This window comes from Furipterus horrens, unplaced genomic scaffold (assembly GCF_987537825.1).
Source record: "Furipterus horrens unplaced genomic scaffold, mFurHor1.1.pri manual_scaffold_8, whole genome shotgun sequence".
In the NCBI taxonomy this organism is placed as follows: Eukaryota; Metazoa; Chordata; class Mammalia; order Chiroptera; family Furipteridae; genus Furipterus; species Furipterus horrens.
In genome coordinates this window covers 104477135-104621313 of record NW_028327178.1, presented here as the reverse complement: position 1 = coordinate 104621313, position 144179 = coordinate 104477135, and the positions used below count along the sequence as shown (strand labels likewise).

General features: G+C 45.6%; 1 protein-coding gene across 4 annotated transcripts; it reads left to right on the top strand.

The window, feature by feature from the left end:
* The first annotated feature begins 57108 nt into the window (after window positions 1–57108).
* Window positions 57109–123151, top strand: ZFP64 (ZFP64 zinc finger protein). 4 transcript variants are annotated; one of them, XM_090286578.1, is made up of 9 exons: window positions 57109–57304; window positions 60202–60441; window positions 70172–70333; window positions 71392–71454; window positions 77115–77366; window positions 109668–109817; window positions 110007–110069; window positions 118874–119125; window positions 122137–123151. In XM_090286578.1, the coding sequence occupies exons 1-9, from the start codon at window positions 57259–57261 to the stop codon at window positions 122844–122846; spliced, it is 1938 nt and encodes a 645-aa protein (XP_090142704.1). In that variant the 5' UTR covers window positions 57109–57258; the 3' UTR covers window positions 122847–123151. The 4 variants fall into 4 exon arrangements, with proteins under 4 accessions (XP_090142704.1, XP_090142703.1, XP_090142702.1 ...); XM_090286577.1 differs by lacking the exons at window positions 109668–109817; window positions 110007–110069; window positions 118874–119125; window positions 122137–123151 and adding an exon at window positions 82744–84524 and having other exon boundaries at window positions 60208–60441; XM_090286576.1 differs by lacking the exons at window positions 109668–109817; window positions 110007–110069; window positions 118874–119125; window positions 122137–123151 and adding an exon at window positions 82744–84524.
* Window positions 123152–144179: the final 21028 nt, after the last annotated feature.

The window sequence follows — 144179 nt, the reverse complement described above, 5'->3', positions numbered from 1 at the left end:
TCTGCAAAGCAGGCACAGTAATACAGCCTACTTCAACGGTGCACTGAGAGGAGAAGTGAAAAATATGTAAAGTGCTTTAGGGCTGGGACTAAGTGACAGAGCAAGCACTTGCCTTGAGCATAGAATTTAAGGCCCTCCCGCAAAAAAAAAACCGCAGTAATCAAGATAAATCATTTTGATGCAATATTTTCAAAATCAAAATTAATGGAAAAATCCATGATGAGCAAAATATCAAAATTTTACATAAAAATAGGATCAGTCAGTGCTGTATGAATCCACACTGGAACCTGGGTCAACAGAGAAAATGTGCGTCCCCATCTGCATGCTTTTGTGTATGTTTTCATGGTTTGGGGTTTGTTTGTTTTTTCAGAATTAATTTTGAAAATATTTTTGATGATTTTGCTTCATTAATGCCAGAAAAGTGAAATTATAATCAATCCTGTTTGGGGTAAAAGTAAAATACTTAAAATAATGTTGTGTTTTAATGTATTTATTGTCAATTTTTCAGTACTTTTTTCAACTTCTTTGATGTTTTGGAAAAGCTAATCATTAAAAAAATACATAAAGGCATGGATATGGAAATGCACATTATTATTTTTTTTTTGCCTTATGTTTCAATACAGCTTCATACAGCATTGCTACTGATTCTTTATTCAAAATGTTGATAATTGATTCATTATGGATTTTTCTGTTAATTTTTTTAAATTTAGCATTAAAATATGATGATTCTTGATGACTGAGTTTTTGGATGTGTTCTCCCGTAATTTTACCCACAACGGATACCTCACATTCCTGGCCCTGTCCTGGCCCGGTAAGTATATGCCGGGCACCTAATAAGCTACATGCTTCATAGACGTTAGCTTTACAGCTCATCTTCAGACCCAGTTTATCCATCAGAATAACCACAAAGCCCATCTTAACAGGTAACCAGTCACCGCAATAAATTTTATCTTTTTTTTTTTTCCTACCATGGCATGTGGGGGTAAAAGATGAAGCCTTTTATTGAATAGTTCTGAGGCATAACTGTTGGTAACTATTCACATAACCTATTACGGAGGGAAAAGTTAGCCAAGCCAAGGCAATTATGGCTGGATAATTTGAAGGGCCCACTTTTTCCTGACAGCAAATTAATTGATGTTATAATGGGTATGTCACCCTGTCATCCATCAACATTTATTGAGTTCTGACAATGTGCAAAGTGACACGTGAAATAGGACACACACACACACACACCAAAATCCCAACTTATTCCTTACCAAGTGTGATCCATCGATGATGATTTATAGCATATATATTTCCTTATAAAGGGAAATAATATTGCCTCTATTCCACATGTGCATGCTGTCTACACACACACACACATACACACACACATGCACACACACTCACGCACACACAGAGACCTCATTTATCTTAGCAAAATGGCTCTGGTTGGTTTTGAAAATGAGTTATAATCAACTTCTGAAATACAACAAAAAGAATAAATTCTGATTTGGGGGGGAAAGTAGATTTGCCTGATAGATGCATTTTAATGACTCCCGTTTACTAATGACCTGGGCTTTCTAGAACCACAGTCAGGAACAGAAGCTATAATCGGCTCTGCCAGTTCTGTCTCACAACCTATCACTACGAACACACTAAAAAGACTCAACAGTTACTGTCTAACCAAGGAGCCCTGCAGTGCTCTCTGGGCCTGTGAACAGGGAGGTGCTGGGGTCTGGAGAAGTAAATAAACAATCGCTTAGTTGAAAGTGCTCCTGGAAAAAAAAAAAGGGAAAAAAAGCCTGCAAGTCAAAAGAAGAAAATATTACCAAGTAATTAAAAAAGAAACTTCATTTCCAATTGCTGAGTAAGACATTAAAGAATTGCAGGAAGCAAACCCCAACAGAAAAACAGCCATTTAATCTTTAGGGTTGCTGCAAGAAATTAAAATGAAACAATGTGCTGGGGTGGATTTATGACTTTGTCCGTAGCGCCACGTCACCATTTTTTACGTTATTTATTTGTGTATGTACGTTTGCTTTTGGCAACACATTACGGTATCAGATGGAGACCTACAGTATGAAATTTCATCCTTAACCCCACGTTTCCTTTACTCCGGCAGCTCTAGTTACAACCGAATGTTATTTTAACAGTTTTTCTTTAATTTAACGATATTTAATATGCATTTGCTCAAGTGACATACAATAGATCATGCTATTACCATGATTTATATCAGATGAACTGGCATAAATTCAACATTATAAATTGCGCCTGTAAATGAAACTATTATTTTACAGGAATTACTGTAGCAGAAAGGGTAAGGACCCTCCAGTCAACCTCAGTCAAACCCACTCTTTAGAGTTTTATATTTTATGCCTGCAATAAATGCTTTTGTGAAAGCCCATAACCCACAAAAAAGTCATTTGAAGTACATTAATTACGATAATACTATCCAAAAAGCTGCAAGGGCCTATTTTTGTGACATCATCCTCTGATTTCTTGCTGCTTTAAATTATCCCTTTGATGGCTGCGGAGATTAACAGTCATACTTTTGTCATTAAATATAAGGCATTTTAAAGCTTAATCCACCTAAGTTCTAATTGATATTGCTTTCAGTTGGCAGATAGCGACCTGATTTATAATTCAAATACGCGGCATTATATGCATCTCTTCAGTATAATGAAAAAGCAAAGTTCCTCTCATCTTTCTCAACAATGTGAACATCAAGGCAAAGTCGCTTTCTTTTTTCCTTTTATATCTGAAGCCTAATTGAAAACTGTTCATTGAATTTCAACATGATAGAAAAGTCTTTTTATCTCTCAATTTGTCCATTAGCGATTATAATTGAAGTATCTGCTACATGGCTGAATTGATATTGTTCTTGTCTGAATTCTGAATTTCTCTAACTCTTTCAGAAGACATCAAAAAATATATCTGGGTATATATTATATACACGCACACACACGTATGTGGCTAACAACGTTGCTGAAATGGAACATCAGACTAACTCTCCACGTGGATAAAGCCACACAAAGGAGGAAGCCATCTAATTTTGCTGGGGAACGCGTTGCATAATAATCTTACAGGCATGACCATACGTTTTCCTAATTGCCACATCTGTTTAACAGCTGTCAGAGGCTCCCCACATGCTGCCATCAATATTACAACACAGTACATTACCAAGAGTTTTATTGTTTTCAACTGTTACTTGTTTGTCATAGACATTCGTCTGTGTTATGCCAGTAATTATTTTTTGGGTTTTTTTTTTTTTTCGAAGCCGCTGTTCAATCCAGTTTTGCTGTTTGGCTCGTGTCTTTCTCTCCTGCCCCAACCCCTGGTTTTCTGTAACCTCCCTGGCAGCCTTTCACGTAGATGATACTGATTTTTCTTCATCCTCGCTCATAAATATCCTAATAGGTTGGTAGAATTTGTTTTTTAAAAAAAAGGGAAGCTTGCGAAATGTCTTCATTCCTGAATGGCAGGGCTGATTCCTTCCCTTAATCTCTAAGCTGAGCCCATGTTAGTTAGGACAAGGGCATGAATACATCACTCGTTAGGCTGCCTTCGTGGGGGCAGAGTTAGTCTGGCTGATTTTTTTGTAATTACTTTTAGATTTCACCTGGTTCCTGACTACACTGCATTTTTTAAACACAGCAAACCACGACATCTATTAAGTCAAAAGTAGAGATTGACAAACTGCAGACTCAGCAAAATACGCATGACCTGATTTAAAATGAATTGATAGGTGTCACTGATCTCTATTATATAAAGAGTGTGTGAGCTCCATTTGATGTATTATTTATCCACAGTGGATGTGTTTTTGTTTCATTAATAAACCTGTATATCAGAGAGAAAACAGTACTGATGATTAGTTTGAGGCAGTGCAAAACGACATGGTACTTGCCTGCCAATGCTCAATTATTTTCCTCATTTTTTCCCTGTGTCTTTGTATGAATTATTAAGACCTGGGCTGTTTGTTTAAGGATCTAATTTTAGTGCATGTGTCCAGCAGAATTCTGTTCTCTCCTCTAATGAAAGGAAAATAGTGTGAGAATTTCTCATCTTGGCCTCAGACTTTAGACTTGCAATGCACCATGCAAGTTGTAAAGGTCACTCTGGATTTGAACCAGAGAGCAGAGACATTTGATGAGCCTAAAAATCTATTTTGGTTACGCATCACATGGTCCCAACAAATTAAAGTAGGGCTGCTTGCTTAAGTCAAGCACAATCTGCCTGTGCTCAAAGAGACATGGATAAAAGGAGCAAGGATCCAATTTGAGCAGTCCTTCGGAAAATATCTCATCCAAAAGAGAGGTGGTGATTGGGGATAACTTCTGGAAGCTGCCGTGAGTGACTCTCATTAATATCACGGAGCTGAGCATCGCCTGCCCACGTCATCAGACTTGGACGGCTTTGGTTTTCGTGTGTAGTAACGCACCTTCATTTATAATCAAAACATGCCACAGCCTGCACTGAATTCTTTGAAAAGGCTTATGGAAATAGTAGATAGAGATGACCTTATACATAAAATGTGCTTTGCTTTTTAAAAATATGAACCATAGGATAACATTTTGTTACTGATTAGAAATGATTGGGGACAATATAGAGACATATAGTTCAGAGGTTTCCTTACATTTATTTCATTAAGTGAGTACCTCAACTATAGGTCCGAGACCAAGACACTTCAGCGTGTTTGTTCAGGATCTAGGGGAAGAAAAATGGTAAGTTTTCAATGTCAGCACTGCTTTGAGACAGTGGTAAGTGCCGTGGAGAATAACAACAAATCTTCGACGGTGTAAATCGGGCGGTATCTGGACGTGACAGTCTTGCAACAATCAAATTTAAATGAACTAGGGAACTGCAACATAGTGAAATGGAAAAAAATCAGAGCACACATTAAGAACACCTTTTTCAGAACCAGGCACCCTCCCTCCATGGCTGGTGGGAATATAAATAAGTTCAACATGTTTAGGGCAATTTGGCAACAGCTTTCAAAACATATAATGCCACTCCATTTGACCCCAATATTATCCTTATAGAAACATATACACCCCAAACATTCTTGCATGGGGGTACAAAGCTAAATGTACAAAATCAATTCCACAAAGCTGCTTGTATGTACAATAAGAAAACTAGAAACACTTTAAGGTCAATGAATAGGAGAGTATTTGAGCAAATCATGCTTAATCCATTGTTTGTAACATTAAAATACTGGAAATAATCTAAATGACCGATATTAGAAGAATAGATCAATGATGCATTCATGTAATGAAATGCCAACCGACCGTTAAAAAGAGTAAAGAAGATCGATGGTACTCATCTGGGAAGGTGAACTTGATGATAAGTGGGAATGGGGGGACAGGGCAGGGAGCTTCAGACACCATATAACATGGCCGGTGAGAGAAAGAGAGAGAGAGAATTTGTGGATATAGGGTAGACATTTGTTGGATGTTGAAAGCTTTATAAATCCACTGGAATATAAATCCCCATGAGAGAGGGAATTTGGCCTGTCTTGTTCCCCTACACCGCTACGTTTGTGTCTGGCACGTATCAGAGACTCAAACACCATTGGCTGACTGAGTGAATATACGGCAGTAGAGGCATAATTTAAAAGGTATGGCAGGAGACACGCCAAATTCATAAGAGGCGGGGCACAGGAGCGGACGTGAGAGAGGTGTGGGAAGTTTATGCTGAGCTCCCATTAGAAAAGAGAGGGGGTGCCCTGGCCAGGTGGCTCAGTTGGTTAGAGCGTTGTCCTATACATCAAAAGATTGTAGGTTCGAACCCTGGTTGGGGCACATACCTAGGCTGTGGGTTTGATCCCCGGTCAGATCATATACAGGGAACGACTGACCAGTTTCTCTCTCGTATCAATGTTTCTCTCATTCTCTCTCTCTCTCTCTTCCCATTCCTTCCCGCCCTCTCTCCCTCTCTCTAATCAATAAATATATCCTCAGGTGAGGATTTTAAAAAAACAGAGGAGGTTGGGGGGAGCACGTGAAGGCAGCAGCTACAAGGACCAGCTGCCGTTTTAAAGCAGGTGATACTGCACACCTGGGGGGCTGACCTTAGCATGCGGGAGAGCTGACCTTGTGGGATGCTCAAAAGGAGAAGACTCAAAAAAAAAAACCCACCAAGAACCGTTCAAGCAAGGTGTCCAACCAATGTGGAGCAGCGGGGAAGGGAGGTGAGAGAGATGGACGCATGAAAAATGAATAGAAAATCGATTAAAAGACTTCTGGTGAAAAGTGGTGGGTTGAATTCACCCCTTCATCTTTCCTTCTTCTCAAAAGCCCACTAAAATGACAGTAGGGGAATTAAAGAGCCATAAACTGACAAGAACAAAGAGAACAGGATAAGGGACAGTGACAGGAGAGCAATGGAAGCCAACTCTGAAAGACGGAAAGCGGAGGAACAAGGGCTGAGTGACTGAGGCTCTGGTGTTTTCCTGGCAGCCTGGGACCGGGTGCTGGGCAGTGAAGTGACGCTGGGTTGGGATTTAGGACCCGGGGGAGCTTCAACACCGAAGAATACCAATTACTTCCCAAGTCACGGGTGCAGAATTGGAGTGAAATCAGAAAGACTCTAAGGACGTCTTCCCCCGCCTTCCTCCTACAGAAGGGACAGTTACTACGGGCACGGGTTTACAGGCTCTGGATCGGAGGACGCCAGGCATGGGACGGGGGAGGGCCTGGATGCCTTCTGATCCAAGCAGGGACCCTGAGGAGGAGGTCAGCGCCACCCCTCCTCTGCTCAGCTCCCAGTCTGGACCACGTGGTCCACACTCACCGCCCTCGCAAGTGGGAGATCCACTGTTTCCCCTCAGAAAAGAACTGGTTTTCCCAAGAGGAAATAAAAGAACTACAGATAATGACATTTACAGGTTCTTTAACGAAATAGGCAAGTCATCGCCCATTGCCCTTGGCAGTGAACACAATCATTCCCAGACGTAAAGCTTTGAATCCACGCGTAGTGCCTCGCTTCAAAGTACAAACGGACATTCAAGCATCATCGTGCATTTAATCAAAATCTCTCAGATAAAATTTAGAAATGAAAACAAACAGGGGGTGAAAAACTGTGAGGGAACAAAAACTGTGTGAAGCGTGCAAGAAAAAGAAGTCAAAATGCTGAATGAAATATTTTCAGAGAGACATTGTATTCATGAATCAAGTGCATAAAAAGGAAAGTCAAAACCAGGAAGCTTTTGGAAATTAAGAGATACCGTGCAGCAATGAAAAATTCAAGATAAGTTTGGAAGATAATGGTGAGAACTTTCCCAAGAAATGGAATAAAGGAAAAAGAGATGAACAATGGAGAGAAATTTTTAAGAAAATAACAGGAATTTTAGAAAACAACAAAATAAAAAGGGGCAAATAACATGAGAAGTTATTCAAGAAAATTTCCCCAAAGAAGAGCAATTTCAAGAACCCATCGTTACCCAGCCCAGTAAGTGAAAAAAGTCCCACCCCAAGTTATATCACAATGAAATTTCAGATCCTAAAAACTTTCCGGAGAAAGATTTTTTTTAAGGTATTTAACAGTATCATCACACATCACAACAGCTGTGCTGAAAATTGTAAGACAATACATTTCTTCAAAATGCTAATGCAAAATTGTGTGTCTCCAACCAAGAATTTCATACCCAGCTAAACTATCGTTTTCAGTTGCGAAGGCTAGAATAAATAAACTTTCAAATTTGCAACATCTCAAAAATTGAAATCTCAGATCCCTTTTCCCCAAGGAAAAAACCTTTTTATTTTTATTTTTCTCCAGAGAAAGGGGGCTCATGCCTGTCTGGAAATGAAGCCAACCAGAGGAAAAAAATCTGCTTTCAGGGAAGATGGACCCTCAACACCATCATTGGAGCCCTGGACCCAGAAGTTAGAGGTGCGGGTACATGATTCTGCACTATGGTCTTTGGTTCACTCTGGCAAATGCAACCTCTCCTGATGAGATCCTATCTCATCCTCCCTCTTTCATAGATTTTTTTTAATTGTGCCAACGAATACTGATCTCTCTCCTTCCTGATCACCAATTGTTTTAGTTTATGATATAAAATTAGTGAGGCACTTTCAATTACGAAGACCTTGCTTTGTTGACAGGCAGGTGTTAAGTTTCTCTTCTGTGCATAAGCCTGTTCTTCCCACTGGATCAGAGCTCCTTCTAGACCAGATAACAAGCCTGCTCATGGATTTACTCCTCCTCATGCCAGGCTCATTCCATTCCACCTCCCTGCTTCTGCCTCCTTCTCTCACTTGGATTCCTCCTGGTCTCCTTGCTTTCAATTCCCCTCCTCTAGAATCAGTCGTCCATGGTTGCCCAAAAGACCATTCTAGAATGCCAATGTGATCGTGACCCTTGTCCCTACTCAAAACACTGTCATGTTCCCAAATCCAGCAGGATAAAACCCAACATCCTTATCACATCAGGCAAGATGTGGTGCCAGACACCTCCCTCCCCGCTCCTCCCTGCACCCATCTGAAACCACTTAGAGCTATTTCACACTCCCATACCTTGGCAACAACTAGTAAGGCCTGCTCTGCAAAAACTTCCCTGTCCTCCCCTCCCCACTGAGGTTGCCTGCTCCCCCACGAACACCCTTCCTCTATTAGAGCACTTACCATGGATTTTACAACCTCTTGTTATAGGTCAGCTTCCCACACCCTGGTTCATTTCTGTCCCAAAATTGAGACAGGCTCTGTCCTTAGTAGCTAATAAATATTTGGTGAAGAATCAGTGAATTCTCTTCTAGAACCTGCTTCCTAGCACTTTTGTGGAAATAGACCCTTAATAAGTATTTAACTAAAACCTTTGAAGTTTCTTTACATTCTATAGGGGGCATCTTTCAGTTTTCCTGCCCCACTTCTACCCCCTCCACCCCCCCCCACCCCGTTATCCTGGTGCTGATACTGGAATAATGATTTTCTTTGAGGAAATACCTCTCCCTTGGTCTTACCCACCTCCTCCTTGTCTACCAGCTCCTGAAAGCTGACTGTTAAACTTTTAGCCATTTGACATTATACAGGTAGTCTGAATCAGCCACAGTGGGAGTATTGACATGGAAATGCCCCCACAGCCAGGTGGTCAATACCAGCTCACCCATAATCTCGCCCTATGTAACTTACAGGAATTGACCCCACCCAGGGTGGACACTTAGCTAAAGCCTGGTCACTCAGTGCAGGCCCCGCCTCCCAGGACCACAGTGATTGGCTGATAGATACACACATCACTTGTGCCTGACCAATGAGAATCTCTGCTAGGATTGTTGCTAAAACTATTGAAAAGAGAGGTGCTCCTGGAACTGAGACGCTCTCTCTAAAGATTACAAATGACCGTAGAACTGAGGGGCTGCGGGGAGAGGGAGCCCATCTGGGAATGATGCTGACATAGAGGAGAGAGGGAGGGAGAAGGGAGAGCAGCAACCAAGTCCTGACACCGTATCAGCTGAGCCCTGGAACCAGCAATGACTCAAGCTGGTTCTCATTCCTGGACACTCCAGCTTCCTGAGTCAATAAAGCCCCTTTTCTGCTTAAGTCTGTTTGCAAGGGGGGCTGTTGTCTCTTGCAGTTGAACACATCCTCCCTGATTTATAGCCTGTCCCAGTTCATGAGTACGTGGAAGGCACCTCGCCAGGTGGTTTCGTTGCTCATATCCATGGCCCTTCCTGGGGGACTGCCCCTAGACAGGGACCGGAGTCCCCAGCAGTTGTCTGTGCCTCACAGGCGGGCCCACCTGGCCACAGCAGAACCTCTTCCTCCCCCACGTCTGCCAGTTTCAACTGGAAATGTCGGAGCTAAGGCACATTACTGGAAGCACTTGAAAGAACAGGGCCATAACCCTCACTAACTCCCTAACTGCCCAGTGGCGGCGATGCCCACGGCTGCTTCCTTGATTTTATGAGAAATCCCAATAAAGCCCTTATTTCGGCTTAAGCGACTCACATCTGCTTTCTATTAACTGCAATAAAAGAGTCGTAACTCAGTCTCTCCCAAAGGGCAACAGGCAGTTTTAGGCAGTATAGCGATGTTTCACTTTAATAATTATGTAATTATTTTAATATACATTCAGAAAAATATAACTAACACATTAAAGAGATTCCATGGATATTATTACTTAGGATGAAGCTTAAAAAAGCATTTTTTAAATGTCAGTTTCAAGAAAAACACTTAATAAATAGACCCATCAGGGTTCTTGGCTACAAGCTACAGGTCTGGGTAACTTAGCGGAAACGCAATTTATTGGGAGGAAATCAGGAAGTCCCCCAAATTGAGGGAACGTCTAGAAAAGAAAGCTGAAAACGTGAGTAGGAACCGAGGGAAATCACGTCAGAGGACCCACGTCAAGGTCACTCCACAGGGCCACAGCCACTTGTGCTACTGGGCTGTCACTGGGCTCACAACACTGTCCCAAAGCCTTTGCCGCCAATACTTTCTAAATGAAGTACCTCGATTGCCCCCAAGATCCCAGTGCAACAGGCCATGGTGTGAGTCAAGCCAAGATGCCACCCCCGCACCACAGCGGGGCGGGGCGGGGAGTACTTACCACTGGGTCTCAAACATGACTGCCCATTGGAACCCCCTGGGGAAGCTTTGAAACAGGCTACTACTTGGGCCCACCCCACCCCACCCCCAGAAATCTGATTGTATTAGTCTGGAGGATGGCCTGGGCCTCAGGAGCTTTTAAAGCTGTCCAGGGGACTCGGTCTCTTGAACAGCCTTGGTTGGAACCCCTGGGCTAGACCCCGTGGGTTCTAGAGGGAACATCCCTGTTGGCCTTTTTCTGCACGTCACCCCTGATGCCCGTGGTCTCCTCGCGCGCTCTAAAGCTAGCCCCATTTTCAGCTCTTTCATTACACGCTTTCCTCGTCTTCATACTGTCAGAACATGCAGCTAGAACACACGCCTGGACTTTTGGGATATGCTAATCAGCCTGGCCCTGGACCTGGCCGTTCCCAAAGGATATGCTGACGGACTGAATCCATTCCCAGGGGAAATGGTGACAGAACTAGCCCGCTATGTTAACTAACCTGGTGTGGGGGGGGAAGCCATGAGATGTAAATGACCAACGGAATAGGTTGATAAGCAAACTCACCCTCACCGACATGTGTGGTTGACAAGTGTAAAAAAGGCGCCTGCAGAAGTGCTGGTGGGACTCCTACGGGCCCACGAGGAGGACCGGGAGTCCCCGTTCCCCATTCCCCGTTCCCTGTTCTGCATTCCCCACTCCCTGTTCCCCATTTCCCGTTCCCCGTTCCCTATTCCCCGTTCCCCGTTCCCTTGCTCCCATTCCCCCAGCTCCCACGGACCCTCGAGTTGGTCCAGGAGCTGCCTCTCCCCTCTGCCCCCTCCCCCTTTTTCCCTCAGTTAAACCCACTGCCTGATCCCACAGTGGTCTCCGGGTGATTTCTCAAAGCAAGGCTGCCCTGACACATACTATTGAGACGGCCTTACAATATTTCTTAAACAGCCACTGAATTTATCGGCCTGTCCCTTTGTTTTCATTATCCATGCTAGCAGTCCCTCCCATCGCTTCTGAGAACACACCAAGGGGCTGGTTTGAAACAAGCAAACAAGAAGCCACCCAGTCCGCTTTCGTCCCTAGGTGTACGTACAGGACGTTTGTCACTTCGGTGGCTTGTGTGTAATCTGTGGCCAATTCAGGTGCTCACTCCAGCCCAAAAGATTTCCCTCCTGAGGCGGTGGGTGTTTGTTCTCACCTACCACTCCCTCCCCATCACCAATAACAGTGTGCTGCTTCCCAGGGCGTGATACTGTGGCCCACGTTTGGCCCCATAAGGAAAGCAATCATTCAGGAAGCGTGCGGAAGGCATAAAAGACACACGCCGACTGTCAAAAGTGCGTCACATCTCAAGTGAAGAGGCATTTGCTCGTCATGGTTGACAGCTGATGGCTTTTAGCTGTAGAATGTCGGCAAAAATAACAGGAATTTTAACAACGTCACTGCTGTCTTGCTCGCGGAGGAGCAGACCAGCAAAGGTGGCCTGGATCCGCGGAACGCGGGAGATCAGATTCTGAGTCATGTTGCCCCACCACCGCGATGACCCATTTGGCTGCCTGGGGACAGCGTTCATGTGTTTCTACTTCCAGCCTGCTACCACCTGCCCGGGGTCAAGGTCTGATTATGCAACTGGCCCGTGTTCTCCGCTTCCTCTAACCCAGGATGTCTCTAACTCAGCGCTACTGACACTTGGGCGGGCGCAGGAGATGCTTTGTCACGGAGGGCTGCCCTGGGCATTAGAGGATATCTGGCAGCATCCTTGGTCTCTGTGTACTAGATGCCAGGAGCACACACACCTGTACCCAGTTTTGACAACCAAAGTGTCTCCAGCCACTGCCAAAGGTACCCTGGGACTGAAGGAAGCAGCTCTCTCCCAGCGGAAAACCACTGCCCTAGTTCTTACTGCGTATTAGAGTCACCCAGAGAGCGTGAAGGCCTTGGCCCCGTGCCCGGGGAGTCGGCGTGTCTGAGCGTGGAACCCAGCCCCAGCTTTGGCAAAGCTGCCCCGGGGAGTCCGAAGCACAGCCCGGGCTGAGACCCTCCGCCCTAAAGCAAGGGGCTGAACACTGCTCGGGCGCTTCTCGGTGTCTTCACGTATTTCCATAATCAGACTCTCCACTTAGCAACACATGAGCAACAACTACTGGGAACAATATTAGCTACAAGTTCAAGTAGTGTCTTGTGGAATTTGCAATGTAATGAGGTCATGAGAGTTCGAGGGAAATTCACTGTTTTCATATGGAAAAATTTTTAGAAAGGATATTTAAAGGGAATAAGGGAAAATGAGTGCCGATCTGTGAAAGGAGGGGACAGGAAGTTAATAGACAGCTTTGAATTGAATGAATGTGCCCAAGACTTCCAAGAATACAGGGGAGGCCTGGGACACTGATTTTTTGAAGCTTCTGGTATATTTTTAAATGTAAAGGGGTAACCAAAAGTATAGTACATGTTTAGCATTTACCTTTTTAAAAATAACAGCTTTATTGTGATTCACACACCATACAATTCACTATTTCAAAATGTTAATGATTTTTAGGATATTTACAGAGACATGCAATCATCACTACCATCAAATTTCAGACTATCTTCCTCACCATCCCCCCCCCAAAAAAACACGCCCTTGAGTAGTCACCAGCACCCCATTCCCTGCCATCCCCCAGCCCCTGGTAACCAATAATCTTGCTGTCTCTATACATTTGCTCATTTGGGGCATTTCGTATCAACAGAATCATGCAATATACGGCATTTGGGGTCTAGCGACCTAGACAGAGTCTAAAACCAGACAAAGCAAAATGAAAGGGAAAACAGCCCTGGCTGCTGTGGCTCAGTGGATTGAGCATCGGCCTGCGAGCCAAGTGTTGCTGCTTCGATTCCCAGTCAGGGCACGTGACTCGGTTGCATGTCAGGTCCCCAGTTGGGGGGCGCAAGTGAGAGGCAACCACACAGTGATGTTTCTCTCCCTCTTTCTCCTGTCCCCTCTCTCTAAAAATAAATAAATAAACAAACAAATACATTATTAAAAAAAAAAAAATTAAAGGGAAAACAAAGCCTTCCTTCCAAGAAGCAATGAAGCTTAGTGCTTAAGAGATAGAATTCAGACAAAGCTCCAATCACGTTAATTCCTGTCCCCGCTAGCCATAGGCTCTTACGCAGACACATTGGTTGACGACCCAAAAGCAACTCCAACACCCTTCTTACCACCCAGCTCATGCCAAGGAGACTGGAAAGGCTACACGGGCCTTGCCCTAAGCCCTCCGGTTGTGCCAAAAAGAGAAAACAGGACGTGTCCGATCGCCCCTGGAAAAGATACTTCCTTCTGTAATCAGACAGAGACGGCTTGAAGAAAGCACAGTGCCACTTGTTTTCCACGCCTTTCTTCCTTTGACGAATGTGAGGACAGGATGCCTGGCCACCATGTTGTGACCACGAGGGAAAGACCGAGAGCATTAAGAAGGTGGCCTTAACCAGGTTTCCTGAAGAACTGGACGTGGAGTGTGTGGGATAAAGAGAGATCGTTTGTCTTCTACGACAGGATGTCCCACAGACTCCACACCAAGGACAATTCCCACACGCTGGCTGGAGGAACCTGGCAAATGGAAACACCATTTGCCAAAGTGGAGAAGCACATGAAGGGTCCGGTTTTCGGTAGTCAGGGTGACAACAGACGCTAAGATGACACACATTACCGTGGCTCCTGCTTTGCAGCATGCTGAACGTGCCTCTTAGAAACCCTGGGCCCTCCACCTTCCTGCCGATTCAGAGCTCCCAATATCCTTCCAGTACATCTCTTTTGGCTTAAGTTAACAGAATTAGGGTCTAGTACTTTCAACCAAAGCTCCTTAACGGATAAAAACGGGCTGAACTGGCTGGTACCTGTCAGTACAGGGCCCTAAACTCCATTCTTACCACGGAAAAATGTCCTGAGCCCCAACCAACGAAGGCGCAGAAGCACTTGGGGATGCCGCCCATTTCTCCGTTGGGTGCTGACTCTCCCTCTCCCGGCGTCTCCCCGGAGGGAGACAGATTCTGCCAGCACAAGGTGGGGAAGTGTCAAATACTATTAAAACTTGATTGCTAATTCAAGTGCTGTTATGCTAGATATGCCTGTCATTTAAAGTGCACGATGTAGCTGAACGAAACTGACAGAACTCCCTCTGAAGATATTTTTGTCAGAGAAGCTCTCGCTGCGCCCTTCTGCCTCTTCGGTGTTTTGTTGGCGGCACGTTTTTGTGAGCACGTGCAGGGCCGAGCAAAACATGTTTGGCAAAGAATGCGGTGGGGGAAGAAGGACTGTTTAGATTTTTCTTTTCACTTCTTGTAATTAGGGAGACCTCTCCCAACTGCCTAATGGGAAACCAAATCAAAGCTGTTTAGCTTCGGTCACATGCCATCAAATAACTAACCCACGGAGGTTGAGGAAGCTAACTCAAAAATAGCTCATTGCGAATGCCAAGTCCAAAAATTAACCTGTTCCAAGAAATGTTTCTTTTCCTCTTGCCTACATCCAACCAGTGTTTTCAGCCCGGGACCCCAGGGGCTCGCAGATTCAAGTTCACTAACCAGAAGGTGGAACTTGGCTCTCATCTTTGGGCACAGCCAAAGTAGAACAGAAGTGAGTAAGTAACTTCTTAGCGGTATTACTGACCAACCTTCAAGCGATACTGACCTGAATTCAAAACTGGGTGGTCTTGGGCAAATTACATAATCCTGGAGCTCAAGCCCCACATCTGTCAAATGGGGACAATCTACTACCACGAGAAGCAGTATTCTTTTGAATGCGACAGAAAACCCAATTCAAATGGATGCAGGAAAGAAAATGGAGATTAATTGGCTCAATCTTTGAAACTTTTGTAGAGCTGGTTTCGACCCCAGCCTGATCTGGGAGCTCAAAAATCTCCTCAGGACCCGGTACCTCTGTCTCTTCGCTCTGCTCCCTCCCACCCTCGCTAGTTCTGCCCTCGGGCTGTGGCCAGCTCCATAGGAGGCAGGATGGTGGCCAGCTGCTCCGGGCTTAGCAATTTCTCTAGTGAAAAATAGAACACCCCTCCACGGCCATTTGAACAATGGCCCAAATTGTATCATGTGCCCATCCTCAAACCCATCCCTAAATCAGTAATACTGTGGTTATTTCCTTGCCCTCACGCACCCATGATGGAGCCAGGATGGTGCCAGGGCTACTCAAACCACGTGGCTAGACCACGGAGATGTCTTTCTCCAGAGGACAATTATATGCTGTTACCAGAACAAGGAAGAATTCACGCTAGACAGAAAATATCCAGTACCAATGTCCACTGTTTTGGCACTGTTGAGAGAATTCAATAAGATGATAGTAACTGTGTCAGTTAAGAATCTTTTGGTTTCAGCCCTGGCTGGTGTGGCTTAATGGATTGAGCGCCGGCCTGCAAGCCAAAGGGTCACAGACTCAGTTCCTAGTCAGGGGGCACGCGAGATGGATGTTTCTCTCACACCTTGATATTTCCCTCCTCCCTTCCCATCTCTCTAAAAATAAATAAAATCTTTTTTAAAAAGAGTCTTTTAATTTGTGGATGATAAACGTATCTTGGAACTACACAGAGGTAATCATTTCACAACACTGTGAATGCACTAAATGTCACTGAATTGAATTCATTTTAAAATGGTTAATTTTATACTATGTGAATTTCACCTCAATTTTTTTTTTTTAAGGATGCTTTGGCTACAAATAACAGAAAACCCTAAGCCAGTGGCTTAACAAGCAGACATCGGTTTGACTCCTACAACAGAAGCCCAGCGGTGGACAGGTTGACAGGACAGGGCTGGTCCATAAAGCCACCTGGGGCTCAGACCTTTGGTCTTCCTGCTCACCACCTTCAGCATGAAACACTGATCCCCACGGTCACAGGGTAGCTGCCTATCTCCAGGCTTCACATCTGCATTCCAGATGGAAATAATGAGACGGGCAAGGGACGGTGACAGGGGACAGGAGGGAGGGGCTGTACACGCATCAGGAAAAGAGGAGTTTTATAGAAAGTTCTGCTTCAGCCTTACGGACTAGAACTGCGTCAGATGGCCACCCCTGGTCACAAGGGAGATGACAAGAGGGCATGCATTTTATCTGGACACATCGCGTCCTTGAACAAAGTCGGGGTCTGCCAGTAAGGGAGGGAAGACCACGGATATTAGACAGACAATTAGCTTGGAACACGATGGGACTGCAGCAGATGACGGTGGAGACCGAGGGAGCAGGTTTTAATACTGAGATTTGGAAATCAAAAGATACCGCCTCCCCTTTCATTACCTGTTAAAGCTCGCTGGCGTGTCAGGTGTATCTGTTTTTCGTCTTAAACGCAAAGCGCAAGCTAATTGAACCGGGAAAACAAAAAGTTAAAGCGACCGCTGTTCCTCTCACCCAAATCGTTCGCTTTCTCTCCTTTTTCTTTTTTAGTTTTTGTTTTAGGGTAGCTGAACTGAATCGGAAAGCGCCCCCTCCCCTAGCAAAATCTGGGTTACAGCTTTACCAGATTTCAGATTTACGACCTTCACATCCCCCCCAAAGGATAACTATTCATAAACAGCCTTAGTTTCCAATCCCGAGACCTCTCTGTAACTCATGTCTTTGCACAGTAAACGAACGTACCGAGAATGCCTTCTCACTCAAGGTACAATGAAAACGTGAGAAATGGGTTTTAATAAAGAGGGTCTGGAAAGGGATCTGAGAGGGGGAGCAGCGGAGGGGCCTCGTTCACCACCAAACACTGAAAGGACATCAGAGAACACAGGCAGGGTTCCAGGAATCGCTCTCATCAGGGAGCCTGTGTCTGTCGATTGTCAATGTTCAGCTAACTATAAAACATACTTGCTGCATGATTAAATGTCATTTACATAAAGTATAAATTACACACCGTCTGAAGAGAAACTTCATTTCCTAATAGACATATATTTCCGTTTTTTCCTCATGAAAACTAATTACTGTTTGCTTTCCAAAGTCAAATAATACCGAAAAACTGAAAATCCTCCTCGTAGCCCCAACCCACAGGGAAAACTACTTCTTGCACATCCATCTCAGGCTTCTTTTTTATATCTCTTTCCACAACATACGCACATTGTTTAAAACAAAACTGAAATCGCTCAGTCTCGGTAGGGGCTGGGGGTGGGGGGGGGGAGCTACAATTACAGTAACGCCTCCCAGGAACGAGTTAAGTGATGGGTGAGGAAGGGCCGCAGGTCCACACTGCGTAATTGGGCAGACTAACACATGAGTGCGCTCGTCAGGCTCTGTTCTCGGCTTCTCTGCCCCAGACCCATGCAATCTTCAAGGCAGCAGTCTCTGACAAGGGTAACTTTTTCCTGGGGGGGGGGGGGGGGGGGGGGGCATATACCCAGGAGTTGTACTCTTACACCACATCCTCCAAGAAAAACTTTCATCAGTAATAAAGCTGACATTTTTATCTCCGTCTGTCGACTTTCCTATGAACCTATCCAATTATTTCCCGAGATGTGCTGGATCAAGGCACAGGGACACATAAACTTGTGGGACTTACTGCCAGATTCCCTTTCAGAGAGTTTATACCCACGGAAACGCAAGTGTCTAGTGTCCTCTCTCTTTATCAGCACTGGGCATTTTCTTTTCATTTTTTCCTTCAATCTGAAGTAAAAATAGTATCTGGTTTTATTTGCAATTTCATTACTACAGAGGATGCGTGATTTTTCATAGGCTTACTATATTGTTCCGTGAACGGTCCAAGAAATTAAATTTTATTATTACAGCCCATTTCCTAACAGATATGTGCTCACTGTCAAATTACATCACAAACACCTCACCAGGCCCCTTCTCGCCCTACTCCTCCTTAACACGTGGGGACCCTCCCATGCCTCGGAAGCCTGGCAAGAGACTGACGCCTGTCCCACCACAATTCTTGAAGGCCTGGTCTACATACTACGGTACCTTCGGATCTTCAGAAGCTCCCACCTGTCCCACTCAAGCTAGGCAATTCAGAGCCTCACCCCACCCCCAACATGCCCATCATCCACTTTATACCTGCGGATTCCTGTCTCTCTCAAAACCCTGCTGGCCCAGGCTACATTCCATTAAAAATTCTGCTTAAAATACACAGCAGTCCCCCCTTTTACCCACGCCTTTGCTTTTCGCAGTTTCAGTTACCCTCCGTCGCCGCCGTCCAAAAAGAGTCCATGGAAAATTCCAGAAATAAACGATTCATACGTTTAAATTGCTCACCATTCTGTGTAGCAGGAAGAAATCTTGTGACTTCTGCTCCATCCCGCTGGGGACACCAGGTATTCCTTTAGCCAGCGTCTCCATGTGGTGGGCGCACCCCACGCGGACGCATGCCCACGCGGCACACGCTCCTCACACTATACACGCTCCCCACGCTGTAGACACTCCCAACATTGGAGACGTTCCCCACGCCCCCACGCTCCCCACGCTCCCACCCATCAGTCACATAGAGACCAGCTTGGCTATTGATTATCGGACCGACTAGTGTGGCATCACGTATCAAGGTGCATTGCGTTCAGGTGACACTTATTTTACTTAATAACGGCCCCAGAACGCAAGGCTAGCTACGCTGGCGGCTGGGGTATGCCCAAGAGGAGCCGTGAAGGGCTTCCTTTGTGTAAAACAGTGGAAGTTCTCGACTTAACAAGTCATTTTATCATCTCACACGGTGAGTACCGTAGTACAATAAGTTATTTTGAAAGAACGCGTTCACCTAACTTTTATTACAGTATATTGTTATAACCGTTCTATTTTATTATTCGTTGGTGGTCATCTCTCACTGCACCTAATTTATAAATTAAACTTTATCATAGGTGGGTATGTATAGGAAAAACATAGTATATGTGCGATTTGGTACTATCCACAGTGTCAGGCACCCAGTGCGGGGTCTTGGAATGTATTTTCTGTGGATAAGGGAGACAATGATATTGCAAGATCGGAAGTTTCAAACTGTCTCTGATAAAAAAATTAAAAAATAGCAAAGTTGTCTCTGCTTCTTTCTTGCTGCGTTTAGGAGACACTTGCTTATTCTTGTAGGGAGGATAACTCCCCTGGGTGAAAGACTGCCATCCCCCAAAACAGACGTGGTCTTCCTGATGCTTGCAATATATATATATACTTTTTTAATGTTTGCTTAAGGAATGAGGAGAAACCTGTTCCTTAACCTGGAATTCTTCCAGCCATCCCTAAGCACCACCCCTGACTGACATGATGGACCCCCATAGAGAAAAATCGCCTGCTGGTGTTGACTGACGTCTAGACAGTAATCATGTTTTGATAGGTACATTCAGTTTGTTTGACTTTGTCTTCGCTACCCTGAGTGGCGCCTCCCAGAACAGGTGAGCAGCCAGTTGCGTACCCCGCAGACTGAGCAGTTTCAAGGGTTAGCAGCTGGAGCTCCTTAAACAGACAACCAGGCCCTTCCCAGGTAGCTCTCACGGGCGGGCGGGGAAGGGCTGCTGCACGCACTCTTGTCCTTGGGCCGATCACACTGTGGACACCCACAGAGGGACCTGTGGAACCTCTGTTCCATAACACACATTAGAAAAAACACCCCAAAGAAATACATCCAACGTACAGCTGCGGCAGTCCTTGGGACGTCAAATTCACGGGACTTTCGTAAAGCGTGTGTGTTTTCTAAATTTTCTACTCTACGCATAATAGTTTATCCTGTTTGATCCACCCCAGCTCCCCTTCTTCCTCTCTTCATCCTCACCTGTGGAAGGCCCGCCCATCTTCCAGGACTCACCTCTTTCAGCTGTGCCACCTCCTTTAGGAACCTTTCCTAATCCTCCACAGCCGGGTTGTCCCTCCCCACCCCAATGCCTCCCCCCCCCTAGTTTCTCTCTCTCTCTCTCTCTCTCTCTCTCTCTCTCTCTCTCTCTCTCTCTCTCTCTCTCTTCTCTCTCTCTCTCTCTCTCTCTCTCTCTCTCTCTCTCTCTCTCCCTCCCTCTCCCTCCTTTCTCCTATTCATCTCTCCTCACCCCATACACAGAAGACCTCTGGCCCTACTCCTCCATGTCTTGCTCATCTGGTCAGGAATTACACTGACTTACGCAAACATCCTGCTCTGCTACAGCCACACTCTTTATGAGCAAAGATACATTTAACTTTTTCCTTTTGATTTCAAACCATGACTGGGACCCAACATAGGCCCCCAGAACAGAATTGTCCTTTTTCCTTTAACCAAGGAAAGTTCACTGTATCAGAATAACGTTCTCCGATGCATGTTTCTCTAAGAAATTGAATCCGCTTGGACTGAGCCACGTTCTTGAGGAAGCAGAGGCCTCAGTTTTTCACCAAATCGGCTTGTGGAGGTTCAGAGGCTGCCCCGTGTTCTCCCGGATTTCATGGTATCCTCCGCTACTTCCGTGACCGTCTCCCGGGTCAGAGTTCTGTTAGGTGACTCCTGAGGCTGAGAACTGGGAGAACGTGTTTCTGAGGGTACAAAAACTGACAATTAAAAATGTAAAACTTCCTCTGTGACCTGGGTCTGCGGAGACCCCCTAAGATCCACTCTACAGCCCCCACCCCCAGCAAAGGCAGCAAAGCCACGGAAGCCAAGATCCCTACTGCAAGGTTGCTTGAAATATTTTCAAAACTGCATTCAACCCCAGCCTCTGGAAAAAGTAAATGAAAGAACATTCATATAGACCACGGAATATTCTCCAGTGGTTATATGAAGGAGATAGAGATACATGTAGTAAAATGGAAAAATTGCCAAGGCACGTTGTTAACTGGAAAAAGCAATATATCGGCCCTTAGGCTACGATTCCATAAGGTAAAAAGTCATACAAACTAAGTTTATTTTAAACTACGAACGTAGGTAGGAAATGTCTGAAACCGACATACTTCCTTGTGAACAGTGACCACTTCTGGGGGCGGAAGAAGATGTTCAGGAAGGGATAAGGCGGGACCACTGTGTTGGTTTATTGTCTTCAGTGTTTATGAAAGCATGTTTCCATATGGTATGTTTCATTATAAAAATTAAAAAGAATTGCAATTTCAGGACATTGTTAGAATTCCCAAACATGTTTAGATGAAGACTTCTGCAGAACGCTATGGAAATCAATTTATTATATGTTAAATAACTACATTTTGCATGTCTGCATTACATCCCTATCATATGAACCTATAGCCCTAACACTGGAACAGTTTAAGAAAAATGTAATGCAGTGAAATAACTTAACCAAGAAACGCCTACTGGTTCATTTATTTTTATTTTCTGAAAACTGGGGGGCAGGGGAGAGTCATAATTTATTTTCAAAGTTGATTCCAACAATATCAGCCTCCCACGTGGTTTGCAGAGCCCAAATCTAGAGAGAAAGGCAAAGAACCTACAAAAAAAACAGAATCAAAGAAAAGTAGGCCACGATTATTGGAGATCTAAGACAATGCAAGCTAAACAGACTGAAATCCTGAAAAACAAATTAAACAAACATCCTGGAAACTGGTTTAGATAAAAATCACTCTGGAAACACCTGCCAAGTCGCCCACCTAGACCACACTGCTTCTCTTTGTCTTTTTACAAAAGATCTCAGCAGACGGTATTAATATTTACAATAAATATTCCTTGTGAAGAAACATATATAAAAAAATAGTGAAAAGACCTGTGGGATTACAATAATTTAAACTTATGTCTTTGGCTTGTATGGTGCCATAACGCCGCGGGGATTTTATACATATTGAGAGATTCGGGATCATGTTATACTTCTTATGGTGGAATTTCACACATATAAGCTGAAAATAAAACAATGTCTGGGAGAAAATTTCATAACATGCTCAACAAGCATTGTTATCAGAATTCATAGCACTGTAGTCATTTTTTTATTATTTTTACAGAAAAAGAGAAAGTATTAAATATACAACTAAAGATCGCCCTCTAGTGGGGCATAGTGTTTATATCACGATAAAACGCTCAGAATTTGACCTATTTGCAGAAAATATTCCATGCAGATTTGCTATCCATAAAACAGACGATGTTTGGAATGGATTGCTTCAAACCAGGGCATTTTTTGTAAAAAGTCATTGCCCTGTTAAATGTTCTTCTTTTCAACTACTAAATTAAATGCAATTGCTTAGTCTTTACAGTACCGTTTTCTTCTCAATGCACATCAAAGCTTGAAAACACAATCCCTTTTTCTTCTTCAAGTACCCTCCTTTGTTTAGAAAACTTTGACTATAAACATGACTCCGAGGGAATGTAAGATGGGGACACAGTTGTCCCTCTTAAAAGCTTCTCCTCTCTGAGCTTCAGTGCAGATCTGCTGATGCGTCCCGCGACCTGATGCAAGGAGAGGGACCGCAATTGAAACTGCTCTTCGGGCGGCATTGAGAGGTGCCAGGGAAGCCAGCCATGGCATCTTTCAGAAAAATTCCCAGGACTGGCGGCCATCATACAACCACTAATTGGAGTCTGTCCCTGTTTAACATACCAAGTGATGCACCGCACAAGTGAAAGGAAAAGGATTTTAAAACCCCAGCATGTTGAACAGGTGTAACGTATGATGGAGAAGGTCAGCAGTAGGAGCTTCATCAAAACAAGGTTCTCAAGGGACAGGCTACAGCGACCAGAGGGAGGGGAGGGGGAGAAGCAGGGAAAGAAGGGGAAGGGGCTAGTCAGGCAAGTAGTATATGAACCATCGACATGGACAACTAAATGGGGACTGACTGTGGGAGAGGGGAGAGGCGGGCAGAGCAGGAAAGAGCAAAGCGGGGAAAATGGGACAACTGTAATAGAAAAACAATTAATAAATAAATACATGCATTGGTTATTGCATCAAAACAAAACAAAACACACACGGTTCTCAAGGAAACACGGAAACAATCTACTTCTGCAGTAGGAGGGCATTTGGGGTTTATTTAACTCAATACCTCACCTTCGCAATTTTTACGTAGTCATATCCCATCTGCGCGGTTGTCCCCGATTGTTTTTCTTTCATTAGCATGGCTTTTGTTTAAATAAAGGAAGGCCAAGATCGCATACTGTAAGTAGAAACAGGCCATGAAAATAAAGAACAGGAAAACAGTATTATTGCATTCTAGAAACTGTGGTTTGCATTGAGGTGGAGGCCTGCTCTGTGTTATTTACAAAAAGGGGCAGGCGAGGCTGTGAAAAGGGACAGGTGTTCAGGAGCGGGAACCAGGAAACCCGTTCTCACTGCGATTCCGTGCTCTTTGAAGCTAGGGTCCGCAGAACACCAAAATCGGCTCCCGTGGGGCCAGGGGTTCCTGTCCACAGTTTAGGGAATGCAGCTTCTCAATGATCAGAGAGAACAGAACTCAGGAGGGCAAGCGCCTTGCCCGAGGCTGGGTGGGGCGTCCAGGGCTCCTTGGGCGTTTGCGCTGTAGTGCCCTCTACAGCAGCTTCCCAGAGGGGCACCTGTTCTCCATGCCGTGGGGTCTTCCTGGTGCAGGGCAGCGCCTCTGCTCTGGTGCTCATGGCGGCTCAGAAGTGCTGGATCATACATCCCAGGAGCACTTCTCAACCAGGGAGTGAGGGAATCGGTGTACAGATACCGGGGCTCCCTCTCCCTCCGTGGCAGAGGCAGTGGGCCACACGGGCTCCGAGATGAGTTACAGTGGTGACGTCCTTGATAGGACATCCTTGGTTGGCTGTTCTCAGCCCTGGTCTCACGGCCCCACTCCTTCACGGTGTTCCCTGGGGTCACCTCCCAAACCATCCACTTGCATTTGAATCTGGATCTCCGGGTCTGCTACCAGGGAAACCGAAATTAAGACAATTAAGTTGTGGCTGAGCGGTAGAGTCTGTTTTTAAACCTGGTTGTCTACCCCCACGTCTAGGATGGTTTTTATGTGGCTCCCTCTTGCCATTGCTACATTGGCCCAAGGTCTTTGGACTAACTGGGCCATCTCTAAAAGGACAGTGGCTCTAAGTTACGAGTGTACCAGCTACAGGGTGACCAATCCCCCAAGTTTGCCCAGGAATGAGGGGGTTCCCAGGCAGTGGAACCTGCAGTGGTTAAGTCCTGGGCCAACCTGGACCCTTTGGTCACCCTAGCTGTCTACCTCCTTTCCTATGGAGGGGGCTACACCGTTCTACGTTTAGAGAGCCTAACCACCCAGCTGTGACAAATAGGTACAAACCAAACAGCATCGCTTTGGTAGTGAAGCATCTGGGCCTCCCGGAAGTGTGGTACGCATTCAGGTGGCATGAAGGGTAACGTGACGCTCTACCGGTTATACATTCATTTCACTGTGTACTGGGGGAAATTTAGCAGGGCAAACCTGTGCTATTATAGACATTCATGTCAAAAAAAATGAAAAAAATAGGCATTTATAGGTTACTTTCCTAAATGAGTTCATTTAATAAAAATTAAAAAATGATAGTACACATTTTACATATCCAGAGCAGAAGTCTTGAAGAAGTTTGGGGAAACTCAGCGATGTAGATAATACTAGAAATCATCGTTCGTTCGGCAGCCGTCCGTCTCGAGAGACGATGGTGTAGCTTCTTAAGAGTCTATCTGCACCGCCGAGAATGGCTGTGCAGTCCAACTCGGGAGTGACACGGTATCTGTCTCCTCCCGTGTTGAATCTACATCTTGCGATGACGCTGGAGTGTCCTCTCCAGTGAAGCTGAAGCTACAGAGCCTGGGCAGGGTGATATGGAGGGTCTGCTGTTGCCCATGCAGCAGACCCCCCCTCTCTTCGCAGCTGAAGGGTCCAAGGGAAAGACGGAGTCAATACAGCTTGGCTTCAGGTGCGCCGCAGGAGTTGCCGGTGTTGACTACAACGTCAAACCGCCTTAGGGACTCCGGCTCCGGATTTTCTGTCGGGGTTTACTCCCTTAGCCTTTCCCCTGAAGAGGTATGCCGCAAGGCAGCGGAGGTTTTTTGGAGTCAGAGTTTTCCTTCTCTGATGTGCCCTGACTGGAAGATCGAACCAGCGACACTTAGCTCGCAGGCCGACGCTCAATCCACTGAGCCAAACCAGCCAGGAAAACTAGAAATCATATGTTTATAAATTTGTTGGTAAATTCAATTTTAATCTGTTAAGTCGCTATCTGACTGACTCTACTTAAGTAACCATTTCTCTTAATGTATTAAAGATAAGGCTTCCACCCTGGCTGGTGTGGCTCAGTGGATTGAGCGCCCGCCTGCAGACCAAAGGGTCGCTGGTTCGATTCCCAGTCAGGGCACATGCCTGGGTTGCGGGCCAGGTCCCCAGTTGAGGACATGTGAGAGGCAACCACACATCTCTCCTCTCTTCCCCTCTCTCCAAAAATAAATAAATAAAATATATTTTTTAAAAGGATAAGAACTCCTATTTGTCAAGATCACGTACAAATGAGTCCAACAATCTCTACAGACAGCATATAACAAAACAACATGCTTCCACTACCCTGTTTGTAGGGCTCTTACTCTACAGAGACAGAAAGATTAAATTACCAAGGAACTGCCACGTGCCGGTCCCTGGGCAATCTGCTTGTTCATTCAGAAAATCTGTGCAGAACACACACCCTTGTGCCAAGCACTAGGCCTGGCCCTTTATCCAGCAGCATGAAAGGCAGACATAACTCTGGCGCTTGGGGAGTTTGTAGTGAAGAAGGCAAGACAGACATTAATTAAATAATTACACAAATAAATATACAATTATTGTCATTGAGGTAAAAAAAAAAAAAAAAAAAAAAGAACATTTAACATGTTCTCCGGAGATGCACGGGGGAATATATCTTCATTATCTATCGCGGATCTTCTCCTGCTCTCGGGCCCCTGGGTCAGTGGGTCGGGCAGACGGGGAGTCTGTGCAGAAGTAAAACTGGAAACTGCCCCTGGAGGGGTCTCAGTCCCTTCCGGTTTAAGGGCGGCCTCTTTTTAGTGTGTGTGTGGTCAAAAGGTGCAAACTTTTTTTTTTTTTTTACGGTCAGTGTTTTGTATTAGTTTCAGGATACAGCAGAGTCGTTAGACAAACAGCCTCTTTTGGTTGAAAATAGTATCTTTCGAGTCATCTTTCCTCTCTCTTGGCAAAGGGTTGTATTTTTTCTGTACCTCTTCCCAACCTTTTCGCTAAGGTCAGGGGTTTGGTTCTTTCAAAAATTAATAACCCAGGAAGGGACCCCCTCTTATTCAGCTCGGGCTGCTATAACAAAACACCGCAGACGGGGTAACTTTAACAACGGACTTTAATTGGTCACAGCTCTGGGGGCCGGGAAGTCCAAGAGGGCAGACCTGGTGTCTGGTGAAGACCCACTTCCTGGCTTGCTATTTTTTCCTTGTGTCCTCACGAGACAGGAAAAGACAGCATAAGCCAGAGCTTTATGGTGAGTACCAGAGGGAAAGGGGGCCTGGGAGAGGTAGAACAGGGTAAAGGGGGAATGAGCAGCGACCGAGAAGACTTCACTTGGGACGATGAACACACAATACCACATACACATGATGGATCGTAGAACTGTACACCTGAAGCCTGTATAATTTTATTACCCAACGGCACCCCAATAAATTCAATTTTAAAAAAAGAATAAGCCACTCGTAGAAAACAAAGATGCTCAATTGAATCTGAGCGATAGAGTTTAAATTAGTGTCCTTATTTTATAAAAAGAGAGAAAGAAGGGCACTCGGTCCAACACGATGGCTCCCTGCTCATGACCTAATTACGTCCCAGAGGCGGCATCTCCAATACCATCTCATTGGGAGTTGGGGCTTCCAAACAAAAACCTGGTGGGGGGGAGGGGACACACAAACATTTAATCCATAGCAGACCCTGATGCTCATTTTCTATGGCCTTTCTTTCCTTATTCCCAGGGCTGTTCCCCATCCTTCTCTTCCTACCCCTGTGTCCCCCGCCCCGTGGGCCATGGTCTGAATGCAGGCACCTCCCCCAGAACCTCGGAAACAGAGGACACACCCACATGCCACTGGGCCACTAATTTAAACCCTACTGCTCAAAGCAAATAGAGCTCCTTTATTTTCTACAGCTGGCCTACCCTTCCTCTGGAGCTTTGCTTTCCCGTACAGTAGCCGTGAACCACCTGTGACTATTTTAATCCAGATTATAACTAATGAAAATTTTATAAAATGACAATTCAGTTTCTTAGGTGCACTCAATAGCTCGTGAGACTCGTGGCTACCATAGTGGACAGTGACGATAGGGACCATGTCCATCATCACAGAAAGTTCTATTGGACAGCCAAGGTCAGGAGTCCACCAGGTAAGGGGTGGAGTCAGGATTCAAACTCTGAGACCTCAGCTCTGTCCACCCCATCCCATTGTCTTTTATATACTTTACAGGGCAATAAATCTTGCTTACCAGCGCGACCCGACATAGTCTTAGCTGACCATTGCAAAAATCTTCTGGGGGAAAGTTCTGTGCCAAATTGCCCTTGGCCCTCGCAGTAAGAGTGAGGAGACACGTCCACCTGGTCACTTCTGACGGGGTCAGGGAAGCGGAGGGCTGGAGTAGGGATGGTGCAGGAACCTGATCGTGCACCCTGGTTCAGTCCAACTAGGGCTGTTCTGCGGGGTCCCCTCCACCTCACCGACTTTGCTACTGCATCCAGAGCCCCTGGGTTTCATGTTGTAACTCCTCATTTCAGAATTACGTTTACTGAGCATGTATTGCATGCCGAGCAGTGGGTTCAGTGCTTTGGAGATTATTATCTCCCATGGTCGTCACAGCAGTTCTTATTATGATGCCCATTGATAGCTCAGGGAGCAAAGCTCGGAGTTTCAGCCATTGGCCAAGATGCAGAGGCAAGGCTGATTGGTATTTAAACCAAGCTCGGCCACTAAAGGAAATCAAAATAGCCTTTGAAAACATACCTCTGAAAGAGGCCAAGATGGTGGGAACAAATCGTAGCTCTGTCACTTACTTACTGTGAGACTTTGGGTGAGCCTCTCTGAACCCACAGTTCCCAGCCTATAGAATGGGGATGATGATACCTGCTCATCACTTCAATACGGTTAATAAGAAATGCATATTCTATCAGAATTCTTTGGTATCAAGCAACAGAAAATGGTATTGGCCAGTAAAAGCCAAAAAGGAATTCGCTAGAAAGATATTCAGGAGCCTCCAGAATTTATGGGAAGCCTGCAAAATCGGACTTGAACAAAGATCAGGAACCAAGGCGGGACCTAATGTAGAACATCCTTCAGGGGCCATTGTCTTGGGGCCATCTTTTCATCTCCAAGTGAATTCACTTCCCAGTTCAAAGTCCTGAGTGAGATGGTCTGATTCGGTGACCTTGGATCACGTGCCCATCCTTAGCAGCAATGGAATAAGAAGTCTCTGGAGAAGACCTCTTCGGCCTTTATAGTGAGAAGTCAGAACGTTTTGACTGACCGTGCTCATGGAGGTAAAGATCATTTCTGAAAAAGAACTCAGGATACTGTTAGAAGGGGGGCGGGGAGGATGTTGAGGGCGGAGAGGAAGGGAAATATTAACTACCATATAAAAGGTCACGCAAATGTAAGCAGTGGTATATTACCATTTCTCTTGTTCTTTGCAGGAAACCCTGTTCTATACATTTCCAGGGCTCGGTGCGGGGGGGGGGGGGGGGAGCATAGCATTTGCTCCCCCAAAGAGCTTTTCCTCACTCTTAATGTCCAGTGTTAGAGTAAAAATAAAAATAATAAAAAGTTAAAATACCTGGTATGGCAAAAGTAGATTTACTCTAGTAAGTACATGACCTTGTATTATTTATCGTGTTATTTTCCATAGGAACCAGTGTAAACCTACTTTTGCCCCTACCTGTCATGTGCCTAATTACAAACCTAGGTTTTCAGTTTCAATTTACACTAAATCTAAAGCCTTCTCCCAAAAGTATCAACCATATAGAGCAAAAAATGTAAATAGTGTACACTAACCATGAGGAAACCCATGGGCTTCATGACTCATGTATGAAGTGACTGATAACAAAAACATAGGCAGATGTTCATGCCTTTTTAAGGCAAAAACAGTAGTTCCTGTGGCTGGGACAAATGTGAGGTATGGCCATTCGGTTGGGAAAGAATGTTCTTGTTTAGGTTCAGAACAGAATAAATCATGGCCTGAGGGGCCAAGAACATAAATTTTGCCATCATCATTTACAAAATGTTACTTTCGAAACCTAGACCATTATGCAAAAAAGCATAGTCCCTCAAGAGGAAATACTGCAAATATTAATGTAAAAATATGTTAAAGTTTTAAAAATGTAAGAGTGCAAGAGTTATATACATAATACTTTCTTTTACTCTCCTTTTTTTTAATGCCATTCCAGGAAAAATGTCTTCTCTTGGCACAAACATAACAGTTAAGAAATATTAGCAGATTATTTATACATGTAGTTTAAGTTTTCCTACCATAAAACAAGAAAAAAGTGTAGGGCGAATTTAAATTGAATTTTTTCATGCTGCATCTGAATTATATGTAGAAACATGCCCCAAAGAGGCTGGGGTGGGGGGAGCAATGAAAAAGCAGAAGAACCCAAATTTGTAAAGCTAAAAAGAACAACTTTACAACTCAAAAACTCATATATGGTTTTGTTGTAAATATTAAAACCAAGCTATAGTCAGTCATCTCAGAAATTCTTTTTAATGTTTGATTGACAATATTTGAATAATCCATTTAAACAACAGTTAAATTTCACAATGGTTCGGCATGACATGAGGCAAACCTATAAGATGGACTTAACCATTTTAAATTATATGGTATGTTACTATCAATATAAGTGTATCCAATGAGTCTAATTTTCGCCTACACAGCTAGAAAATAATAGGTAACAAAAGCTTTTAAGAAATGCACATTTGTATACAAGTTCCCTTTTCTCATTGTTTATTGAGGCTGTATCTCATGTTGTTTTGATGACAGAAATTACACAGAAACTCACTATTTTCTCCCAACCTTACCCTTCATTCAAATTCCAAAGGAAAGAAAAATGTCCTCTAAATTTTAAAACCTCCTTCTCCTTCTGTTAATTTAAAAGAAGCACTAAGCAACAAGAGAAAACTACATTCTACCCATCCACTATTATTTGCAAATATTATGTTCTTGGCAAAAGCCCTACAGTGGTACTGTTTTTAAATCTAGATCAATAAACATCCTCCAGTGTAAAAACCACGGTGTTTTATCTCTAATGCTTAGACCGGAGGAACCAGCATAAGATTTGTAGAGTAAAATCTCCACCAAGAATATTACTCTGGATAAGAATTGGTGTGTATGAGCTAATAAATTTGTGTCTGCCTGGCCCTCAGGATTACTCTTCTGTCTGAATTTTGGGTTTGTTTTTCTCTCTGTCCCTCCCTCACGGAGTTGAACCTGGAAATACCATCAGTCTTGAGCTCGTTAGTTTGATAAACTGGCTTAAGTGCGCAGCAACAATGGGTACCTCCAGCCCAGAAGCATTTATGGGTCTCCTGGAAATTCGAAAAAACACCAGGAAGTGTTTAGGTACTGAATCACAGCCAAGTGTTCTGAATCTTTAATTTTTTTTTTTCTATGGGGATGTCAGCATTAAAATATAAAAAGTGCTTTTCCCACTTGGTTTCTATTACTTGTAAAGCATTCAAGAGCTGCTAGGCTAGAATTTCCCCCTTCTCAGACAAGAAAACAGGCAAAAATTCCGGAGCCCATTAACAGCTCTTCTGCTGGTCTTTGTTTACATTTTCGACCCAACAATGTAATAAAAATGACTAAATACTAAACCTGAGCACCGTGCTTCTAAATCCATCATACTTTCTTTTTTTTTTTTTTTTTTTTTGGTAAATCATATTTATCCATGCAGGGGTCTGTCTCATCTTTGGTGGTTTAGATAATGCATGTTGAAATAAATTTCAAAAGATAACTAGTTTGCGTTCAGATACGACGTATCCATCATCCAAATAACCAGGCAATTATGACATACCAAACCTTTGGGGTAAATGATTTGTTTTAAAGGTGGTTTAGGTTACAGTTAAAAATTAAAGTTCCCGGCAGAAGCAGGAAGAACAGGACACAGTTAATGGGATATTTTTTCACTCGTTTAAACACACGTTTATGAATTTCTGTGTTTGTTGTGTCTTGTAAAATAAGAACCCAAAACTGAAATTGGGGCTGGAGTGTTCTTTTGTTTGGTTAGTTTTCATTTTTAATTAAGCTCATTTATTATTTACGCTCGAATACTTCAGACAACCCATGGGGGAAAGAGAGATTACAATGGTATCGTCCCAAATCTTAACTTTATCTTTGTTTACTGACTGCACTCGTATTTTTAAACAAATCACCCCAACCACTGAACGCAAGATATTTATCCACGTATACATAAACACAAATACAGGTATGGGGATGTTGAGTGCACCAAATTACAACATTAACAAATTGGAGACAATGGTCCATCAATAGGGAATGGCTAATAAATTTCGGTTCAAGTCATGTAATCAGGACAGAGACCGCTTTACGGCCATTTTGAAAAACTGAGCTGATTTGCATATACAATGTAAATGTTTGCGCGTGAGACGCCAAAGGGACTCTGCGTTCCGTGAGAATACTTTATAAATGAGTATGTATTCATAGATATATTTGAGCATTGCTTACGTTTCAATAACTCACTGTGTTATTGACAAATGATTACTTAAAGGGTCCAGACGGGTACCAAGTAACCTGCTAATTAATGGTTATTGTGGGGAACAGGATGTAAGAGAAAAGCACATTCACGCTGCACCTGGGGCTGTTCCTCTTTTTAAACAAAAGACCCCACCTTACTTCAAACAGTGCTCACTCTGGCTAGACACTGGTTCAGCTAAGAATTTAAAACATGTCGTTTACATGAGGTACAGAGGGATGATACTAAAAGAAGTGTGAACATCAGGAACTAGGAGAGGAAAACGACAGATCTCTAGTGAAACAAATGCAAAGTAATAATGCTCTCTACCTTGGCAAAAAGGGTGGTGAAACTACTTCAGCTGATGGTGGAAACAGAAATGCCTCAGCCTTTGCAGAGGGCATGTCTGCGTCATAGATCATGAGCTTACAAACATTTGTGGGTGTTTTTTTTTTCAATCTTATCTGTTTTATTGGCTTTAGTATTGTCATCTACGCGAAGGATCGACTCCCAAGATGCCTCCCGCCGACGCCCCCACAATATACATAAAGGAATTAACGTTCGCGAGCGCGTGTTATTCATGGAGCACTGTGCCAGGCACTTCACAGTCGCTGTGTGGTACAGTTAGCGCCGTCACCTGCAAGGCGGATACTTCTCCAATGAGGACGGTTCGAACCCCAAATCCAGATGTGGCCAACTCTGACAGTTTATGGATGTCGCTTACGCTCACACATCCTCATTCTCTAAATCTACCGAGGGGATGCTCCTCATTTAAAATGGGTTGATATTGAAGTTCCATATTTGTTTTGCAAAACAGCTGTGGGAGTTAAATGACATACATATATGTAATTCCTGTAATTTGTGTCTCAAGGAAAGACTCCCCTCCATCGGCGTTCTTGAATCCAATATTGTCACTTCTGAGCCTAAGAAAAGGATGATGCTCACAGCGCTGCCTTAAAAAGCAAAGAGTGGGAAACAACCTGACTAGTCCGAGAGGATTTGGTGATTTAATTGTTGTTACATTACCTTGACCCCTGGCTGGTTTGGCTCAGTGGATTGAGCGTCGGCCTGCGAGCTAAGTGTCGCTGGTTCGATCTTCCAGTCAAGGCACATCAGAGAAGGAAAACTCTGACTCCAAAAAAACCTCCGCTGCCTTGCGGCATACCTCTTCAGGGGAAAGGCTAAGGGAGTAAACCCCAACAGAAAATCCGGAGCCGGAGTCCCTAAGGCGGTTTGACGTTGTAGTCAACACCGGCAACTCCTGCGGCGCACCTGAAGCCAAGCTGTATTGACTCCGTCTTTCCCTTGGACCCTTCAGCTGCGAAGAGAGGGGGGGTCTGCTGCATGGGCAACAGCAGACCCTCCATATCACCCCGCCCAGGCTCTGTAGCTTCAGCTTCACTGGAGAGGACACTCCAGCGTCATCGCAAGATGCCGATTCAACACGGGAGGAGACAGATACCGTGTCACTCCCGAGTCGGACTGCACAGCCATTCTCGGCGGTGCAGATAGACTCTTAAGAAGCTACACCATCGTCTCTCGAGACGGACGGCTGCCGACGGACATTACCTTGATTCCTTATGATCTGCTAGGCATTGTTCCATGCGCTTAGCAGATATTCGCTCGTGTATTCTTCATAACAACTTTATGTGACATTGTACTGTTACTTTCTACCTTTACAGGTAATGAAACAGCAACATGGGTCAATCCAATAACTTGCCTGGAGTAGCCCAGAAATCAGACCAGGAAGGCAAGGTGCCAAAGCCTGCGTTCTCAACCAGCACACAGATCGCTATTCATTCAGTGGGACACAAGGTAAACCATTAAAGACCGTGGAATATTACTGACATAGGAAGATATTCATAATTTCTCATATAGAAATATATAATACAATGTGGTATGTACATTCACATACAATTTTCCAAAACAAATACGTATTTCTTTTATCATCAGAATTCGACATAAAAGAAGTTATTTTTAATAGTTTTATGAATGTTTAATTATACAATATAGTGAGCAAAAATATGGACGGGACCAACTGCATCTATTATAAAATATGATCCCAAATTTTGAAGTCCCAGATCCCCATGGCAATGGGTCTTTCCAGTTGATACCCTCATCTGCATCTTATAAATATTGTCTCCCAAACACATGTGCCAGCATGTACACACACAGCAAAAACTGGATGAAAATATTATCGGTGATTCTCTGAAAGGAGGCATGTAAGAGTAACTTTTATCCTTTTCGTTGTACTAGAAAAAATTCTTCCAAAGTTTTACAATATGAGGTACAAATTTTAATATAAGAAAATAATAGAATTAAGTGTCGGCCTGCGAGCCAAGTGTCGCTGGTTCGATTCCCAGTCAGGGCACACGACTAGGTTGCACATCAGGTCCCCAGTTGGGGACACAAGTGAGAGGCAACCACACAGTGATGTTTCTCTCCCTCTTTCTCCTTTCCCCTCTCTCTAAAAATAAATAAATAAACAAAACAACAAACAAATAAATAATTTTTAAAAGAAAATATTAGAATTAATATGTATATGTATGTACAACATATATAAAGCAATACAACAAAGCTTTCTTTATTGCATGCATATGCATTTGTATTGTGTGTGTAAAGTTGTATTTTTTTCTATAGGAAAAATCCAAGCAATACAGTTTGACGCAAACAGTGTGATGCGCCCCTGTACTCATTACCCAGATTCAATCATTATCACAGATCATCAAGACTGTGCCGAACTTGCTTCCATTTATCAGGAAAGAGATTGGAAGCGGGGCCAGATTGGGCTAAGACAAGTGAGACAGACATTCCCCTCAAGTGAGAAATGTAAGGTGACGCAAAAACTCAGAAATCTAATAATATCTTAATGCAATATTTCTTAAAAATCAAAAATAATGCAAAATACTCTGTGAGGAACAAATGTCAGAAGTGGAAGTAAGGACAGCTCCCGCCTCGACTTGCATGACTCACCCAAGTTCCAAAGCTGCCTTCCAGAGACAGAAATGTGGGTGGAGGTGGATGCTAAGCAGGGGGAGGAAGAAGAGGGTAGGAAAGAGCTCAGCACCCAGTAGTAGGCTCCAGCCTGGAGGCAGAGGAATGGTCTGCCCAAAATCCACACAGGCTGGAGGTGCGCGGGCCCTGCCAAAGGGAGGAAGGCTCCGGCTTTAAGAATTAAGTAAGGGGCCCTGAGAACAGGCTGAGGCCTCCCAGCCCTGCCAACGGCCACATGTGACAGCTCTAACTGTCTTGTGTTAACCAGGCCGGACGTTGCCCCCTATAATTTATAGTAAGAAATGTTGCCATACCGCCATATTGCATTAGAGAGGAGTTGGGGAGCTAAACCTCAAACTGCCAGAGCCCCAATTTATATCTACAAGCTTAAAGACTCCTTTTCACATAGAAATATACATATGGAAAATTATTTGTATAAAAGCTGTAAACTAAGTATAATTACAGAAAAATAGAGGGATTTAGTTCATCTCTTCATATCATTTGAGATGACAGCAGAGAATATTACTGAAGAGGTAAAGTCTAAATTGGGAAGGATTTTTCGAGGGTATATATTTAAGATAATATTTAAAGAATGAAATGAATCATGGGCTTTTTACTTTTTAGCTGCATAGATATCCTGGCAAACAAAATTAGAAGATAATACAATTCTTACCATAACCAAAAAAAAAAAAAAAAAATCCCTATTCCATCCCCCCAAAAAAATCCCACAAACTTTACAAGAACAGAAAGTTCTGGTAATATTGCCTTTGACACTGCCTAGGCACTGGTTTGAAATCTAAGACATAAGTGGAATTTCCCTAAAACTTATTGAGCACCAAATAATAGATCCTCACAAAAAAGGAAACTCCCAAATAATACATTTCAGAAGAAGAAATAAACATCAGTTCAGAGGTTAAACCCCAGCTCTGACAATAAGTTTAATATTTTCTGCACACTTCCCCAAAATTAATAATTATACATATCAGAAAGGAAGCAGACAGATTACTATCTTAACATAATTAATTTGTCATTTATCCATTGTTGTAAAATTATTATTGTCAGAGTCATACTTTAATGTTCACATGTCAATAAGGCAGGACAAGGATGAGGATTTGAAGAGTTTCAAGAAAGAAGACAATTAATTTTTACGATTGTTGCATAAACATTGCATTACGCGTCAAAGTAACACATTGGAAGAATTCAAATGGCTTCATAAAATCAGGGAAGGAACGTCATAATCACACATATCAGAGAATAATTGACTCTTCTTTTAACAGAATTCCTTTGCTGGAAATTAACAAACAGTGGCTTTTGCCAGAATATTCCAAAATATGCACCACTGGGGGGACGAAAGATGAATATGATTCTATTTTAACGGTTTTTTTTTTATCTTAATGTGTCTTAGAAACAAATGTGACTAGCATACCAAGCCTGAAATGCCACAATATTGTTGCTTATGATGAAATTCTGTTTCAAAAGAAGTTCCCGCAAATGAAAATATAACTAAGCCATGGGACAAGTATGCCATAGATCGGCGCACACGCTGTTGGTGTCCCCTGTCAGCCCTGTGAGTCCCTTCCCCACTTCCCTGAACATGGATTCCCACTGTGCTCTCATTCCCCACAGCTGAGCACGTGGGTCCTTTTGTCATCCCCAGGCTTCTGAAGCCACTTCTGCCTGCGACCAAGGGGAACTAGAAACGCCTTAACCAGTCAATGTGGGTGCAAGGGTATAAACCAGATCCGTCCAAAACGAATATAATGCCATCCACCTCTGTCATTTGAAAAAATTTAATAGCTACATTTTTACAAAAATAAACAAGTGAAATGAGTTTGACTATACGTTGTATTTAACCCATTATAGTCAAATATACCATTTCAACATCTAATCAATATTAAAAACTACTGAGACCTTTCCTGTTCTTTTCTTTTTTTTTATATTGACTTTAGAGAGAGAGAGACATCAATTTGTTGTTCCACTTATATATGCATTCATTGGCTGAGTCTTACACGTGCCCTGACCGGGATCAAACCCACAACTCTGGCGTATCAAAACGGTATTTTTTTTCTTTTTGCTACTGAGTTTTCAAAACCTGGTGTGTGTTTCACACAACATATTTCAATTGGAACTAACCACATTTCAAGGACGCAATGTCCACATGTGGCTACGGGGTACCATCTTGAACAGAGCAGTTCTAGGCAGCTGCTATGAACAGATCCTTTGTGTCCCTCCATAACTCGTATGTTGAAACCCTAACCCAGTGTGATGCTCCTTGCAGGTGGAACCTTTGGAAGATAATTAGGTCATGAGGGTGGAGCCCTTGTGAATGATATTGGTGCCCTTACAGGAAAAGATACGAAAAAGAAAGATTTCTCTTTCTCTCTTTTGTGTGTGTTCTCTCTCTCTCCCCCACATCATTATAAAGTTCTTTGCTACTTGTAGCCAGTGGGATCCCCAAGGGAATAAGTGGATTTGAATAGTTTCAGAGTCTGACTGTTGCTCCATTCAGTATTCCTCCCTCCCAGCCTTTATTCTCCCTCTAAATAAATCTTGGTCTCCCCTGGCTGCTGTGGCTCAGTGGATTGAGCATCGGCCTGCGAGCCAAGTGTCGCTGGTTCAATTCCCAGTCAGGGCACATGACTAGGTTGCACGTCAGGTCCCCAGTTGGGGGCGCAAGTGAGAGGCAACCACACAGTGATGTTTCTCTCTCTCTCTTTCTCCTTTCCCCTCTCTCTAAAAATAAAATAAATAAATAAACAAATAAATAAATAAAATAAAATAAAAAAATCTTGGTCAAATATTTTAGAACAATCTGTTTGAAAGGACTTTAAAGTACAATTATGCCCAAGAAGTTCCTCTTTTGTGTGAGATATATATATACAGAGAGAGAGAGAGAGAGAGAGAGAGAGAGAGAGAGATTGGTCCAGAAAAATTTCAGCCATTGTTAACATAACGAGAATGGTTTGCATGACCACTCTCCTGGCAGCCACGGCGAGTGGACTGGAATGCACATGCATGAACATTGACAACCTCACTGTACTAGTCAGTGGGGGCGGCAGATGCCATTGAGTGAGCATGTGTGCTGTGTGGTAGTCACATTCAGAGTGACTGAGTGAGTAGAGCGCCAAATCTGCATCAATTTCTTTTTGCTTTTTTATTTTATTTTTTTAAGTATATTTTACTGATTATGTTGTTACAGTAGTCCCAGTTTTTTTCCCTTTGTTCCCCTCTTCCCAGTACCCCCCCTTCCCTCCAGCAATCCCACCCCCTTTAGTTCATGTCCATGGGTCGTGCATATAAGTTCTTTGGCTTCACCTTTTCCTATGTTATTCTTAACTTCCCCTGTCTGTTTTATACCAACCAGTTATGCTTCTTAGTCCCTGCACCATTTCCCCATTTCTCCCCCTTCCCCCTCCCAGCTGATAACCCTCCAAATGATCCCCATACCTATGATTCTGTTCCTATTCTGGTTTGCTTAGTTGGATTTTGTTTTTATTTTTTAGATTCAGTGGTTGATAGTTGTGAGTTTGTTGTCATTTTAGTGTTCATAGCTTTGATCTTCTTTTTCTTAAGTAAGTCCCTTTAACATTTCATATAATAATGGCTTGGTGATGATGAACTCCTTTAGCTTTAGCTTGTCTGGGAAGCACTTCATCTGCCCTTCCATTTCAAATGATAGCTTTACTGGATAGAGTAATCTTGGTTGTAGGTCCTTGCTTTTCATCACATTGTATACTTCTTGCCAGTCCCTTCTTGCCAACAAAGTTTCTTTTGAGAAATCAGCTGATAGTCTTATAGGAACCCCTTTGTAAGTAACTCTCTGCTTTTCTCTTGCTGCTATTAAGATTCTCTCTTTATATTTCACCTTTGGTGTTTTAATTATGATATGTCTTGGTGTAGTCCGCTTTGGGTCTAGCTTGTTTGGGACTCTCTGTGCTTCTTGGACTTGTATGTCTATTTCCTTCACCAAATTTGGAAAGTTTTCTTTCATTATTTTTTCTTGCTCTTTCTTTTCTCCTTCTGGCACCCCTAAGGCTTGGATGTTGGCACATTTAAAGTTCTCTCAGAGGTTCCTAAGCCTCTCCTCATTTTTTTCAATTCTTGTTTTCTCATTCTGTACTGGTTGACCGTTTATTTCTTCCTTATATTCCACGTCATTGATTTGAACCCCAGTTTTCTTCCCTTCACCATTGCTTTTGTGTGGATTTTTCTTCATTTCATTTAGCATGGTCTTCACTTCTTCCCTTATGCATCTGCCACACTCAAGCATATCTGTCAAGCCTGTGAGCATCTTTATCACCAGTGTTTGGAATTCTGTGTCTGTTAGGTTGGCTATCTCCTTGTCACTTAGTTCTCCCACTGAGACCTTGATCTGTTCCCCTTTTGGGCCATATTTCTTTGTCTCCTCCTCTTGACAGGCTCCTGTGTTTGTTTGCCTGTGTGTCTTAGGTAGAGCTGTTGCACCTGTTACGTTGTAAGGGGCGGAGCCTTAGGTATTCTTCAGTACCAGGTGACCCGTTCCACCGTGTTGTGGCACTGTATGTGGGGGAGGGGTCTGAGAGGGAACAATGCCACTTGGCCAGCACTCGCCCCTTTTCCAGGCACTTCTCCCACTTCCATATGGGACTGGTGCCCCTCTAGCTGCTGCCCTGGCCGTCGTTCCCAGAGTGGGTGCATCTGTGGATGTTCTAGGACCATGGGGGCCCTTTAAACAAGTGGACTCTTCTGAGAGACTGGTAGTTTCTGCCTCTGCCCCAGTCCCCACTGGTTTGCACCTTCAAAAGCAATGAGGCTTTATTTTCCCTGGTGCTGGGACCATGAGCTGCGCGGTCTGGTCTGGTGCTGGGAGCGCTCCCCAGGTGTCCCTCCCTACTTTTTAAATGTTTGACTATACTTCCCACCGACCTGCCGCTGCCGCCACTGCTGCCACCACCACACCACATTTTCCCCTCTGGCTCCACCCCTCCTACCTGTCTGGATGAGTATTTCTTCTTCATATCTTTGTTTGCTGGACTTCCATGCAGGTCGATTTTCTGGAACTTCTTGTTGTCTCCAGTTTTGAGGTAGCTGTATTTCTTCTTAGTTGTGGAGGGAGACGCAGCATGTCTGTCTATGCCTCCATCTTGACCAGAAGCTGCATCAAATTTTGCATTAAGCTTAAATGTTCCTCCATGGAAACTATTTGGATGACTCAGAAGGCCACAGCTATGGCCAACTGGTGACTGGCAGCTTCATCATGACAACATGCCCACTTATGCATCACATCTTGTGCAGTTTTTTGATGAAATATCAAATCACCCAGGTGACTCAGCCCCTCCTACAGCCCAGATTTGGCCCCCTGTGACTTCTGGCTTTTTCCAAAACTAAAATAACCTTTGAAAAGGAAGAGATTTCAGACTGTCAATGAGATTCAGGAAAATATGATGGGGCAGCTGATGGTGATTGGGGGAACTGTGTGAGGTCCCCAGATACCTACTTCGAGGCGGACTGCGGTGTTCATTGCCCTTTGTACAATGTTCCTTGTATTTTCTTCAATAAATTTTTTATATTACATGGATGGATACCTTCTGGACAGACCATATGAGTATGTGTGTGTGTGTATATATGTGGAGAGAGAGAAGTAACAGAACATTTAAATTCACATTGTTTTCCATTTTCTAAGCCAATATGTCACAAACCTAGGATGCTCTGGAGTCACAAGGGTGGGCTGGTGAAAATACATATTCTGCGGTCCCACTCTCACAGATTTGGAGTCGATATTCTAGGCCCAGAAATCTGCATTTTCACCAAGTTGTCCCTCTGAGACAGTGCATGGTGGGCAATGCATGGCCATGTGGAGATGGGCCTTGTTCTGAGCATTCAACTATGACCCTCTGGAGACTTCTGTGTGGCCCAGGAAGAAAAACACAGAGAACCCAAGTCCACCAACTGCCTGGAGGGAGGGACAGGCCAGGGGAAAGTACAGAGCTTGAGGACGTTGCTTAGGAATCAGCGCTGCACTAAGGGTAGTCAGCAGCTAGAAGTGGTAATCAGCCAAAAGAATGAGCAGGTTAATTATAATCAGTGCTTCTGGCTATACCCCCATAATTTCAATGGACAGAAGATTCTGGAACTGTAAAGTAGTGGTGATTTATTTCATCTCCGGGGCCATTTGACAATGTCTAAAGATTCTTTGGACTGTCACAAGTGGGCAGATGCTGTTGCCATCTAGCGGGGGAGAGACCACAGATTCTGCTAAACATCCTATAATGCACGGGACAGCCCCCACAACAAAGAATGATCCAGCCCCAAGTGTCAACTGGGTCATGGTTGATAAGCCATATTAGTTTTCTGAGGGTGCTGTAACAAAGGACCATAAACTGGGTGACCTAAGACAGGAAAATATATTCTCTCGTAGTTCTGGAAACTAGAAGTCCAAGGACAAAGTGTCAGAAGGGCCATGTTCTGTCTGAAGGCTCCAGGAGGGAGAATCTGTCCCTTGCCTTGCATGTAGCTGCTGGTGTTTCCGAGAATCCTTGGCGTTCCTTGGCTTGTGGCAGCATCACTCCCGTCTCCTTGTGTGTCTGCCTGTCTTTCTATACCTTGTCTCCTCTTAGAAGGACACCAGACATATTGAACTAAGGACCCACCCTACTCCAGTATGAGCTCATCCTTACTTATATCTGCAAACACCCTATTTTCAAATAAAGTTACATTCACAAGTACTGGGGTTTAGACCTTCAACATATCTTTTGGGGGTACCCACAGCAAAAGCTGTGTCTCTTTAGCCATTTCCCAGGTAGGAAGCTATTAAAAAATAAATAAGTGGCGCTAGCCATTCCAATATGCCAGCGGTTCTCAACCTGTGGGTCACGACCCCTTTGGGGGTCGAACGACCCTTTCACAGGGGCCGCCTAAGACCATCGGAAAACACATATATAATTACATATTGTTTTTGTGATTAATCACTATGCTTTAATTATGTTCAATTTGTAACAATGAAAATACATCCTGCATATCAGATATTTACATTACGATTCATAACAGTAGCAAAATTACAGTTACGAAGTAGCAATGAAAATAATTTTATGGTTGGGAGTCACCACAACATGAGGAACTGTATTAAAGGGTGGTGGCATTAGGAAGGTGGAGAACCACTGCTATATGCCAAGGTTATGGATTTGATCTCTGGTCAGGACACATACAAGAATCAACCAATGAATGTATAAACAACTGGAGCAACATTCTCTCTCTCTCTCTCTCTCTCTCTCTCGCTCAATCAATCAATTTAAAAAAATTTTTAAGAGAGAAATGGGAGTTATGCCAGAAGTGAACTGTTATGAGACCTTATTGAAATCTTCTTCGTCAACTCTGTTCACTTTTTTCTCCATTTCACTCTAAGCCTGTTCAGCCAAGTGCACAGACCAAAACTATCCGCCCCCCCCCCCTTTGTTAAACTTGAGCCAAATATGCTAGGACACAGGACTAAAGAGTAATGACACCTTGAAGTGCTGAATAAGTTTTTTGGGGGAAAAATATGTCATATATCTGCCAACAAAAAAATGAAGCAAATGGTGAAACCTCTGGTAAAAATCAAAACGGAAGTCAACCATCAAGGATGTGCCAGCCATCAAGTCATCTTTGCAATATGGGAGAAGAGATTAAAGTCAGTGGCAATCACTACATGACTTGCCTTGACACCTCGTGGATGTGGCCTCATTAACACCACCTTTATTTCCTGTGACTGCAGGAGGTCTTGAGGGCCTTTCATGTACTATGGTCAGACATGAATGCTGACCCAACAGGATTTGTGTTTCTCGCAGTGTTAGTTGAATTTCTGTTACATTAATAGGAGTTTGGGGACTTGAAGACTTTTCAAAAACCATATAAGTGATCCCGACACAATGAAAGCTTACTTTCATTCAGGCTGCAGGCTTCGTATTGAGTTATTTATTAAGTTAGTGAGTTATTCAAGTACAGCTCCACCCCAGCCTTTCCATCTCAGGCGCTGGTACTAAACGTCTCTTTGTGGCCCACAGCAAAGGGAAGTTTCCTCTCATTGCTTGTACCAAATTATCCCAAACTTAGTGGCCTGAAACAATGCAAATGTGTTATCTTACATCCCTGGAGGTCAGAAGTCCATACTGAAGTCTCACTGGGGGCTAAATTCAAGGTGTGAGCAACTCTAGTTGCTTGTGGAGGTGATAAAACCAGGTCAAAGGGGAATTCAAAGAACAGACCAGGAATATTGAAATGAATGGGCAAAGATGTGTATTAGTTTCCTACTGCTGCTATAACAAATCACCATGAATTCAGTGGCTTATTATCTCATAGCTCTCGAGGTTGGAAGCCCTAGAACCAAGCTGTTGGGAGGGCTGCATTCCTTCTGGAGGCTCGGGGGTGGGGGACCCATTTCCTGGCTCTCCAGCCGCTGCAGGCTGCCTGCACTTCTTGGCTACCTTCCAAGCTCACCAGCAAGAATGCAGATATCCTTCAGGCAGGTGGGTGGGCAAGTATATTCTGGAAAATTTGCCCAGTGTAGAAAAAGGAAACCTAATGATACTAATATGTGGGTGTAGGAAGTTGGGGGTCTGGGCCATGACATGGCCCAGCCAGGTCACCCTGCACAGATGCTCAAGTTGGACAAGCCACCCACCCCCACCCTGTGTTCTCAGAACTGTGAATCAGCTCTTTAGTACCTCTTTCTAGAGTAAAGTTTGACAGCCACGGAGCACAAGACATTGAGGAAACCTGAAAGACCAAGGCCAAACGACCCAAGAGAAAAGAGGCAGGTCTCACAGGGGCAGCCACAGTGCAGGAGGAAGAAAATCCCTCCCCGAGACATTAACATTGTCAGACAAGAGGAAATAATGCACCCACGTCATAAGAATCAGATGCCAGTCTTTAAAAATCAGATCCCAGCCCTGGCTGGTGTCGCTCTGTGGCTTGAGCACCGGCCTGAAAACCAAAGGGTCGCTGGTTAGATTCCCAGTCAAGGCACATGCCTGGGTTGTGAGCCAGGTCCCTGGTTGGGGGTGCGTGAGAGGCAACCACACATGGATGTTTCTCTCCCTCTCTTTCTCCCTTCCTTCCCCTCTCCCTAAAAAATTAATAAATAAAAACTTTTTTAAAAAATCAGATAGCAGAGCCCTGACTGGTATGGCTCAGCTGGTTGGGTGTTGTCCTGCAAAGCAGAGGGTTGCTGGCTCGATTCCTGGTCAGGGCACTTGCCTGATTTGCGGGTTCAGTCCCCCGAGGTGGTGCAAGAGGCAACCAATCGATGTTTCTCTCTCACATCAAGGTTTCTCTCCCTCTCTTTATTCCACCCATCCCCTTGCTCTAAAAATAAAAATAGACTTAGAAAATTTTTAAATCAGAGATCAGAAAAGAGCTCTAAGGAATTAAAAATACAAGCGCATGAATGAAAAACAAAGTAGAAAGCCCGAAAGGCACAGTTGAAGAAATAACCCAGAAAGTAGAACAAAAAGGCCAAGCCATGGAACTTGGAGAGAATGATAAACAGGAATGTGAAGGGACCAGTGCAGGAGTCCTTGTTCCTAATACCAGGAGTTCTAGAAAGACAACAGGGAAAACAGGGAAGAAAAAACTTCAGCGACATGTCCCAGGACTCATATCAGAGGACATGAGTTATAAGATGATAGGAGTCCTCTGAATATCCCCTGCAATCGGTGGAAATAGACCCAATCAATAAATATTACCATGAAACTTTAGATTACTAAGGGACAAAGAAAAGTAGCCAAAAGCTGGTAGAAAAAAACACCAAGTTTTCATCTAAAAGTGTTACAGAAACAGGGGAGTCCAAAAACAAACCCCAGAGTTTGCGGCTGGGAGATAGGCAGCAGGAAGCAGCTTTCAGGATGCCCTTGCGAGCCTGGAGCGAGTGGCTGGATACATTGTTGCAAAGATCCGCTTTACTTCCAAGACTCAGGAAGATGGGAGGAATCTTGGACTGTGGGCTGGTACAGAAGAAGCAGACAGAGCCTACATAGGGTTCTGTGAATGGTCAGAACTGTTTGCAACACCCACTGCGTGAGAGGACGCAGTGGAGGGGAGAGAGGAGGCAGGGAGGAAGAGAGAAGCAGCTGCGGACATTTTTTTGGGGCTGGCTCTGGCTCTAGGAGGCTCTCTCTCTCAGGCTCTCTCTGGCCCTCACACCCTCACTCTCTGGCTCTTGTGGGCTCCCTCCATCTGGCTTAGAGAAGGGATCTCCAGGCGGCTTTAAGAAGAGGCTCTTGCCAGGCTGCTTGAAGAAGGAGAGGAGATCCACGCGGTTTGCAGGAAGAAGGCAGTTTGCAAGGAGGCTGAGAATCAAGGCGGCCCTGCATTGAGAGCTGGAAGGCACCACAGCACAGAAAGGACCTCCCCAATCAGAACTGAGTGATTGGCAGCTACTGGTAAAGCTGACCTGTGCCTAGGCAGTAGGGAAACGGGGTTTCTGACTTTCCTAAGACTGGCCAGGTCTGGGAGGGGGAGGCAGGACTTTGTATAAATAAACAATTCTTTTTCTTTTCACCAAACTCTGGTATTGAGAGTTATAATTTTGGCGGCGGGCAATCGGACCCCTAACTAAACAGCCCGTGGGTTCTCTTTCAATCAGAGCAGCCCAGGGGTTCTGTTACAAAAAAGTACAACGGTCCGGATGGCATTGGGCCTATGTCCTCAGTAACATAAGAAGATCACAGACAATAGAACAATGCCTTCAAATTTCTGAGGGACAATTCCAGTGGGTTCTCGTGATGCACAGATCCAGTATTTGGAATTTACCTACTCGCTAAAATCTATTTTTAACATTGAAATGAATACTTGGGAAGCTTCCCTGCTCATTCAGGGACAAGTGCGGAGGGCGAAAAATTTGAGCAATACACCCGTTCCCAGCTGAGGTCAACCAGAGGCAACACCCCCTCATGTCAGCTCTCCCAGTCTAAGCAAATGTCCCTTCACGGTCTATTTAGTGCCGCATTTTTCATGTGTTTCTGGTTTTTGTTAGTGATTTCAAACTGTAAGAAATGGTCCCCAAGCACAGAGCTGAAGTGCTGCCCAGTGCTCTGAAGAGCAAGAAAGCCGGGATGCGCTTCCAGGCAACATCGGTCTCTCCCATGGGTTTTGTTCAGGTCTGAGTAACAGCGCTGCTGGTAGAGAGTTCAATGCTAACACAGCAACAGGATATATTAAATAAGGTGTCTTTACGCAGAAAATGTCACGACAGGAAGCTGGAAGGAAGCCAACCCTCTATGTCTCTCAGGAGCAGGGGTTCAATATTCTCCCATTCAGTCGTCATGGTGACTACAAAACACTACTACTGCGAATAACAGGAATCAATGATTCATTTTAACTTAGAATGCTTTTATTTTTGTTTTTTATTGTATAGTATACAGTAGTCCTCTATATCGCGGTTCATTTATCGCGGCCTCACTGTATCGCGGGATTTTTAAAAATATTATATTTAATTATTTATGGATTTTTTGCTCTATCACGGGATTTTGCAGGACTGTACAGTAAATACTAAAATACATGTAAGGTTCCTACTTCGCGGATTCTCACCTGTCGCGGGGGCGTCTAGAACGTAAAACCCGCGATAAGTGAGGGATGACTGTAACGAGGTTTTTCTTTTCAGCGTACAGTTCTGTGAATTGTAACACATGTATAGATTCAAGTGACCATCAGGATACAGAACATTCCCATCACCCCCAAATATCCCCCAGTGTTGTCCCTTTGTAGTCAAACCCACCCCTCACCCTTAACCCTGGTAACCACTGATCGGTTCTCCATCACTACTGTATTGTCTTTTAAAGAATGTCACACAAATGGCCCTGGGTGGTCTGGCTGAGTGGATTGAGCGCCAGCCTGCAAACCAAAGGTCACCGGTTCGATTCCCAGTCAGGGCACATGCCTGGGTTGCGGGTTAGGTCCCCAGTTGAGGGACACGTGAGAGGAAACCACACACTGATGTTTCTCTCTCTCTCTTTCTCCCTCCCTTCCCTTCTCTCTAAAAAATAAAATCTTTTTTAAAAATTTAAACAAAAGGAAAAGTATGTCAGATAAATGGAATCACATGGTATGTAACCTTTTGAGACTGGCTTCTCTCACTCAACACAATGTCTTAAACATTCATTCGAGTTTTTACATGTATCAGTAGGTGATTTCTTTTCACGGCTCAGCGTAATATTCTCCCTAGCCTGGAACGTTAAATACAAATCAGCAGGAAAAGCAGGAGGATATACCTGTAGCCCCTGTGTCCTTTGTCAGGGGAATCAGGCACCTCAAAAAAAGGCAATAAGCCAAGCAGGTGAAGACAAAAGATTGATGAAACTCAGGGTTCTGCCCTGAGGAAGAAACAGGAGAAATCCCAGGCTGGTGGTGAAGACAGTATTTGCTCAGCCGCCCCTATCCAGACTGAAGAATCTTATTCAAAACATGAAATCGACAGAAATTGCCCTGTGTTTGGACACACAGAGAAGAGACTCAGGCAACCAGCAGTGACTCATTCAAGATGAATTAGTCGGCAGAAAAGTATGCAAACAGAAAAGGAAATGTTTTTTAACTCTAGTGAAAACGAAAAGTTGTACAGAACAGGAAAGTAATCAGAATATACCATGGCTCAACCACACCGAGTATTTATAAAGTGTAAACATTGAGTCTTTATCTAAACGTAATTCCTTTGGGGCCTGGGGAATAGGGATGAGGAGATCACTCTTCTTCATGACAAAGCTTGTAGAGTTATTTCACCCTTCAAACTCTGTGCCTTTATACCATAGACACAAATTAAAACTACATTTTTAAAGTTAACACGAAGAATTTTTTTTTTTTCTAAATCAGGGCCCAGAAGAGAAAGGAGGGAGCCATTCCTGATCATACCATCCTTGAAGCTAGAGTCATAAATTCCTTTCAAGACAAAGAGGATGGAGACAGGAATGAAGGTAGGGAAGGGCTTTCTTCTTACTTGCTCTTTTCCCTGGGGGCTGGAAACTCTGTCTCAGAAGGCTCCAGGCGGTCTTCTCTGTGTGTTACAGAACAGAACTTGCTCACGTTTCCAAGGTGTGTGTGTGCTTTTTTTTCCCTAACACCAAGCAATTCACCACCACCAGCTGGTGTCCGACCCCTCGGCTCAATTCTGACAGTACCTGCGTGGAGATAGCCTCAGATCCCAGAGGTTAAGAACTCGTGTTGTGGAGGCTTTATTACCTAGCTTTGACTTATGGAATCATTGGCCATCGATGATGGAACCCCATCTTCAGCGCTTCTTCCCGGTGTGGAAGTAGGGGTTTGGGGGATGGGAGGGTATGAAACCCAACCCTGGTTGGTTCCCCCTCCCCAACTCCACCCCTACCCCCCACCACCACCGCCCACCCCCGGGCAACCAGCCCCTATCCTTGGATTACTTAGGGTCTTCCAAAAGTCACCTCATTAGCATAACAGTTAGAAAATTCTAAGGGGTTTTAGAAGGTAAGTTTCTAGGATGAGGTGCCTGCGTATTTGGGGGAAATACTGAGTTCAGTGGAAACTATGGTCCTAACTACTTCACAGGACATTTTAATGAAGTCTCTGGATTATCGATACAATCGTGATATGACTACCTTCTGAACTGGCTATGAACTTGGATGGGTCAAGAGGATTTAAAAGTTGTTTTGAGCTCAAAAATAATCCGATGCTATCATGGGGAGCTGGGTGAAGGGTACGTGAGAACGCCTTGTAGTATTTTTCAACTTTTTGTGAGTCTGAAACTATCTCAAAGTAAAAGGGTATAAGAAGGTATTCAAAAAAGATTTTTAAAACTTTGTTTAATTTCCCCCGAAAGCTTTGGATTCCCACAAGGAGGGAAGGGCCTCGGCTTCCCCTTCTGTAACTTGAGAACTAAATCAGTGTCCTGTCAACGAGGATGTCGCAGCAGCTCAGCCAGTATCTGCTTTAATTTTCGTCTTACCACCGCCATTTGAAAATACAGTATTAGAACTGACTTTTCACACCCTGGGGACCCCATCAGGTTCACCAGTACTTTCAGGTGAGCTCTTTGACATTCAGCCTTTGAAACAAAGTGTCTCCTTTGCCATCCGCGTTCCACTTGAACATCTTTAGACTCAGTAATTACATAGGTTGTAACTACTGGGTTAGCCCAAAAGTCCGTTTAGTTTTTTCTGTGAAATAAAAGACACATTTTTCACTTTCACCAGTAACTTTCTTGATTTGGATATTTGAGTATCTCGGCTATCTTCTGCTATTGGCTTCTAGTGGGCAGCGGCCAGGGGTGCTGCTAAACCTCTTCTGATGCATAAGACAGCCCCACAGCAGAGAATTATTTGGCCAAAATGTCAATAGTACAAGAAACTTCACAACCCACTTTTAACACTTTCACTCAGTCGCAGAACCTTCTCCAGACACTGCACAGATCTTTTTATTTTTTATTTTTATTTTTATTTTTGGCATTGTAGGTGCATTTTTACTTTCTTGAAGTAATAAAGCATAATATGCCAAAAATATTGTGTATTTCCCTCCATCTTTTCTATTAAAATGGCTACACACAAATTTACCAACTTTGGTAGGTTTCTTTTAATGCACGCTGCTATGACAGCTGTCACCATACAATCTGACAAGATTGTTTCAAATGAAGTTCTAGACAACTAAGCACTACTAGAGCCATCAACATTAAATGAAACTTTTGGCCAACCCAGTATATGGTTTTGCTTTGTTGGAAATTGATGTGAAGAGTCTGCTCGTTTGTTTAAATTCAGACCTTGTATCAATTTAGAGAAACACAAGTCAAATCTGCCACAGAGCATTTTTACCCATCGGACTGCCAAAGATCAGAAATGGGGTGGCCTTGTGTGAGTGACACGCAGGAAACAGGTGCCCTGACAATTTATTGGTGGGCGTTCTAGGCGGTACAGCCCCTTGGAGCCCTTCAAAATTTTAAATGCATACGCTCTTTGACCTAGTAACTCTATTTTAGGAAATTATTCTACAAATGCCCTCTCTTCTGTACAGATACAGATACGGGTATGCAGTGCAGTTTTGTAGTAACAAAAAAAAAAAAACTCGAAACAAACTAAATGTCCATTAATAGGGATTGTTGACGTGAATTTTGGTATACATACGTACACAGTGGAAACCTGAACTCTTCCTAAAGCAATGAGGCAGACCTAGATCCATTTATAAGCAGTGTTCCCCAAGATACGATGTTATGCAAAAAAAAAAAAAAAGCGGAGTATAAATTGTTGTTTGCGTTACAGTATAATTTGGGAGGAAAAAAAAAGAGCCTGGTAATAGTTGTTGCTATTGGAAAGGAAACTAGGAGTTCGAGGAGGCTGAAGAGGCACTTGCTTTTTTCACCAGATACCCTTCTGAGTACTTCCATGTTCGTGCACTCGCTCCACAAAAGAGTAAGAAGACTCAGGCCTGCCTGGGCTTGCCCCCATGAAATTATCTAAGTGAAGATACTACGAAAATACAGGTGTGCCCCTCCCAGGTGGGTGCCAGGCAAGACTCAAAGCCAGCTCTCCCCAAATAACTCGTTGTGTAATCGCCACTCACTGCCCAACGGGTTGAGTCTTGATCATATCCTATTACAGAGGGTGTTAGCGCTCACTTTAACTTTCCAGTGTGTCTTTGTTGACTCTGAGGTTTATGTAAGGATTGCTGGCAAGTGGTATATATTGTTAGTGAATCGGTTTTAGAATAAGTTTTCCCTGGTCTCGTTCCAAGACTTCGAATCAGGTTTCAGTGATGAAGTCAGGAGTGCTCACTAGCATCACCCAAGGCATGTCCCCATGCTGCCCCGTGCCTGGACCACACACCCTGCCCAGACTGTTCCCAGTGCAGCTGGGTGGTGCGTTCGCTGGGAGACGCTAAGGCACTCGCCAGTTGAGAATCACTTGTAGCGTCCAGAAAAGCAGAAATAAAATGATAAACCCCCACAAACTTCACTCCAGCTATGTCATCCAGGGCCCAACCAGGAAAAAAGAAGCGACTGGGGACTTCAGGACATTTCATGGATGTACTGGAATAGATGCAGAAGTGGTCAAAGAGCCGAAAAGCCAGATGGGAATGGTTAGGCAACCCAGAGACCAATAAAAGCTGGAGCCCTACCCCTTCTCCCCAGGAGTGCAGTTTTCAGAGACAAGGAACCAGAGCCATGTGGCAGAAGCTGAGGCCAAGTGCACCCATTTGGGATCTGGGCCCGTAGAGGAGATGCAGCCACTGCCCCCAAGACAGGGAGGGAGGGGAGGAAATGCTCTGGCTTCTCCCTTCCACCTGTTAGCCAAACCCAGTAGGAAGCTAGAAGCCCCAGATGCCTGGAAAACACAGAAGGGTCAGCTGCCCTGACGTGCAGAGCTGAGCCGAGGAAGCAAGGAGTGGATCCCAGGGCAGCAGACTCAGGGCCATCCCACCAGCTTCCGTTACATTTGCAGTTGAAACCTTGTGCCACAATTTTATGTGACATTTTTGAGAAACTTGGAGTTTGTTGAAACAAGTGCTTTTGAGATGCAAAGCCCTGAGTTAGCCATTCTTGTAAGCCTTTGTCTAGAAAAGTAAGGGAGGTTTGAAAATATTTTAATACTGGTTACCATACAATTTAAATGAAAACTATAATTTTTCTCGAGTCTATCATCATATCACACTTTTGTCTGTATGTTTACTAAAATGGGAAAAATGCTTTTCTCTAATAGTTAAAGGTTTGCTTTAGTAATGATCTTCCAAAGGAAACTTGATACCACCCATCCATCCAATCATCAGTCCATCGACCAATCCATCCACCCATCCATCCATCCATCTATCCATCCATCCACCCATCGACCCATCCATCTATCCATCCACCCATCCACCCATCCATCTATCCATCCACCCACCCACCCATCCATCCATCCACCCACCCATCCATCCACCCACCCATCCATCCACCCACCCATCCATCCACCCACCCATCCACCCACCCACCCATCCATCCACCCACTCATCCATCCACCCATCCACCCATTTATCCACTCATCCAACCATCCATTCATCCATCCTTTTTTTATATACCAGGCACTGTTGCAGATGCTGATGTACAACAAAAGAAAATAAAAGTTCCTATCCTGATAAGTTACATTTTAGTGTATTATGCTTGTTATAGGAAATGACATTCGTTATAATGTTTACTGTGAAACAAATTTTGGTCACCTGAAATTATGAACAGTTTTGTTAAGAAAAGGATATCTTTGCTCACAAAACATATGTCCATTATTCCAGTGACTATGCACTCATTATTCTTATGATTAATATCACCAGAATAAAAAATTGTGTATTCTCTTAATAATTTAAGAAAGTATCTGAAAATCTCCTTCCAGAAATTATTTAAGCAAGGAAGTAATTCTAATACATTGATTTTTGAAACACTAGGCAAATCTCTGCTCACCTACCATTTCTGTTACTTGCCCTCACAGATTCTTAAAAAATAAAGTCCTTTATTGGCCTTTTGACTAGATAAAATATATAACCTTTGTGAGACTTAGTTTCTAAGACATGATGATAGTGAACAACTTTCTATTGTTCAGAGGACTAAATGACATAGTACAGGTAATTCCTCAGCAGAGATTTTTAATCAAAAGAAATATTTAAACCATAGGGAAGGGTAAGTCCCTTTTTCTATTAGAAACGTATTGGGATTTTTGAATAAATTCAAGTAGATGTAGCACAAGGGCAGTGATCTAGTGAACTGATACGCAGTTTTAGTCTCAGAAGTAATGGGGAGGAGAGGGCTAACCTGGAGACATCAGGCTTCATGCAGATGAGCTTTCTAGACTTAACCAAGTGCTACCACATGATCCTCTAGGCCAAGATTTGCCAGATCGTTACATTTTTTTAAAAAAGCTATGAATCTCAATTTTATGAGATATCTATCATCTCTTTGGCAACAGATTCCAATTATTTTAGATTCTAGATTTCAAACGTGGAGTAGGATTACCAAAAATTTCTGCACCTCACAGGAAGTTTGCCATTTCTAAATGACATGTTATCTGTTAAATGAGGCGTGGTCAAAAACTGAGGAATAGACTAAATCATGAGCACTCTAGTTGAACAAACGCTGTTAACTTTTTATGAAATGTAATCTTTACTGAGAAATTCACCTGGAAGGAGCTCATGTTGAGAAAATGATCTGAAAAGGGAGAGGAAGAAAAAGCCCTTCCAAATGGTGTTGAAACAACTTATTCTAGCAGCTCAGTTCGAAATGGCTGTCGTGAAGGTAATGTGTTCACATGGACCAATAAATACCAAAGCTACTGCAGTATGTCACTTTTATCTAAAAATATCATTAACATCCAGTAGCATAGCAAGTAAATTATGATAAAACCTTCTCATGAAAGATTATGCAACCATAAGAACTAAGAGTTGGAAGCAAAAGTTAGCAAGGGCATCAGATTCAGCCAGGGAGCTTGTCAGGTGTACAGCGCGCCAGGCTTCCCACCAGTCCTCCTGAAGCAGTCTCCACAAATGGGGTTGGCGTGTCTGCATATTTAACAAATTTGCAGGTCACCCTAATGCACCAGCCAAACTGAAAACTCTACAAAATCAAAGCCAGTTATGAAACAGTATGCATAGTATTGTGTTTGATTAGGATTCGACTCAGCTACGTGGGAAAGAAACAATCCCTCCCCCGACACACAGATAACAGTAGCTGAAACAAGATATAAGTGCATGTCTTGTGTAAATGAAGCTCAGAATTAGGCAATCTAGTTGACATCTCCATAAAGAAGTAAATGACCTGGGCTGTATCCAACTCACCACTCCACTCTACCCAGAGTATAGCCACATGCTCAGAGTCCAGAATAGCAGCAAGAGCTCCAGCCACCCCATCCTCATTCCAAGCAATGAAATCAAGGAGTGATAAAGAAGGGGCAAATGGCATATCAAAACGATTATTTTTAAGAGATTTCCCAGAACTTACATCACAACATTTCATTAGCATTGCCAGAAGTTATCATATAGCCATGTCTAGCTGCAAAGGAGGCGGGGAAAAGTCTATCAGGAGGCCTTGTAGTCAGCTGCAAATCAGAACTTCTCCTAAGAAAATTTGAGACAACCAATGCTGGCTACAGAAACAACAATCTCTAGCAGAAGTACAATATTATATACAGGGGTGGGCAAAAGTAGGTTTACAGTTGTGACACAAATAATATGATAATTAATAAATAATCCTACAAGAATAAACTGTTTCATGTATTCACAACTGTAATCCTACTCCCACCCCTGTATTAATTTGAGCCATATGAAATTAATATTCTAAGTTAGAAATAGACAGTATCACCAGTTCATGTACTTCCTTCTATTATATTTCTATGGATAAAAGTCTAGAATGATATATAGTGCATAAAGATATAAATACTGTTTATCTATGGTTGGTGTGATCTCAGGTAGTCATGTATTATTTGTGGATTTTTAAAATAATGGTCATACAAGCCCTGGCTGGTGTGACTCAGCAGATTGAATGCTGGCTTGTGAATCAAAGGGTCGCCAGTTCGATTCCCAGTCAGGGCACATGCCTGGGTTGCAGGCCAGGTCTCCATTTGGGGGCATGTGAAAGGCAACCAATGTTTTTCACATATAGATGTTTCTCTCCCTACTTTCCCCTTTTTCTAAAAATAAATTAAAATAAAGTAATGGTCATACTATGTACTCCAAAAAGGAGATTAAAAAACAGCATGTGATAGTCATACTTTTATAAAATATATGACTACACACCACACACACACACACACACAAAGTCCAGAAACTATCCAGCCATTTACTATGAAAAATAGAGACATTTATTGAAGAAGATATAAGATAGAAGAAATATTGTACATAGCACAATGACGCCCCAGTCCCCTTCAAACTCTTCAAAGCAGGCACCTGAGGACCTCACACAGCTCTCCTGATCACCATCAGCTGCCCTGTCATATTTTCCAAATCTCATCAATGGTCTGAAATCTCTTTCCTTTCAAAAGTGATTTTAACTTTGGGAAAAAGCCAGAAGTCCCAGGGCGCCAAATCTGGGCTGTAGCGGGGGGCTGAGTCACTTGGGAGAGTTGATGTTTCACCATAAAACTGCACAAGATGTGATGCATGGGCGGCCACATTGTCGTGATGAAGCTGCCAATCACCAGCTGCCGTAGCTGCGGCCTGAGTCATCCCAATAGTTTCCACAGAGGAATGTTCAAGCTTAACGCAAAATCTGATGCAATTCATTGCTTTATTTGCTCAGTTATTTTGAATGTGATGGCCACACGGTACACATGCTCACGGACGAGTACAGTGACGTTGTCATTGTTCACGCATGCACATTCCACTCCACTCGCCTTAACTGCCAGGTGACATGGGTGTCATGCAAATCATTCTTGTTATATTAACAATGGCTGAACTTTTTCCAAACAGACCACATACACGTTTCTGCCCCTATAAACTTCAAGAAATAAATAGTGTCTTAAGCTGCAGTGCCTTTCTGAATCGTGTTATCTAGAGATAAGTATTGTGAAGGTGATGTAGTCAAGAGTACCAGGGGGGATGGATGATATAGATAAAAGGCAGGAAAGGCCCTATTTCATTCAGCCCTGAGTGACAGAAAGAAGCCACTCCTGCGAAGACCAGGGAAAGGCAGCCCTGGCAGAGAGAAAGGTGGATACAGAGCTGCGGGGGCAGGGAGAGCGGGCTGTGTAGGAGCAATAGCAGGGAGGATGGCGTGGGTGGCCTGAGCGAAGCAGGAGAGCAGGGGGGGGAACCTGCCGCTGGGCTGGTGGGCAACAGCCAATCCACATCTGCCTCATTCCTGCCTCGCGGTTCTTGCTCCTGCCAATTCCTGAGGCTGGAATGGCGTCCCCCACCCCCATGCAAATGCTGCCTGCTCAGAGACACCTTCCTTGACCTCTCCTGCAGCCACCATCACATCCTTGTTTCCTGTCTCCTGAGACCTTATCGCTAACAAAAACTTCCACTGCTGATGTGATTGGCGTGGACTGCACCGCTAACCACTAGCAAAGTTCTCTTTTGGGATCACCCTTGCACCTCCAGGGTCTACCACAGCGCCTGGCGCACTGCAAATACTTACAAACTAGTAGTTCCTAGAGGAAGGAAGGAACACACGCTTAGAGGAGGAATCCTGGACAATTCCTTCAGTTATACAGCTGTATTCACTGAGAGCCTGCTATGTGCCAGGCACTAGGCCAAGTTGCTGGGAATGGATATATCAGTGAAGTGTAGGGACTTTTTAAAAAAAGAAAAAATTCCCATTTTCATGGGTACCTATTGAATGTAAGGGAGAAGGGGAAACACATAATACACAAATAAATTATTATTTATCAAATAGATAAATAGATCGACTCCAGATATAGTATGTTCGATGTAGTAAGTTCTAAGAAGAAAGATAAAGCAGACAGGAGGGACACAGGAGTGGACGGACGACGGAAAAGAGGGCAGCAGCGTGACAATGGGCAAGCCAAGGATGGCCTCTCTGAGCAGGGATCTCGCCTGGGAACTTAGAAATGCTCGTTCTCGGGCCTCGCCCCAGACCTACTGAATCAGAAACTCTGGGGTGGGCCCAGCAGCCTGTGCGAGGTAAGGTGGGCACACCCCTGGAGCCAGGGGGCCCTCCATGTTCGGTCCCCGTCGTTAGTCTTACCTACACAATCTCAGTCGTTTTTATTTCACTGGCGGGGCAGGAGGCTGCCCAGTGCTCGGACTTGCAGCGCTCTGACGCTCAGCCGGGGTTTAGCGCACGCCCACAGCACCCCAAGCGCCCACCCACCAGCTGCAGCCTTACCGCAGCCGGGGGTCCTCTCTGAAACCCCAACTGCTCCATCCGGGCGACGCGGCTGCCTGGCCACCCTGGGGACCAGGCGCCCAGGGTGGCAGGTGCAAAGGCGCCAGAGCCGAGGAGACCAACCGCAGGGGTGCGGGCATGGGGCGCATCCCTCGGCACCAGTGATCGCCCTACCCCCCGGGACCCCGGTGCGCCTCTAGGTCCCGGGAGATTCCGCGAGTCCGCGGCCGGCGGCCCGGGCATCGGGATTGGCCCGCGGCTTCCCCGGGGGCCGCCGTTGCAAAGCCGGGTTGGGGCGCCCAGTTCAGCCAGCGCCCTCTAGGCAGCGGAAGTGGAGCTTGCTTTACATCCGTCCTCCCGCCTCGCAGAGTTAGGAGAAGGCAGGCTGGGGGGTTGTGGAAAAATAAAAGGAAAAGCCCTTATACCATGTAGACCCCTGCCCCCCGCCCTGCCATCTCGGCAGGCGGGGACGCCCCCCAGTCTTTGGCCATGAACACGAACAGCGAGGGCGAAAGCTTCCCGGGCTCCGTGCAAAGTAAGTGCTTTTCCGGGCACAGTGCGCGCTCCGGGGCCCGGGCCCAGGCACGTCTGCGACGCAGTGAGCAGGCCCGGGGCCCCGAAATCGGGGTGACGGCCCCGTGCCTGCGTCTCGGAGACCGCGGCAGGCGCGCGGTGCCGAAGGCACGAGAGGGGGTTTGGGGTGGGGGCAGCCCTCCCTGCGTAAACCTGGGGGCGCGCCCCAGTTTCGCAAGACCCCTTGGAAGGGAACGATGGGGGAGGGCGTTGCATTCAGACACTCCTACCCCCATGGGACATTTCCCCGGCCCCACGGCGGAGTTTGGGGGGGTTGGGGGGTAACCGCTGCAACACTGGTGGGAAAACTTCTGCCTCGGTGCTTCCAAATCCTTGATGTCTGGGGATCGGAGAGTTTCACGAGGTCTGGCCGGCTGGGCTTGCCGCCTTCCTGCAAAGCCTTGTCCATATTCAAGCCAGAGATTTGAATGGGGAATGGAGCTGTGGTTGTTTTCTCTGAGTTTGGGGCGCGTTTTTATTTCCCGGAGGAGGACAAGCAGTCCCTGATTTCGCCTGTATATTGTTTCCCGAGGCATGGTCCAGGGATGGAGTGCAAACCAGCCACCTGGGAGGGCGAGCGCTTATTTAAAAAAAAAAAAAAAAATCAAGCTCTCCTGGCTCCACCCATCAGGTCCAGGCATAGGGTGGGGACGAGGGAGGGGAAGAGATATCTGCTGGCCCTCCCTCGGATAATCGGGTGCGTATAAAAGTTTGAGAACCCCCAGGACGGGGGTTTGCAGACAAGCTGACACGTAGTAAGCACTTAGCCTGTTAGCTGTTACTGTTAGCAGCTCGGAGAGTTGGGCTTCTGAAGTTGACTGGGTATGCTTGCATAATTTGTGACCAGCACAGATTTCCCCAAACCCCAGGGCCCTTCCCTCCCACCTCGGAAGTCATCTCAGAAGTGGGACTCGGATGTGTCCATGTTTGACTCCTAGCCCACCCCGCTCCCCCACCCCGCAGCTTATTTTGATGCTGAAACGGGTTTGGAGAACTTTACAAAGATAAGGGCATTTTTTATGATGGTAGTGCCCGGCGTTTGTTACTTGGTCTCTCCACAAGCACAAGAGGTAGGTATGTTTTATCCTTCCAGATTTTCAGAGGGGGACACTTTCAAATTCAAATAGGATAGGGTTCCTCAGTAATCACCCAACCAGGAGATGTGATGGGGGGGGGTGGGGGGACCCTGTGCTGGCCTGTCACAAGAACCATCTCATTTAACCCCTCAGCTTGTCCCCTCCCCATTTCATCCGGCATCCTCAGCGAGACAGGTCACTTCTTCTCCTGGTTCCTTGTTTTCTGGTTAGTCCCATGAGTACCTCACAGCTACAGGGGGGCCGTGTTCCAGAGATACATTCCAGTCTGTGCATACACGTCGAAGGACTTAAGCGCACCGGGCGCTCTGCAAGATGGCTGATAAAACAGGACCGCCCTCAGCCCAGAGCATCGCCCCTGAGCAAGTCAACCCAACTGTATCTCCACGCAAAGATTCCTTGTCTTAGTTACACTGGGGGGAAAGACAACATAATGTAACTATTTTACAAAATTTCAGAAAATTACAGTACATAGATGCCAGCGATATATGCACAAAGCTTTTTTTTTCCATATTATTTAGACATGGGGAGAATTGGAAATAATATGAAGACCTTATGGTTACTGAAGATTATGCAGCATGGGTGACATGAACTAATGTGAATGTATTATTGCATGATTATATTTATAAATGTATTTTAGAGACGTAGCAGAATACTTATGCAAGATTATGGGGGGAAAGGTTAACTTGACAGTACATTATGATCTTAAACAAATTTCAACTAAAAACAATTTTTAATTGAAGATGAATGGAAGAAAAGATTTTATAACGTTTCATGATACACATAGATTGGAAGATTTTGATTTCCCCAGATGGCTTCTCTTCCAAATTTTCTGTTATAAACACGAGTTTCTTTATAATAAGGAAAAGAAAATTTTAAAAATAAAAAATTAAGTTTCTCATATTAGAGACTTATTAATTACTGGTGTTTCTTTGTGCAATAAACATTTACACAGCACTTTCTAATATAGTGGCAGGTACCGTGGTGGGTACTTTGAAAATGTTAACACAGTATTAACTCTTGGTATCATTACTATCGAGAAATAATACCCTTATCAGCTAGGAATGGATTTTGGCTACAAATAACAAAACTGAACCGTATTAGCCTTAATGAGAAGTCTGGAACCGGTTGATTCAGGAGATCAGGGAAGTAAGGACCAACATCTGTAGGGATCTTAGCATTTTCCTCATAGTTTCAATACAGCTGCACAAGCCCCTTCCATCACATCTGCATTCAAGGCAAAGTGTCTGTTCCCTTTTTGTCACGAAAGCCAAACTTTCCCCAGAAGCTCCTTTTGCAGCGTGCTGGGGGGGGGTGGGCGGGGGGGTTTCCAAGTATGTAAGGGACCTAGATTATTTAGACTAAAGGTTCTTGCAGTGTGTGTGTGTGTGTGTGTGTGTGTGTGTGTGTGTGTGTGTGTGTGATGGGGGCGGGGGGGCAGGATTTGCTCCTGTTTTGTTGAGGCAGGAGATGGCCGTTGGTCCTTGGAAGTGCAGGCCAGGTGTGCACATCAAAGAGCTTTCTTGTGTAAATATCACTAGTGTCCCTAGGGACAAAAATGTCTGATGAGCCGTTACTTGGGTCTCCATACGTTGCTGCTAGGACAGAATTGGGATTCTGTTTTCAAGAAAGAAGGAAAGTGGACGTTGAGCTGGCAACTAGCCATTTCCACCACCACGCCCTTGTTTCCCGCCGTGGCTCTGGCTTGTATGGCAGTTTCAGGCTCTTTGGAATTAATCCGCGACTTTCCCTTTGTCCCGTGGAGTTCCAGGTGGCACGACGGTGCTGGTCGAGCTGACCCCCGACATCCATATTTGTGGCATCTGCAAGCAGCAGTTTAACAACCTGGACACCTTCGTGGCTCATAAGCAAAGCGGCTGCCAGCTCACCAGCACGTCCGGCGCGGCCCCCGGCGCGGTCCAGTTTGTATCGGAGGAGACGGTGCCTGCCACCCAGTCTCAGACCACCACCAGAACCATCACCTCGGAGACCCAGACGATCACAGGTACGGCTGGGGGATGGGGAGGCAGTTAGAGCCAGCCACGTCCCAGACGCCACCACGGAACTTGTGAAAAATTCGTTTCCCAGGGTCTAACCCCCTCGGGTTGCTGATTCATTAGTGTTAACAAGCTCCACTGGGAAACCAGCCGCCCAGCCAGGGTTAAAGCATTAAGTGTTAGGACTCATAAATGTTGTCACACGTCAGACAATATAAACAAACAAACAAAGTTCCTAAAACCTATAAAGAAAAAATACTTGTGGGAAATACATTGCAGTTAAAAAAAATAAAGAGGGTTATTTTGGGTGATGGGAGTATGTGTATGATCCTTGAATTTGCATTATTTGCATAAAGGGACAAAAAACAGAGTTTTTGTTGTTTATTTTTAAACCTCCAAAGAGCCTCCCCTCCCTGGGGCTACAACCAGGAAAAGAAAGGTTCTGGGTCGTGTCCACTTAACTCCATCAAAAATAAATTGCAAATGGATCCAAAATTTAAACATGTATAATGACACCATAAAAGTCCTAGAGTAAATAATACAGACACGCATATACATACGCACATACACACATTGAGACACATAAACACACACACGTACACATACACTTAGGCCTATATAATCGGTCTTAAGGGATCAGACAGAGAACTTTAAATAAATGAAGTAACCCATTTATGAGATTGTGGGGGTCCTGTGGGGAATTGGAGAATATATTCTGTAGCTAAAGGAATTCAAATTTTTTAATTAAAAAAACATATATATATATATATATATATATATATATAAAATATGTGTGTGTGTGTGTGTGTGTGTATATATATATATATATATATATATATATATATATATATATATATATTGCCTGGCTCAGTTGGTTGGAGCATCATCTCATAGCCCGATAGGCCGCGGGTTCGATTCCCAGTCAGGGAATATACCCAGGTTGCAGGTTCGATCCCTGACTAGGGCACATATGAGAAGACAACCGCTTGATGTTTCTCTCTCATACCAGTGTTTCTCCCTCTCTCCCTCCCTCTCTTTATAAAAAGCGATGATAAAAATGTCCTCGGGTGAGGCTATGTACATGTACACATATATGCATGTATTAATACTGTCCCTACCAAAGAAGATGGATTGTAGACACACATACACAGACCCCCAAAAAAGAAAGAAAAAGAATCATGTATATGGTTGCAAATAAATTTGAAATTTTTCCAAAGTAAAAACAATATATTAGAAAGTACAACTGGAGAAAAAAAATGACTTGACAGCACAAATGACTATGGCCCAAATGTCCCTCACATGCAAAGACCTCCTAAAATCAACAAAGTAGAGAAAAAGAACCAAGTGGAAAAGTGAGCAAAGAGCAACAGGGGATAGACAAGAGGCCACTTAACATAAAAGTACGCGCGGTTGCCTTAGTAGTTAAAGAGATGCATGGCAGCAGGAGGCTTGGAGCGAGGATCTGCTTTTTTTTCCCTGGAGATGTACAGTCATGTAACGTGGGCAATTTTGTGATCTCTTTCAATTTTTAAATATCATATTTAAAATCTTTCACCTAAAACACATTTACCCAGCAAGTCCACTTCCAGATATTTATCCTATAAACCTGGACAGTGTATACTGTGAAGAAAGTGGAACTTGTATATGTATACCGTGGTCCCTCTCTATATCGCAGTTCACTTATCGCGGCCTCACTGTGTCGCGGGATTTTTAAAAATAAATTTAATTATCCTGCTATATTGCAGGATTTTGCGTACTATATACATATGTTGTTAAAGTTACGTAGGTTTAAGAGTGTAGAATATGTTTAAGAACATAAGTTGTGTTTATAAAAGTGTGAAAGAGGTTAATAAGGGGGTGGGAAAGGTTTAAGGGACTGGGAACGGTTTATAAGTGTGTGGGAAGGATTTGTAAAGCCTTAAAATATATATAAATACTAAAATAAGTGTAAGGTTCCTACTTCGCGGATCTTCACCTATCGTGAGGGGTCTAGAACATAATACCCGCGATAAGGGAGGGAATATTGTACATCAAGAAGAAATTAGATCAAGGAACTAAGCGTAAGTGACCCATGGACATGGACAACGGGGTGGGGGTTGACTGGGCAAGGGGTGATGGTGGGTGGGACAGGGGAGAGCACCAGGGAAAAACGGGACAACTATAATAGAACAACAGTTAAAAAACTAAATAAAACTCCATAAAGAAAAAAGAAGAAAAAATTAGATAAATCAATGTCAAAAGTTCAGACAGTGGCATATGACAGCCTGGAGAAGGGGAGCTAGATCTGTGTGCAGACATAGGAAAACTCGAGGTAAGTGTAAAAAAGACACATACGCATACATTGTATACATATATAGCATTATAGTCACGGTAAGCTTCTAGAGCAGGAATGAGGTAGGTAATGCTAAAGAGAGAAATATAAGCTGTGCATAAGTATTAGGGAATGGTGGGGAGTGTGGAAAAGTGGAGAAAGCTGGGCCCAAGGCCTCTCATTCTTGGCTGAAGTGAATGAACCGACTGCCCAGACATCCGTCAGTGAGGCTGACCCCACGCCCAGTAACTGCTCCATCTTCTGTCCTAGTTCTTTGCTCGAAGACATGCACCCTCCTCTAGGCATTTCCACTGCCCCGCGACCTTTCATTCATGCCACGCCTCATTTTTGCTGACTGCCCTGTATACTCGGGGCAGACCTGGGGTCCTCTTTGGGCCCAGCTCACAGTGGCCCCCACTGCATTGCGTCAAAGGAAGCACTAAGCTCCAGGGACAGACTGCGGGGTTTACATCCCGGTGTAACATCCTGCCAACCCGGGCCTGGGCAAGTCACTTCCTTGCTCTGATTAATATTCCTCACCTGTCCAAAGGGGTTATGACGGTACCTAACGCCGTCAGGTAATAGAATTAGGTGCCTGATACCCAATGTCATTGGGTTATTGTGAGGACTCTGTGATAATCCACATAAAGGACCTGGGGCAGAGTAACTGGACTCCATAAGCAACCGCCTTTATTAACGTGGAGATGAAGGGACAGGTGATGAACAGATGGTAAGATTTGCTGCTCTTCTGCCCGACTCAGCTGCTTTTTCTGATGGTGCCTGATTCTGTGCGCAGAACAAGCAGACCCTTGCCTTTTCCCTTTCTTTTACACCATTTACTTTGGTTTTTGGGGGGCCCACCTCCACATCAGCCTGGGCTTCAGTGTTCCACTAGTGACAGTTCCCAGACCTGCCTGTGGACCAGAGTCCCCGGGGAGCTTGTTAAAGGTACTGGTCCCTGGGCCCTGCCTCCTGAATCTGGATCTCTGGGGCTGAGACTCAGGCATCTGTTTTTTGTTGTTTTTTTTTAACAAGCTCCCTGGGGGATTCCAGGTCTCAGCCAGGTTGGAGAGAGAGTCACTCCCTGCCCGAGGCCACAGCCCGAACCTGGACACTGGAAGATTTCTCCAGATACCCTCACCCGGACATTATCCAGATCTAAGTGTCCCTCTTTGGTCCTTGATTATGCCGACCCTGTCCTCACGCAACTCGTAGGTTTCCTCTCTGTCCCGTCATAGGACATAAAGTAAAATTTTTTTCTCTGCTGGCCAGCTTTGAAAGTTTCCTGTTGTTTCGCATTTGACTTAAGAACTTTCTGGTGGGAACAGTAAAATAGATGTTGATGCTAGTGGAAAAGAAAAATTGCATCCCACATGCGTTTCCTGCGTTCATGGGTTAAAACCATGGGGATTTGGAGTCAGACCCTGGGTTTGAGTCTTAGCTGTACAGGGCCTGAGGTGACAGCCATGTGACCAGAGCAAATGACAAGGACTCTTGGCGTCTCGTTTTGAAAGTGGGCACAGAGATAGATGGGAAGTTTGGGGCCCTGAGCCAGACTGGGTTGAACTCGAGCAGTCACCCCTTGCTAACCAGGTAACTTTTTGCAGATCACTTAGAGTCTCGGTGTCTCCATGTCCCCAACTGGAAAATAGAAGTCATGATAGTTGTCGTCACCTTAGGGGGTTGTAACCAGGCGTTAGCAGCTCCCTACATGTTAACTCTTGTTTACCGACTCAGGGGCTGTAAGAATTAAGTGGAACAGCACACAGAAAATGTTGGCACAGGGTCTGCCCCTAGCCAGTACTAGTTAAATTGATCACTTGACCTAACATGATCTTTTCACCTCTTTTGATTAATTTTACTCTTCAGGTTCCAGCTTAAACGTCACTTCCACCTAGAAGCTCGCCATGATTTCCCCTCCTCCCCTCACCACTGAGGTTTAATTTTCTCACTGCTTCCCTACCTAGCACTTATCACAGTGTTAATTAATCAATTATTTGGTGACAAGCCATCTTCTAGCGAGAGGCGTTCAGATGCTTCTGGGGGTCCAGCAATGTAGGGAACGCAGCGGGTAGAAAGTGGGAGGGCCTGTGGGCTTCCAGCCAAGAAAGGACAGCGGCCCAGACAGCCCGGAGCCACCCTCGGTGAGGTCCGGGTGTTGCCATCTCTCATGTTGAACAGAGCAGTTTCAACAGAACATCAGCGTGATGCAGGGCCACGCTGTGACAATGGTGAAATGGGACAAAACAAAATGCCTCCGCCATCATGTTTGAGCCTCAAAATACCAAACACCCCCTCCCCCACTAACCTGAGTAATATCTGCTTCTCTTCCTATTACAGCTTTAGCCTCCTCTGCTCCTTGGTAATATTAAATTTAAGGTGTCAAATTATCAACTTTCCCCCACTTCCTGACAGCTTACAATGACCTTCCCCTGAAGTTATCTGGCACGAGCCCCAAACCAGACTCCTTTCCAGCACCCTGTTACTGAGACACCCCAGTTCCACGGTCTGAGGATTCCCTCAATGCAACAAGTAATAAACATACTCACCTACAGGTGTGGCCATGGTGGTCTGTGGCCAGAGGACAGGGACATATGGAAGACCCAACTCACCTGACTGGTTTTGAAAACCTTCACAAAGACTCTGGAGGCTCAGTGTGGCCCGTGAGCCATAAACTAGCGGCAACGTTTCTGGTTTTACCAGCCAGCTGGTCTCCCTGCGGCCGGCCTAGCAACACACAGGCACTCTGTGAAACAGTCACCGTATGGGGACAGGAAAGGACAGCTGGGAAGACCCGGTCCGTTAACATGCACGAAGCATTGGAGTTTGCGGAGCCAGAGGCAGGAGCCAGCATCCCGGAGATGCTTGTCCATGAGAACACAGCCCACGAGCAGGGAGGACGGCCTAGTTGTGGGACACAAGCCCAGCGTCTATGGTGAGCGCAGCCTCATCAAAGAGTGAACGGAATAGGTCGGTCCCAAGAGGAAAGCCAGGGGGAACACTTGTGGGAGCAAAGGAATAATAAGTCCTGAAAGGCTCCCCTGCCTTTGGGAGGAAGATGGTGGTCTGGGGGCCGGTCCGCTCAGGCAAGAGCTGATAACAGTGTCTAGAGAGGACACAGGGAGTTGGTGGCAGGGGCCGGGCTTCGCCTCTGACGTTGATTCTGAAGGGACTGGGAGCCACTGAAGACAGTTGAGCACATGAGTGATACAGAAGTCAGACTGTAATGATTTGCCGTAGGATGTGGCAACCATAGTCCTCACTCATTCGTAGGTAGTGCTTGTTAGGGGCCCCTCACTTTTCTGAGTACTCTGTCTGACGTCCTTTTCACAACCATAAATTGAATAATTTGGGGTTAAATAATTTGTTGGAGATGGCAGAGCATCAGGCCTGGGTCTCCAATCCGGGCTACCTGTCTGCAGAATCTGTGCCCTTGACCACTCCACACCTCCCCTTCGTAAACTCCCCGCTGCAGGGTTTCTCAAAAGAGCAGCCGGAGCAGCAGTGGAAAGTGCCGTCCCCCAGACTTCTCCCCTGGGGGTAATATCTTGAGCAGGGGCCTGAGTTCTGCACCAGCCCCTGCTTCCCATTGCTCCTAACACCCAAGCACAAATGGGCCAGACAAGAAGACACTGATTCTCTCTTAGGATAAGAAGAGCAGGGCATATCGGTTCTGTAGTTCAAAGGCAGCAGGTGCTTTGCATCCTGCTGTTCAGGTGGTGGGCTTTGTCCGTTGGCCTCACCCTTTAGGTACCTCACGGTGACAAGAAGGCTGCCACTGCTTAATTCCTCAAGTTTCACTGAGCCACGTCCACAGACTGGGGAAGGAACAGCTTCTCTATCAGGGAGGACGTGCTTCCCGGAAACTCCAGATCCCACTGGCTGACATGGGACGCATGCCCAGTTTCCACTGTTGTGGATGCAGCTGGGCCATCAAGGGACAGGGAGGAGGGCTGAGCAGTGGAATCCAGTCCCCAGGACCCCCTCTGCAGAACGACACAACTGCCACAGGCTCCCACAAGACAGGGTTGACTAGGTGACCCAAGGCCTCTTTATTGGCTGTAGAGTTCCAGATACCTGCTATAGAATACTGTTAATAATTACATGCTTCCATGGTCTGTATTGAAATGTGACCTTCTCACTGGGCCTCCCAGGATTACCTCACTTAAAATCACACACCCCCAGCGCTTCCTGTACATTTCCCTGCTTTTGTTCCCCTCCATGGTGTTAATTGAAATAATTTATTGCCTGCACACTCCCAACTAGAGTACCAGCTCCATGAAGTCAGGGAGTGTTTGGTTCTTTGGCTCACTGGTGTGTTTCTAGTGCCTAGGACAGCGCCTGGCACACAGTAAGTGCTTAATAAGCACTTGCTGAATAAATCAATGAATAATAATAACAATAGCAGTTTTACATGCCTGATCTCTCATCCTCACGACAGCCTGAGGAGATAGGAATGGGAACTGCCCTCACTTTACAGGTGAGGAAACTGAGGCTCAGGGAGATAAGACTTCAGAGCCCAAGGTCTTGAACAAACCTTTTTCAGTCTAGGAGCCATCTATTTTGGGGTGACTCGGATGTCGCGTGTGATGAGCCGTACACACAAAATGATCCCCGCAGTTGGGTGCCTGATGCTTTGCCTCCTGTGCCGTCCCCCCGAGACCACGAAGGCAAGAATGGGAAAATGGACTGCATCAAACTTCTGTGCATCCGAGGAAACAACAGCCGTGAAAGACAACCTACGGAGTGGGAGAGAACACTTGCAAACCACTGACTGAGAAGTGGTTAACGCCCAGAATGCTCCCACGTTGCCCCTCTGCTTGCCACGAGGGGGTGCCGAGGCTCATGGAGGAGGGGCAGGTGGACAGCTAGGAGACGCAGCCCCGGAGTCTCCCGGGAGGGGACGGGCCCAGCATATACTCCCTGGAGGACTGAGCTACGGGGAGGGCCCGGCCACGCCTACAACCCCGCCCCCACCACACCATCCCACCTTTTCATTCAAAAAGTGTAGAGTGGAAAGTTGGGAAGTCATAATGGCATGACCAGCCAACTGTCGCAGGCAAACGGACAGCTGATCATCCTAGGTCTTGATCAAACCCCCATTGAAAGTCCGGTACCAGTGCCCCGTTCTGTCCAACGAGGGCGGCTCGTGTTTTGTATGTGACCGTGGCCACAACCTCAGTAAACTGAAACAGCCTTATGAAGTGGGCACAGTGATTACCTCTACTTACAGGGGAGGACGCTGAGACTCAACGAGGTTACGTGCCTGCCCTGAGGGCACACACATTCAGTAGCTGAACCTGGACACAATCAATCCAAAGGCACATTTTAGGGTGTCCAAAATGGAGGTGCACCTTGGAATTCATGAGAATGCACTCAGTCAACAGGCAGTCAAGCAAAACCGTCTTTGTGTACCTGTGAACAGACTCGCTCATAGCTGATCCCATTTTTGGCACTTAGGCAGAGCTGTGTGCATTTTATGGAACTACATCTATAGAGTTCCGTTGCCGTTTAGAACGTCTTCCGAGATACTGCATGATGATTTGGGTTGCAGATCAAAAGTAACTACCCAGAAATACCTGTAAATTAGTCATAGGGGCTCCACCTGACAGCAATGAAGCACCTGTTTGTTGTTGGAAGAACAGCGCCTTGTTCATGCAAAGCAACGAGAAAAATGGAGTCCCTCCATTAGGCAGAGGGGAGCTAGCTTTGGGGGCTGAGATGCACGGAGAAGGGTCCTCTACGCTAGCGCTTCTCAAACTCCGAATCCCCTGGGCAGATAGTTAGAGCAGAGCGCTGGGTCCAGCCCAGAGTTTCTGACTTAGCAGGCTGAGGGGTGGGGGCCAGGAACTCGCCTGTGTAGCAGGTCCCCAGGTAGGGCCAACCGAGCTGCTGGCTGGGGTCCAAGCACAGCACTGGAAACGGGCAACAGCCAAATCCCACGAGTGGATGAAAACCTATGAATACGAGGCAGGCGTGGCTGAGTCACGCCTCTAAGAGACTTGGCATGAAGGCAGCATATCGGTTGATCCGAGGGTTTTGGCCAACTCTAAACAAAAGCTACTTCCTCGCCATGTTTCAGTTGAGAAAAATTGAAACCTTGACTTCACACGAATACCTGAGACCTCTTTGACATGCACCAGAATGATGTCATTTATTGCCAGCGGTGTCCCACAGATGGAGGCCCCAATATCCAAAGAAGTCTAAAGAACTCACTCAAGAGATAGAAAATTTCTAAGGAATATCAATACTAGATATAAAATAAGGACTATGAAAGCATTACATCATCATGTGTTTAATTGGCGGCTTTTTAAGTCTGTCACACCGAAGATAATAACTGGTACATCTTATAATCTATAACATCTTAACATTCAAAGAAGGAAGGTGTTTGTTTTAAGAGAAAATATAACACCTCAAGTCTGTGGCATAGATATGGTAGCTTCGGCCATGGCTGAAATAGGTAATAAGGTTAGGTCTGTATTCAGTAAATACAAAGCCAAAAAGGTCAGAGGTAATGCCTTAGTGACTGAAGCTTGGGAAACAGAATGTGACAGTGGCCCTTAGAATCATCCCTAGGACCTCTTGGCCTGGCAACTCACCCAGTGAGTGAGCCCCATCGGTCATATTTACTCCCTATTTGAAGCCAAACCTCCATGTGACAAAATACATATAATAAAGGAAGAAAATATTTCCAAACCCCAAACTATAAACTTAGTTAGCAAAGTAGTCACAAAATTTTTATAAGCAAGAAAAGAAAAATTTGAGACTGCTTGTTTTATGATAAAAATGTTTCGTCTCTTTTCTCCTCAAAACTTCAGTGAGAGTACAAGGATTTTTTTAGGAGGGCTTGTGTTAAAGAGTATTTTTAAGTAAACTTGGCAGCCTTGCCCAGAATTTCTTCAATCAGTTCCTTTCCAGTTGTTTGTAGAATTTTGTGGTCACGCCTATGAAAGGGCCTAATGCATTTGGCTGAATTCACAGAAAATCTACCAGGCGTAAATGATAGGGCCGTTGCTTGTTTACTTAATAAGTCTCGAGTGGGATGGTTGCACAGCTCTGGCTCAGCGTGGGACTTTCCTGATGTCCCCTGATGTTTACAGAATAGCTGCCCCTGCTCCGGACATCACATCTTCAATCCAGCATGTCCGCAGACAGGAAGTGGGGCAGCCAGGGCAGCAAGAATGCATTTTCTCCAGCTGTCTCTTTTTGCTCCCATTTGTTTTTTTGGTTTTTTGGTTGTTTGTTTTTTTAATCAGAAAATCTCTTACAGAAGCCCCCCCGCAGGTATTCTCCGGTGAACACGCCTAAGCAGCTGGGGAGGCTGGGAAAGCAATCCAACTTGTTCATCCCCTAGAAAGGAAGGCAGGCAGAAGGAAGAGCCGATGGGCATTCGTATTATGAAAATTAATCACCGCCGCGTCTTTCAGTTTCAGCTCCAGAGTTTGTTTTTGAGCATGGCTACCAAACTTACCTGCCCACGGAGAGCAACGAAAACCAGACCGCCACGGTCATCTCTCTGGCCGCCAAATCTCGTGCCAAGAAGCCCACGGCCCCTCCTGCCCAGAAAAGGCTCAACTGTTGCTATCCAGGTAAAGGCGGCGTGATGTCCTGCTTGTGTAAAGGCCGTGACATGTACCAGGGTCCAGGGTTCTAACTTGTGAACATGTGGCAACGTGACATACGTGGGCTCCCCAACTGCCCGGCTTAAAAATCCGAGCCCCAGAGTGTTCGCAACGTCGCATACGGCCTGCCTCTCGCTGCCCCTCGTCCCCGTGTGCATGGGCTGTTAAGACTTCTGTAGCCATGGGACTCGTGAGAATTTAAGGTCCCTGTGAACTGTTTGTGTTGTGCTGTTAGCGTAGGAAGACATCCAGAAAGATGTTTCTTTTCTTACTTTTTTGGGGGGAAACAAACAAACAAACAACTTTTTATTAGGAAATAATTTCAGGATTACCGAAGAGTTAACAAAAATAGTTCGAAAACCTTCTGTATCCTCTTCATCTAGATTTCTCAGGGGTTAACATATTGCATGTGCTTTACCACTCTTTCTGTACATACACAATCTTTTCCTCAAGCCATTTCAGAGTAAGTCACGGACACGCGCTCCCTTTCCCCCTCAATATCTCCGTGTGTATTTCCTAGAAACATAAAAATTCTTTTATATAACCACAGTAGTCATCAAAATCAGGAAATTAACATTCATACCCACCATGGGCCAATTACTCACCTTATTAAGATCTTACCAATTGACTCTAGATCAGAAGAAAAACACTGTTCCCCTCGTCCAGGATCCCATTCATGATCACACGTGGCATTTAGTTTTCATGTGTTGTTTCCTTTCATCCCAGACTTTTCTTTCATGACCTTGACATTTTTTACAAAATACAGGCCAGTTATTTTGTAAAACGTTCCTCAGTTGGGGTTCGTCTGATGTCTCCTGGTGATTAGACTTCGTGATGCAGTTTGGGCAGGAAGCACAGAAGTGTTGTTCCGACCTTGGAGCATCGGATCGGGGCGCGGGGTATCAGTTTGCCCTGTTTCTGTGGGGTTCACTCGCGTTACTCGGTTTAGGAGGGTTTTGCCACGTTTCTCCACTCTGCAGTTACTGTGTTTCCCTTTGTAATGATCTGTCCTTGCTTTTCTTAAGGTTGCCAGTTCAAGACTGCTTATGGCATGAAGGACATGGAGCGTCATTTAAAAATTCACACAGGTAAGAACCATTTCTTCAGCGCACACGCCCTGAGCACGAGCTCTCTGCTGGGAGCTGGGGACCCAGGCTAGTCAGACACGCGACGTGACGTGGGCTCTCACAGGAGTCCAGACACACATTCAATAAAAACAAGATGCCGTTTCTACATATATTTTGGCAGAAAATGTTTAAAGTGATAAAATCCGGGGCTGGAACAGATATGAGCAAACTTAACTAGTGGAAATGTGAGTGGCTGCAGCGATTTTTGAAAACTGATCTGCCAGAAATCGTTAAAATTAAAGTGTGCCTGTTTTTCTCATTTTGAGGAGATGAACCTATAAATGTGTCTCTGTGTGCAGGTGTGTGTGTGTGTGTGTGAGAGAGAGACAGATGATTGGTAAAGAGAGGAATAAGGGGGAAGAACAGTAACTTTTATGCATCTTTACATTATATAATTGGATGCAGCGAGTATGTAATTTTTGCAATTTTGAATGGGAAATGTAATAAATATGTTTTTTAAAGGAGAGAAAAAGATTGATGCATGGAAAAAGAAAAATGTGATTTTTGTCTAGTGATTTTAATTTTCTTTAATGTATTATTTTTATGTCTCCCGATCCTTCTGCATGGAGAAGCAATTGCTTTTTTACACTGTTTTAAACAAAGTATGAGATGCTCATAATTCAGGGATATGGACACCTATAAAATTTTAATTATATTTTATTGATTACGCTATTACAGTTGTCCTGATTTTCCTTCCTTTGTCCCCCCTCCACCCAGCACCCCCACTCCCTCAGGCAACCCCCCCCACCATTGCTCCTGCCCATGGGTCATGCATATAAGTTCTTTGGCTGCTCCATTTCCTACACTGTCCTTGACACCCCCGTGGCTATCCTGTAACCACCTATTTGTGCTTCTTAGTCCCCTCACCTCTTCACCCATCCCCCACACATACCCCCTCCACCTGGCAACCATCAAAACACTCTCTGTATCCATGATCCTCTGTTCTTCTTGTTTTCTTAGTTTGTTTTTAGACTCAGTTGTTGATAGGTTTGTATTTTTTGCCATTTTATTGTTCATAGTTTTGATCTCCTTTTTCTTAAATAAGTTCCTTAATATTTTATATAATAATGGTTTGGTGATGACAAATTCCTTTATTTTTTTTTTCTCATCTGGGAAGCTCTTTATCTGCCCTTCCATTCTAAATGATATCTTTGCTGGGTAGAGCCATCTTGGCTGTAGGTCCCTGCTATTTATGACTTTGAATATTTCTTGCCCAACCCTTCTGGCCTGCAAAGTTTCTTTTGAAAAATCAGCTGACAGTCTTATGGGAACTCTCCTTTAGGTAACTAACTTCTTTTCTCTTGCTGCTTTTAAGATTCTCTCTTTGTCTTTAACTTTTGGCATTTCAATTATGATGTGTCTGGGAGTGGGCCTCTTTGCATCCATCTAGTTTGGGACCTCTGTGCTTCCTGAACTTGCATGTCTATTTCACCAAATTAGAAAAGTTTTCTTTCATTATTTTTTCAAATAGATTTCCAATTTCTTGCTCTTACTCGTCTCCTTCTGGCAATCTCTTGAAGTTGCCCCAGAGGCTGCTTATACTATCCTCATTTTGTTTTTTTAATTCTTTTTTCTTCTTCTTGTTCTGATTGGTTGTTTTTGCTTCCTTATGCTCCATATCATTGGTTTGATTCTCAGCTTCATCCACTCTACTGTTGTTTCCCTGTAAATTGTTCTTTGTTTCAAATAGTGTATCCTTTGTTTCTGACTGGATCTTTTTAATGCTACTGAGGTCCTCGCTAAGTTCCTTGAGCATCCTTATGACCAGTGTTTTGAAGTCTGCATCGGATAGATTGCTTATTTCCATTTTGTTAAGTTCTTTTTCTGGATTTTTGATCTGTTCTTACATTTGGGCCATGTTTCTTTGTCTCTTTGTTTTGACAGCTTCCCTTTATTTTTTTCTGTGTATTAGGTAGAGCTGCTTTGACCCCGTGTCTTTGTAGTGTGGCCTAATGTAGCGGGTGTCCTGTAGGGTCTAGTGGCACAGCCTCCCCTGTCACCCAAGCTGGGTACTTGAGGTTCACGCTGTTTGCAGCTGAGCCTTGGTTGCTGTTGGCAAATCAATGGGAAGGATTTACCCAGGTCAGTCAGCTGCAAGGACTGGCTGTGACCTCCTTGCTCTGTGGAGGATCAGCTGTGCAGGGGCAGGGTGGTGGTGCTCCGACGTGGTCTGTAGCTGCCCACTGGGTGGGCTGGCCCTGGGGTTCCCAGGTGGTGCAGGCCTAGGTCAGCCCCCACCTGTGTTTTGCTTGGACGCCCCTCCCCCACCTACCACTTATGCTGGGCTCGGAGATTCCCAGGTGAAGCCAAGCTGGGAATCTAGGCTGGCTGTGGCTAGTGCCAGGCCTGGGGCTCACTGAAGCCAGCCGTTGCTTGTTTGATAGGATTTAGGAAGTTGTGAAGCCTGAGCCAAGACCAGCCCTTCATATGGGAAAGCAGCTTGGGTGGGTCCGTAAGTTGGGTGGGGATCTCCAAGGTGGGTCAAACAATGTTAGCCAGGTTGATGGAGTCTCAGATATGGCACCAGCTTGCTAGCTCCCTTCGGGGAGGGTTTAGAAAAGGGACAATGGCCTCTGCTCACCTTGATGACACACTTGAATTCCTCCCTGTGTACCACTGGTGCCTTTCAAGCTGCTACCCTGGTGCTGGAGCTCAGAGGGAGGGAGTCTGAGTAGGTGAGTCCGTGTGTGGGTTCTTTAAGGGGAACTGCTTGGGGCTCCTGCAGTTTCTTCCACCAGCTCAATCCCCGCTGGTTTTTGCAGCCAGAAGTTGTGGGGACTTATCTTCCTGGCACTGGATCCCAGAGCTGGGGGGCCTGGTGTGGAGCTGGGACTCCTAGCTTCTGAGGTATCCCTCCCAAATTTTTATCCACCACTCGTGGGTGAGGGACCAGCCCATTCCGCGTCTGTGCCCCTCCTACCAGTCTGGATGGATGTGGTTTCTTTAATTCCGTAGTGTCAGACTCCAATTCAGCTCGATTCATGATGGTTCTGAGTGATGGTTGTTCTACATTTTAGTTGTAATTTTAATGTGGATGTGCAAAGAGGCGAGCCATGTTTACCTATGCCGCCATCTTGACCGGAAGGTCCTGCTGGACATGTATAAATTTAAAGATAAATGTGTATCATGTAGGGATACACTGGAATTTGGCCTGGGTGACACTGACTGCCCAAAGTTAACATTTTAGCCTCAGCCTTTGGAAGATCAGTTATTTTTTATATTCCTTGGCTATGGCCAATGATTGCCTTATTGCACTGGGGTCACTGTCACATCTAATCACCCTCACAGTGACATGTCACTTGAATTTATTTTAATTATCAGAATGTTGAGTTATTCAGTTTCAGGTATTGTCAGGTACTGTCGATGTAACAAGCAATGAACCTCCCCACGTGGCTTTCTTTTTTCTTTTTTTTAATTATTTATTTTTTGTTTACTTATTTGTAGAGAGAGGGGAAAGGAGAAAGAGAGGGAGAGAAACATCACTGTGTGGTTGCCTCTCACTCGCGCCCCCAACCGGGGACCTGACGTGCAACCTAGTCATGTGCCCTGAGTGGGAATCGAACCAGCGACGCTTGGCTCGCAGGCTGATGCTCAATCCACTGAGCCACAGCAGCCAGGGCCCCGCACGTGGCTTTCACACGCTGGTGTTCCATCGGTCCAGCATCGCATGTTCCCCGTTGCACGGTGCCCCGCTGCGGCTGTTCGTGAGGACTGGGAAGCAGGGTGAACACATGTTTAAGGGCAGCAGCCTTCAGACTACTTCTGCACGGCTGTGGAAAGCATCTTTCACACACAGTTAGCCAAGCTTGGGTTTGTGGGGTGGTCTCTGCAAAACTGGAGTATCTCCGTCAACACCTTTAAGTTGGGGAGTTGACAGGAAGGTGCCCTTATCTTAGTTACTTCCAGAGAAGAGGCCGTGGCCAGGCGCAAGAAGAGCAAGGCCCTGTCCCAGCAGAGCTAGCCGGCACCTGCTCACGGTCCCAGATACACAGGGCAGGGACCCCAGGAGCTACTTAGCAGCTGACGGTAATGAGAAATTATTGTTCCTGGATGAGTAAATTTGACTACGAACATTTTTAATAATAAAATTACACATTTTAGATGTGTTCTTAAGTGCCAGATGTTCTTCCCTAGGATGATATTGATCAGCTTTGGCTGACAATTGATATGAGCACTTGGCTGTTCAAGATTTGTCCAAAATGCGTGTTTGATATTTTGTATAAAATAAAAGGTAAAACTCCTGACTCGCATCCTTCCTTTTTCTTATCCAACCCCCGAAAGTCACCTGTCTTAATCATCTAGTGTGTCTCTTTCTTAGATTTTGGCCTGCCTATACTGAGCCTAACAGACACACACAATTTACTTTTTCCATCTCTTAGTATCGTATATTATTACATACTGTTTAGTATTGTATATAGCTTTCTGGTTTTCATTTACTGTTGGACATCTTTCCTTGTTAGTGTGTCCATATCCATTTTATCCTTTTCAGTGGCCAGGTAAGGAATTGGTTCAGTAACTCACGGTGACATCTGTACATGAAATGCTTCCATCTTAACGACCATGTTGCGGAGATTCATGATGCGAAAAGATGGAGTCAGTGGCGAGGCAGCGTTGCATTTGGCTAAGAAAGCAAGACCGTCATGGATTCTAATTCCGGTTGTTGAGAGAATTAAATTAAGTCACTCAGAGGCGTAGTGCCTTTCAGAAAGGAAGTGTTTCTGTCCCCCGCGAGTTCTTTTTGTACCAAAGCGAAAGTGCAGGTACACACAGATACAAGAGATTGGGAAAATATAGGTCAAAAAGGGTGCGGATGACAAGTTGATGGGTGTCTAGTGAGTGCAGACGAAGCTGCCGTTGCAAAGAAACCCAAGCACCGGCTCAGACAAGGTGGGGCTTTCTGTCTCCCTCGCATACCTGAGCAGCGATGAGCAGGTGATCCGGGGCAGGCAGGCCGCTCTGACCCATGGTGCCGTGCAGGGATTTGAGTGCCTTCCATGCCATTACAGCACGTTGTGTGACATCACCCACCATCTGCAGGTGCGCTGCCCTAACCCGCCTGCACCTGCCATTCCCCCGAATACCTTGGTTACAGCTGGCAAGAGGGAGGGGAAAGAGAAAAAGGATAAAGCACGTAATTTCTTTTTACAAAAGGGACACGTGTTCCTTCTCTGTCACTCCCTTGACAAGGACTGCATCACAGAGGCTGAGAAATGTCACGCTTGGCTGCTTGGCCATGAGCTCTGAGAACAGAAGGGTTCTGCGTTGTAGGGCGTGTCTGTCGTGGAAAGGATAAAGCGGGGAATGGAGACAAGGGTCAGTGAGCACTTGATCTGACTTAGCTGTACTTCCAAAAGCTGAGTTGCATTCTGTGTTTAATAAATAAACTTATATTCAATGGAGGGAAAATGAGACCATGCCAGCAATAGCACAATCATCTTCAGAATAGAATAAGCCCCTGCCCCCAAGGTGCTGGCTCGTTGCCCATCACACATCCCGCTCGGGAGGGCTTTCCACATCATCTCGGGGAGCGCGCCTGACTCCGTTCCTGCGGCCGCTGCAGAGGTGCCCCTCTGTCCTCTTTTGTCCCCTTGTTTCCTGACGCCCTCTGTGTGTGTCTCAAGGAGACAAGCCCCACAAATGCGAGGTCTGCGGCAAGTGCTTCAGCCGGAAGGACAAGCTGAAGACCCACATGCGGTGCCACACGGGCGTGAAGCCCTACAAGTGCAAGACGTGCGACTACGCGGCCGCCGACAGCAGCAGCCTGAACAAGCACCTGCGGATCCACTCGGACGAGCGGCCCTTCAAGTGCCAGATCTGCCCGTACGCCAGCCGCAACTCCAGCCAGCTCACCGTGCACCTGCGCTCGCACACCGGTAAGGCCCTCGCGCTGCGCCCGCCCCGGCTCCCGGTCGCCGCGGCCCTCGGCGCCCTAACGTGTTTAGTCCCCGCGCACGGGAATGACCTGGGGACGTTGGCGGACCCCGTGGGGTGCAGTTTGTGCTGCTCCCCTCTCCCCAGAAGCGCCTTTCTCAGGAAAGCAGTGGAAACTCCCAGTTTATAAATACATATATGCATGTCTTTAATGTAGCTTTATAACGTATTCGCTAGTGAAGTCTTTAAATGAGGGGCGGTGCTCAATGAAATCGAGGCATTATCAATGCATTTAAAATCAATTCCTGCATCATGATTGGTTCGTCATTTTGCCCATTTTAAAGCGTACTCTGCCAAGGTCACGTGGGACAGCTTGATGGAAAAACTCAGCAGAGCAGGTAACTTAACAGATTATGTGTGTTTCCTTTTGACCAGTGTATCCATTCGCTATTAATACAATGATACTGGGTAACAGCCACCATGAAACTTCTGGCATATCATACAAAGTGTTTAATGCTCACGCGTTTCAGGTCAGCAGGGAGTTGGCCAGACTACCCTGCTGAACTTGGCTGGGCTTCATTGCGTGTGTGGGGAAGGCTGGGTGTCCACTGATGTTGACTGTGAGCTACCTGGCAGCCCCCTTGCCTGGCTGAGGCAGTCTGGCTCTACTCCCCATAGTTCTCCTCCTCCTTCCGGGGCCTGTGGGCTGCCCCAGGCTTGTCCTTGTCGTGACAGTGGCAGTGATACAAGCAAGTGTGCCCCAGTGTGTAACCCCACTTCAGACCTTTGCTTGGATCCCATTGGCTAAAACAGTTATATTTGGGGCCTGGTCTTAAGAGATGGGGCTGAGCTCACCCATGGAAGGAGATCACCATGAGGTCACATGTCAAAGGCCAGAGATACGAGGAGGGATAAAGAATTGCGGCCATTTTTACAAAGACAATCCACCCCACCATCATTCACATCTCTCTGACACGCAGATGCATTCACACCCTCCTAAGACCCCCACAAAAGTCACATCCAATCACAGGGTCAGACTTAAAGTCCTGGGTCTTGTGGTTTCCCTCAGGTCTGGGTATGGGGCCTCTTGACCTGGAGACCTTTGCAATAAAAGGCGAGTTGTCTGTCCCATAATCCCAGTGGACAGAGCCAGGATAATCACAATAACCCCACAGTTTGAAAGGGTAAGAACAGGTGATCTACACGCTACTGAAATCCCTCTGACAAGTATCCCAGGTCCCCCCACTCTGGACAGGGAATGGTTCTTGACTGGCTTTGTCTCGGCTCCCTGGTTCTAGACTCCACCCCTCTGGAGCATCCTTTCCATCACCTTCCATCGCTCCTTCTGAAAAGGAGTGAAAAAGGAACCTTCGAGAAACGCTCACTGCATGTCCTGTTTACTGAGAGCTGAAGACCGTTTCAAGATTTTGAGTCTAGGCTGGAGACAGCTTCCCTGGTAGAACTATCCTGCAAACCCCGTGAGCTTCCTCTGTGTCTGTGTGGCCAAACGCCACCCCCATAGTTCTTTCGGAGACTTGCCTTGCCTCTAAACCCAACAGTAGGCATTTTGGCCTATAACCTTCTTGGGTTGATCCCTGGAGACCTGTAGGCATCCTTGTTCAGCTGAGAGAATCTGTGTGGCACCAACTTCATTCTTTCGGAGATGGTAGCAGAGAGCTTTGCATTCACACCCTTCGTTTCTCATTCCGTCTCCCCATCCCACCCCCACCCCCGAGATCGGTCCCCCAGATGGGAATCTTTGGCCACATGCTTTTTTCTTACTTTGAAAACCTTTTACTGGCTGGAGGTGAGAATCTTTATCCAACCCAGCACATCTTCGATTTTCGAGATTCTCTCTAAGCTCCATGTAGAAAACGGCCAGTTCTTTTTTGTTGGTCTCTTCCTTGGGGTAGCTTGTCATGGGCAGCTTGTGAGACACTTCCAGTGTTATTGCCTAGAATTAACCTCTTTGATCAAGTCCAAACTTCAATAGGTGTATTTTCTATCTTCTAAGTTACCGCAGGTGGCAGTCTTACCAAATGTTTGCTATTACATAGTGTACAGTCAGCTTCTACGTGCCAACCGGCCAGTCCAAACACCAGTGCTGTATAGTTTAGTTTTCTGCGTGGTAACGTTCTACTTCCCGATGCTAATATCAGTATCCCTCACCTATTGTCACAAAAATGCAGGGTAACAAAACCTCCCATGAGACCTCTGTGGATACAACGTGCCTTTTCTGTTCAGATTTGGGGACCAGCTGGGTGTCATCTGGGCAGCTCTGCTGATCCTGGCTGGGCTCTCTCACGAGTCTGAGACTCTGCTGGCTGTGACCTGCTGTCCCCTGTGGTCTACTGCAGTATGTAAGCCCTGCTCCACAAGCTCTGCTCCATGTCCCTGTCATCCGCCTCCTGGGACCCACAGGCTAGGCCAGGTTTGACCTTCTCATGGTGCTGGATGACAGGCGTGCAAGTGAGCAAACCCCAGTGCACAAGCCCATTTCGAGCCATTCCTTGTGTCAAGTGTATGTAACTACGTAGGATGACACGCTCGGTCCCGTTGTCTGAGGTCATGGCAGGTCATCCTGCCCCAGTAAGAGGAGCATGCAGACAGAGGCTGTGGCGACCGCGCGGGATGGTAGATGGGGAGGTTTGGGGACACTTTTGTGACTTACTCTAGCACATCAAGACGTTGACATAACTGATGCCCAGCTGATTTTCTTCAGAAATCTCCACCACCTGAGTTAGAGGAGCTGAAGGGTTCATTTTGGGAAACGGTTCAAAATCATTTTGACTTCTAAGGAGAACCTTGCTGTTTATAATAGTGTCTTTACCTGGGTCCGGAAGAGGTATATTTCCTAAAACTCGGAACATGTGCCATGTGTGCAATTGTCTCCGTAGAATGTTCCTTTCCCCCTTTTAAGTCTCTGGCACTTAAAACAGTTTCCGGGTTGTAAAATTAATAGGGTTTCGTTATTCCCCTTCCTTCGCCTTGATTGACCGCGTTGTCAGTCTTCTGATACTGAGGATCGGAGCGGGCAGGGACGAACATGGCCACCAGCTTGGGAGAGCTTATGGCCCTGTGGGACTTGTACTGACTACTATGCCTCATTTAAGGAATCTGTGGTTAAAGGGGGGGGGGGGGGGAGAAGATGACAAAGGTATTTAACCCTTTGACTTTCATGTCAAAAGTGTTGTTAAGCTCTGTGAGATCTGGTTATCTGCTTTTTCTGGATTTCACATCTGCTCGTTGCTTGTTTTTTAAAGGCAAAAAGATTGTCACTAATTTGGGCAGGGATGTCACAAGAAAACATTCTAGAGCAAGAGATTCTCACTCTGAGTCTGCAGACACCTCCACCCCAGGATCCACGAAGAAAATTTAGGAGGCCCATGACATTGGAGGGGCAATAATTTTCCATTTTCACTTTTATTAACTTGTACTGAACCTTGATGTGTCCTTTAACTACAAAAATAGGCAGCCGATCCGATAATAGTGTGTGTGAACTTGTTACCAGTAGAAATCACAGATCTTTTCATCACAGTTGCAAGTAGATCAGAATTTCTTATATCCTCTTCCCTACTTAGAAATGATTGTAGTTATTAGACCTGCTGTTAGATCTTATTACTTAATACATTGATAATGCGCATACATTGCTGTATCACAGATTTTTTTTTCTTTTAATTTCTTAAATAACTATTTCAGGATAATCCTTTTCTTTTCCCATTCAATTTTAGTTTGTTTTGCATATGTAAGCATTATTCTGGGAAAGGGTCAGTGCATTTCCCTGACCTGGGAAAAAGGGATCAATGGTATAAAAAGGGTTAGGAATAACATCCTAAGGTAGGGGTCAGCAAACTTTTTCTTTAAAGGGTCAGACAGTACATATTTTAGGCTTTGTGGGCCCTACAGCCTCTGTCACAGTTGCTCCCCTCTGTCTTGAAAGTGACCTTAAACAACACCTAAGCAAGTGGCTGTGGCTGTATACCAATAAAACTTGATCTTTGCAAACACAGGCTGTGAGCCAGATTGAGCCCATAGGCTATAGCTTACCACTTCCCATCCTAAAATTTCGTGTGTGTAGTCTTGGTGGTATCTAGTCCTATATAAAGCGTGGTTTGGGTTTGGGCTTCTCTATTTTCTTGAAGTTCACTGTCTTTGCTCCCTGTCCCTTTTAATTGCATGTACTGAGTAGCTCATGGTGACGTGTTAGGCCTTACCCCAAAAAGCCGGAACACAATCATACTCCTCTGAGCCTGTGGCCTAAGAAAGGGAACATTGGCCATATGTACCGATAATTACCTGATAGCTAAGCATACCAGCTTTGGCGTCAGCCTGGGGTGGAATCCATGCCTTACTGCGTGCTCCTGGGTGATCGTGAACAAGTTATAGTCTCTCTAGGCCTCGGTTTCCTCATGTGTACAATAATAGCGTTAATAATAATAGTATTGCTAATAGTACTACCACATGGGACTGGCAGGGGCATCCGAGACCATCCCTGTGGGGTGCTCAGCAGCGTGCCTGCCATCCTGGAAGCAACCGTGAAGAATGTTAGCTGCTGCTGTTTCACTTATTGCCACAGAACTGAAAGGGGCGGGGTCACCAATGTGCCGTAGATACTTTGGACTTGGCCTTCATTGACAAAATCAATTTGGAATATCACGGCCATTTCGATGTTTGCGATTTCACTGCCCTGCTCATCTTTCAGCGGATATGAATTTAAATTTAAAAAAAAAAAAAAAACAAGTGTCAAGCAGCTGGAATTTGTAACATCATGAGTAAAGAACACAGCTGGCCATGTGGGATAAATAAAGTGTGCGCAGTAAACACATCTTTATTAATAAAAAATCTGCCTGAAGTATAAGCTGGGCGTTTCGATCGTTGTAAAAGGAACATTCTGCTGAATGAGCACGGAGATGACTGATTTGAACGTGTATCCTTCAATCTGTTGCAAGACGTAGCTCAATCAGAATCAACGCATTGTGCAGAACGGTACAACCGTGACCCGTTCACTGGCAGGGTGGCCACATTAACTCTAGGAACGGTAGCTCGATTGTCTTAAGGACTTTGCCAAGGATATTCGCACACCTTATTTAATTTGGGACAAGTAAAGAGCCCTGTTCCGTCTCCGTTTCTCTCCTGGGTTTTGTAACTGGTGACGCCCCAAGCATGCGGTGGCAGCTCGGGTCTGGGAAAGAAGAGAAGCCCCCCACCCCCACTCCCACCCCCACCCGCTCTTTTTCCTCCCAGGGGCTGCTGGGAGCTGCAGGTAGAAGGTCTCCGCCCGCCCGCCTTGGTGTAAGCGGTTTTCTGGTGTGTGCTTCGGGGGGACCCGCTGTGGTTGTTGCCTGCCTGTTCTCATCGAAACTCACCTTGTGTTGACAGGGGACGCCCCCTTCCAGTGCTGGCTCTGTAGCGCCAAGTTCAAAATCAGCTCGGACTTGAAAAGGCACATGCGCGTGCACTCGGGGGAGAAGCCTTTCCAGTGCGAGTTCTGCAATGTCCGCTGCACCATGAAGGGAAACCTCAAGTCGCACGTCCGCATCAAGCACAGCGGGAATAACTTCAAGTGTCCGCACTGCGACTTCCTGGGTGACAGCAAGGCCACCCTGCGGAAGCACAGCCGGGTGCACCAGGCCGAGCACCCCGAGAAGTGCGCGGAGTGCAGCTACTCGTGCTCCAGCAAGGCGGCGCTGCGCGTGCACGAGCGCGTGCACTGCACCGACCGCCCCTTCAAGTGCGGCCACTGCAGCTTCGACACCAAGCAGCCCAGCAACCTGAGCAAGCACATGAAGAAGTTCCACGGCGAGGCGGTCAAGGCCGAGGCCGCGGAGAGGAGGGACGCGGGCCGCCAGAGCAGCCGGCAGGTGGCCAAGCTGGACGCCAAGAAGACTTTCCACTGCGACATCTGCGAGGCCTCCTTCATGCGGGAGGACTCGCTCCGGAGCCACAAGAGGCAGCACAGTGAGTACAGTGAGCATAAGAACTCGGACGTGACCGTCCTGCAGTTCCAGATTGACCCCGGCAGGCAGCCGGCCACGCCCCTCACGGTGGGGCACCTGCAGGTGCCCCTCCAGCCCGGCCAGGTGCCCCAGTTCAGCGAGGGGAGAGTCAAGATTATCGTGGGGCATCAGGTGCCCCAGGCAAACACCATCGTCCAGGCCGCCGCCGCCGCCACCATGAACATCGTGCCCTCCGCCCTGGTGGCGCAGAACCCCGAGGAGCTCCCGGGGAACAGCCGGCTGCAGATCTTGCGCCACGTCAATCTGATCGCCCCCCCGCAGCCCTCGGGGTGTCCGAGTGAGGCGGCCGCCATGGCCCAGCCGGCCGTGCTGCTGACCACGCACGACCAGACGGACGGAGCCACTCTGCACCAGACCCTCATCCCCGCCGCCCCGGGCGGCCCCCAGGAGGGCCCCGGCAGCCAGACGTTTATCACCAGTTCTGGTATTACCTGCACTGACTTGGAAGGTCTGAATGCGCTGATTCAGGAGGGGACGGCGGAAGTGACCGTGGTGAGCGACGGGGGCCAGAACATCGCTGTGGCCACTACGGCCCCGCCCATATTCTCCTCTTCCCAGCAAGAGTTACCCAAGCAGACTTACTCCATCATTCAAGGAGGGGCCCACCCAGCGTTGCTGTGTCCGGCGGATTCCATACCAGATTAATGCTTAAAGAACACAAGAAAAGGGGTCGTGGGGGAGGTGTTGTAACAAAAAGGAAAAAATGTCACACACAGAATTCTGTAACAGGGATGCCCTGTTATGTTTTTAAAGAGTATTGTGAGAACAAACCCCCCCCGTAATAAATTGTAATTTTATACTGCTTACTATTATTTTTTAATGCTGTAATAACTTTGAGACTGCCCCCTCTCAAAGTTATTATTTTGTAACTGTTGTAGAATCTTAAATGTTACCAGGATGTTCCGATCAGGGGTTGGAATGAAATGCATTGAACAGTGAGCACATTTGTTTCCAACTTGATCTCCCAACTCTCATAAAAGGTTTTTTTCCATCTCATTAAACTTGCGCAGTAGATGGTACGTCCCGGCCTTTCTTACTTGCCATTCTGAAATACCCCCCAGAATTCGGGGTACTAGTATTTTAGTACTGTGGTATGAAGGACCATTTTCTAATAATGTTACAGGGGTATTTGACACACACACCCCCCAAAAAAACAAGTTTAGTGCTAATGAGATAAAAAGGAATGGTTTTCTAATAAATTGATACATGATCAAAATAAGCTGAATGTTAATGATTCTGTAGTCACTGTATGAGTTGGGGTTGAGGGGATGTGAATTACCATACTAAACAGAACTTGAAGAAGCAGAGGTTGGTAGTCCTCTCTCATAAATGTTATACAAACATCTTACCTCTTTAACGGTCAAATTAAACATGTGTGGTACCTAAAAAGTGGCATAACTCCTGTTTTCATTTTGAAACTTCAGAGGGACGAACCTGACATTTCTGTTTAGAAATGTCCAATATGATGCAAGTTGCTACTAACCTTTAGGACAGAGTTTTCTAGGATGCCATTGTTTTAGATACCAGTGAATGTGCACTTCCAGAGACAGACAGGAAGCACCTCGGTTTTTCCAAACCATAGGCTGGCCTGAGAAGAGGGAAATGCCAATGTTGCTCTTTTGAATGGAGGTGCTACCTGTGACCAGTAGGTGGCGCCAGAGAGCAAGCCGGGATGAGCCGCGCTTATACCCAGAGGCAGGAGCCAGGTGGCAATATCGCTGATTTCCGGCCGCTGGCACGGTCTCCACTCGTGTTGGGCTCTTAACTACCGAGTGAATGAAGCCTGCTCTCACGGAGTGTCAGCAGCGATCGTGAGGTGGAGCGGTTATTCTTGTGAGAGGAGCGTATTTGAAATGTTGTAAGAACACTTAGATACCTTTATTTTTTTATCAGAGTTCCACACACTTTGACTTCCCTAACACTCCAACTTGTTAAAGTTCTCACGCACATCAGCTCGCTTTTTACATCGAAGATACCATAATAAACTAAGAAAACTGGGAAGCGGCTGCCCTTGAGAAATAGAAACAGAGTTTGAGCTCGGTTTGTCATCTTTCTTTCTTGGCTCCTTAATATTGGAACACAATTCTGATAACGCGCTGTGTTTCCTTTGCCAGAATTTCTGTATTTTCATATGTGCGGTGGTAATAATGATTCATTAACTGCGATTTGATAAGAAATCGAAAGCTTGCAGCATCCTCTGTTAATATTTTAATAACATCCTTGCTTTAGAATATTGCATCCAGCTCTTTAGGAAGCTCAGCGGTTGAATTTTAGCTGGGAAGCTTCCATTGTCTCAGACTTGCTTCTTCCTGCTTTTTTATTCCCCAGGGTGCCCCCTTTCTTTTCGTTTTTAAAGAATTTTTTTTTCCTGATTCTAAATGTAATGTGTAGTCAAGGTAGAAAGTGTAGGAAACATATGATTTAGAAAAAGTAGTCACTAAATAATCATACTATCCAGATACAAAAAATTGGGACCATTTTGATGGACTGTTTCCTAATCTTTTCTCCAAGCTTAGGGCTGTATTTTTTCTACCTCAGGTACAGAGTTGAGGTTGAACTGAGCATCCTGTCTCCTTTTTATAGTCTCTATTTCTTTTTATTATCTTTATATCTCCACCTAACGGCTGTCCTCCATATAAACAAATACATATACACGCATATATTTAGATTTTCTTTAAACACACTACAATAGAAAAAACTTGTTCCTTGCAATAAACTCTACAGAATTGGACAGAAAGCAAAGCAATAACCTCCAGCCCCAGCCTTTATCTTCCCACTCAAGGTAAGGAAAGTTTTCTCTGTGTTCGTACCAACATACGTAATCTCAAAAGGTAACCTAGAAAATGTGTTCTGTTTTTTTATAAGATTTTTGTAGTGATTGTATTACACTGTGTACGTTTCTCTGCAGCTCATTCTTGTTCCATTAGTAACAGTACTGAGGGTCCAGACAGCTACCCGTAACTTCATTTTTTTGGCTGAAGTTAGAATGTGAGTAAACCCTGCTTTATTCAACAATCTTCTGATTTGTGGATATTTAGGTTGTTTTGGTTCGCCATTACAAACTACCACAGTACACATCCTACGTAATCCCTCATATTCAGTTGTACTTTTGGACTTCCAGAGCGTTTTCATAGTTTTACCTGCATAGATTTCAAAAGGGTCATCCCACCCAGTCCCGGGTGTTCTCCATCTTGAAGTCTTGTCAATCCGATGAGTGAAGTGAGTTATCTAGTCCTTGTGAATTTCCCCAGCTGGTGTGTTGACCTGCATTTCTCTGACATTTCTGCATAGACTAGTTGATCATTTGCATTTTTCTCTTCTATGAACTTTAAACTCATCCACACCCGTTCCTCTCCTTGGGTTGTTGGGAACTCGAGGATGTGACCCTGGTATCTGTCAAATATTACTGAGTTTTCTTCCCTCGTATCCTTTGTCTTTTGATTTTCCTTATGGTGTTGTTTCCATGTAAAAATAACTGCCTTTTTATGTAATCAGATGCTTCTGTCGCTTAATTTGTGACTCCTGTCTTGTCTATGAAATCCCTCCCTTCTGAGGTTTTTCTTTCGTATTTTTATTGTTTGTTTTTAGTTAGTGCATTTCTGCTGCCCGAATTTATATTTATATATTTGTGATATAGGAGTTTGGTTGCCCGTGTATACCAGGACCATTTGTTAGACAGACTATTATTTTCCTTGAGACTGAAATCTTAGATGAAATACCCAGATATACTAGGATCTACTTCTGGAATCTCTGCTTTGGCCCACTGATCTTTAGATCTTCTCTGGTTTGCCAACGTCAAATATTTGATTACATTAGCATTAAGGTAAACCTTAATATCTTTTAGACTCATTGTATAAAGCTTCTCTGTTGATATTCTTTTCCAACATTTTCTTAGCAATTCTTAGTTACCCACATTTCTAAATTATCTGTCATTTGTCCAGTATCCCACCCACCCAGGAAAAGAAAACCTTTTGAGGATTTTGATTAGAATTATATCAACATGATATATGAACTTATGAAAACAATGACTTAAAAACTGTTAAATCTTCCACCCACAAACTTTTATTCAGATGTTGTTGTAAACATTATTCAATAAAATTATAATACATAATTTTCTTCATTTACAACCTAGTCTTATTATATAAGTCTGTATTTCCATATTCTGAATTTCACCGTAATCATAAACAGGATTTTTTTCCATTTTAAAATAATTATTTGTTGCAAGCATTAAGAATAGCCATTTTGGGTATAGTTGTCTATATTGAGCTATCAACAAAAATTCTTAATCCATAGTATTTATTAGAAACTCTTGGTCTATGATAAATATGATATTTATGATGGTTATGACACAATCCTCTTATTTCTAGGTTGTTTTATCTCTTCCTTACAATATCTATACCAATTTTGTTTTCTTGACCTATTGCATTAGCCACAACCTCCAAACAGTGTTGCCACAGCTGGCATCTTTGTTGCATCTCTTTTACTTGAATGGCTTTAGAATCTCCCAATTTAATATAAAATATGTGGTTCTTTTGGGTGTTGGTTTTTATGTATTTAGGTCATTTTCTTCTACACTAATTTTCATTTAGAATTTTTATTAGGGAAGTGGAGAGAGAGAAGCTTTGATTTGTTGTTCACTTACTTATGCATTCATTGGTTGCTTCTTGTATGCGCCCTGACCAGAGAGCAAACCTGCACCCTTGGCATATCAGGACAATACTCCAACCAACCAAGCCACCCAGCCAGGGCCTTGTTTGTGTTAGTAAACATGGTTTCTTAGGCTAGTAAAGATATTTTGCAAACTATAATTTCAAAATAGTATTTTGAATATTCTTCCTTAAACCAGTCTCTTAATCTTTTTCCAAAATGTTCACTATAGAATTTTAAAAGCATTGCTTTAGGAAGTGAAGTTCATAATGCTAATTTTGTGGTTGTTAGCAATGCTGATAGTCATTTATCTAGTATCATCATTTTTTCTTTTATAATTTTAGTTATTTTTATTTCTTTAATTGAATTTATTGGGGTGACACTGATTAATAAATTTATATAGGTGTCAGGTGTACAGTTCTATAATACTGTATTTTTCTAGTGTTGTCTTTTCCTGAGCATTACTTCACTGAATTTTGAAGGTGAAACTGGGTGATATTTTTGGTTATGAGGAAAAGGGAGGTTATAGGGCAGATGATCTAGACGCCATCAGCTGTTACAATATTAGTTTATTGGTAGGTCCCTTCTAGTCCGTGTATGGAACTTGCAAAAGGGTCCAGGGAGCTAGGAGGACAGACACTAGGTTGTACAATCGCATCTTAAGGCGTCTAATTGTCTAGAGGGCCATTGTTTCCTGTCTTGTTTTCTCTACCGGAATTGTGGGTCTTGAGGGCTGAGGCTTATTCTGACCACTAATCCCCAGACAGAAGTACTCATTGATCTCAGCCATTCATTGAGCACCTACTACGTGCCAGGTCCAGTTCCGGAAACTTGGGATTGTCAAGGAGCAAAGAGAACCATTCTTGCCCTGGTGAAGTCTGCCTCTTTAGTGCAAGGAAACAGGCAAAACCTAATAAACAGAACACATCAGTATATTATACAATGTCCTAGAAGGTGATAAGTGCTTAGTGGGGGAGGGATGGAGCGAGGGGCTGCAGTTTTAAGTAGGGGGGTCAGGGAGAGCCTCCTTGAGAAGTTAAGATGAGAACAAAGACTGGAATGAGGGAGGGAGGGGCCATGTGAGTATCCAGAGGAAGGACATTCCAGGTAGAGGGACCAGCCAGTGCAAAACCCCTAAAACAGAAACGTGCCTGGGGAATTCGAGGTTTAGGTGGCCGGAGAAGAGTGAGCATCAGAAAGAGGAGCAGGTAGAAAATGGGTTGGGGGCAGCATTATTCTGTGTTTTGCCTGTCTGACATATTCTATAGTAATTAAAACAATAATAACAATTGAATTCATTCAGCAAATGCTAATGGCCGAAGAGGCCTGTCAAGGTGGAGACACGGGCAAGCAGCAGCCTTGCCTGCTGGGAGTTTACCGTCTAGGAAGGCAGCCAGGCAAGCCAACATCTGTCACGGCGCACAGACGCGCTAATAGGGGCCATAGCAGCGTGACCGATGAGCCACGCAGCCCGCACTGGGGCGGCCCCGGCCGGGGAGGCTGCCCAGGGGAACTCAAACCGATGGGTAGGAATTACACGGTTGAACGCAGGGGACAGAGACACGGGGGCGAGCATTCTGAGGTGGGCTGGGACATGATGCAGGTCTGGAGGGAGAGGGGTCATTTGTCATTGGAGCATTTTTCTAGGAGTGAAAGCAAAAAAAAAAATTTTTTTTTATTAAGGTGGGTGCCCCTTGGTGAATGTTAGCTCTTAGGAAGGTGGTTTATCTCTGGAGGAGAAAAGCGCTACATTTGTATCACATATCTAAGACGGTCATGTAGTTTGTCATCCAAACTGGGACACCTTTCAGGGTGAAGTGGCACTATTGATAATTGTGTTGGGAAAACAGGTGTCAATCAGCTTCTGATTTACCGTTATTACTGATAAAAGGCCAAACCCAGAAACTGGAAAGTAATGACTGGTGCTTCACCTCAGTGGTGCAAAGCGGCAAAGCTTAGAATTTCACAGCCCATGGCTCCGTGTTCCAGAAAAACAAGCCACGTGCCATAAAGCTGATCGGAATTCGGGTTTTCTATGTAATGTTTTAGATAAACACTTACTATAAGTATAGCTATCAACCTGTTTATTCTTAGCCCATGATTGCATTCCTCTTTTTTCTTTCTGTATTTCTGTTTTTTCTTTTCTTTGTTAAATCGTTCCATTGCAGTTGTCCCGTTTTCCCCCATTGCTCTCCCCTGCCCCGCCCCCTACCCCCCACCCCCACAGTCAGCCCCCACCCCCTTGTCCATGTCTGCTCTGGTCACTGTCAGTCTGTTCCTTGTTTCCACGTTCCTTCTTTCTTTCTGCTGCAAAGTATTCCTATTTTTAACATTAGTAAATGTGGTAAATGCGATTATTGTTTCCTATTGGTATTCCCTCCCTGGCACAAAATTATATTTATCCACCGTTGCCCATTGGCATCATCGGGGGTGCAGTGTGCGTCCCGGCCCCATCGATTTTAGGCCAAGCCATTGTTTTAATTTGGCTGTTCGGCTAACAAAATACCAGTGGACCTGACTGGAAGAAGGGTGTGAAATGTGCCTGCTGGATTTGGCTCATCCTCTTTTTCTCACGTGACCTATCACGAGAAGAACATGCCAAATGAGACATGAGCAGACATGTGGACCTGACCTCAGCCCAGCCGGCAGCCTAGAGCCAAACCCAGCAGAGCCGCAATGAACTCACAGACCCGTGAACAAGAAAATCAGGATTTCGCCCTGGCTGCTTGTAGCTCAGTGGATTGAGCATCGGCCTGTGAGCCAAGTGTCACTGGTTTGATTCCCAGTCAGGGCACATGCCTAGGTTGCACATCAGGTCCCCAGTTGGGGGCTCGAGTGAGAGGCAACCACACACACACAAAAAAAAAAAAGAAAAGAAAATCAGGATTTCTTACGGAAAGCCACTGAGATTCTGGGATCAACAAAAACTGATTCATGTAAGAGATTATTACAATCCTCAATTTACGATTACCTACTGAATCGCCATAGCCAGTGGTCAGTGTTGGTTTGAATGAACGAAAATATATCTTCCCTACAATTCTACTTAAAAGTCACTCTCCGTACACGTATAATGATAAAAGTATTAGTCCGTGTAAAATTTGGATGCAAATACAGCAGGTCTCTTATCTTCATGTTGTCTCCTTTCCTTTCTTCTTTTTCTTCTCCTCCTCCTCCTCTTTCTTCTTCTTCTTCCCCGTCTCCTCCTCCTTCTCCTCTCCCTCCTCCCCCCCCTCCTTCTCCTCTTCTTCATTTCTGATCCCTTTCATGAGAAAGGGAAACCTACGAACATCTCTCTGGAGAGGCAGCAGCCCCCACCCCCACCCCAAGAGGGACTGCATGAAAGGCACCAAGTCATAGAGATGCCTCAGACTGTATGCGATGTTACGCCTTTCTAGAGAGGATTTCTTTCATTTTGAGGCAAATCTAAGGTACCCTGTGTCTTTCTAAAGATAAGCAGAGTTCAGATTAATATAAACGGTTGGTATGTTGAAGGCTCAGCAAAACTTTAAATTTTTTTAGTATTAAAGGTTCTTGCAAATTAGCAAATGAGCAATCATCTTCACAGAGTGGCTTTCAACCTAATCTGGGGTACGGAGCATAGACACACCCCAGTTGCCTTTAAGCAGGTAAGTGCCATCATCCAAAGATCCTTGGGGTTCCACCCCCCCCACCACTTTCACCCATGTGCTGCTTCAAATGGGGCTGACACACCCCTACATGAGGGAGGGCACGTGTCCCACACTTGGCCAATCATAGTACCCAATGACCTTGGTCAGCATTGTTGGTCTACAGCAAGAGTTAGCAATGCTTCTTCTTTCTTTTTTTAATATTTTATTGTTGTTCTATTATACTTAATTATTTATCACGGGTTTTTCGCTACATCGCAGGATTTTGCTTTACTGTACAGTAAATACTAAAATAAATGTAAGGTCCCTACTTCCCGGATTTTCACCTATCGTGGGAGGGTCTAGAATGTAATACCTGCGATAAGCGAGGGATGACTGTATTTGTGTTCTACCACCTGGCTTATTTCACTTGGCATAATAGTCTCCAGTTCCAGCTATGCCGTCATGAAAGGTAGGAGTTCCTTCTTTCTCTCTGCTGTGTAGTATTCCATTGTGTAAATACACCCCAGTTTTTTGATCCACTCATCTACAGATGGGCACTTAGGCTGTTTCCAGCACTCGGCTATTGTAAATAGCGCTGCTATGAACATAGGGGTGCATAGGTTCTTCTGAATTGGGGTTTCAGGATTCTTGTAATGTAATCCCAGCAGTGGAACTGCTAGATCAAAAGGCAGTTCCATTTTTAGGTTTTTGAGGAGATTCCATACTGTTTTCCACAGTGGCTGCACCAGTCTGCATTCCCAGCAATGCTTTGTCTAAAGCAACAGAGATGTTGCTGGTTTCAACAGAAATAACTGATAGTAAATATTTTAGACATAGAAGTTCACCCAGTCTTTGTTACAGCTACTGAACTCTGCAATTTTAGCACGAAAGCAGCCATAGACAATACATCTAAATGAATAAGGCTGTGTTCCAATAAAACTTTTATTTATAGAGACAGGCAGAGGGCCAGATTTAGTCCACAGGCCATAGTTTGCCAACTCCTGGCCTAAAGGATGGCACGTGACCCCAGGCAGGTCCATCGGATCTCACCAGGACTGAATCCTGGGACTTTTGTTTGAGTGATCAACAACAAAGACACTTTCCTTACCTTTCTTTTCTTTGGCTCTATGAGAATATAAGGCTACCACTGCCTGGACTTCCAAGCAGAGATGGACTATTTATCTATTGCTATGTAACAAATTACCCCCAAACTTAGTGGCTAACAACAAAGCATATGCATTATTTCAGGGTTTCAGCATTGCTTATCTGGGCCCTCTGTCTCCAGATCTCTTCCAAGGCTATAAAATATAAATTTACCATATTGATTGACTAAGGTGTTGGCCAGGGCTGGGGTCTCATCTGAAGGCTCCACTGGAGACCCATCGACTTCCAAGCTCACTGATATGGTTGTTGGCAGGATTCAGTTACTTGTGGCCCATTGGGCTGAGGCCTCATTTCCTCACTGGCTGGTGGCCAGAGGCTGTTCTCAGGGTCGTGCCACGTGGGCCTCCCCATAGGACATCTCACCCATGGCAGCTGGCTTCCCTAAGAGGGAGCAACCAAGAGAGAACAAGATGGTAAGCGAGGAGAAGCCCGTCTTTCTTGTAATCTAATCTCAGAAGTGACATTCCATCACTTTTACCAAATTGCGTTCATTAGAAGTGGGTCTCTGGGTCTAGCCCAACCTCTAGGGGAGGTGAATAGCCAAAAGCAAGAATATTGAGGGGCGGGACTCAGTAGGAACCATGTCAGAGGCCACCCACCCCTTTGAGGAAGCCCCTGGGAGGGAAGCAGCACACAGCAGAGCTGTGCTCAGAACGGCAGAGGAAGTCCAAGCCCACGTGACCAAGTTCGAGCCCCTGGATCAAGCCAGAGCTAAAATAGAAATGCACTCCCACCATGCAGTGATGTGACACCAATTCTTATTTTCCTTTTGTCACAAGGCAGTATTAGTTGGGTGTTCTGTTGCTTTCAAGCATACAAGCCCAACTAAAAAATGCTTCATTACAGAAATAGAGTCTGAAGCTGCCTCTGGTATTTATAGTAATGAATAGAAAAAGGCCATTTTTCATGGACTGCTTCCTCTATTCCAAGTAATGCCCCTAAGCATGTTACAACGATGTCATCAACCCTCGGGACAGCCCGAAACAGCAGATAATGCAATAATGCTCTTTTCACAAATGAGAACACCGAGGTCCAGAAATGTTAAGCCATTTGCTCCACGCTATAGAACTATGACTTCACCAGCTGTGTGTAATGTCCGAGTTTATGTATTTTTGAGCATTTATGAGGCTACATTACCTTTCAATGAGTGCCTCTTCGGTGAAAAGATTATGCATTTTACTCCTTTGTAGACATAAAGCCCAGCACCGCAAGTTAAATGCATTTGCCATATTGATGGATGGGTGGATGGATTGATTTAGCAATCCATAATAAGTTCCTCAGGCCTGAAGACTTACTGAGGGTGAACTTCATTAGACCCAGCAGGGGTTGTTTTTCTTACAACTTTGAAAAGGCTGAAAGGGCGTTTATTATGCTTGCTTCTCAGGTGATGAAACTGAGGCCAAAAGTCCTGGGTTCCCGTTGCTCACTGCCAGACAGGCAATGCCAGGACCCACCAACACCCTCACGTCCCCTGTCCCACTTGCAGCCTTGGACTTGTCCCCTTAACAGAACAGAGGGAGAGGAGATGAGGGACTCGCACCTTTGCAATATGGCAAACCACAGTTGGACATCAAGCAGAAATGAGCATAGCAGGAAGGGGACGCTCTGGCAAAGACTGTTACCTGTCCCGATAACTAGTGTGCTGTTCTTTTTAGGACTTCGAACCACTGAGATTTTTGTGAGGTCTTTCATGAATAGTTCGTATATTCGTAATGTCCCAATAACAAAGCAAAATAAGATGTTATACATGGAGATGTTTCTTTCCCATCCTGTGTTCCCTTCCTGGTCCTTATGGGAGACTGCTTTTATTGATTTAAAAAATTTTTTAAAATAATTTTTTATTTTCAACTACAATTGATATACAGTATTATATTACTTTCAGGTGTATAACCCAGTGATAAGTAAGTGATCACCCAATAAATCTAGTACCTGTCTAGCAACATCCATAGTTATTACAATGTTATTGACTGTGTTCCCTCTGCTGTACTTTACACCCCTGTGACTATTCCATAGCTATCAATCTGTACTTCTTAACCCCTTCACCATTTTTATCTATTCCCTCAACCCTCTTCCCACCTGGCAACCGTCAAAATGTTCTCTGTATCTATGAGTCTGTTTCTAATCTGCTTGTCCAGGTAACTTTTTTTTTGACCTATTGGGGTTTCCCCAGCAGCAGACCCTGGGACAAGGATTAGAGTACATGCGGGTTGTTTGGGAGGTGGTCCCATGAAATGACAATATGGCGGGGGGCAGGGAGTGAAAGAGGGGAGAGAAGGAGAGAACACAGAGTGTGTTAACAATACTGTCACCACTGTGGACAACTGGCGCTTACTCCTGCTGGAAACCCCTGGAATAGAGGGAGGAACTGGTGCCTCAGAGTTACCCACCTTCCAGGCAAGGGAGCTGAGCCATTTATCCAGTGAGCCCAACATTCACTGATGGAGGGCTGCTCCTGGGGTGGTGGGAAGAGATTAATGGCCCAGGTATTCAGGCTGCTGCACAGGTAGGCAGACGGGATGCTGACAACCAGAGAAAACCCTCGGGAAAAGAAATGCAGGTGCTGGGAGAAGAAAGGCAGCCCAGCAGCGTACTATATACACAGTTCTATCCCTTGCTTTTCTCACTAATATATTCAGAAGATCTGATTATATTAGTGCATAAGGAGCTTTTTCACTCTCTTTGTTTTTTTTTACAGCTGCAGAGTTTTTCATTGAGCTCTACCATGGTTTATTTATCCAGTGACCTAGAAACAAGCACTTGGGTTATTTCTAGGTGTTTGCAATTTCAAAGAGTGATACAATGAATAATCTTATAGATGGGTCATTGGATGTGTGTGCCTATGTATCCCAGTTTTAGTCTGGCACACAGCCACACTGTTAGAATCCATATGCCCAGACTCTCTTGCAGCTACATGTGACCATGTGACTAAATTCTGGCCAATGGGACACAACCAGAATGACATGCACTCTTTGTCACCTCTGTAAATGGCAGCTGCTCACCCTCCTCTTCCTCTTTGCTCCTTGCCGTGGGTCTGGTCACTGGTGTGGATCTTTGCCTCAAGGAAAACCTTCCAGGGGATAGTAAAGCAATAAGCTAGGAGATCTGTCCCTAGATGGTCTCCTGGAGCATCATCCAGAAGAAATAAATCTTCTGTTTTATGTAAGTCACTTTTATTTGGTCTTTGTTTAACAGCCCAAAGCAATAGCCTAACTAAAGATGGGATCATATGAGGGCCTGTTTTACAGTATGGCTGAACTAAGTGTTCCAAACACACCCCTCCTATTTTTTTCACGGATGTGTCCCCAGCGTGCATACATAATGTAGGTGTTCAATATAATCAATACGCTTGCAATAATTGTTATTCAATTTTAAAATAGTTATAAAAATGATTCTAGTATAAGGGTAGTAGGTAGATGACTACCAATAATAATAATAACTAATATTCTTGCTTACTTATTGTTTGTCACTCCCTTTATATATAGTCCCTTTGAATACTCAGAAAAACCACTTGAGGTAGGTAGAATTATTATCCTCATTTTAGAGATGAGTAAACTGAGGCTCACGGAGGTTAAGAGCTTGTTTAAAATCACACATCCATGAAGATCTGGCCTCTGGTGAGATAATCCACATAAAATGTCTCCTACAGTAATACTTAGCTCATGGAGAACATCTGCGAACGCCCATTCTTTTCACTGTCATTACCCACCACCACCACCATTGTTATGCCTCATTGTTTCTCAGGTAAGGAGAGGTAAGGTCACCTTCCCAAACAAGCCCAGGACTGGTCTCTGGGCGTGTCTGAGGTTTAATAGGGAGAGAGGGGAAAGGAGGAATAGGAAATGGCTTAGTCACCCCCTGCTTGCCTCTACCTCCTACCTTCCTCCATCACCTTATCTCCACACTCCATCCACCTACAGCCAGACGGATGTCCCTCAAAAGTCCCATCTCATTGCCTCCTGATCCAGGCACAAGCTATCCTCTCTGCCTGACAGCCCCCTCCCCTCACTTTTTTGCATGCCCAAGAGCTATACACCTTAGGTTATGAATCCGCCTCTTGCAGGAAGCTTTGCCTGACCACTGTGTGAACCTTTATTGCACTGTCTTGTTCACTTATATTTCCCACCCCCTGATTACTCTGTGACTCCCTTAAAGACTTGCTGTTGCATTCCTAGAGGTTAGCATAACGCCTTACACCCAGATGGAACCCAATTAATGTTTGTTAAACAAACGAATGGCTCTGGCATAAACCATAATAGCTGCCAGAGTCAGGGAGACTTGTTCTAAGACATGGAAAATAACTATTGGTCCAGGAGATTTCAGTGTTGCTAGAACACAATCAGAAACTCCTTTTTCTCAGGAGTAAAACAACCGACCACTTCAGGCTGCCGCCTCTGCCCCAGGTCTAGAAGCTTCAAATTTCTATTCTTGGACAACATTCTTTTACAGTTCAGGAACTTCCAAACCTGTAGGAGCCATCGGATGAATTGAAGGCTGTTTATTTTCTCTGTAAATAAAGTCCCTGATCCACTTTGTTGCCCACACAGTAGTCCCTGCCAGGATTTCATTTCTTCATTTCAGATTCAGGAGCGGGACTTGGGGTAGGAGCAGAAAGGAAAGAGGAGGAAGAAGCGAGGGTTTGTATGCTGGTTATGTACATTTTCTACTGAGACTGTGCCCTAGTGGCTTTTAAACTAGTTTCCTTCTTTCATTTTAGAAGTTATATATGCTGATGGGAATGTAAATTGATACAGCCACATTGGAAAATACTTTGGCATCTCCTAGGAAAGCTGACCAGGAGCGTATGCTCTGATCCAGCCGTTTCTCCCCCATGCTGGGCTTCTCAAATTTAGCATGCATGAAATCACCAGGGGGCCTTGTTCAAATGCAGATTCTGACTCCAGTCTGTCTCCAGATGTAACATGGATACACGTTACCTGGGAAACCTGTTAAGAAGCAGATTCTGCCTTCTGTGCTTCTCAAACTTGAATGGGCAGAAGAATGACCTAGAGATCTTGTTAAATGCAGATCCTGGGCGTAGAGAAACTTCCCTACATGAATCGTGAATCGGGAGACCTGTGCAAGAATGTTTATAGCTATGTCGCTCAGAGTGACCATGCTGGAAACCGCCCCTTGGCAGTGAAGGTGTAGACAAGATATGGTCTATTCATACGATGCATACACCGGAGGTTATGCGAGAGCGGAAATGAACGAGGACAGCTTCCTGTGACTGGCCACCTGTTCAGTCTCACCAGCTGAAAGAAGGGAAGGAAAATTACTCAGGCCGTTCAGTAAGTGGCCAGACTAAGCAACTTGTTGTTTGGGTGACAAAATTATTTTAAAATAACCATTACCCAGAATTAGCAATAGGGGAACAACGTGGCAGAAGGGAGGAGAAGCTTATGGGTCGGAACGTGTGAAGGATTTCTTTGGTACAAAGAACGTTCTAGATCTAACGTTGGTGGTTAGCTATTTGTTTTAGTGTTTGAATTGCACATTTATGTTATACACTCTTGTATGTGTGCTGAAGGTTACAATTTTTCAAACCTGAAAACTCGAAACATTGCAGAAAGGCCCATAGCAAGATATTGGTCACTCAGATAATGGCATCACAAATATTGCTGTCCTGTCCTCTGGGATGATTCCTGTGACAAGGTCTCTGGTCTCCTCTACATTAACAAGTTTGTGCGTGTTTGTGCGGGGCAAAAGCAGGCTTACAGTTGTGTGTATAGAAAATAATACAATATTGATACATAATAATAGAAGAGTAAACTGTTTCCCATACTCACGACCGACTGTAAACCTACTTTTGCCCCATCCTGTATATATGTGCGTTAGACTTTATAGAGAGATGCTGTTAGATATTTATGTATTTATATGCATATATACATACACACAGCAGAATAATTTGTGTACTTTTCTATCCTTTGAACATTTCACTTATGTATCTTGAAGAATAATATTCCCTACCAATGTACATAGAAATACACTTTCCTTTTTATGGTCATATAGAATTTATTCCGTTATATGACAGAAACACAAACTTAGTTACTTATTACATTTTAACTCTAAAGTAGTGTGTGAATACATTCTGTTTTCTTTTCAAAGGAAGTCTAATTAAGGATCATGTTCTCTTTGATACACACGGAAACTTTAGGTTTTCAATCCTTCCTCCCAGTGTGTTACCTTCCAGTACCTTTTTATTCTGGATTTTCATGTTTCCTCCTTGGAAATATATATGGATTTGAATGTGTTTGTATCTAGGTCAGACTTGCTTTTTTCCCCTTCAACACAGTGTATCTGGAGCTCTAGCCATGCTTCGCTACATAAGTCTGGCTGATCGCTTTTACCTGCTGCCTGGCACCCTATGGTATGGCGAAACCATGGTTTAATCTAACCACTCCCCTACAGTTGGGCATTTCGTTGGTTAATTTTTTTGCTGTGGCAGTAGTGTCCTGACAGACATCTTTGGACACGCTCCCTTGTGCACGTATGAAGATGCTTCTCTGGAGAAGAAAAGAGGGAAAGGAGAATTAATTGCTAGATCATTGGCAGGACACATTTAAAAATTTATCGCCACACTGCCCTCCAAAGGAGCCATAAACATTCACACTCCTGCTAGCGCTGCATTAGAAGACCAATTCCGCTGTACTCCTGCTAAGAGTAGACGCTGCCAGCCTTCTTAATTTTTATTGATCTGGTAGGTGGGGGGAAAAAAAGAGGAATTTATGGCTATTTAATATTCGCTGCCTCGTAATTACTGGGGCTAAACAGCTCTTGCACGTTTGTTGCCTAGAACCTGCATTAAACAAGATCTCCATTCTTCTGCCCATTAAAGTTTGAGAAGCACTGAGATCAGAATCTGCGTCTTAACAAGGTCCCCAGGTGCTGTGTGTCCATGTTAAATTGGGAGACACGCTGGAGTCAGAATCTGCATTTTAACAAGCTCCCCAGGTGATTCCCTCCCGCGTGGCAAGTTTGAGAGCGTGATGTGGGGGAGGGATAGCCAGATTATAGCATTTGCCCACCCTTACTAACACGAAAACAAATGGAAACACTATTTCCATCTATTTTAACTTGTATGTCTTTAATCATAAGTGAGCTTGGACACTTTTTTCATGTTTTCATGAGCCAGACTTTTTATTTTCTGGGAACCAGCTAGTCAGCGAATCTCTCTCTGCTGCAAACACACCCAAGCTGATCTCCTTTGAGCCTTTGCTACGGTTTCCTCTCCCGGGAATGCCATCTCCCTGGTTCTGCCCAGGGTTTCCTCTCCCGGGAATGCCATCTCCCTGGTTCTGCCCAGGGTTTCCTCTCCCGGGAATGCCATCTCCCTGGTTCTACCCAGGGCTGCCTATTGTAGTCAGGTTTTAGCTCAAAGGTCCCTGCTAGCCACCGCCACCACCCAGTGACTCCCCATTTCATCTTGATCGCAGACGCCATCACTATCTGAAATGACTTTGTGCATTCATGCATTCATACACGCATGCATTCATTCATTATTCACGCCTTCCTTCTCAGGCTGCCTCGCTGGGTCTTGTCGGGTTTGCATATCACTCCATCCAATACCTGGAACAGACCCAGCAAGTCATGTGGGCTCAGAACATTCTTATCAGATGAACAAATACATTAACTCCTGGCTGATGGAGAAATAAGATTCGCTTCTGTCTAGGTGTACACCCGTTTGGGAATCATTTGTACCTGGATAAACATTTAATTGTTCGGTCCTGTATCCGCAGTGGAGAATAGTGGTGGTGGTGACAGCAGTCAGATGAGGTCGCTTAGGGAGGACAAGACCCAGCCAAGGTGCGCGCACCCCCAGGAGGCCCAGGGCAATCAGAGGGACAATTATAATTTATTTCTATTTCTCTTGAAAAATAAAGCAATTACTTGTGCAATGCTAAATGAGAAATATTAAGTTACTCATTATACGTACTGAAACCGGTATGAAAGCTTGGGCCACGTGCAGTTCAGAAGGGCTGAGTAACGTCAACACAGGCTTGTTTTCGTCTGATTTCTTCCCACGTAAAGCAGCGTCTGTGCCTAGTTCATTGGAACCACCGATTCTTGATGAGTGCTAGCTATTGTCATAGGCAACTAGAGTCTTGCTGTACCATTGTAAATAGTAACTGTCACCACATAGAGGGTACTGCTGCTGTACTGTACATTCTCACACAGAGGAATCCATCCTCCCAGCCACCCTAGCTATTAGCGTCGCCGTGTTATGGATGAGAAGAGTGGGGCACAGAGCGCCTTTGCCGAGGTCACACGGTAGCAGATCCGGCGTTCCAGCCGAGGCTGGCTCCATCTGTGCTCTCAGTGACTGCATTCTACTGCCCCCGGAGTCTTGAGAACGCTTGGTAAAGAGTGGCCAGGAGAGCCTTTGGTGGGGCTCAGAGGTGTACTGTCTACCTCTTGGCAACATACTTAAGACTCGTCAGAATTACAGATACTCTCCATTTTGTTTTACAAAGTGACAAGCATTGAAAATTTATTGACTTTCTCCATGAAGAAAGGGGGCCACCTAACAACATTTTTTAAAAGAGTACATCAGGATAAAGGTGATATAGCAAGAATGAGAAAGTAGTTTGCAAGAGAAACACCCTATGGGGAAAGTATTTTGAAATGCATGTTTGGCCTTGATTTCCTTGTTAAGTGATTCTGTTACTGGGAAAAAAATGAAAAAATTATGACATAAAAACTTGTATGTGTGTGTTTAAACTTAGCAACAGAATTTCTAATCTGTTTAAACATCTTCTAAATAAAGAGCCTCAGTGGGTTTGAAATCCGTTTGTTAAACATAGAGCGATGCACCCTCTTCAGCTGAATTTGCAAAAGCCCCATATTGATGATCAGGGAAGGTGAAAATTTATAAGCAGGACTTAAAAAAATGACCAGTGAATTGGTATAATTTGTGAATGGGATGAAAAAAGGAGAATCATAACTTATTAAGCATAGCCAATGATACTGTGCTTTCATTTAGATCTCTACATGCTGTGAGTTATACCTTTTCAATTTTTCAGTTATGACCCTTGAAATCAGGGCATAAAAACCAAACATGTTATTAAACTGAATTTAGCACCATAACTTTGAATGCATATGAATGCATACAGTGTAGAATATTAAAACAATGCCTTCAAAAAAATGAAACAATCTTAATCCGCTGCTGTTATTATATTTGTGAAAAACGTTAATTTTACTTGTTTTCTTGAAATATTGCACACAGGGAAAATGCATAATCATAGTGAAATATTGTATATCAATTTGATTGGCAAAAATTAACACAGGATGTGGCTCCACAGTGTCTCTTCCTCTGGGGCAAGTATAAATCAGGGCCACTGCTTGGGCATTATCTCTCAGTCACCTGCAATGGAACCAGTGTGGACATCAACTTAAGAAACTCAGACACTTTTTAGACAGAGCATAGGTCATACACGACACCCATGGCAAAGACCAGGAAACGACCCATGTGCCCATCAACAGGAGAGCAGACGGATGAGCTCTAGTATGCTCGCAGCATGGAGTATTACACATCAGTCAACATGGATGAAGGCCAGTGAAGCAATTTCTTGACAGATGATCTTAGTAATCTGATAAATGTGGGGAAAGTAATTCCTGGAAAGTTACATACCCTTTTATGAAGTTCTTTTAAAATTAAAATGACATTTTTTTTTATTACTGATTTTAGAGAGGGGAGAACGAAGCGGGGAGAGAGAAAGGGAAACATCGATTTACTCTTCCATTCACTGGCCGCCTCCTGTATGCGCCCTGACTGGGGACTGAACCTGGGCGTACGGCACAATGCTCTAACCAGCTGAGCTACCCAGCCAGTGCAAAATTGTATATATTTTTAAAGAATACTTGTAGGTACAAAAAAACAAAAACAAAACCTGCTAAAAAGAAAAAGCAAAGGAATGAGTATATAGAATTTAGGTTAATGGCTATTAAATTTAGAGGAGGGGGCAGGTAAAGGGGAGGAGGTGTAGGTTATGGGTAAGGTCCTAGTTTGGGGTAGTGGGTTCCCTGGTGTTTATTATATCATAATAAGACTCAAGGAACAAACCAGCAATCAAATACAGGCCTGTGATGGATCCGTAATGACAAGGTGTAGCCAGGACTGATTAATCCCATTTTGTGCCCCGGAGCTGAAGAATAGAGAGCTCCACACAAACACACCTCAAGCAGTATAAAGGGTGTCAGATGTCACCCAGCCTCCATGCTGGGTGCACTTCCCCTTTCAGCTTCCCGGAGGCAAGGAGGCAACCGCTGTCCCCAGTTTACCCAGTATTTCTGTGACGTTCCAATGGGAGACACGAGATTCCAAATGGCATTATGTTTATTTGTAGCTACATGCACATCCCCAAGAAAACTTTTAGATTGCTTTAACATTTTTTAAAATTTTACCTCGAGTGACTTCACCTTCCATTACACAAACACCCCTAGAATCAATTCACAGACTGAAAATCAACAGGAAGGTTGAGGGAAACAGCTCCGTTTTTGAGAAATATAAAAACGCTCTCCTTGCAGGCGGTCCCCTAGGGTTTGCCAACGGTAACCTCACACCAAACGTTTTACCGGACGCTGTGCAAACCCACGGGGCGCCCGCACAAGCCACAGCGGAAAATCACCCCTCCCCCGCGGAGCTGTTGGAAATACAGATTCCCAGGCCCACGCCAGGATTCAGAGCTGAACCTGGCTGGGTCATTTTAAATAAGGCTCCACGTGACTCTCAGGTTCGGGCAAGCTCGGGGCACAGCCCCGCCTTCAGTGACAACCCCAAAGGGGAGAAAGTAAACACCTGCGGGGTGTAGGTGGCTTTCTTGCTCCCTGTAAGATGTAGTTCACCAGGTGCAAGGAGAGGTTTTCCCTACCCTCGGGTCTCATCGAGGTCCCAGCCAGTCTGAGCGAGAACGCCAGTTCGGGTCCCCCGCCCCCGCCTGCGTCCCCAGAGGACCACGCCTAGTTCACCTGCTGGGCGGGGCCCGCGCGCGCTGGTCCAAAGGCTTGTGCGTGGCCTTAGACCCGGGCGGCGCTGTGTAGGCAAACAGATTCCCGGGCTCCGCCGCCTGAAGCCAAAACTTTCGGAATCTGTATTTTTTAATCGGCGTCTCCAGAACACTGCAGCTGGGGACCCTCTGGCCTCGTTGAAGTTTTAAATCCGATCAGACAACCAAGGTTGCGAACCGCGAGCGGAGGTCGTGCCTCAGAATAACCTGGGGAGCTTTCAAGACAGCCACGCCAGGGCCCAGGTACCAGTCAGGGCCAATTAAGGCAGAATCGCACAGCGCGGCCCGTTCAGCAGCGGCCGCCTGGGCATCACCCGGGAGCTCGTTAGGAATCCAGAAGCTCGGGCCCCACCGCAGAACCACTGAGTCAGAATCTGCATTTTAACGAGCTCCCCGGTGATTCCTGCGCACATTCAAGTTGGAGGAGAGCCGTGCTTCTGAAATTTTAATGGGCACACGAATCACCTGGGGATCTTGTTAAAATGCAGACATGGTTTCTCAAACTTGAACTTGCATGCGAATCAGTCACCTGGGGAGCTTGTTAAAATGCAGATTCTGATGCAGCGGGGCTGGGGTGGAGCCCGAGAGTCTGCGTTTCTAACGAGCTCCAGGCTGGTGCGGGCTGCGAGGCCCAGGACCACGTTTCCCCAGGACCCCCGAGGCCTTGGCTGTGGGCCAATCAGCCGTCAGGACTCGTAATAAATGGCCCTGCTCCGCTTAGGAGCAGAATTGCCAAGACATGCGCGCTCAGGCCGTGGGGGTGTGATTTCCGAACTCCGGGAATCGGCCGTGTGAAGTAGGCCACTCGTAGGGACCTGCTGGGAGCCCGATCGTTACGCCATGTCGCGGCGCAAGCAGACTAAGCCCCAGCACCTCCACTGCGAGGAGCCGCAGCCGGCGCGCCGGGGACTGGCGGAGGCGGCCCGCGAGGGGACCGCGGGGCCAGGTGAGTAGCGCTGCGGCCACCCCGCCCGGGGGCCGCACGCTGTTTCTCGGGTGTTTCCGGACTCGCGCGGGTGTGAGGTCCCAGCGCCACGCGTGGGAGGGCGGATGAAGCTTCCAACTTGAGTCCTGGGGCTCGAACGTCGGCGCCCCTGACCCCTCCCCCCACCTTGTAAATTCACCCTCCTTGGGTCAGTGACTCCGCTCTCCGCGCGTTGACTTCTCCAGCCACTCCCTCCAAACGCTAGTAAACGGCGGCTCGTCTCCCAAAGACCCGGCGAGGATGCTCTGAGACCCCTTCCGAGGCTGTCCTCGGGGTGTGTCGGAACTCGGGTGCCCGAGCTCCCTGGCGCTGGGCTGGGGCTACGCGCCTGGAAAGTAGGCATTGAGACCCGCGCGCAGGGCGACTTTCTAGAGGATGGAGAAATATCTGAAAAATGTCCGAGCCTTAGCGGGTACCCGGGGGTGGGGGTGGTGTGCCTAAGTGCTAGAAGGGACAGTAGCAAACAGCAAACAAGGAGGGCAACATTCCGGTTCTCCTGGAGGTTATGGCCAAGTGCGGGTACGAGAGAGGTGGCACCGGAGGCGAAGCCGTGGAGCGTTAAGTGTTCAGGGGTGCGCGCCGGGGGGAACATCAGAAAAGCAGTGGAAGGAGATACGAGGCCTGGGGACAAGGGGGCCCTTTCAGATGCTTTGTCCAAGGCAGGCCTCGCCCAGGAGGGCACCGTGGAGTGAAAAATGAGAAGGCTGTGAGGGAGCGAGCCTTGGAGATGGCCTCGGGGAAGAGCATTCCAGGCAGGGGATTCGGCAAGCGCAGAGGCGAGGGTGGCAGCGGGCTGGAACCTGAAGCGGGTCAGATGCGATCGAGAGGCGCGGGGGGCGCGGGGGTCCGTGCGGATTTTGCGTTACCCTAGAGCAGTGGGGCCGTTAGGCGGAGGGGCTGTCGGGCAGGGCGGTGCCCCAGTAAGACTTATTAGGCTCCCCCGCCCGGGTGCCACGTGGTCCGGGCAAAGCGGGAAGACCCTAACACCCGGGAGCAGTATTTCTCTCCGTGTGGCCCCTGGAGCCGCCAATTGTACAGCGTCTGCGGGTCGGAAGCTTTGCTAACTGGTCAAATTCCAGGGCTCCTCTCTGGCACCCTCCACCCCACCCTTTGGAATGTCGGGGGCGGAGTGAGCTCGGGGAATCTGCATTTCTAAAGCGCTTACCCTTCTCATTATCTTGCACTCAGGCTCAGACAATGTAGGTTCCTACTTGATCTCCCTTCCCTCCTCCTCCTCCTCCCGGGTGGTTAGCTGATACCTTCTTCTTGGGAAGGAAGTGGGCAGAGGAGTGTTAACTGCACTGCCTTCACCCCTTCTGCATTTTCCTGGCGAGGGCGGGTCTCAGGTCTCTTCTCCAAGAAGGCTCCGACCCACAGCAGCGGGGGCATTGCTGACCACACACCACCATGGAGGGGGCGGAGGACCGAAAGCTTAACCACGCCACTCCTAAGTGAATATAGTTTGTATTTGAAACTAAAGCTTGGCTGCATCAACTACCATAACCAAAATACCTTAACTACCACTCTGGCCAAGGCCTAGTATGGGGACACGTGGTGGGACCAAGACTGTCTCTTTGGAGTGGGGCCAGGGCTCCTGCTGATCCTCTGAAAAAGGAATTAGGGAGATGCTGGGGAGGTTGAATCTTTAGGGAGAAGTGCTTATTGAAGACTTACTGAATTACCCCAGGTGGTTTTCCCAAGTTCCTGTTGTGGGCTACTTTTTATTCAGCAAACAACACTGGTCCTGGAGCCGCACCCCGTGTTTGAAGTGGTTGGGGAGGTTGCTCTGTATTGTGCTGTACAGGGGTGCCTCCCGCGGGAGCAGGGCATAATCGGAATTATGCCCCCAGACATGCCTCAACACCAGCCACCCCTGCAGAGAAAAAGCAGTCTTAGAGCGGACAGGGTTTTCTCGCCTATGTTTTAGTCTGGGATGCTGAGCCGGAGGCTTGCCTTTTGGTTGGGGGGGTGATGAAGAGAAGACACACTTGTAAATGGTTTTGCAATCAGAGTAGCTTTTGAGGCAAGTGTAAGGCAGCAAGTCAACTGGTAGGTTTTTAATCCTCACCTGTAAAAAATAATGTATCAGAGGGGCAGGAAAACAAACTTACAGAACAGTTTCCCAAAGGGTTAAAAATGCCCACCGTGCTAAACTGGGTTGTTACAGAGGTGCCCCCTCCTTTCAGGATAGAAAGGTGTCTGCCCCAGCTCTACCTCTCTCCCTTTCCCAGGAGAGAGTGGGCTTCCCTAGATGTCTAAAAGTGAAGGAAGTCTCCTTAGGAAGCACCTACCTCACATTCTGGCTGGGTGGCCCATGATAGCTGTCTGGACAGATTTCTGAGAACGAACCCATCCATCTCCCTATGTTGGAAGTTTACACAATGCATTTTCCTCTCTAAGAATCTGTTGACTCACGTGTGTACACACCAATGAAGAAAACCTGTATTTATATAGTGCTGATATAGGTTCCTTTACAGATGCTAAATTTAATAATCTTCATGTAACCCTAAGAGTTAGAGGCTAAATCCCCATTTTACAGATGTGGCAACTGAGGACCAGTGAGATTAGCGTACCAAGGGTCACACAGGTAATAAATGGTAGAACTGGAATTTGAAACTTGCTGGCTGACTTCTCAGTCATTTCTCTACTCCACTGTGCTTTTCAGTCTTACTCAGTTTCTGTGGGACTAAAACACTCAGGACTTTGATGAGTTTCTTTTTAACACGGGCGCAAGGTTTTTGGGTTTTCCTCCGAGGGGCATATTGATGAGCTTCAGATATGACAACTGGGAGTCCTAGTCAGCTGAAAACCTCCAGCTCAGTGACCTTGAGCCTCTCCTCTGAGTCGGTTTCCTTCCTTACAGAGCAGAAATCCCCAGCAGCATTAGCTGGGGAACTTGTTAGAAAAATTCTGGCTCCGCTCCAGACCTACTGAATCGGGAACTGGAGAGGTCGCTTAACAAGTCCTCCAGGTGATTCTGATGTGATGCGCACTTGGTGCTTCTCCGCTTTTCCTGGGCAGAGGAATCACCTCGGGGTCTTGTTAAAGTGCAGGTTGCTTCCGCAGTGGGATGGAGTCTGGGAGGGGCCTGAGGCTCTGCATTGCTAACTAGCTCCCAGTCATGTTGACATCAGTGCTCTGTGGACTCCCCTTTGAGTAGCAAAGGTTTGGGGTCCAATGATAGTCATTTGGGGGCTGCTTTCAAGTGCAGGTTTCTGGGACCGACCCTAGGGCACCCCCCTGGGAAGTTACCTTTAACCCGTAATTCCGGTGTTGCTGATCCAGGTACGTGAGCTGTCTTGTGCATTGGAGGGTGTTGGGCAATATCCCTGGCCTTTACCCGCTAGGTGCCACTATGACGCATATGATCCTGACAGTCACAAATGTCCCCAGGTATTGCCACATGTTCGCTGGGGACCAAATGACCGCAGTTGTGAGCCACAGGACTGCGTCACTTGTTGAGACGCTGCTAAGGGGCTTCTTGCACCATGACTGCTCGGATGTGTAGCTGTGGTCCTTCCTACCTGAAGTGCGTACTCAGACTCGGGCCGGGCGCTGGACTGAGGATTTACATTGTTCGGTTCTTCACAAGCTGAGGCAGGTCAGCGGTCCCTTCTTACAGATGAGCAGACTGAGCTCAGAAAGGCCGAGGTGCCCGTAAGCACGCAGCCAGGATTATGGCTTAGCAAGCCCTCTGCCTGGAACGGAAGCCCTCAGCGACAAGCTGCGCCGCCCAGGGTCTCAGGGTAAGAGGAGGTGTCCTCGGACACACCCACCAGGCAAATGGAATCGCCCTTCTGTACCTGGGGCAAGGCAAACAAAAGCGAGACCTTGGCCTGTAATTCAGAAATGAGTCAAGATTTTTTTTTTTTTTTGAAGACTTCAGACATGGATAACACCTCTTTAGGAGTACTTAATTTTGTTACAGAAAATTAAAAACTACATATTAGACTGAACCATATGAAATTGTCATCTGATTACTTGGGCCTGTGAAAACAGATCGGCTTTACTAAAAACAGGACACCATGGGCCCCCGGGTACCCAAAGCTGGGCTTCGCCAATGAATGACAGGTAGCCAGTCTTGTTTCTTCTGCACAACCATTCCCCTGCCCTGGGTTATTCTGAAGCAAATCAGCCATCTATGTAACTTAGAAATATTCATCCCGAAACTGTGAGAATGCTTTTAAAATTCTAATTCATCTTCACAGCTTACAAGAGAAATCCCGCGTGAAGCTTGCAGTTAGAGTTCACCATCTCCCTGTCTCAGATGTCCAACATCTCACCGTCTTCAATGGTTTTACAATATGTTTAAATCCCAATCAAAATCTTGATAGTGTAGACCATCATCTCAGGTCTTTCAGGCCCTGGTTTTTCCCTCCTCCTTTCAAGTTATTTGTTGAAACACCTGCGTTTTTGGCCTAGAGAGCGTTCGGGACTCGAGAGTAAGCATTTAAAAATAGCTTGACATTGCCATGGCAATCCAGCTTTCTGTTGTAGCTAAGAGTAACGTCTGGGCTTCTCTTTTTGTCTTATTTCACTTTTCTCGTCATTTGTGTTTACTTTTGTAAAATTCTGGTCTGCGGTGGACTGGAAATTACCTTACAAACTGGATCTCTGAGACGTGCTCTCGCAAAGTTTTACAGTCTCGTCCTTCTCATGACACCGTGTTCTTTTGGCCCCTGTATTTCTTGGAAATTGGTTGTTTGAGGAAGGTGACTTTTTGTCAGAGCAGGATGCATGCGGCTTTCAGTTTGGGGGGTTTTGTTCGGAGAGGCGATGAGTGGGGGGGCGGGTTAAGTGAGCCCACGCCTATTATAAGACTTGCCATGGCGGTTATACTTGAGAAACTAAGTAACACTTCTTTTCGTCTGCTTTTCAGCTTCGGAACTAGATAATGATGCTCCGAAATCAACTTGTCCCTCCACGGACAGCAGCGATGCCCAGAAAGCCCCAGTCGTGGCTCCTCCCCCCGAGTCCAAGGAACAAGCAGCAACCCTTGGAGAGAGGACGTTCAACTGCTGCTACCCAGGTAAAGAACGGGCGGGCGCACGCTGAGCCCTCCGGGTGACGCGTGGCCTCACTCGCCCCGGGGACGCCTCCCGCGGGTCCCGAGGCCTCAGCTCAGTGTGGGGCTCGCCAGAACCTGAGTTCACGGTAGCTTTCGTTGTTGAGCTTACGGTTTAAAAAGAGCTGGTTTTTTTTTTCCCTTCTCCTCTAGGTTGCCACTTCAAAACTGTCCATGGCATGAAAGACTTGGACCGCCACCTACGAATCCACACGGGTAGGTATCTGTTCCTTTGCTCAGAACTCGAGGGTAAAGAACAAACAAACAAAGAACGAGGGGATCTGAATTCAGTGCTGGGCACATAGCGGCGCGCAGGGCAGACAGGACATGTGGCAGCGGACAGGTGACGGGAAGGTACCGCAGAACCTGTGTTAAAGGGATTTGACCGCGGCTGCTCGTGAAAGGCTTTTCTGAAGAACAGAATCTCGACTTAAAGTACAAAAGATGGGAGAAAAGGAAGCGTTCCAGGCAGCGGGAACAGCAGGTGCCGAGGCTTGGAAGGAGCAAAATTTGGTACGAGCTGGTGCGTGAACGTGATGAGCGCAGATCCTCCTGCCCTAGTCCAGCCTTCTCGTTATTGCGGGTCCAGCCAGCATCTGAATTATCATCTTAATGAGAAACCTCGACCCAGAGCTGATCAGCTAGCCTGCTCCTCAGAAACTTACTGAGATAATGTTTGTCGTTTTTTCCTTAAATAGGCATGAGGTGACATTGGAGAGGTTGTCAGGGAGGGCTGCCCAGGGCCTGTGGCCATAGTAACCTTAGAGAAGAGCAATAAGGTTGCCTCTTTTTATTTATTTATATATTTGTTTGTTTGTTTGTTTGTTTAGAGGGGGACCCTTGCTCTGTAACAAGTCCCCCCTCTCAGACTTAAGACCCTTTATAATCTTACAAAAGGACAATGGGTTAAGGTCTCATGCTCCTCTAGCTGCTTCAAGCTGGGCATGGTCGTCATCCTACCTACCCTTGGGTCCAGAAATCCCTAATAAGAGTGGGGGTGTGGAGGGGAGGGTGGCCTTCCCACTTGGGAAAGGATCGTGCAGACTCCAGGTCAGTTGGCGGTCTCCGGACCATGGCGTGCTCGGTTTAACAGGCCGGCATCCTTGTTGTGTTCTGGGGGCAACAGATTTGGAAACAGGGTTAGAAAGCATCATTCAATCCATAACCACTAGGTGACCAAAGGCAGGGATTAATTTTTCAGTATCCCACATTAGGAAAAAAAAGGTTACTTCTTAAAGGTACCTCCCAAGCTGCACCCAGCTGCTGAGAACACAGAGAAATAAGATGTGCTGGAGCGAAGGAACTTCCTGGCCAAGGTCTGCACACCATGGCCCGTGCTCTCATGCCCCTTGGCCCACCTGTTGCCTGTGGCTGCGTGGGCCCTACAGTGGCATTACTGAGCCGTTGCCAGGGAGACGGTATGCTGCCCAAAGCCTGAGGCGTTTACTGCCTGCCTCGTTACAGAGCTTTGCCCACCTTTGTCCCCAGTGTAGAGCCTATACTAGGCTGTATGAGCTAGGGTACTGGTCTGTGTGGCGTTACAGAAACCAATCAAGGTGGCTCAAACGTCATCGGGTTTATTTCCCTCGGGTACAGTTTAAGAAGCAAGAAGTCGCGGCTGGTAGCCGGGCTCTGTCATCCTTAACGTAGCGCTTCATCTCCGGGTCCAGATTCCTTAACCAGCGGAAGGTGGAAGTGGAGCCGGGGGCTCCAGTCTCCCCCCCGTCCCCTGTCCCCCCTGTTGCCCCAGAAGCAGCAAACCTTGTGGCTAGGGAGCTATGAGCTGAGCCTAGAACTGGGGGGAGGCGGGGAAAGGGTCTCCCAAAGGGCAGCCACATGCTCAGCTCCAATTCTGCAGCTCCGTCATTAAGACATCTTTCTGGACAGGGGGTATCGTGCTGTGGAAATAAGGGAGCGTAGGGTCAGCCTCTTAACAAAAGGCGTGGTTGATCCTCACCTCGGAAGACAAGGCTGCTGGGGTGACAAAGTCAGTGAGGGCGTGTGAATTGCAGGAGCCATTTGAACAAAGATGAGACCCACCAACATGGCAGGTGTAGGCAACCTAAACCTGCAACTTTCTTGCTGTACAGAACGACGCTCCAATCAACCCAGCTACCCGACCAGGGCAGGGAGGTGATCATCTTATGACTTGAGACCAGCCCTGACCGGTGTGGCTCAGTTGGGCGTCATCCCTCAAAGCAAAAGGTCACGAGGTTGATTCCTAGTCAGGGCACATTGATGTTTCTCTCCCTCTCTCCCTTTCTTCCCCTCTCTCTAAAAGTAAATAAATTAAGTCTTAAAATAAATAAATAAAAAGACTTGAGCCCAAGTCTTTGCCAAATAGAGGTAGAACAGTGGTTCTCAAACAGCTATTTTATCTGTAATTGGCGACATTAGCCATTTGAAACTTTTAAATTACTTATTCGTTTAAAAATAACAGTAAGCCCTTTCTGTATTAACATAACACTTTCATGAAAAGTATTTTCACCCAAAAAGTGGCCTTGGTCGCACCTTCGCAGATCTCTCCTGCCTTTCTGCATCGTTGGATGGATGCTCACATCCGTTTCCGTCCACAGTCCACCGCCATGCGTTATTTTGGGTGAAGCCCGTGAAGAAAATCGGGCCTCAAGTCCAGGGCGGGCACAAGGAGGTTGACAGTTGTGAGTAGGCGAAACACAGTTTATTCGTGTAGCATCGTTTACTAATTACTGTGTTTTCCGTACGAGCCGCTGTGAACCTCCTTTTGTGCGCCCTGTCTGTGATTGGCAATGGGGAGGGGTGTTGCTCGCTTTTCGGGTCATTCTTTTTCCCTCGTGCTGCGCCACAGCACAGCCAACGGCAATTTCCTAAAGACGAGCCGCTACGTAGAACCTGCACCCGCAGGTCCGTAAGCTGCTCTAACTGCGAAGTTAAAATCCGTTGGTCTTTCCACTTTGAATGCTTTCACCCCGGCTTGATTTTTGACATGTTTGTCCTCTGATCACTTAGAAACCCTTGGTTCACCACTTACGGAATTCTTCCAAATTTCATTTTTACACAGGAAAAATCACTTCTGTTAATATTATCAATCTCATTAAAAATAAAAATAAAAAAAAACTAAGAACCAGGGAGCTGCAGATATGTTTTGAAATCCTGACTTTCGTGTTGAGAGCTCAGCTGTTATCACTGCAGTACTGGCCACATTCCTGGAAATGATAGGCACGCGTAGTTCATTCTGCCAGATCGCCGATGTGGGGAAAAAACACAGTCTGCCCGCTGTCTCAATCAAAACGGTGCTGCCTGGCTAAAGCGTGCAGTGCTGTCGCCCGCCACGCCGGTTCTCAGGTCACCGGCGGGGGTGGGTCGCAGCAGACGGCAGAAGCAGCATAAACGTACTTCCCATTTCATCATCATCACGCAGGACATTAGAGAGGCTCATTCAGGGGGAGACGTTTCATCAGACAGTGATACTGGCCCCGGCTTCCCTGGGAGGCGTGGCAGCAAAGGCGGTGAGGACCGACCGCCTGCGCAGCTCAGGGGCCAGCGCACCTGCCTGCCATTGCTCCTGCGTAGTGGAAATATCAATGATGAAAAAGGCAAAGCCTGTCGCAGCAGGAGCGTGACAATACTTTTGATCATGGACTCAACCAGAAGAAGTCTCAAGGACTCCCAGGCTGTACTTCAAGGATCAGGGGGGTCATGTGCGACAGGCAAGTACAGGAGCCGCTCAGGACAGGCGTCTGTGCACCTAGACACAGGCTTGCTGACGGCTTTTGGGGGAGTGTTGGAAAATCGGGTCTCGAACTTGGATTGAATCTTACTACCTGTATTCTAAAGTCATATTGGGGAGATATATATATATATAATATATATACACACACACATTTATATCTTAAATGCAACTGGATAGGAAAAGCTAAATTTTCAGATGCGCGATAGAAACAGTGAGGAGTAAACTATCCGAATAGATTTAAAAACAGCATCAGTTTTCTCGTAACTTTATACATGGACTAGGTTGCTCTTGCTTTCAAATTCTTAAATCATTCCATTCAAAGGTGACTCACTGGTATTGTTTGCAAGCTTAATAATAACAGACCGAGGGGGGTTGCCACCTCTGCTTCCATACCACGATCCCACCTGCCTTCCGGAGATTAAAGTTCATCTGGAAGAGAAGAGAAGGCCCAAAAGTAGCCCAGAAATCTTGGTCAGCAAGACCTTTGCTTTATCAGGAATGAAAATACCGTAAAGCTGTAATTCAAACGGTGTGAATAGCAGCTGGAACAAATTATAGAAACCAAGGCGCGTGTGCGCAAATTTAAGGCAGCATGTCAAGCCGAGGAGGCGCAAGTGAACACTGCTGTGTGGCGTCAGGACAAAGGCCATTGCCCTTCACCTCATCATTCACAAATTCCAAGCCTATTAAATAAGTTAGATACTCAAGTCCATAATGCCTTAGGAAATGTACGACAAATGTACAGTATAAACAGACAGACAAACAAAACCACAAAGAAGACAGGTTAATGGGACTAAAGTTAAAAGTTCTAACAAGACCACTAAGAAGTTAAGACGAGCATCCCATAAGAAATCTGAAGCATAGGATAGAATTAATCTTCAGCCCACGTAAGTATTCTTACAAGTCAGGCAACGCGGTGGAAAGAATATGAATGCCAATATTCACACGAAAAGCCCATGAGCAGTAAAGTGAAATGCAACATAAATACTGTGTTTCCTTTGTCGGGGTGGCTGTATCCACACAGTGAATTGCAGGACAGTCTGTGTCACTTGGCATTTAATTCCATCGTAACCACAACCTCCTTCCTGTCAACCTCCCAATTCCGAGAGAATGTGGTTTGGGGGAGAAGCTTGGTAGAGAGCCGATAGAAGCAAAGCCCCTTGACAAAGAATTTGAGTCTTTTCCCCAAGGCCCCTTTCTGTCCTCTCATTTACTCTAATAGTTCAAGTCTGTTTCTTTTGGATTGTCCCCTCTCTGTCTTCCCACTTGACCTTGAGGGCCTCGGTTGAGGGGCCGCAGGTCTGGGTGGAAGAGGAGCAGTCAGAGCAATCTGCCCCAATCTTATTCTTTCCTCGGAAGGAATGCTTTGGTGTCGCCATCTTTAATCAAGAGTGATGGTTGGATGTCAGATGTTCGCTCCTTTTAAGATGGTCCTGTGGGATTTATCTCGCCTCCTAAAGGAGATGGACTTGTAATGTTTGTATTTTTAATATCACTCTGTATTATGTCATTTGACATTGATATCCGAGTTAATCTCTCGTGAACGGAGTTGAGGCTTTTCTTTTTCTTTTATCTTCCTCTTTGCGACTATAGTTATTGAATGGAAGTACTTCTAGGACATTGGATGGAATGTACCCAAGGACCTCTGTCTACTTGTGGCATTTTTCAGAGGCCAGAGGGGGGTGTAGATTAGGCTGTGGTAAGGGACCGCTGTGTACACAGTGTCCTCGTCAGTCCCAGCTCGGTGCCTAAAGGCGGGGCAGCTGCCGTCTGGAACACGCCAGATAAAGTCATTCTTGACCTTTTGTCTGCTGTGGACTCCTGGCAACTTTGTGAAGCTCAGGGACCCCTCCCAAAATGTTTTTAAATGTGGTAAAATCACATTAAAAGCTATATTTTTGTATAGCTGCTATTAAAGTGTTAAATATGCGGTATTTTAATACGCTAAGCCCTGGCGACCCAAAGGGTGGTCAAGGCAAGAAATGTCAGCCTCCCCGGGGGGCATGTTAGAAATGCAGAATCTCAGGCCCTACCCCCAAACTGTATTTTACTTTTTGTTTTTTACAAGTTCAGCGTGAGAAATGGGGCGATATTGGTCAAAAAGGGTACAAACCTCTAGTGATAAGATGAATGAGCTCTAGGGATCTAAGACACAGCGTGGTGTCCGTAGTTAACAAGACTGTATTATGTGTTACATACTTGACAGTTGCTCAGAGAGTCAATCTTAACTGTTCTCACCACCAAAAAAGTAATTATCGAAGGCGATGGGGGTGTTGCCGCAATGAAGGTAATCATTTCTCCATGTATACAGACATTAAATCATCATGTTGTCTATATAATGTTACATGCCATTTATATCTCAGCTGGGGGTCAGGAATCTGCGTTTTAACGACACTCTCCCCACCCCCACCGGACAACTAGGATGCTCAGTGGCAGCAATGTTAGGACCTCGTGGCCGCTCTGCTAATTCCCTTCCTTGTGGTGCATGATGAATGTAAATGACCCTTTGAGAACTGTAGCAAGTGCAGTGTCATGAACGTGGCTTGTGTCTGTCTATTCACGAGGGTCTCAGGTACCATTATCGGTGTGGTCTGTGGGCTACATGCAGAACGGGAGGAAATGCTAAATTCCAGTTACGGGTTTTAGAAACAGAAGTGTAACCATGTCCCACACTGGGTCTTTGACCCTCTGAAGTTCATCTGCAAGGCCCACGTGAGGAATCCCCGATCTGGAATGTCACAGGGATCTTGGGCAAGAGAAATGAATGTGGCAGATGACACACTGGTTCGTAAAAGCATTGGCCTGACGGTGATTCATCGGTTTTGATCTTGGCTCAGCAGGCAGAGGAAGTCACACGCCCAAGCCTGCGGTCACTGGGACAGGGAAGCAGAATTCTGGGAAGAAGGACAGCAAATGTTTCAGCAGTGAACAGCCTGCTTCAGGGTGCAGCTCCAATAGAGCAACTTTTTCAATGGTTATTGATCCGTTTGACTTGGTCATTTTTATCTTCCTGGGCCGTCTTCCCTTTTCGAGAGCTTCTGAACTGACTGGGGTGAAGTTCTCCCTAATGTCATGATTGATTTTTTCTCTCGCCAGTCCCCTTTCTCTTTGCAATGTCTGTCCTCAACCAGCTACAACCTGACACCCCTCCCCCCACTGGGGACATTCGGCAATATCTGAGGACGGATTGGGCTGTCACCACTGGGGACGGAGGTGCTACCTGCATCTAGTGGGAAGGGGCCAAGGATACTGCTACGATCTACAGGGTGGCCTACAGCAAAGGCTTGCCTGGCCCCGAAGGACGACAGGGATGGAAAACCCCGCTCTGCCGGAACCTTCTTTCTGAGCAAACCGCCCCTTTTAACAACCAATTTTGCTTTTCTTGACCAAGTGCTGTAATCTTCACTTATTCCTTGTGGTTCACTTGCTTTCAGTCTTTTCGTTAAAAGTGAATTTAAGTCTATGTAAACTTTGTTCTTAAAGGTGATCGGCTGTAGGCCTCGGTGCATGCTCTAGCCGCCCGTCTCTAGGAGGGGCGTAATCTGATGTGGATTCTTGAGCAGAAATTGGTTTAAAATATGTCCTGCGCCTTTCAGACTGATTTTTTAGAAAACCTTTTATGAGACCATGTTTGATTCATAACAGTTTTAGTCACATTTACTTGGTGAGTTTTATCTCTCCTTTAATAAGAAATTTCTAGTGGCTTTTATCATGATTCTTATTTTGCCTAATATTAACATTGATGTTCCTGCTTCCTTTTAGCATTTTTCCCGAATATTTTTCTATTATTTTTGTACTCTGTCATTTTTTACTTAAGTATCTTCAGGGCATTAAGCTGACTTTTCGAAATTTTTAACAGGGAAATTTAATTCACTTATGTTTGTTGTACTTAGATTTCGTTAGAGTTTTACCTTTGTGTGTGTGTGTGTGTGTTTTGTTTTTGTTTTTGATTTAATGTTGGTTCTCTTGTCATTTGCGAGCAATAACTTCCTTCCCACTTCATTACTTTGTCAGTCTCCCACAGTTCATCCACTTCCTTTCATTTTTCCTGATGTCTGATGTCTACTGGCTTTTCTTTGTCTGTTGAACATTAGTTCAAGTACAGGGTTCTATTTAAATAATTTCTATAGGACTGATTTTGTTCCCAGCTTGCTACCATCCAGTGTCACCTGAGGAGCCGTGTGCTGATCTGAGTGTTTTTCTTTGTGAAAGCTTTAAGAGCTTAGCGTTCTCGGCTCCTGAACGTGGCCGCCCTGCCTCTAGTTAGGCATTTGAAGACCCGTGGCCATCTTTACTATTGAGAAATCATGATTTGCTTTGTTCTCTGTCCTGTCTTAACTTTTCTGGTACTTGTCCCATTGTCCTTTTGGGCAGCCTCTGAGAGAGTCTTTTAGCTCCATCTTCTTCTAAGTTTTTCTTTTCATCTAACTACAAGTTTTACTTTGACAATCAGAGGAGGATGGAAATTATTATGGGAATGAAAACTGCTTTTATAACTTCATGTTCTTGATTTGGACATGTCCCCCCAAATGATGGCTGAGGCAGCGTAGGGAATCTGGTACACGCACAGATACTGGGGCCAAAACGCCTGGGTTCAGATCCCAACTTCAGCCATGTATGTGAACTGGAGCAAATTGATTTAGGCATGTCTTCCTGGTCCTGGCTTTCCCCGAGCATTTGGCTCCTGAGTGGAATCCCTGACACTTGGACATGCTTAGTCTGAAGGAGTTATAGGGGAGGAAAGGAACACACTATTTGGTAAAGATGTTCTGGGCATGCGGTGCTCTGTCTTCCAGGGTGTCCCTAGCTACTAGGGGCCTTGGCATTATTTCTCTGGTCTAAGCATCCTCACTTCCTAATAGCTGGGGGCAAAGAAGATATGGGAGGGTAGATACCATTGCTACATGCAGGTTGGTACAAGGGAGGGGTCCTCCTGACCGTTCTTTATGTGGCGCATCAACTATTGAGTCAAAAAGCTGTCCCAAGACCCCTAGACCTGCCACTTCTGATCCTGAGTACTATTTGACCCCTCCCGTTTTCCCAAATGGGGTTTGGCCATGGATTTTCTCCTTCAGCCTGGTTTTGTCCAATCTGTCCCTTAGGATTCTTCATCATTTCTGAGCCATCAGTGAGTGGCACACCTCATCTCCCAACGTGATCAACTAGATTTAAGTGTCTTTCTGTGCCTGCACATCTGGGCAGAAGGAAGAGGCGACCCATAGATGCCCAGGCTGCCATTTTGATCAGATCTCTTTGCCCTCATCGTGATAGAATAACTCTTAAAACGGACTCTTTTCTGTATCTGAAGGAGACAAACCACACAAGTGTGAGTTCTGCGACAAGTGCTTCAGCCGGAAGGACAACCTGACCATGCACATGAGGTGCCACACCAGCGTGAAGCCCCACAAGTGCCACCTGTGTGACTACGCCGCCGTGGACAGCAGCAGCCTCAAGAAGCACCTGCGGATCCACTCGGACGAGCGGCCGTACAAGTGCCAGCTGTGCCCGTACGCCAGCCGCAACTCCAGCCAGCTCACCGTGCACCTGCGCTCGCACACCGGTAAGGCCCTAACCTTGACCCGGCAGCCTCCGTGCCCGCCGTGGTCTTCAATTTGTGAACCTTCATTTGCCTAAAACGCACGCGAGTTCAGTAACTTGGTGGTTAAGCAAAGAACATTGACATTTCTGTGGTGATCGCGAAGCTCGTGGGTTTTTTTTTGTTCTCCAGGGCCATAGTTTTTAGTAAAACCTGAAAACCTGACAGCTGGGTTTCCTAACGTGACTGCATAGAGTGCAGTTGGAGATGAGTAGCCAGCACAGCAGTCGAGAAGCAAAGAGGTATCTTGAATAATCTGATCTATACACTAGGTGTTTCAATCCTTTCACCTGTACTCTGATTGCGTAGCTTAGTTCAGAAACATGTAGCACAATCCGCTGAATGTTATTCAAGACACAGACTTCATCCAGTTCTAGAAGTTAGACTTTGCAAAGGGCTTCTCCTTCCCTTCTTTGTGAGACCCCATTGAAATAATGATTGGTCAATTGATAGACTCGACCAACCCATGGTGGCACAGAAAAAACGGGGACTAGGGATTCAGGAAGAGGTTCATAAAGTGAGAATTTTCAGGGAATTTATGGAAGATGGCAAGCAGAAGGAAACATGCTGACCTCTGAAACTGAGTAAAGAAAACTGTCCCAATAGACCAATGGGAGACAGCCACACAGTTGGGAGCCAGTCTGTCCAGCCAGTGTCTGGTTGTCCTGAAGAGTTCTGGACTTGGAACTGGCATGTAGCCTGCCAAGGCCACAGAGCTCAGAGAAGGTGAAGCCTATTGGCAAAATGGCCCAAACTAGGAAGCAGGTAAAATCTGTGGCTCTTTTGCCTAATCCTCATGCCAATCCACTCCTCCTAAACAAAGGTTCAGCTATGGATTATGACTCATTTGTGGGAAATGATGGTATAAAAAGCACCAAGTCTAACAGATAACTGATCCTGGAGCCAGCAGAGTACTTGGGTGATAAATAAGAATTTTTCAATTCTAATTGGTATCTACCCACTGGCAGAAATGTTGCATCCGAGAAGAGTTCTATGAAAAGGCAGTAAGAACAAAGAGGTGTGAATTGAAACTAGGATTGCTGGCTCTAAAGTTTAAAACTCCCAGAGATCAGGGGGAAAAGTTTGAGTTGGGAGAACTGAGAAAAAATAAGAAACTGGATGTCTGGTCGCTGATTAGTTCTAAGAAGAAAAGAAAATAGAAGTGAGAAAATCAAATGAGGAAAAGAATTTCATGATTCTAAGGGGCTGTGGGAATGAAAGGTGCCAAGGAGGCCGGAGGAATCCATACCTAAAAAGACTTCTCAGTACTAGTGGCTTCTAGAAGACAGGGAACAGTGCCTTCTAAGTTGGAAAATCATTTTGAACGTAGGATTTTATACCCAGCCAAACTATTTCAAGTATGAAAGCAGAATAGACAAAGGTGTATGCAAGGACTCAGATTTTTCTCTCAGCCACCATTCTAGCGAAAGTACTAGAAGCTAAACTTGAGCAAGACAAGGGAGAAAAAAGTTTGACAGGAGATATTTGATGTGGGAATATCTGAATAGAGCTCACTGGGATTGCAATAAAGGGAAATAACGGGGTGATACTTGTGTAGGAGGTTAAGAGAAAAAAGTTAGCAAGTCCGAAATTCAGGAAATCTATTAGAAATGCCATGTAAATGCTGACATAATAAGAGACTGGACAACTTGAGATCATTGTGTGAGATTCTTTTTTTCTCAAGAAATGCCCCGTCTAGTCAAGAAGTGTGCATGATAAAATGTGACCCAGATGAACATGTAGGAAAAGAGAATCAGTTTGACCTTGAGGCTAGCAACACTGTCAACTGGCCCAGGTGTGATAGTGACCCTGAAAGAAGGTGGGCATAATCATAGTGCAGTAGTTGGCTCTGGTGAAGATCACGTACCCAGCCGTAATATATATTACTTCTACAGCAGGTCCTCGAATAACGCTGTTTGGTTCAATGTCATTTCATTATAACGTTGATAGACATGTCACTCGATTATATCAATGAGCCGACGGTAGACTTGGTTTAGTTATACATCATTCCACTCTAAGTCAAAGAACCCACGGACAGCGTTAAGAGAGGACTTAGTGGAGCTTGACTCTCAAATTGAAAACATGTAGTTCAAACGTGAGAAGTCACGGGTCAGAATGCAAGTGTTACTGAACTTAAATGTAAAATAAAGCTATTTCTGACCAGAGGAGGGAATCCTCAGAAAACTCCTTAAGCTGATGGACCAAAAGCAGGGAGACTATCGCTCAGTGTGGAAGGTGATGCTAAAAGGGTAAAGGCACAACCAGCAATGCAAGGGGGACGCTGGGGGGGGCGTGGCAGGGTGCATGTGTAAGTCTCCTCTTGGCTTATGGTCTCTGACTATGGTGTTTATAAAGTAACAACCTCGAACGAACTAAACGCCCTTCGCAGTACCTCCAGGGATGCGGAGGACGCTATGGCTTTTCGATATTTGCCCCCCGGCCGCCATAAATTGTTACTTTTAGAAATCAAACGCAGTCTCGTAGTTGTAAAACGGGAACTTTCACTAGTGAGACAGGCCAATTAACCCATGGAATATAGCTTAGACACTAGAGGAAGCACGTCGGTAGGTCTCAGCTGGATTTGGAACAGTTGTTTGTGACATTGTTTGCACCTCTTCCTTCTTCCGTGTTCAGTATTGGGGTGTCAGGTTAAATGAGAGTCTAGACTCAAAACTGAAGTGGCCTCGTGAAGAGTATGGACTTGGATGCCATGATGCCTGAGTTCAGATCCCTGCTGTTCAGATCAATCACTGGACTTCTCTGAGTCTCAGTTGCCCTGGCTGTAAGATGGGGAGTAACAGTAGCCACGCACAGGACCGTTGTGAGGACTCAGTGAGTTAGCACTCGTGGTAGACGGTGTTGTTAGGAGTTCAGAAGACCCGATGGCCTCTTTGCGGCCCAGTGTTCTGACGCATGTTTGGGGGGAGTTCTGTGTTGCCTGCCTGCTCTAATGGACACACACCTTCCGTTGCTAGGGGACACCCCCTTCCAGTGCTGGCTCTGTAGCGCCAAGTTCAAAATCAGCTCGGACTTGAAAAGGCACATGATCGTGCACTCGGGGGAGAAGCCTTTCCAGTGCGAGTTCTGTGACGTCCGCTGCACCATGAAGGCGAACCTCAAGTCGCACGTCCGCATCAAGCACACCTTCAAGTGCCTGCACTGCGCCTTCCAGGGCCGCGACCGGGCGGACCTCCTGGAGCACAGCCGGCTGCACCGCGCCGACCACCCCGAGAAGTGCCCCGAGTGCAGCTACTCCTGCTCCAGCGCGGCCGCCCTGCGCGTGCACAGCAGGGTCCACTGCCAGGACCGCCCCTTCAAGTGCGACTTCTGCAGCTTCGACACCAAGCGGCCCAGCAGCCTGGCCAAGCACATTGACAAGGTACACAGGGACGAGGCCAAAACGGAGAACCGGGCCCCGCAGGGCGGGGAGGGGCCTCGGGACAGCAGCTCCCCGCACGTGGCCAAAATAGTGACTCAGAAGGCCTTCCGCTGCGAGACGTGCGGGGCCGCCTTCGTCAGGGACGACTCTCTGAGATGCCACATGAAGCAGCACAGTGACCACGGTGAGAACAAGAACGCGGACTTGGTCACCTTCCCGCCTGACAGCGGTGCCTCGGGGCAGCTCAGCACCCTGGTCTCCGCGGGGCAGCTGGACACCTCCCTGGAGCCCAGTCAGGGCCTCTAATTCGTGCAGAGAGGGTGGCGGGCTGTAGGGGAGGCCATCAAGCCAGCAGACCTGAGTCACCAGCTCAGGGCAAGGCTGCCCGCAGCTTCCTAGGCCTCCAGAGGCCCCGGCAGCAGTCACTGCGGCGTGCAGGCAGACGCCGAAGCAGGGCTGTGGGGACACCTCTCCATGGGGCTGGCTCCCCTCCGAGAACCACCGTGAGCCGGTTGACCAGTTGTTCCAAAGTGGGGGCCCCTCTGAGCTCCGCTCTATCCAGTAGGGATCGCTTCTTCATGATGGACTCCAGTCCTAAGACTGGCCCACCTCCGATGAGTTATTACGCTGTGTAAGCCACATGGAACGCTGAAACTCAGCTGAGCTGCCTAGCGGCAAAGGTTAAGATGAGGATGGGCCGTGGAGGGTCTGGGGAAGCTGGGAGAGGTCTAGTTCTTAACCTGGGTGGCGGTCATCAGAGTGTTCGTCTTACACGCTTTTGTGTGGTTCCTTTTACCGGTTGTCTTATAATAAAAGACAAACTCATCTACAGAATGGTGAAGGAGGAAACCTCCATTTTTCTTCCGCAGACAGGTTGTGGTGCTGTTCTCTGCCCCGCCCCCAGCCCCGCCCCATCCTCCTGAAATTACAGCCGCGGGCAGGGTTTCTCCCTGTCTGGGTGCAGCGGTGGGACATGCAGTTTGATCTGTAGGTGGCAGCAAAGATCAAGCTAACACAAGCTCAGCCTGTCACTGCTGCTGTGAAATGCATGTGTGTGCTTGTTATTCATAAAGAAAAGTCCAGGGGCCGCCCGGGCTTGGTTCGGGGACATGCGATGCGTGGGACAGCCTGAGACGAGCGTCTTTTGTCACTGTAAGCACGTGGTGTTTACTGAACCAACAAACAACTGAAAATCCACACCTCTTGTCAGTGCCCGTGTGACTCGACTTGGGCGGCTGTGGAAGGCCAGCGGCTTTATCATTGATCCAGAGTTGCTTTGTCTGTTCTACTTTGGCATCTTTTCCCCAAATACAGTCTCTGTTTAATGCAAATTCTTGTGTGTCCCTCGTCAAGCTAAAAATCGGTGCTCTTAAAACAAATGAAATAGCTCCACTGGTTTTGTAGTAAACTAGGCTACAGGACGTGGAAACCAATTTTTATAGATGGCCTACAGGGGAGCATTTCCCTTATGATAGCAAGAGGTGCATCGTTTCTTTTGCTCTGAATCTTGTTGGAACAAATCTGATGCCATTTAAGTGCAACATCAGGCAGGTGATACACACCGTTCAATCCTTTGTTGTAAGGAGAAAAGACGAATATGGGGAGACCCCCCTCCGCCCCCCAATGATAGAATTAATCACTGCTTTACTTTGGAACTCTTGTTTTTGATGGCTCAGAAAAGTATCTGGTTACTGAATGCCAGTGCAGGGTACAGATTCTCTTGTCACCTCTGCTACTTAGCATGAGTCTTATCTCCGTGTCTGTTCTAATAACAGGAGGGTTGTTGACCTTTCAGGTAGGAATCCAGAGATCAGAATCATATAAACATTCCCCATGCCTCTGAGGTAACATCTCCTCAAGATAAACAGGAAAGACACCAGCCTCGTGAGAAGACTTTTTTCTTTCTTCTTTTTTTTTTTAACAGCTGTATGGCCTTCAAGGGTCTTATATTTACCCTAGTGTCACCTAGTAAATTTGAATTCCCAGTGGAGCAGGGATCAGTACAAAGTTTCGGACCCGACAGTAAATGTCAGAGGCATTGCGGAGCTGTGAGTTCTCTTTTGGGACTAAACTCTGCAGTGTTGGCCCAAAAGAAGCCATCGGCAACAGGAAAAAGAATGTTTCTGTGTTCCAATAAAACTTGATAAGATAATTCGGGAAGTGGGAGAGTAAACAGGCTAACACCGCTAGGACAAAACCGGAAAGAGACAAATTGTCGCCTGAAAGACTGGGGAACGAACGGCCTGAATGGCTAAAGGGCTGGGGGCAAGGCACAGATCAGATAAGCGAAGTTTCTCTCCCCACCTCCCTCCGTTTGCAAGGTTGATGAGGATCAGAAAGGGGAAACTGATCAGTGAGGGCATTCACAGTTTGACTTCACTGGGATCGGGGGTGGGCGAACTTTTTCAGTAAAGGGCCAGGTAGTAGACATTTGGGGCTCTGCTGGCCTTAGCCTCTGTGGAAACTGCGCAGCTCTAGCCGCCTCGGCTGTGGCAGCACATTCGCCCAGCTCTGCCGTTGTAACGACAGCAGCCGTAGATGAGGGTTAAGCAGATGGGTATAGCCGTGTGCCAGGAAAACTTTATTTACCAAAAGCAGGCCATGATTCAGAGAGGGCCATAGTTTCCTGACCCTGAGCTGGGCTTTTGGTGAGCAAGCAGCAGGATTCATTGGTCATGGGTAAATGCAGGGAGAATTTGCTACATTTCCTGGGGTCCCTTCGAGAAAGGGGCTGCTGCGCGCAGATTAGGTGAGATCCAGGTGGGTACTGGGACGAACTGGGTCCTTTTGATCCGGATTCAGATCAGCTGTAAACTCTGCAGTGAAGAGTCCAAAAGTCAAAGTGACATCCTCCTGCTTTCCTCTGCTTAAGCTGTCTTACTGCCTTCTAAATATTGTGAAACATGAAGTTTTTGTTTGTCTGTCCCAGCATTTAGTTTCTTAAAGAAAAAGGATGAGTCCTGGCCAGGTGACTTAGTGAGAGCGTCATCCTGATAACCCCAGGGCTGTGGGTTTGATCCCCAGTCAGGGCACATAGAGAAGTCAGCCAGCGAACCCATGAATGGTGGAACAACAAATCGATGTTGATTGATTTTCTCTTTCTCTCTCTCAAATCAATAAAATTTTAAAAAAACCATAAACCTAGAACTCTACACCCATCAAAAATATTAAACAAAAGAGAGAAAGGATGAGCCCCAATACTGTTGCCATGGCGACGTGTGCCCTTAACTCTGAGCCAGGCACTGTGCTGAGAACTTGACCTGTGTTCACTCATCGACTTCTCCCAGGTGCCATCCCTAGCTGGGGCTAGGAGGTGAGTGAGACGTTAGCTCAGAGCACCAAAAACTCAGTAACCCAGGAATAATATTTCAATACAGTAGTTTTTATGTATTTATTTTTAGAGAGAGGAGGAGGGAAACATTGATCGCCCGCCTCCTGCAGGCCCCCAACTGGGCACCTGGCCCACAGCCCAGGCAGGTGCCCTGATCAGAAATCAAACCGGCGACCTTTCAGTTTGCAGGCTGGCACCCAGTCCACTGAGCCACACCAGCCAGGGCTCAATATAGTGTTTTTTTTAAATTGGCCAGCTATGACCCACAGGTCAGCCACTTTGTTTTTGTGAATAATTTTTTTTTAAAGTTGGCCTGAGAGTTAGGGCAGAGCCATGCAAGGGCAGAGTTGGAGCCTGGAATTAAAATTGACATTTTGTTCAATGTGGATTTTTGTTTTTTATATGTATTACATTTGGATTTTAGAAAATGGCATTGAAATATTCCTTCTGGGCCATGAGATTTTTGACATGTCTTTATATTTGCACCTGAGGACATTGCCTCACTCACCTTACCCTGAGCTCCTCCTCTTGTTCGGATTTGGAAACCAAAGCACAGGGGAGAAGAAACTTCCTTGAACAGAGTGGGTTTCAGCCCCAGCCCCAGGCAATGTAGCTCGGCATTCTGTAACTCAAGGGCTAGGCTGGGTCTCCACTAAGGAAACATTTTGTCAATCCTGCGTGGAGCTATGTAGGGTGATGGCAGAACAGCCCGAACAAAGAGTAACTTATACCTTTCGTTTAAGTAAAGGGGTTGAGGAGGCAGGAGGTGAGAGAACCCTGCCGCTGGTAATAACTGTGGCCGACATCTGGCTCCAGATTTTCGTCCAGATTCTCGGTTTGCTCGTCTGTAAAATGGGCCCGTCTCAGACATTTGGCCTGATGGTGAAATCAGTTGGTGTGGGCTCACCTGTGGGTCCTGTGCTCGTGTCTTGTTTTGTTTGGGACAAGGGAGGCTGCCCAAGAACCAAGAGCTGGCACTGTGACCTTACGACATCGGAGATCAGGGCTTCTTTCTTCTGTCTCCCATCCCACATCTTCAACATGTGGTCGGGGTGGCAGCCACTTACGCTCCAGCCTGGGGAGAAGGTGGCCATGGCCCCTCCAACACCACCGGGGAGTCGCCTATAAACTGCTCCCCGCCCGCCCTGGCTAGCTGGCTGGTCCCAGGACGTGGCTGCAGCAAAGGGTGCTGGGAAATGGTTGCCTTGGAGTGCTGTGTGGGATCAACACGCTGGGCCTTGAGCGTTCTCCGCCTCCTGCGCAGAGATGCTCATGAAGGTTGGGTATGACTTTTCCATGAAACACCCGGGACAGGGTGCTCCTTACACAGGCATTTCTATTTCGTCAGGGTTTCCCCGGGCCACCTGTTTGTGGAGATTGACACACGGCCAATGCCATGGGGTTCTGTCACTCTAGTCCCACAGGTCCCCGCTGGGGCTACAGGCTGCAGTCGCCTGGGACTCTCCCTCTGCGTGAAGAGGCCCGGGAATGGGTACTTCGTAAAGTTTTGCAGGTGATTCTAACGTGCAGCCAGGTGGGAATTGCTGCTCCAGGTGAAGGGGCGGGGCTGTCCTCATGGGCATGTCCCCTGTGCTGCTACAAAGGGCTCTGCTTGGTGGCATGCTCTGCTGTCGCTGTCCTGAAATTCTTGTTTTTTTATTTATTGATTGGCAAGAGAGAGGAAGACGGGGTGAGGGGAGAGGGAGAGAGAGAGAGAGAGAGAGAGAGATCCACTTACCCATGTGTTCTTTGGTTGCTATTTTATGTACCTTGACCTGAGAATGAACCCATAACCTCAGCACATTGACAAGACACTCTAGCCAACTGAGGAACCCAGCCACAGCCTTGAAATTCTTAATTTTTGAACAAGGGGCCTTATGTTTTCATTTGGCATCAGGCCTTGCAAATTACGTAGCCAGCCTTGCGAAGGAAAGAGGAGAACATGCTAAAGAAGGAAGCCTGTCTGCGTCCCCGCTACAGAGAAGGCCTCAGCCCTGAAGTCGGGGCTCCTGGCTGGAAGAAACAGTGCGGGGAACCATAATGTACAAGCGTTTCTTGTGCCATTCTATTCACAGTGAAAGGCATTTGCCTTCATCCTTGTGAGGGGAAACCGGCCGTAGACAAGTGACCGTTCCTGGGGCAGCTGGTGTAGACAGTCTAACCCGGGTGAGCTGGACTGCGGTGCCTGCGGGTGTTTGCGGTCCGCCTCTCCGCTAACCCCGCCGAGTTCGTCTTCCCCTGGCAGCGGGGCGGGGGCGTCAGGGATGGGACCTTCTGAGTTCTAAGTAGTGACACAAGAATAGGACAGGATCTTCTGCAAGAATGGTGAGGCCTATAATTAAGGGAAAAAATGTCAAATATGGGTGGTGTTGGGTGATTGAGAAAGCATCCCTGGGCTGTCCAGCCACACGCTGGGGCAGGTATGCCCACCGTTGCCTTCCCCCTGCCTGGGCAGGTCACAAAACTGCAGAGTAGAACTTCCAGTCCAGATGGCGGCATAGGCAGACATCCAAATTACAACTGAAATATATTATAGAACAACCTCACTTGCAACCGTCAGAAATCGAGTTGAATGGAAGTCTGACAACTACGGAATTAAACCACATCCATCCAGACTGGTAGGAGGGGTGAAGATGCAGAATGGGCTGGTCTTACATCCACATGTGGTGGTTAAAAATTTGGGAGGGATATCTCAGGAGTGAGGAGTCCCAGCCCCACACCAGGCCCCCCAGCCCTGGGATCCAGTGCCAGGAAGATAAGTCCTCACAACTTCTGGCTGCAAAAACCAGCGGGGATTGAGTTGGTGGAAGAAACTTCTGGAGCCCTAAGCAGTTCCCCTTAAAGAACCCACACACGGACTCACCTGCTCAGACTCACTTCCTCTGAGCTCCAGTACCGGGGTAGCAGCTTGAAAGGCACCTGAGGTATACAAGGGAGGAATTCAAGTGTCTGTCATCAAGGTGAGCAGAGACCATTGTCCCTTTTCTAAACCCTCTCACGCACAGAGCCGGCAGGCTGGTGCCATATCAACCTGGCTAACACTGTTTGACCCGCCTTGGAGATCCCCAGAGACTCCGCCCCACCCAACTCACGGGCCCACCCAAGCTGCTTTTCCTTATGAATGGCTGGTCTTGGCTCCTGCTTCACAACTTCCTAAATCCTATCAAACAAGCAGTAGCCAGCCTCAGTGAGCCCCAGGCCCGGCACTAGCCGCAGCCAGCCTAGATTCCCAGCTTGGCTTCACCTGGGAATCTCCAAGCCCAGCACAAGTAGCAGCCGTCTCAGACTGCTTTATAGCCCAGGCAGGGTGGCCCAGGCAAAACACAGACCTAGGCCTGCTCCACCTGGGAACCCCAGGGCCAGCCCACCCAGTGGGCAGCTACAGACCATGTCGGAGCACCACCTCCCTTATCCTCCCCGGAGGGCAGAGGTTGGTGGTCAGGGGTCACAGCCAGTCCTTGCAGCTGACAGGCCTGGGCAAATCCCTCCCATTGATCTGCCAGCAGCAACCAAGGCTCAACTACAAGAGGAGGGTGTGCTCAGTCCACACTGAGGGCGCACCTCAAGTACCCAGCTTGGGTGGCAGGGGAGGCTGTGCCACTGAACCCTATAAGACACACCCAACCAAGACAGGGAGTCAAAGCAGCTCTACCTAATACATAGAAACAAACACAGGGAGCTGCCAAAACAAGGAGACAAAGAATCATGGCCCAATAGAAAGAACAGATTGAAACTCCAGAAAATGAGCTAAACAAAATGGAGATAAGCAATCTATCAGATGCAGAGTTCAAAACACTGGTTACAAGGATGCTCAAGGAACTTAGTGAGGACCTCCACAGTGTAAAAATAGATCCAGTCAGAAATGAAGGATATGCTGATTAAAATAAAGAACAATTTACAGGGAAACAACAGAAGAATGGATGAAGCCAAGGATCAAATCAATGATATGGAACATATGGAAGCAAAAAACAACCAATCAGAACAAGAAGAAAAAAGAATCCCCCCCAAAACAAGGATAGTTTAAGCCACTTCTGGGACAACTTCAAGAGACCCAACATTTGCATCATAGGGGTGCCAGAAGGAGAAGAGAAAGAACAAGAAATTGGAAATCTGTTTGAAAGAATAATAAAAGAAAAGTTCCCTAGTTTAGTGAAGGAAATAGACATGCAAGTCTAGGAAGCACAGAGAGTCCCTGATGAGATGGATGCAAAGAGGCCACTCCAAGACACATCATAATTAATAAAATGCCAAAGGTGAAAGATAAAGAGGATTTTAAAAGCAGCAAGATAAGTTAGTTATGTACAGGGAAATTCCCATAAGATAGTCAGCTGATTTTGAAACCTGAAAAGCCTGTCATCTTCCAGACCCAATAAGCAGAGACAGGGATTGAATCTGTATGGGCACTTTATTCAGATGGTTGGCAATCTGGGAAGACAGTGGGTTTGTACCCAAACAGACTGTCTTAAATGCCATTATAAATGGACCCTTTTTATAAGGAGAAGAAACCTGTAGGTTACGGGTTTGGAATTCAGGGAAAAGTTAGTCAGATAAAAGCTGCAGCATTCTTTCATCTGTGCCCTGGGTGGTGGTCCTGGTGCCTAGGTGGTGGTCTTTGTGTCCTGGCGGGTGGTCATCTCACCCTGGAGGACAGTGGCTCAGATACCTTCCTGATTGCTTGAAGTCCTCCTGAGGTCCAAAGTTGGAACTGCTTTTAGTTACCTGGAGTCAGGGTGGGCCATACCTCCAGTTCCTGAAACAATAGCTTTTTATGTACATTGATTACTAAGCTTATTAGCTGTTACCTGAAACTACAATTTTCCAACATTTGAGTCTCCCATCAATTTCTCAAAAGAAACCGCAGGCAAGGAGGGACTGGCAGGAAGTATTCAAAATCATGAAAAGCAGGGACCTACAGCCAAGATTACTGTACCCAGCAAAGATATCATTTAGAATGGAAAGGCAGATAAAGAGCTTTCCAGACAAGAAAAAAACTGAAGGAGTTCATCATCACCAAACCATTATTACATGAAATCTTAAAGGGGCTCGTTTAAGAAAAAGGAGAAATTCAAAACTATGAACAATAAAATGGCAAAAAACACAAACCTATCAACAACTGAGTCTAAAAAACAAACTAAGCAAACAAGAAGAACAGAGACAGAATCATGGATGCGGAGAGTGTTTTGATGGGTGCCAGATTGGGGGACGCATGTATAGGGTGATCGGTGAAGATGTGAAGGGGATTAAGAAGCACAAATAGGTGGTTACAGAATAGCCACGGGGGTGTCAAGGACAGTGTAGGAAACGGAGCAGCCAGAGAACTTACATGCATGACCCATGGACATGAACAATGGTGGGGTGACTGCTGGGAGTGGGGGATGCTGGGTGGAGGCGGGCAAAGGGGGACAATCGGGACAACTAACAGCGTAATCCATAAAATATAATGTTAAAAAAATAGCCGAGTAGGTTTCACTTCGGGAGCAGTCTACGGTAACAGCGCTTGCACTCACGTGAGTAGAAATGGCCACGTGAGCTCGTGCACAGCCACGCTCGGGAGACGCAGGACGTGCACCCTGGTCTGTTTCTATTTTAATAGAGAAGAAATGAAAGTAAAAAAGCAGTTTGTCAAGATGAGAACCTGTGGCTGAGGCCTTCAAGTGGAACTTCTTCTAATGCCTCATACCACCTGCCCGGGAGACATGCCTTAAATCCGGGTTCATGGTTTTGGAGTCAAGGAGCCCTTTGTCAGTCTAACGAAGTCTGAGCCGCCTCTCAAAGTGAGAGTTAAAGGAATAAAATAAAATGCATAGGCTTGCAAAGGGAAACAATTCGATCGAAGTACTTATCAAAATATTTTTTGAATGGTTAATGTGCATTTTGTTCCCACATTAAATAACGAGCTCCAGCTGCACATCCAGTAACCTCTGATCTGAAGTAGCGGTGGGCATAAATGCTATTTTGACTTCTGTATAACCACCACAATATTATATGGAAATATCTCATTTGTTGACTAAATCACAGGTCCTGCTAATGGCTGCTGTGGTTTGCTGCCCACATCCGGAATCAACAGCATTGCTCAATTGCAGCAGTAGGCTAGTGCAATAGAGATTTCTTTTTCTCTCCCATCCGAGCCCTGGCCAGTCTAAATTCCATCCCTAGTCCCCCTGACCCGTATGTGAGGACCTCCAATGCTAAAGGAATTCCTGGAGTCTGGTTTTCTGGGTAAAATTTGAACTTGAAATTGCTTCCATCATAACTAAATCAAGTAGCACCAGTATTTGAATATCCATCCCCCCACCAAAACAAAAAACAAAAAACCAACAACCACCCATGGATCTTGCTTTCGGAGGGATGCCCCCAGCAGGGATCTTGGTGACACCTGGGGACAGTCTTTTCTGATAAACTGCTCTGAAGACAGCTCGGTCCTCACACATTAGTCAGAGGGACTATGGCCTCTAGAAATCAGACACTGTGTGCTTGTCACTCACTCCTGAGGTTCTCAGGGACTTGCATGCCTTCATGTTGCCTCGCCACTGCGTGATATATTTCTTGAAAGGTCGCAAAGGCCTGTTTTAAATGCCACCTCCTAACCTGCCCCGGGCAGAAGTACGGTCTCTTCTTTCCCAAAGCTGACAGCGGCTCTCGTGCAGTTCTGCTTTGGGTTTGTTTTGCTGCCTGTCTCACCCCTCCGGGGGTGCAGACCCTGTGGTGCTCCGTCTGGGCTAAGTTCCGTGGACGTACAGTCTCGGACGTACGGCCTCTCCCCAGTGTGGGGGAGACAGGAACATGATAAATGTTACCATCAGGAATTTTGCAACTTTGCCTCTGGTGTCTCCATGGTTATGTGGTTTGAGGTCACGACACCCTCTTGATGCAGAGTGGCTGTGGGTAGTGGGTTTGATAAGACATTATCTGGTAAGAAGTGTCAATATTTTAAAATAGCTTTGCTTACCCTGGCCTGTGTGGCTCAGTTGGTTGGAGCATCGTCCCACAAACCAAAAGGTTGCTGGTTCGATTCCCAGTCAGGGCACATGCCTGGGTTGTGAGTTTGGTTTCCAGTCAGGGCACGTGCAAGTGGTAACCAGTCGATGTCTCTCTCATATTGATGTTTCTTTCTCTCCCCTCTTCCTTCCCCTCTTCTCTAAAAAAATCAGTGGGCATGTCCTCAAGTGAGGATTTTTTAAAAATAGCTTTGCTTTCTTACTACAAAAGCAATATTTGGTCACGGGAGGAAAGGTAGAAAGGAACGTAAAATTTAAAAATCTGTAATCCAGCCATTTGCAACAGCCTGAGCTTGGGGGCACCTCCCCGGACCCAGGTAAGGAACTCTTCCCTGACGTAACTGCCGTGATGAAGAGCTTTGTGTGGGGCTGTGGAGCACATCCGTGTTTGCTGAAGATGAACTTGGAATATGACATGGTACTTAGGAGCCCACAGGCTACAGTCGGGATGCCTGATTTACCGTCTGGCTCTGCCATTTTATTTGCTCTATGACTTGGGTCATATTACTTAAGAGCTCTGTGCCTTGTTTTTCTAATCTGTAAAATAGGCGTATTCGTTGTGCCTACGTCAAAGAATTGAGCTAGGACAGTGTCTGGCACGTAAGCCCCAGATTAAGAGATAGCTCATTAGAATTTGTATTTTTAAAATGAGTAGTTAATAATTGCAAATAATTCTCAATTACCCACACCTACTAGGATGTGCCAGAGTTTCCTTAATCCTCAAATCATTCCTGTGTGACTTTGGAATTACTGTATTTTTCGCACTCTAAGATGCACCTGACCATAAGACGCACCTAGGTTTAGAGGAGGAAAACAAGAAAAAAAACATTCTGAACCAGATGGTGTGCTAAAATATGTAATAAAATATAACAGAATAATATTTCAACCATGTAAAGTGAACAGCAGTCAACAGTGGTATTAAGAACCATCATCACTGTCATTAACAAATGAGGAGAAACTTTAAGGTTCAGTACTCTTCTAGTTTTCTGGGAACCCCAAGAACTCATCATTGCTAGTGTCAAAATTTAGGAAGCTCAGCTGCTCACAATCACTGATATCACTTTCTTCACTATCTTCATACTGACCAGACGCCCTGAGATTCAGCAGTAAAGTGGGACATTTAAGCGTCCCCGGGGGTTTCGCATGGGCCCACCGCTTCCTCTTCTAACAGCTGTTGCCACCGCTGACAGGTCAGGTAATACACATCACGGTCTGTGACGCAATATTCGCTCCATAAGACCCACAGACATTTCCCCCTACTTTTTTTGGGGGGGTGCATTTTATGGAACGAAAAATATGGTAATTACATAATTTTTGCATGAGATTTACTTTGTTAATAGTACTTTCTGATGCGCAGTCTTCAATTAGGACAAAGCTACACACATCTTGGGACTAACTTTAATCCTCTTTGATCAACTAAAAAATGTCTATATTTTGAAAATAAATGGACATAACAGAGGTGAGTGAACATAATGGAATAGAAATCATGTATTCATTTTAAACAAAATTTGATTCTATGCCCAGAGACGGGGAAAGCATTCATGTGGTCTGCCAGAGGGAGACTCACTGGAGAGCAGTTTAGAGATACGACCAAAGTATAAACTGCAGATACCCTTGGACCCATCAGCTCTGTGTGTGGGAATTTCTCCCATGGAATTAATTTGATTAAGTATGCAAATGAATATGTACAGGGATGTTCAGAGTAGCCCTGGGCATGAGAGCAGTCAGCAGGATTCGGCCAAAATTTCCACGAGTATAAGGCTGGTCAAATTCATGGGTGACCACACAAATCTCAAAAGCGCAAAAGGCTTAGCTGACCTACATGTGTTGCTGTGAAGAGTGGGTGAAGGTCGATTTTGTTTTTTAAGATTTTATTTCTTTTTAGAAAGAGGGGAAGGGAGAGAGACACAGAGGGAGAGAAACATCGATGTGTGAGAAGTACAGGAATCAGTTGCCTCTCTCAGGCCCCCAACTGAGGACCTGGCCCATAACCCAGGCATGTGCCCTGACTGGGAATCGAACCGGCGACTTCTCAGTTTGCAGGCCAGCACTCCGTCCACTGAGCCACACCAGCCAGGGCTGAACTTGTTTCTGTTTAAAATATTATGTCATACATATATATATCTTAATTTCAAAAAGCTTTGCAATACAGTCAGTCATTTTTATTACATGTTAAATTCATGCTTGTAGAATATTTGGAAAATACATAATAATGCAGAAAAGTAAAATTACCTGTAGTCTAGCCCCAACCCCACAGGCAGCAGTTGCTGGTGTTTTCCTCTCTCGGTCTGTTGCTCAGCCGAGTGTGTTTCTATGTTGTTGTCTGACGCGTGTTTGTGTATGCACTTGGAAACCTAACATGGTATTTCTTACCGTTGCTCTCTTAGTGGACATTTGGGTTTCTTCTAACTATTTATCATTAAAAATAATGCTACATTTGTCATCTGAATGCATAAATCTCTTTCCGCATATAGGATTCTTTTCTTCAGATAAATTCCCAGAAATTGAATTACTGGGTCAAAGGTTAGGAACATTTTTAAGGCTCTTACTAAATGTTGCCAAATTACTTTCCACAGAGCTTACACCAGTGTACACCCATCAGCAATGCTGAACAGCCAGGTTACTGCCTCCTTCTCCAAAACTGGGCGTTATTAAGTACCACTAGCTTAGATTAAATTTATCATTATTACATTAATGACTTTCTTTTAAAGATTTTATTTACATAAGAGCGAGAGGAAGGGAGGGAGAAGAGGGAGAGAAACATCAGTGTGTGGTTGCCTCTCACATTCCCACAACCGGGCACCTGGCCCGCAGCCCAGGCATGTGTCCTGACTGGGAATCGAACTGGCGGACCCTTTGTTTCGCAGGCCGACGCTCAATCCACTGAGCCACACCAGCCAGGGCTGCGTTAGTAACTTTTAATGGCATTATCAGAGGAGCTTTTAAAAACCGTGCATGATCATATGTTTGCATAATTCAAGTGATGTATAGTATATTAAATAAAAGAATGCCCCAAAATAAAAAACCAAGGATCATGACTATTCTGATGACCAAGTATCGATATGCTAATAAAAAATCCACCAACTCCTTAAACCCGGCAGCAGAGGAAGCACTTTGTAGACATTAAAATCATTTGAAATTTCACCACTTTGTTTAACACATAATTGCAGTAACCAGCAAAAAGGGAAATTATTAAAAATGTGGCCTTTTTGCCCCAGGAAGCTTGGGAATTTATCCTTTGTGCCTTGATTCGCTTCATCAATATTCAGTGCCATTTGAATGTAAATCGCAGGACTCAGCAAATGCTGTCACGTTAATTGGACAGTGACGTTCCCGCCCACGGAAAGCTGCGAGCGCAGTTGGTTTTCGGTGATGACTCCGCTTGGAAAATGCCCAGCGGGAAACCATCTCCAATTGATTATATTTCATTGCTAATGGCTTCAGAGACCGTTACTACCCCTATAATTAAATGTAATTCTTGAGAGTGGAACAAAGCAGTGATCAAGGAAATGGTATGGGGGTGGGTGCCGCCCACAAAAAAATTAATGCTCAGCTTTGCGGGATTTTCAGACACGCGGAGAGCAGCCTAAAATTTGGAGGAAACAGGCAGTGGCTGACAAGGCTCCTGAGTCAGAAAACGAATGGGCGCCTCGGGGAGGGCACGGGGGACCTGGAGGGAGGCAGTCACTTAAAACTTTACATATTTAGAAGGAAGGAAGGAAAAGTGCTTACCTAGTGTCTGTTAAAGGCTACACACTGTACTTTCTCATTTCTGTGGCCTCATTGAACTGGGAAAAGACTCCGGATCCCTGCAAAGTAGCTTAGTTTAAGAACAGCTGGAAATGTGTGATAGGGATAATCCATGAATGAGAAAGGGCATAAGAGAGCTGGAAGATTACCTACCGTTTGCTGATTTCGTTTTTGACATACAGAACCTTGGCACTCAACCTCGTTGTCTTTATAGCCATAGAATGGGAGTCTGTGAAATCTCATGGAAAAACTGGCAGTAAGAGAACAAAACCCTCAGTGTTATGATCTTCCCTCCCAAATCCTGTAATGATGCCATAACTAACCTAAGAATATATATCACCTATCGTACTCTCAAGCAGAAAACAGAAGAGTTGATGTCTTCGATTCAGAAATATTTATTGAGCACATACTATGTACCTGGTATTGTGCAAGACGCAAAGATGCAGGGGAGCTAGACATCACTATATGATTTTAATTTCTGTTAACTAAATGTATTTCTTTTATTGTTATAAAATACATGATAATTTGTAAAAGGTTTAAATCTTACATATAGTTTAAAAAGAGAAAGAAAGACCGGGGATAATTCAATAAATAGGGCTGGGAAAATTTACTATTGAGCTGGAAAGACGTTAGATTTTTCTACTTAGGTTACAAAAATACATCCTATTGTTACATAAATAACAAAACTGACCGTTGTGGGAGAAAATATGGAAGAGTGCATTTATGACTCAAATCCATCAAAGGAAGAGATCTGTCGGCTCCAGAATTAAAACACAAGCATAGTAATAATAATAATGCGCCACTAGCAAAGTTAAAAGACAAGCAGGGTACCAGGTGAAATATTTGCCACCTGTATTAGAGATATGAATCACATTTGGAATGAACAAAAACTCCTTCCAATTCATAAGTAAAAGATGAACGATCCATTAGGGAAAAGCCCAGACTGTGGACAGACAGGTGACAAACATGGCTGACCAGGGGCTTGAACATGCCCGCCTTGGGAACATGAACCTAAGAAGGCAGGCACACTCTCCACTATGTTCCTCCCGCTCTCTCCGTTCTTCAAACCTGCCACCCTTTTCCTGCCTCAGGACCTTTACACACGCTGCCGAATTTGCCTGGAATGCTCTCTCTACCCTCTTCCCCAGGGTACCTTTTTTTTTATCTTTTAGATCTCAGATGAAGAGTACTGTCTTGGAGAGGCCTTGCCTGAACCCTCCCATTTAAAATCAACCGTCCTTTTATTAGAATCTGTCTTAGTGTTTCAAAGTTAAGGGACTATGTTGTTCCCTGTCACATCTCCAGGATTTAGAACAGTGCTTGGCACCCAAAGATGCTCAAAACACTTACTGCCTCTTTCCTGTATTATCTGACCGATTATTGTTCTGCTTTCTGCATCGGTATAAACTCTTTTCAGAGAAGGAAAACTCTGACTCCAAAAAACCTCCGCTGCCTTGCGGCATACCTCTTCAGGGGAAAGGCTAAGGGAGTAAACCCCAACAGAAAATCCGGAGCCGGAGTCCCTAAGGCGGTTTGACGTTGTAGTCAACACCGACAACTCCTGCGGCGCACCTGAAGCCAAGCTGTATTGACTCCGTCTTTCCCTTGGACCCTTCAGCTGCGAAGAGAGGGGGGGTCTGCTGCATGGGCAACAGCAGACCCTCCATATCACCCTGCCCAGGCTCTGTAGCTTCAGCTTCGCTGGAGAGGACACTCCAGCGTCATCGCAAGATGTCGATTCAACACGGGAGGAGACAGATACCGTGTCACTCCCGAGTCGGACTGCACAGCCATTCTCGGCGATGCAGATAGACTCTTAAGAAGCTACACCATCGTCTCTCGAGACGGACGGCTGCCAACAAAAAATAAACTCTTTTAAGGTAGGGGTTACAACTCTGTCATTTATTGCTTTTATAGCCCCTAAAAATGAGATAGGAGTATAGCAGGTATTCAGTAAATGTTAAATGAATAAATGAATGAGCCTCACACATGAAAAAAAAAAAAAAAAAAAAACCTTAGTATGGATAGTAGGTATAGATAGCATGTGGACGAGGTAAAATTTCTTCTTATGGAGCATTTTCTGGTGTCCATTCACTCTGTAAATGTCTCCTGTTTCTGTGTGGCCACCCATCCAAGGAGGGAAGCTCTGGATTGGAGAGTCCCTCGAGTTTAGGAGCAGCTGGCCCTGCCACTTCTTTGCCTTGCCTTAAGATGTCACTAAGTGACTTGTCCATGGCGTCCACCAGCTGTTGGTGAGAGAGCTGAGAGGTCTGGACAGGAAGAAAGGAAGTGACCTGGCGTGATGAACAGATCCCCCGCTTCCTCCAGCTTCTGGCAGACAGAACAGCACAGCACTGATGTGCTCCTGGCTTTACAGGACGTCTGTTAGTGCACCTGATACCCCGAAGTCCTGGAACCTCCTACCTCAGGTCAAGTCGATCGTGTCACGTGACTGACTCCATGCTGTGGGCCCAGCTCTGTCCCTAAGGGCCCTAGGCTAGACTTCAAATGTCCAATGGTATTTCTGCTCTCAAGCAGTGAGGGAGCTGGCACACACAGGAAAGAATTCACTAAATGTAATAGGAAATCCTACAGGTATCGTGGTATTTGGGATTGGATCCCAGAGCAGAAAAAAAAAAGAACATCAGTGGCAAAAAGTGGTAAGATACAAATGAAATGTCTAGTTGAGTTCATAGAGTTGTACTGTGTTAGAGTGTACAAGACCGTGTTGGTGTGGGTGGTGTGGATATATATTAAAGCATTCCCCAGGTAATGAGTGAATTCCTGAACTCAGATGGAACTGGGAGAGAAACATTGATGTGCGAGACATACATCGATCGGCTGCCTCTTGCACACCCCCAACTGGGGACCTGGCCTGCAACCCAGGCACGTGCCCTGACTGGGAATAGAACCAGTGATCTTTTGGTTCACAGGCCAGAGCTCAATCCAGTGAGCCACACCGGCCAGGGCTTAAACCTTTTATTATGGAAACACACAAGAGGAGCATCACAATGGCCCCGTCTGCACCCATGACGCAGCTTCAACAATTGTCACCCTCTGTCATTCCTGGTTCCTTGAGTGCATCCACCTTGTTTTCATGAATGACGTAAAAATAACGACTGTAATATTGAAGTAACTCAATTCTGACCAAAGGAAGTTAAAACATGTTTTTTAAATTTATGTATAAATGTTATTTCTAAGAAGTTTGACAAGGCTGATCAATAAAAGACTTCTAAACCCTCCAAAATTATTATATACATTTTTTAAAAGATGTTATTTATTTATTTTTAGAGAGAGGGGAAGGGAGGGAGAAAGAGAGGGAGAGAAACATCATTGTGTGGTTGCCTCTAGCATGTCCCAAACTGGGGACCTGGCCTGCAACCCAGGCATGTGCCCTGACTGGGAATCAAACCAGCAACTCTTTGGTTCGCAGGCCAGCACTCAATCCACTGAGCCACACCAGCCAGGGCTTATTACATAAATTTTGAAGAGATAATGTAACAAATAATTACCCCAGAATTCTTCTGGCCTATTTAAATATATGAAAACAATTTAGATAACTTTAAAACATGCAAGGGAGCACATTTTTTAAAAAATTATTTTAGAGTGTATAAGAGAAAAACAGTTTAAAAATCACTGTTCTAGAAAACCTGGTATTTATTTCCAAGTCTCAGGGAGCTTTTGTGTTGTTTGAATAGAAATAAGTTCAAGTACAGTGAAGATCTTTTTAAAAAATAATGTAAGCCCTGACTGGTGTGGCGTCATCCCGCAAGCCAAAAGGTCGCCGGTGTGATTCGAGGTCAGGGCACATTCCTGGTTTGTGGGGCATGCAGGAGGCAGCTAATCCATGTTTCTCTCCCTTTCTTTCTCCCTCCCTTCCCCTGTTTCTAAAAACAATAACAATTTTTAAAATCTTTTTTTTTTAAATTATCTAAACTTACTGGCAGAGCCCAAAGCAGACTGACGTGTGCAGATGTGGGGACTGCTAGTGAGCAGGACATTGCCAGTCCCGCATCCTGCCAAGTCAAAGTGACATCAGTGTAAACGTACCTTTCACTTTCTTTTCAAACCTAATCACCTGCCGCTTCTGCCACATGTTTGACTCTGCCGTGGCTTTAATATTTATTCAGAAGGAGGAATTAGTGATCATAAATGTTTCAGAAAGAAGCGCAGACATGACAAAATGCAACAGACCAGAAAGCCGATCATGGGGGCTAAACCTGGCTTAAAGATGTAGTTCCTGCCCCCACCCTGTGCTTTTTCGTTTTTACATTTGCATTACCTATCAATATGAATTTTTTTCCATGAAAAAAAAACCAACAAATTTGGCATTCTCTTGAGAAAGCAGACAGTCCACCAACACCGGGTCCCCTTTCCTACGCCTCAGGAGTTGGGTATGGGCAGAATGGGGACATGTCCCTTGGGACACTGCTCCCCAGGTCACTGCAGGTTCTGCCACTTCCTGTCATCCCTGCTTCTGCCATCTAGTATCAACAGTCCTTTATCCTGTCACCTGTATCAACCTTTCCACGTGGGCCAGAGTGAGCACTGCCCTGGACTCCTCCCTCTCGTGGCTCTGAATAGAGAACACACACGAAATCATTAACAATCACAGGCAAATCTGCCCCTCCGTGTTGGGTTCTCAGCGGTGGCACTAAACATCCGCTCGGTGACTAACACTTCTCCGCGTCTTGGGTCCTAGGCCTGCAAACCAAAGGCCCTTGTTGCCCTTGCCGGGTAGCTCAGCGGGACAGAGCGTCGTCCCGGTACGCCAAGGTGGCGGCTGCATCTCAGGTCAGGTCATGCATAGAAGCAGCAGCCAATGAATGCAAAAATAAAATAAATAGAACAACAAATGGAGCTTTCTCACTCGCTCTCTCTCTCTCTCAAATAACATTTTTTAAATAAAGGCACTTGCTTCCGAATGCCTTGAGGATTTACCTTTATACTCCTGCCAACAGCTGGACCGACTGACTTCTCTCCTGTACACGTAGTAGATACTTGGATAGCCAGTCTCCCTGGCAATACAGGGCACCCCTTTCTCGTTTCTCATTGTCCCAATTTATTCTTCCAAAGGTGCTTACAGAGAGCACAGGATTTGTGGCAGTTGCGCATAGCAGTTAAGGAAACTTTTGTAATATTAAACAATTCGTATCACTCTCCAATTTGCTTAGAGATTAGTCTTGATGTAACATGTTTAGATTCTTTACATTGGCAGTGAAATGAACACTGCTGGAATTGGAAATAGTTTTATAACAAATATTCAGTGGGATGTAGCTAGGACTTTTAAGTATATATATATTTCAGTTTTATTCAGTTAATTTTGATAGAAAGCTTTGATATCAATGATCATTTGTATTTTACCTTTCTATCTTAATTAATTTTGAGTGTTTTAGAAGAAAACAATTTAAAACATTTATGCAGTATTTATTGTTTTTAACATTTAATTTTTTTTAATGAATACATGTTCAAATTTTTTATACTTTGAATATAATTGTATTTAATTTTGTCCCGTCTTTTAGATGATTATCAGTATCTGGGGCCAACAAATGACAGGATTTTATTTCTAACAGCCTAAGGGCTGTATTTAGCCAGTCCATGAGCTAAGAATAAGAATGGCTCTTTTTTTTTGAAGATTTGTAAAACAGACAAATGTATATGAGAGGGACCACAAAGCTTAAAACATTTACTATTCTGGCTCTTTACAAAAATATTTTGCCAGCCTTTGGTTAATAGAATGTAAGTTATATAAAAACTTGACTGTACATATTTAATGATTTTTACTGAAATGGAAGCAACAAAAAGAAACGCTTTGGGATAAATATATAACTTATAAATTCTACTTGTTAGTCTTACAAATAATATCACAGGCCCATCTGCAGAACACCCAGATATGTGCAATATGTCAATTCTCTCATGTTAGATAGTTTTCTGACTTTGAATCATAATTAATAGCTTCATATCTGTGTTTCACTTTTGTCATTAAGGAGGTATGTGTGTCGGAGCAAGAGGATTCAGCGTTCCACTCAGAACGGGTTCCGCGTGACTTATGACTTTCCCACATCCCGACACTAGTTACCTGGGCCGTGGCCCTGATGTTGTGGGAAGACCCACCTGTCTCTCTTGCTTTGCCCCCCTGAGCACGTTTGAGTTCCTGTCTCACCGTAGCCTGGAAATTGAGGGGCCTGGTGACAGACTCCAGTATCTACTGCCTGCCTTCTGTGGGCGGTGGGCAGGGCTGCCGCACCTTTGCTCCGGGGTGGAGTTGTCTTCAGATCAAGAACAATTCTGAGTTGAACGTTCATTCATTCAGGGGGGTGTCTATGCTTTGTGTGAAGGCTCCGCTTACATAGTAATTTAAAGATACAGAGAGCACCGAAGGCATTTCACTGGGCACCGCATTTTTTTTTTTTTTTGAGTCAACATTTTTATCCCCCACTCTCCCCAAAAGAAAGCCACGATGGTCAAATTCAGTTTTCCTTTTTATTAATCACCACCCTGTGCTGCCTATGGATGCTTTGGGCTCGTTTCCAATGAGTCCTCTCAGGCCTTGGTGCTGATAGTTCGGCACCAGGAAGAGGCAACCTTCTGGGTAGCTGGGGGGGAAAATAACCCGGAGGCCAAGAGTGAGGCTGTGGATGCCGACCGCGCCCCGCAATTGGAGGCAAAATAATAGAGGAGGAGGAGAAAGAGAGGCAGGGGAGGAGTTGGGGAAGGGGAGGGGGAGGGGGGGAAGAATCTTCTAGGGCTCCGGTCCCCCTGGGTTCATCTCGGCCTCCTCGCCCTTCACTGTCACCCCCTCCGAGCTTTCGCCAGTGACCCCAGTTCCTTCAGGGTGAGCCCGGGCGCATTGGAGCTTCTGGCTCTCTCTCCTGAAGCGCAGGCGACGGACTCTCCCTGTCCCCCCCACCCACCAAGCACAGGCGAGCCAAGGGACCGCCCTCCCCAAGGGGCTGCCCTGGGAGCATTTGCCAGCAGCCCCCGGGTTTCCTTCCTCCGCGCCGAGGTCTGCGCGCGGGCAGGTGGAGACAGGTCGGGTGCGCGGTCCCCTCTGGAATCCTGTCCCTTAGGCAGGAGGCCGGCTTGCTCCCGGGCAGGTAGACAGATGGCTTTCCCACGGGAATCAGGAACGTTGCTCTTCCCGCGCTGTCATCTATGGCCGACCCCCGTGTCATCCCGCCCTGGAACGACTCCAAGTTGCCCGACGTCTTCCCAGGCCTTACCTGTGGCTTTCAGGTTCACCCCGCTTTGGGAACCTTTACCACAATCACAGAAATAACTTCTGCAACGCTGGGTTGTTACACTTCTGAGTGTCCCTTTAAGGGTTCAGCCTACGAAAGCCAGAGCTGGGTGGCGGGAGAGGGAATGTTTGCTCTAAGAAATTAAGAAAGATTGTCATTTTGGGTGGGTAACACATTAATTTCACTCTGCAAATCACATTCTAGCACACTTGTTCTATGTTTAACATTCCTAAAATTACCCACAGTACTTTTTGTAAAACTAATATTTAGTCACGTGTTACATAGACGTTCCCTTTGTTACTTCTAATTTGATGCAGAA

What these genes read in the sequence shown, in the direction of transcription:
- ZFP64 (XM_090286576.1), top strand. Translation starts at nt 57,259, where the DNA reads ATGAACACGAACAGCGAGGGCGAAAGCTTCCCGGGCTCCGTGCAAA. An exon ending in CTTCCCGGGCTCCGTGCAAA is followed by an intron (nt 57,305 to 60,201) that starts GTAAGTGCTTTT and finishes TGTCCCGTGGAG; the next exon opens with TTCCAGGTGGCACGACGGTG. An exon ending in GCACCTGCGCTCGCACACCG is followed by an intron (nt 77,367 to 82,743) that starts GTAAGGCCCTCG and finishes TTGTGTTGACAG; the next exon opens with GGGACGCCCCCTTCCAGTGC.